Source organism: Polypterus senegalus, chromosome 13 (assembly GCF_016835505.1).
Source record: "Polypterus senegalus isolate Bchr_013 chromosome 13, ASM1683550v1, whole genome shotgun sequence".
Taxonomy (NCBI): Eukaryota; Metazoa; Chordata; class Cladistia; order Polypteriformes; family Polypteridae; genus Polypterus; species Polypterus senegalus.
The window spans coordinates 44,192,729-44,336,907 of record NC_053166.1 but is presented as its reverse complement, the minus strand read 5'-3'; the positions used below and the strand labels follow the sequence as shown (position 1 = coordinate 44,336,907).

Below are 144,179 nucleotides of genomic sequence, written 5' to 3'. Positions count from 1 at the left end.
ATCAGATTTATAAAACCTGGTATATGAACATTTCTATGCAATTTATTGTTTATAAATCACAATCACCACCCTAAAGCATCATATGGAGCAGGCTAATCAACCTCATGAATATAGAATCATGATGCTATGGAAATTCATTGGCTGGTAGAGCAGCCTCTCTCTCCCAATGCATCGAGACCCCACCTCCTGCATTCAAGGGTATCTGGTTGTGATTCACAACTGAGAGTGCAAGAGAATCTGTGGCATTATTGCATCTCTCCTCTGTGCTCTGTGGGACCGGGAAAAGTGTGGGAAACCATTGTCTGAGTGAGTAGCTGCCATCACCTGATATATATAATGATGGGATTGCTCTTACAATGAACAGTACAGGCCATATGAAACACTGAGGTTATCTTACAAACCAGACAGCCTTCATGTACAGCACCATCACGTCTGTCAAAGCTTCGTTGCCTCAAAATACATTAATCATGGGTTGACCCAGGCATTAATGGAATGTAACTGTTTATGGTTAACAAAAACAGCTTCATTCTCATTAGATGCCCTTATTGCGATGTGATCTAATTAAAATGGTCTGATTATGTTACACCATATAAACACCCACACCATATAAAAACTGGAAGTTGTGCCTCTTCAGTCTAGCAAGCTAATGGTTTCCAGCACAGGAGGCATGATGGAGTGAAGCTTGGCTGTGATAGTCTTGAATTGTCATCCAGTTTCCCAAGATGTGACAACAGGTAGTTGATAGAAACTGACAAAAAACCATGAGTTCTTCAGTGCAAAATAGTACAGTAGTATTGGCCCTATTAAAAGGGAACCAAAATTCAATCTACATCATATTCATCACTTTTGAGTTGTAATATGTTTGTCATATTTTGTTTCTTCAAAAAGTTAATTACACATGGGTCAGAAATTGCTGTAAATACTGTATATGCACATCCTCCCATCACATTTTCTTGTATAAATCCCAACATTTTCATGGGAAGCTGTATATACATATTTCAAGCTCCTCTTTGTGTGTATGCAAACTTTATAAATGAGGCCCCTGGACTGGAAAGAGAGAAAGTCCACGAGTCGCAATGCTTGTTGTACGTGGGATTACAGATCCGAATTGCGCCCAGAACAGACTGCGACTGTGCAGATGCACAAACCCGTCTGCTTCTTCATGCCTTTCCCAAACTCAGATAAATGGGGAGTGTTGTGTCAAGAAAGGCATCTTGTGTAGACGTTCAACAGATCAATATTCGGACAACAATGGGGATGAGGAGGTGATGGATAGGTAGGTGTCAAGGAGAGGAATGAAGAAGGTCAGCGGAGTGAAGTGGAATGAAGAAGGTGGTGAATTTTGTGAAAAGGATGGATATGTCTGTGGTAAATAAGTATTTTAAAAATAGGGAGGAACACAGGGTGATGTACAAGAGTGGAGGAAGATTCACAGAGGTGGATTATATTCTATGCAGGAGGTTCAGTCTGAAGGAGACTGGAGACTGCAAAGTGGTGGCAAGAGAAAGTTTAGTTAGGCAGCTTAGGATGGTGGTCTGTAGGTTGATGTTGGAGAATAAGAAGAGGAGCAGAGTAAGGGCAGAGCCAAGGATCAAATGGCAGAAAAAGGAAGACTGTAAGATGGAATTCAGGAAGAAGATAAGACAGGCAGTTAGTGGCAGTAAAGAGAGTTACCAGATCGCTGGAGAACTACAGCAGAAGTGGTAAGGGAGAGAGCTAGAAGGGTGCTTGGTGTGACAACTGGACAGATGGAGGAATGGGGACGTACAGGAAAGTTTACAGAGGAAGAGGTTGGCAAGGAAAAAGTGGGATAGTCAGGGAGTAGAAAGTCTAAGGTGAAGAGAGAGAGATGGCAAAGTCTAAAGAAAAGTCGTATGATGAGTTGTATGAGAAGTTGGACACTAAGGAGGTAGAAAAGGACCTGTAGAGATTGGTTAGACAGAGGCACTCAGCTGCGAAAGATAAGCAGCAGGTTAGAGTGATAAAGGATAAAGTTGGAAGCGTACTCACAAGCGAAGGAGAGGGTGTTGAGCAGATGGAAAGAGTACTTTGAGAGGCTGATGAATGAAGAGAATGAGAGAGAGAAGAGGTTGGATGATGTGGAGACATTGAACCAGGAAGTGCAACGGATTAGCAAGGAGGAAGTAAGGACAGCTATAAAGAGGATGAAGAATGGAAAGGCCATTGGTCCAGATGACATACCAGTGTAAACATGGAGGTGTTTCAGACAGATGGCAGAGGAGTTTTTAACCAGATTGTTTAATGGAATCTTGGAAAGTGAAAGGATGTCTGAGGAGTGTACTGTAGATGAAGTGTACTGGTGTCGATATTTAAGAATAAGGGGGATGTGCAGAGCTGTAGCAACTACAAGGGGATAAAATTGATGAGCCACAGCTTGAAGTTATAGGAAAGAGTAGTGGAAGCTAGGTTAAAAAGGGACGTGATGATTAGTGAGCAGCAGTATGGTTTCATGCCAGGAAAGAGCACCACAGATGCAATATTTGCTTTGAGGGCATTGATGGAGAAGTATAGAGAAGGCCAAAGGGACTTGCATTATGTCTTTGTGGACTTGGAGAAAGCATATCACAGGGTGCCTCGAGAGGAGTTGTGGTGTTGTATGAAGAGGTTGGGAGTGGCAGAGAAGTATGTAAGGTAGAGGTGGGATTACATCAAGGATTGGCTCTGAGCCCTTTCTTATTTGCAAGGGTGATGGACAGGTTGACAGATGAGATTAGACAGGAGTTCCCATGGACTTTGATTTTTGTGGATGACATTGTGATCTGTAATGAGAGTAGGGAGCAGGTTGAGGAGACTCTGGAGAGGTGGAGATATGCTCTTGAGAGGAGGGGAATGAAGGTCAGTAGGAACAAGACATAATAGATGTGTGTGAATGAGAAGGAGGTCAGAGGAATGGTGAGGATGCAGGAAGTAGAGCTGATGAAAGTGGAGGAGTTTAAATACTTGGGATCAACAGTACAGAGGAATGGGGATTGTGGAAGAGAGGTAAAGAAGAAACTGCAGGTAGGGTGGAGAAGATTGTCAAGATTAATTTGTGACAGATGGTTATCAGCAAGAGTGAAAGGGAAGGTCTACAATATGGTAGCGAGACCAGCTATGCTATATGGGTTTGAGACAGTTGCACTGACCAAAAAATAGGAGATAGGGTTGGAGATGGCAGAGTTAAAGATGTTAAGATTTGCATTGGGTGTAACGAGGATGGGCAAGATTAGAAACAAGTACATTAGAGGGTTGGCTCAGGTTGGACAGTTTGGGAGACAAAACCAGAGAAGTGAGATTGCGATGGTTTGGTCATGTGCAGAGGAGAGATGCTTGGTTTATTGGGAGAAGGATGTTAAGGATGGAGCTGCCAGGTATGAAGAAAACAGGAAGGTCAAGGGAAGGTATATAGATGTGATGAGAGAAGACATGCAGGTGATGGGTGTAACAGAGCAAGATGACAAGGACAGGAAGATATGGAAACAGATGATCCGCTGTGGTGACCCCTAACAGGAGCAGCCAGGAGAAGAAGATTATAAATTTAATGTAACAAAATGCGGAAACATATTAAAAGATAATTAAATCTAGCAAAATCACACTGTAGAACTGTGGAATTTCTGAGAAGTTGTCATAGATGGCTCTGACTGGCATACCCAATGTGTGTCAGCATTCATTGAGGATCTTTTGTTTGTTTTCCTCTTGGCATGAAGGTTCTGATCTTCATTCTACTCTGTGTCCAGCTTCCATTAAGGTTGTTGACTTTTAAAAGCTTGTCAGGGCTGAAGTTAGATACCTGAAGCCCCTCTCTTTCCAATATCAATTTGACAGACTATATCATAACATGTGTGTGTGGTGGGCCTGCAGAAAGATATCCAATGGTTCAAGGGCTTTACTTTTACACATGTGGAAAAGTAACCAGTTCACCACTTAAGGTTCTGACCTTTTTTCTTGCCAGACTGTTCTCTTTTTTAACAACAATAAGTTTCAGTTTGGCTACTTTAGCCTTTGGTCTGCTGCTTCTGCTAGAGCTGTCACTGTCTGTGGTTAGACAAGCCACCCTGCAAGGATCAAAGGTTCAATGGAAGATGTTAATAGTCAAAGTCACAGCTATTATACTGTACTTATTGTCAAAAAAATTGCTTTTTAACAAACATCTCAGAATTTAAGAAATAAATAAAATTAAAGCTCTTTTAACTTCACTAAAAATAATATTTCATAACAATCACTTTTAGGATTGTATTGGCTTAAAAATGTCTGTTATTAGTGAGTTAGTGTGAAGGTGATGCCACAAAAGTTTTTAATGTGTGTAGTAAAAAAGGTTAGTCAGGTTCCTTTATAAACAGAGTTGATAAAACATGTTTCTGACGTTAATAACTATTTTTAATAATTAGCCAATGCATTTTAAAGGAAAATGGTACTGAATGGATTAGATATACTTAAGCGTTCATGTCTAATTCTTATTGGCTGTAAGATATTGTTCACCAGCACACTTTATGCTTAACATGTGTGATATAAAGCGATCATTTCTGTTGTCCTTTTTATTTTTTCGTTTTCGCATTGAATATTATGCACTACTTCTTATGGCAATTCATTTTGAGGAAGTTTGTATATCCATGGATGTTCTCTGGTGTCCTGTCTACAGTAGTTTTTTGGCCTGTAGCCAGTGCTGCCAAGGTAGGTTCCGAGTCCAGGTAGCTCCATGTTGGAATAAGTGGGTTAAGAAACTGGATGGATTTAACAATTTGTAGAATTTTGTTCTCATTTTTACAGAAATTTTTTTTTTGCACCTGTGGCACAATATCCCAATTGAATACATTAGCATTATATGTTATAGCAGAATAAGATAAAAAAAAAACATGCCATGTTTTATATTCTTTGCAAAAACAGGTGGAACAATTGAAACGTTCAAGCATGGATGAACACTGAGGTGTTCAGGTAGGGCACAATGCAAAGCAAAACAGGTTGTAAATTGTTGTATTTTCTGGTCTTGCAATATTTTGTTTTGCTTGTGGTTAGCACTCAAAATAAAAGGTATGTGCTTCAAAATATAAATTTACTCATTTAATTCCCTTATCCAGTATGAGTTATGAGTCACAATTAAATGAATTGATTTACTTAGAGAAGCTAAAGAATCTGCAGTCTTGTGTTTTACTGTCAAACCTTCTAGGCTACAGCGATACCTACTTACATATTGTGGTGGACGGCTGGCTGCTCAAGCAGCTACTGAGGACACTGCCTTCCCCAGGATGTCAGATGACGATGTCCCTGCAGCATACCAGTACCCCAGATTCCCGCAGGGTACCATAGGATTTTGAGATCGGCTTCACAGCCCTGCTGGATACCGTGGGTGCTGCCAGGAGACACTGCAGGGAGACCTGGAAGTCTTTACTTTCCGTATAGCCCCGTGACTTGGGAGTACTTCCAGGCTGAAGAAAAAGCAGGTTCTCCATCTGACCCGGAAGTGCTAGCAAGTCACGTGCATGGAAGAGGAGAAGCACTTCTGGGTCATGGACTATATAAAGGACTGCTGGAGACCCAGCAAGGGAGCCAGAATTGGGAGGAGTCAGACAGAGCTTGCTGGGACGTGTGGAGGAGAATATTGCATTGATTTATTGTTGGTTTATTTGTGACCCGACATTTGCGCGATAGACATATGAGCGGCGACAAAATAGCGCCGATTAAAATGCGGCGTCAAAATCGCGCCAACAAAATCGCGAAAGTTTCATTAAATATGAATAAATATTTAAATACAGTAATATAAATACAGTAATCCCTCCTTGATCGCGGGGGTTGCGTTCCAGAACCCCCCCGCGATAGGTGAAAATCCGCGAAGTAGAAACCATATGTTTGTATGCTTATTTTTATATATTTTAAGCCCTTATAAACTCTCCCACACTGTTAACATTATTAGAGCCCTCTAGACATGAAGTAACACCCTTTAGTCAAAAGTTTAAACTGTGCTCCATGACAAGACAGAGATGACAGTTCTTTCTCACAATTAAAAGAATGCAAATATATCTTCCTCTTCAAAGAATGTGTGTCAGGAGCAGAGAATGTCAGAGAGAGAGAGAGCGAGATTAAAGCAAACAATCAAAAAATCAATACGTGCTTTTGGGCTTTTAAGTATGCTGAAGCACAGCGATAAAGCAGCATTTTTTAGAGGAGCGTCTGTATCCTCTAGGCAAACAGCCTCTGTGCAAACAGCCCCTCTGCTCACAGCCCCTCCGTCAGGCAGAGAGAGTGAGAGAGACAGAGAAAAGCAAACAATCAAGCACCGTGCGGGAAGCATATCGTATATCATTGAGGAGTTTTATTTAGTACGTAATGCATGCTCTGATTGGGTAGCTTCTAAGCCATCCGCCAATAGTGTCTCTTGTATGAAATCCACTAGGAAAACAAGCTGAGGAAGCATGTACCATAAATTAAAAGACCCATTGTCCGCAGAAATCTGTGAACCAGCGAAAAATCTGTGATATATATTTAGATATGCTTACATTTAAAATCCGCAATAGAGTGAAGCCGCGAAAGTCGAAGCGTGATATAGCGAGGGATCACTGTATAATAATGTTTATTTTAGAAGTAAATATTATGAGACGCGGCATGCCATCAGCACGGCACACAGATAGTCCTTAAGATCACGCCCTGCATATGTAGGAAGAATTGCAGCAAGACTTCTTGATAGTTGAGCGTATTTAGACTTGCTGGCTGCCTGACTGCTGGTAATTCCACTTTGTATACGACGCGTTATGCCCTCGACTGAGTTATTTGTTCACGACATGCCATCAGCAGTTATAACAGTTATAACCTAGCCCATAATGTGTACATAATGCGCACGTATGCGTCCCACTCTATTGGCCTCTCTCACAATTTTGTTGTAGCGATTTTGTTGGCGCGCATTTGTCGAAAACCAGTTAGCGGTTTGTCGGCACTCATTTGTCCGTCGCGGTTTTGTCGGGGCTCATGTGTCTATCGCACTTTTGTTGGTGAACCGGTTTATTTGTGTATGGTGGCTGTAGTGCTTAAAAGGCACTTTGAAGAAGAAAAAATAATTAAAAGATCTTCTTCGTGCTTTTACCCTGTGTTTGCGTAACTGTCTGTTGGGTTTAAAGGGGTGACAGCGACCCTTAACGTTCTTACAATATACTGTGTGTATATATATATATATATATATATATATATATATATATATATATATATATATATATATATATATATGTGTGTGTGTATGTGTGTGTGTGTGTGTGTGTGTGTGTGTGTGTGTAAGAATATATATATATACTGTATGTGGATATTTTTCTTTTTAAACCTTTATGTGCTGGGTTCATGTCCAAGTGTCTGTTGATGGAGTTTTTGGGACACTTGGACATGAACCCAATATATGCAGGCTTAAAGTGTTTATGTTTATATATATATATATATTGTCACAAACTCCACAAAGAGCGATAGCAAGGTTTGGGGCGGCCACCCGTATATTTTGTTTCCTGGCTACAAATTGCAAATAAATGATAGCACTGATGTGCACAAAACCGAGTCCAAAACAGAACTGAAGGAATAGGGAAAAGGTGGAGGCTTTTAAAGGGGAAGACAGGAAGTGAGGTCAAAGGGGTCGGGCTCACAAGGGTCTACAACCATAGGCTCAAGCCCGGACATGACATCACAGGGCCGGCAAGGCCTTCTTCTACAGGCTCGGACCCAGAAGTGACGTCAAGAGGGCCAGGTGGAATCTCCTGTAAATGGTCTGCAGGAAATGGAGAAAAAAAATCAGTGCACTCTGCCACATGCAGCATCACACTATGGAGGTGCTCATCAGCAAAATGGACAGGAAGATTTGTTATAATTGAGAGAAGGGTGAATGTGGCCAAACTTTGAGTGGTCTTTGAAGAAAACTTGCTCAAGAGTGCATGCAGCCTTAGACTGGGGTGACATTTAACCTTTCAGCACAACAGTGATCCTACCAAGCAGCTGAGACAACACTGGAGTGGCTTCGACAACAAGTGTCTGTCCTTGAGTGGCCAGCCAAAGCCCTGACCTTAACCATATACTTCCCATCAAGTCTAAAGGAGCTTGAGATGATCTGTCAGAATAGATAAAATGTTCAAATCCAGGTGCACAAAGCTAGTAGAGACTTACCTAAGAATACTTGAAGCTCTAATTGCCACCAAAGGGGCTTCCACAAAGTACTGAATTAAATGTCTGAATACTTCTATGAATGAGAGAGATTTTGCTTTTTGATTTTTAATAAATTTGCTAATTTTTCTGAAAACATATTTTCACTTTGCCATTATGGGTTATTGAGTGTATATTAATGGGCAAAAATGGCAAATTTATCTATGTAAAATGAAATCTACATTATAATAAAGTGTGCAGAAAGTGAAGGGGTCTGATTGCTTTCTGAATCCTATCTATCTATCTATCTATCTATCTATCTATCTATCTATCTATCTATCTATCTATCTATCTATCTATCTATCTATCTATTATAACACCATTTATGGCACGAGTAATGAAAATGAGAAATCCAGCAAAGAATACAATATAAAAAGTTGCTTGTGAATCCATCACTTAGTTTACCGATTAAGTATATTTTACAGTTTTAGGGTCACAAAGCAGTGCATTGATACTGTTCACATCAGAAGCACTATCTTAAAACAAGCATGGAAACAAATACACCTACATACCCTATATGTACAGTATCTACTGCATACAGACACACATACACAAAAGTTTGGTCTGCACAAAATGTCTAATACTGAATTCCTATTGGCCTTAGCATTTCGGCAACTGCTTAGCCTCTCTGTTCGCTGCTGGAGTTGACAGCTTTTGCCAGCTTCTGATCTTCAACAGAGTGATGCCAGTGATAATGACAAAGTGAATGTTGCCAACCAGGCTTTAGATCAATAGGTTTCCAAACCTCAGGTTATAAAGCAGACCTGCTATTGTTTTTCCATTTTATCTGACATGTGTAACATCTGCCCTGAAGAGAAGTATTATACCATCAGAGGTTTGGCGCTTTTTCAATAATTTGCTTTAGAGCTGCCTGACAGCCTTTCTTTGAGTAACTGAACCTTCAGATACCACTCAGCAGAAATCACATACAGTGTTTAAATCATAAAAGGGTAAAGCCACAAAGCCTGTTTAGATAGAGACACCACGTTACACTAGGCTGTGATAATAGATGAAAGCTCTAAAACAGCAGCACCGGATTTCTGATCCCAGCCCGCATTGTTGGCTGGTTGCTTCTGGACTCCATGGCTTATGGGACTTCCAGAACTAAGGAATCAGAACACAGACAAGCATACTTCAATGTGTATACTTTCCAATTATAAAAGTATTCTTTAGTTTCCAAAAAGAAGCCCAAATGCTGTGCTATGCCTTCTGTAAGTGGTTCTATTACATCTCCTTGATTCTTCATAATCTACTATGATTGACAATAACTTTGCATGTCATAATTTGCAATGTGTCTTAAAATAGGTTTCTTCTCAGCTTGAGAGCCACAGAAAGAATAAAAATTCTCCATTTATTCACATACATGGAAAATTACAAGGCTTTGTCCTGTGATACGCTTCCTCACTAAAAGGAAACTTTGGAGTTTCATCAAAAGACCAACCTAGAATTTATGAAAGAACATCTTAATAAATAACTGCTGCTGAAATTGTTTAAATGGCTTACCAGGATTCTATTCTATAATCAATTAGTGATTATGTTTAATCACCTTCACCACACTTATGGGTTATTGGGACTTAGCAAACCAAGCTAACTAAACAAAGTAGCCTCATTACATGTAAGCCCTTGTTTTTTTTTTGTCCATCCATTAATTTATTTACTGAATCTGCTTAATCCAATTTTAGAACCATGGGGAGTCAGAGTCTATCCGAGGCATCAGGGGCAAAGCAGGATACCACTTGATTACACACAACCCATTTTAGAATCAAGAATCTGCTCAATAGACATGTCTTTAGGGGTATTTAGAGAAGAAGTCTATTTTAGGACTATTTCATAATTTGTTTTAATGGAAAAATATAAATATAGGTAGTATGGCCACATTAAAGTTAGAACATTAGAACACTCTAGACGAGGATAGTCCATTCAGCCCAAAAAAGCTCGCCAGTCCTATCAACTTATTTCTTCCAAAAAAACATCAAGTCTTACTTGGTAGCTTATTCCAAGTGTCTATCGTTCTTTGTGTAAAGAAAAACTTCCTAATGTTTGTGCGAAATTTACCCTTAATAATTTTCCAACTGTGTTCTTGATGAACTCATTTTAAAATAACAGTCTCAATCCACTGGACTAATTCCCTTCATAATGTTAAACACTTCAGTCATGTCACCTCTTAATCTTCTTTTGTTTAAACTGTATAGGCTCAGCTCTTTTAATCTTTCCTCATAGTTCAACCCCTGTAGCCCTGGAATCAGCCTAGTCGCTTTTCTCTGAACCTTTTCTAGCACTGCTATGTCCTTTTTGTAGCCTGGAGACCAAAACTGCACCCAGTACTCCAGATGAGGCCTCACCAGTGCATTATAAAGGTTGAGCAGAACCTCCTGTGACTTGAACTCCACACATCGTGCTATATAACCTAACATTCTGTTAGCCTTCTTAATGGCTTCTGAACACTGTCGGGAAGTTGATAGCTTAGAGTCCCCTATGACTCCTAAATCCTTCTCATAAGGTGTACTCTCGATTTTCCGACTGCCCATTGTGCATTCAAACCTAATATTTTTACTTCCTATGTGTAATACTTTACATTTACTGACATTACATTTTGCCTGCCACAAAATCTGTCCAAGCCTGTATGCTATCCAAGTCCCTATGTAATGATATAACGGATTCCAAATTATTTGCTAATCCACGTATCTTGGTATCATCTGCAAATTTAACCAGTTTGTTACTTATATTCTTATCTAAATCATTTATATATATGTGTTTAAATCTGAATTGGTACTTGGCTAGAATGCCTTCTGTCTAGAGTGTGCATGATCTCTTTGGATTCAAGTTAGTTTCCTTCCACAATCTGAAGAAATGCTACTCAGTGGACTCTCCATATGATGGTGGTTCTGTGAATACATGTGTGATCAGTGGCAGACCTACATGTTTGTGGTCCTGATGTTAAACTGTTATGGGGGCCCCTTCACAACCAGCAATGACGTCTCGGTAACCACTGTTATCTTCTTTGATGGGGATGTTCCACGACAGCTCACCACAAATTTTAAAAGAATGCAACCATTTCATCTCGGGTTTTGATTAAAATTGCTGTGCTAGATTATCCCAAATGTCAAAGTCACTGTTGTGAATAAAACTTTCCTATGCTTTCAGGGATGGAAATTAAAGTTGCTTCTGGGGCAATTCCGCAATTAGGGGCCCTGAAGCTTAAGGTTAATTAGTTTCATTTTAGACCCCTGTGTGTGACGTGGCTAGTTATGGTATTGTACCTTGCAATTCCAACTTATGCTCTCGCTTCCTGCATCCATGGCTACAACAAGTGCCTTCATACTTCTCATTTCAGAAGTTCATCAACCCATTCATTTCATCCATTTTTAGATTCAAATGGATCACCAGGAAGTGCTAGTGACTTTCTGAAGACACACACACTGATCTGTTCATATAGTTGTATCTGATGTCAGCCATTGCACATTCCCGAGGAATTCTGGGAACAAAGGTCATAGCAACAAGTGATATTAAACATGGTGGTACTGGAAAATAAACACAATGGCATGATGGGGTAATGCAAAATAATTTTATGCTTCTCAAAACACATTTTTAGAGCAAAATTATGTTACCAAAAATTCTTTGGGGTTAAAAAAACTTAAGAATACAGATAAACTTTTAATTTCTTAAACGTTTTAATTTCTTAATTAATAATCCACCAAAAATGATGATATCTGAAGCTGTTGTTGTAGTCTTTGGCTCTCTTTGTACCTGAATTTGAAAAAGCAGACTCAGTGCCAGTTAATGCCCAGTGGGAGCCCTATGTGGGCTGGACAGACATCACCCATTATTCTCCATAGAATGTAGTTGGAATGGGGGTCCTCCTTTGGTGCCCCTTTAGTAGCACAAGCAGCGCCTGTCCTTGTACTGTATATACTGTAGACTTTAGGGATTGTGTGTCCCTTGGTGTATGGAGCAGGCAACACTTTCATAAACGGCACCCAGCTGGTAATACTGCCCACTTAGTATCATCAGAATTCAACAGCCTGGGGATGGTTAGTCCCCCATCAGTGTCTGGAGTATTAACTGTCGTAAATGGTACCCTCCAATGATGGTGCCTGCCTGTGCCACCTAATGGACTGACCGAATTTGAGCAGTTTTGAGAATATTTTGTTATGATATTTCATACTACATTTCAGACCCCACCATTATAGTTTACTCTGCTACAGGGCATTATGACTCACTGTCTTTTAATGAAACTACCCATTTAATACAGATACCAGGTACCTTTTCCTTCTGCTGTTATTGCTACACCTCAAAAAACTGAAAAGAACAGCTTACCACATCACCATGCCAGGTAAGGTGACCGAGAACCTTGCCTCTGTATTCTCAGTGATTCACAGGAGAGCAATTCACATGAGTGGAGCTCCAGTCTCATGTTATTCAGAGGTGCCACTTGCAAGCTTTTTTTTCAAGTCTGAATCATTAAGTACTGTGCCACAGTCATCTTTAAGCTGTGACCACACATTTTTGGTAAGATGACCTCACATGTACTTTGGCTTGCAGTTCAGTCATCCTTCAGCTCCACATTTAATTCTTATTTATCAGATAAAAGTGGAAGCACCTGTATAAAAGCCAGAAGGACCCATGTTTCCAGGTGCTGCCATTTTTACATATAAATTATACATGTGGGTGAAATATCTCACATATTGAATGATACAACAAACAGGTCATGAGGTAAACTGAGAGGTGGGTTGCCAAAGGAGCAAAGCATGTGGGAAGTGAGAGCTTGATTAATAATTCAGTACCTATTAAAGGTATAGCGTTTTCACATGGAGCATTGTCTACAGGCGCTATGCCTCCTGACACACACGCACCCACTCTGCTCGCTTTCCTTAATGAGCACGTGGCGCTGTCTGACAGAAGGCTTCTGCTGCTGTATTGTTATGTAAATTGTCATAGATGGCACTACAGTAAAGCAACTAAGATGAAACTGTTGTAGAAATCGAAAATAAATCTTAAAACACAAATAGGTTAATGTTAACATATGGGTAAAAAAATGGATGCACGCAAATAATATAAAATAAAAACAAGGATATCCATCCATTTTGTAAATTATGTTATTGCAAATTTAGAATCAAAAAAGGTAGAGATTATTTCAGCAGATAGGAACCAATCCTGAATGGAATACCCATTCATCCTAAGCAGGGCTGGCTCTACCACATAAGTGAACTTGTCGGTTGCTAGAAGGGGGCAGCATTTTGTTAACAAATCCCTCCCATGCTATACAAACTTAATAGAATCCCTCCCACCCCTGCCCTTCTATATAATATCTGTGTAACATTACACTCAAAACTCAAAGGGGGGCCAAACTTCATTCATTCATATACAGTGGGTACGGAAAGTATTCAGACCCCCTTCAATTTTTCACTCTTTGTTATATTGCAGCCATTTGCTAAAATCATTTAACTTAATTTTTTTCCTCATTAATGTACACACAGCACCCCATATTGACAGACAAAAAAAAGAATTTTTGAAATTGTTGCAGATTTATTAAAAAAGAAAAACTGAAATATCACATGGTCCTAAGTATTCAGACCCAATGAATGAAATTAGAATACTTCTGAAGGAATCATTTTTGAGTTATACCTTCTAGAAGTTCCTTTTTGTTTTTATTGTAGGTGCTGCCATTGTTTGCTGTTTGTAATGCAGGGCTGTGAGGCTGTTGCTAGGCAGAATGATCAGGACTGTGTGATGTGTGGCATCTTTACTATGACAGTATAAAAGTCAGCGTCATACACTTCTTAATTGTCCAAGTCTGTGGATAAATAAAAAAAAAAAACCCTTGGCATTATTATTGTTAAGATGTCTGCTTATTAATTATTTTCTGTCCTTTGATTTTGATTTATGTCTTGAAATATTTTGGTTACTGACTTTTCAAAACTAAGCCTAAAACACAGGCTAGAAACCACATACTGACTATCCCCATAACAGGCCCCATCTCATGGGAGTCTGACCCTGGGAAAGTGGCAGGCTTCAGTTTACTTGGCCCCAGATAATGAGAACTTGCAAAAGTGTTTAGAAATGTCCCAAAATGTAGAAATATCTTACTACAGAAAAAATGTAAAACACTCAGACTGTAAGATTCATCCAAAACAAGGCAGATTGATCTAAAGCAACAAATAATATTTATCAAATGTAAAATAGTAAAACTAAGAGAATAAAAAAGGAGTTACCAACTATCCATCCCACTACATGGTCATGGGAGCCAATCCCAGCCAACACAGGGCACAAGCAGGAAACAAACCCCTGGCACCAGCCTACCACAAGGCACACACACCCACCCCAGGGACAATTTAGGATTGCCAAGGCATCTAATCTGCATGTCTTTGGGAAGAAACCAGAGCACCCAGAGAAACCTCACAGGTAGAACATGCAAATTCCACGTGGGGAGGACCCGGGAAATGAACCCAGGTCTCCTAACTGCAAGGCAGCAGCACTACCCACTACACCACCGTGCCGCCAGTTACCAACTAGGCAATCAAACAGTAAACAAGTCACAAAAATAAAAATAAATCCTTACAGTGACTAAAAGAGTTGAAGAATCCAGTAAATCCAATGAAGCAAAGCAATACTCACAGATCCCACCAAAATGCACTCAAATGAACTTCACTTCCCAGCATGCCTTTATTAGCTGGAGGCAGTCTCTTAACGGTGATGGAAGGAAAGCCCCACTTCTGGGCTCCACCCTCAAAATACATGAAACATCAGAGAACAGGATAATATACTTACAGTATAAACATAGAAAACCATAACTTAATACATGTCTGTATAATTGTGTGAGGAAACTGGAGTCCATCCATCCATTTCCTGTTTTCTTGTTTTTCTGTTCACCCAATCCTGGAAGTAATTGGAAGAAAGGTGAAGTAGCAGGGTGTGATACCAGTCTATAGAAGGAATAACTCCCAAAATACCATCTTTGAATGGCTACAATGCTTGCAATCTGAGGAGAAACATCCATCCATCAATTTTGTTGAAGGTAAGAGCTAATCCCAGAATAATGGGAGCAAGGCTGTAACACAGCCAAGGAGGACACTGCAGTCTATAACCGAGGTCAATGAAAAGAGTGCTAGCTGACCTAACAAAATGGGGGGAAAGACCCAGTCATCCACCCATCTATTTTCTGGACTCTCCTTATCAAGTTTAGGACTGCAGGTGGCTGGAACCTCTGCTAGAAGCAATGAAGAAAAGAATAATAGAAGGTAAACTAATAAAATACAATTTATCTGTGCACTGATGATGATCCTTTGGATATTTCTTCTCTGGCAAATTTAGGTGTAGCTAAATTTTCCTTCAATTAATGGGTCATAATTAAAAAAAAAAAAAACTTCGATAACTAATTGTAACTGCTGTTCCAGAGCGCCACGTGATCATTTCAACTAAATGGGAGCTAATTTTGCTAATGCATACTGTACCATACCGACATGAGGCATGAGGCAGTCCCAAGCGCCATAAAGTCTGCTCCTGAATAATTCAGGCCGCCACTCACTAACACTGTGTCTAAGTAATCATTTACATAAATTGTCTGGCCTCGTTTTTTAAGAGGTGCTACTTTTTTCAAAATCTGCATTTGATTTTGGTTCATGCTGTGCCTTCTTTTCTTATTCATGCTGTTAGAATCAATATTTAATTAATACATTCTCTGTGCTAACTGTAAGGGTTAATGATCCAACTTCTTTTAAGATTGCAGATTTATTTTCCTTTATCACTCTAAATGCTAGAATTGCAACATCAATAAATAAGTCCAAAATGAAAAATGTTTAGCTAGCTGTAAATATATAATCCACCCATTTGGGGTTGTCTATTGTGATTTAATGATTGAAGCAATGGACTCTAAACCATGAGGCAGTCCACTTGTAAAACATTACTGGTAGCAATCATCACGCACCTTGGTGCTTGGAATAACATTCACTATTGAAAAGGCACTATTTGAAGTATCCATCCAATAGGGTCACGGGGGTCCGCTGGAGCCAATCCCAGCCAACACAGGGCACAAGGCAGGAAGTAATGGTTCATTTTTACCTGCTTGGGGAACTCTTCCTGTTTTGTGTGACTATCAGCAGTCAGATTCCACACTAAAGAGACTTCCTATCTGTGCGATTCAGAAATGACATTGAAGGAATGTGCGATTGCATTACAATCCCGTTGACATGGAGTCTTGTGCCAGGTAAAGGCAGATGGGTCCAGAGACTGAGGGGCACCACTGTAACCTCTCGTGGTTAGGCTCTGAACCCTCCTTCTCTCTGTTAACGAGTGCTTATGGGTGGGGGATCCCTGAACAAGACCCCTGCACAAGGCTGGTACACAGCCTTTATAAAACATGGTGGCAGCGAAGGATTGGCATAAATGAGAGCCTATGCAGGATCACATGACTCTGGCAGGGAGGTCAGACAATCAGTTCTGGGACATTTAAAACAAGTCATAGTGATGAGCTTGTGGGAAGTGCTCCCCTTCCAGCTTTAAGAGATGCTGGCATGTTTATAAACAGCCTCTCCCATTAGACATTGGTGATCTTGGGTATACTGTCGTGATTTGCCGTCCACCATTGTAAATTTTATTTCCTTTGATATATATAGGCATCCTATTTTAACCAGTTGTAAAGGAATATCGCTACGTTTGAAACATTATTAATCAGAAATTAGTAATCACTGCTGTCTCATGGAAGCACTATCCTGGGTTCAAATCTGCTTGTTGTCTGTGTGGGTTTTCTTCCATGCTTGTTTTTTTCTCACATTACCCAAAGACATACAGATTAGGAGAATTGGTAAATTCCAAATTGGTCTCGTGTGAGTGTATAAATGGGCTGTGTGTTGAGCTAGTGCCCCCTTCCTGACTTGTGCCCATTGCTGCCAGGATAGACACTGGCCACATTACCCTAAATCAGATTAAGGAGGTCTGAGAATGGAAATGTGTGTGGGTATAGCTACCATTAAGCCTGGCATCATGTTGCTAACTTCATGATGCCAACTTCTATACAACTGTGACAAACAGAAGATCTTCCATTTTTAATATTACCATGTGGTTACTTTCAAAGATAAGGGATGAGTTTAAGAGTTATCTGCATTTTAACTCGGCTCATAGCCTACTTAATCACACAGTATTGCTTGGCAAAAAGCTGATAGTGGCCTGAAAGCAAAACAGTGTGTTTTTGGAGGGGTTTTTGAGAGGAAACACATGCAACTGGTATAAATTGAAACCAGTAAAGCCTATTCTGAGCCCAGACAGTACTTTATCCTGCCATAGCTCATCAGTAATTAGACTGTACCTTCATTGAAAGCTTAAAAGTTCTACATGGTAAAGAAAAATTAAAAGGGCCTAACATAACTGGAAAGAAGCATTAAGGAATGGAAACCCCCTGAAGGTGTTAGTATGAGCAGAGAAAGAAAGGGGTGGCAGACCCCAAATGTTACTGCAGTGCCCTGTCCTACAAAACTTTGCATAGTTGGAAAATGGAGATGGCCAGGTAAAATCTGAAAGCAGTGTTTTAACATGCAGGCAGTAGAAGTCATGGATGCACAGCATTTTAATCAGTATCATCAGGGTGCAGTCGTGGAAAGAAATGGGGTCCTCTAGAGAGCATTTTTGCCCAAATTCTTAACACCAAACTCCAGAAGTAGCTCTAAGAGTTATCCAGAACTAATCTGCTCTTGGAGAATGAATGGAGACCCTTCCTACTGTGCTCAGAGTTGAGACAAAATGGACTGCAGTTAGAAAGTGCTTTACATAGACAGTAGGGGAGAAACGTCAGTCACCACCAATATGCAGCATCCACCTCAATGATGTGACAGCAGCCATTCTTGCACCAGTATGCTCACCATACATTAGCTATTAGGTGGTGAAGAGGTAAGAGAGACAGTTAGTCAAATACGAACTGAGGATAATTAGGGGACCGGAATGGACATGGACATGGTGGACAAATCAGACAGGACATCAGAGTACACTCTACCTTTTTAGAAAGAAGCACAAGGATATTTTATGACCACAGCAAGTGAGGACCTTGGTTTTACATCTCAACTAAAAGATGGCACCATTTTTACTGCACTGGGGCATCTGTGCACAGACCACAGGGTAAGTGCCCCCCACCTGCCTCACCAACACCTCTTCCAGCAGCCACCCAAGCTTTTCCTAGTTGGTCTGCCATCCAAGTACTGGCTGGACTCAAACATGATTAGCTTCAGGTGGATTACCTGTGCTGAAGTCTTGGTGGCTTGGCTAAAGATCTTATGATCTAATAATGATGGAAGTTGAGGAAACTGTTCTGATGCCATCTGATAAACTGAGATCCTAATATCTGCTCAATAAAGCCTAACCATTTGAAGGTTTATTATTTTTATATCACGCTCCACTGTCACCTTCCACTGTGACCAAATAAAAGCTTCCAGTTACTGTTGTTTTACTCTCCCTTGAGTTAATGGCACCCTGCCCATCTATAGACAACATTATTATTCTATATTGCAACAGAATAAAAGTATAAATGCAGAGTTATACATTTTGACTCATTGTAAGAAATGAAGGAAAACAACAGCTGAAAAGCTAATGCAACAAATAAAAATAAACACAAAACACCATACATGGAGGGCACAATGCAAAGCTGAGCCAGCGCCCACTGAAAGGTGCAATTAAAAGGCATCTGCTTAAAAATATGTTTGCTAATTTGATTACACATGAGTTACATCTCAGAATTGTTTTACTTGATCTATCTATCTATCTATCTATCTATCTATCTATCTATCTATCTATCTATCTATCTATCTATCTACAGGCATCCTGGCCAGGATAGAGGGTGATTTCTTGCCTAGCCAGGAGGCCATAGTGGAAGGAATGCAGGAGTGGAGACTTAACCCGGCCAGAATGCCTTACAAACTTCATCCCAACAGGAACACAACAACAATAGCAGGACTAGGTGAATGTGGATGCTGGGAGCAGTTCTTTCCCCATATGGCAGGTAGCAGTGTTCCTCTGGGCTGAACCCAATTAGGACATCTGCAGGGTGGTATGGGAATTGGAGTCTGGAAATGCAGCCCTGTCTAGATCCTTGAGTGCCACCAGATGGCGCTGCCAAGGGAGGACTGTCCTAGTTTCCACAAGACCTGGAAGTTCTTCAGGTGACCTAGGCTATAACACTGAAAGCAGTCCCAGGCCCCGTTTAAAAGAAGCCTGTAACCTCACATTGGGAAGTCAGAGTTGGGAGGCTGTGGGTGACACCAGGAAGGCAGAAATAGTAGAAGAATCTTGTGCTTGTACTTTGGCTGTGTTCACTGGATGACACTGGGTAACATTGTGTCTGTGCTTTGGGGCTCAGTGGCTCTCCCTTATATTTACATCATTTATTTTATAGCTTTATAATGTCATTCCTATCTGTCTATCTATCGATCTGTAGCAGAGGTGTCAAACTCTGATCCTGGAGGGATGCAGTAGCTGCAGGGTTTCAATTCAGCCACTTTCTTAACTAAGTAAATAGTTAGTGCTGCTATTTTAGCATAGTTCCTTTGCCTTTAATTTAATTTATTTGCTTATTTCTTTTTTTCCCTTAAACCATAGGCAAATAATATTTACATGTAATGCATGCCATCAAGTGGCCAGGAGTTTTGAGCAGTCCTGGGGTATCACTAGTGTCTCTTCAATCTCTGATTGATGAATCCCAATATTTAATTCTGCGGCATATAAGAGTTCTCATTGTGCCACACCAGCCATTACCAAAACTGATTGTCTTTTTTATCTGAGATCACAATCTAAATGCTTTAAGGATTAATATTTCTCAGACCTTCACTTTTTTTCTGTTCAGATATGTTATTCAGAGTGGTATTGCATGAAAGACACTGGTGCAAATGAGACCTAACTTGGGTCACTTTGAATTTCATTATTGTTTTGCTGTTGGTTACAGAGATAATAAAACAATTAAAATACAAGATAAATACAGTAAATAAAATAATATAGTATGTTCCATTAGCATCAGTACTTGACTACTAAAGGAGAAAGTGGCTGGGGCGAAAACCTGCAATGACTGTGGCCCTCCAGGATACGAGTTTGACACCCCTAATGTACAGAATATAGATTCTTCTGTGTTGTACCATAATTTGTAGTGGTAAAGCCATTTCTGAAAGTGCTTGATAAATACAGTACATTATAAAAACGGATTTAATTGTGTTTTATTGCTTCGCTCTCCAGCCTTTTCAGGTAGTCTGTAATGTTTTAAAGTCTCAACCTGCTTCTCACTTGTACAAAGCAAATAGCACCTCCTGGTGATTAGAATTTGCCACTACACTTCATTAAAGCTGATAAAAGTCTGTGAGCATTTATATTAGGCAACACATAAGCATCGGTATTCACCCCTTTATTTAGCAGTATCATTGAATTAAAACATCCAGATAACATGTGTGATAAAGATATCAACATCTACCGTGTCAGAAACTATTGCTCAGACTGCGAATAAGATGCAGTTGCCATTTTCAGTGGGTTATTTATCAGCCAGTGAATTAGTTGCATTTTAATATAATTCACATGTAGTGGGGCCTTTAGCCAGTCCTAGCAGCACTAGGACCCTTCCTGACTGGATACCAGTCCATCCATGGGATACATTCACACAGTCACATAAAAGACATTTAACGTGTCAGTGAAAAATATTGAGAGTTCTGGGAAAGATGAACGCTTTGTGTGTGTGTGTGTGTGTGTGTGTGATGAGATAAAAAGGTTTAAAACTTTTTAATTTAGTCCTGGCAGTATTACAAAAGTGTCTATCCCTGCTTTTCTTTCATGGCAAGTTTAATACATGGTAGCATATGCTGTGAAGTGGAGAAATTGCTGGTTTGAAAGTGGCTTTTACATGTTTGTTGTGCGATGCCTTTTTATAGTTCAATATAGATAAACAATGCTTGACACAATGAGGATGAATGGCTTGTTAATTGCATCAGACTGGGTTCTGGACAGCAGGCAGGATGCCACTCAGGCATAACCAGGGACTGTGAAGAGCAAAGACACTGGTGCCTTAATAATTCATAAAATGCCAGCAGCAACAAACGAGAACGGGACCAATATGGAGGGAGGGATGTATCTTCCTGCTTTTTATTAGTCGTCTCCTATTACCATCAGAGAAGCAAATGTTTCAAACTGAATACGGTGAAAAAGTTCTTTGCAAGCCTGTTAGTGGGCCATCAGAGGAAAGCTGCACAAGAATTCTATAAACCTTTTGTAACCTTACACCTAGCACTTTAGTAGGCAATGCAATCCTTTAAAAGCTGATTACTGTTAGTGCTGACATAAAGCAGAGAAAGGCACTATAATTCACATTCCTGTTTATGTAAAAGTATGTACTTAGCTATACTCTTTGTGCGCACTATGCAATACAATTCTTTATTTCTCTGCCAGGCATATCTGATTGTTTCGATTTGTCAATCCATTCTTTTCCTTTATGAATTTCTTAAATACATGGATGGAGGGAGCTTTAGTTTATCCACATAGTAAGAGGTACAAAATAAAAAATAGGAAGGCTCATTGGTGCATGGCAGGATCAAAACTCAGTGAACAACTGGCTTTATTTTTACACTTGGTGTATCTTTTTGTCACCACAGTGTTGTACCTGATCATTTGGTAAAGTGGCTTACCTTCTCATTTGTTAGAAGCATTACATTCACTCTTTATCTAATATAATTCTTCACTGATATTGTGCAAAGGAGGGGTAGTATCCATCCCACCAAAAATGATCCAGATAAGGGTAGACTTAATATTTGCATGTTAATTAAATAAATGAAATAAACAGCAATAGATGAAACAGAAGCAAAGCTGTGCAAACGCTCTTGGTCTCCTAACCCTGCATACTTGTTGGGGTGGCTTGCCCACTTGTTCATAATGACATTAATCTTTCGCTTTTCCACTTCCTGTCCCTCTATCACACATTTTGAATTCTTGTCTTGTCAGTTGAGCAGCTGCCTACATAATTCCTGACTTTATGCTGTATTGAAAAGATCGACCAACCGATTAATTAATTATTCATCAGTCTTGCATCTAACAACACCAACAATGAGTCATAACTTTAGGACTCCCACTTATTTGTTTTTATATTTTTTATAGATTTGAGTTCCAGACTGTAAGATTTACATCAAGGTAACTTAAGAACACTTGTTTAGAAAAACAGAATAATACAATTGATGAAAGCAAAGCTTTATAGAGACACATCCATCCATCCATTATCCAACCCGCTATATCCTAACTACAGAGTCACAGGGGTCTGCTGGAGCCAATCCCGGCCAACACAGGGTGCAAAGCAGGAAACAAACCCCGGACAGGGCGCAAGCCCACCACAGTGTAGAGATACAATGTCCTCTTAATATATTGACATTAAAGATGACATGCAAGATAATTAAGCCAGCAGGGCAGATAACATGTTTTCTGGATTTTCATCATTTTACCAGCCTTTTTAGAATATTACTGTCATGATTTATGATCACTTATAACTTATGATGGCACCTAGAATGGCAGCCATGGTGGTCAGGTGCCCTGTCTTTGTCTGTCGTTGTGTATTAAACTCGTTGTCACCATGCAAAGTTATATAAAATATACACAGGAAGAGTTTCTGAAAATTGCTTGAAATGTGCCAGCTGATGTGACTCCAGATATTATAACTGCATCCATGGTACCGAGCGGACCGCGTTATCGAACTTTGCACAAAACAAAGGGTGGAAGAGTTTTTTTCTACATGAATCAAGGTTGGTGTAACAATGTGGACAGTTCTTTTTAAATTATGCTCTCCCAACCTAGAATTGCTTATGTGGCGGACGGCTGGGACCCTTGCCTGGCTGGGAGGTCTCGATGATGGAAGGAGCGGGGAAGAGGACATATCCACAACAATACCTCCCCCAGGACACAAGAGGACAGCCTCGGGCCACAGGCTTGGAACTTGGAGGCTCAACTCTGTTTAGGGCCCGTGGTTACCATCAGGGGGTGCCTGGACAGTCCCCGAGCCATGGACTTGAAGAGGATCCAGGAACATGTGGAGTACTTCCGAGGACCCTTACAGCACTTCTGCCACGTTTGGGTGTGCTGCTGAAGGAAGATCAGAGTGCACCTGGAGTACTCCCGGGTACACTATAAAAGAAGCCACCTCACTCCATTCCAGGAGCCGGAGTCTGGAGGTGGTGGACAGAGCTTGTGTGGAGAAGTGTAGTTGGTAAAGACAAGAAAAAAAGAAAGAAAGAAAGAAAGAGAGAGGAAGAAACTGAGGTTATTGGTGGTGATTGGTGCACTGTGAGCTAAGAAATAAAAGGGTGTATTTTGCACTTGTGTCTTTGTGCCTGTGTGTGTCTGCGGCTGATACTCCACACTTACTATAAACTGTAAGCCATTTCTCCTTAGTAATTCTGGCCAGTGTTTACATTTGTACTTGCGCTGATGCTCACGAAGTGCAATGGCGACTCATGGATGTCATCACTGGATTGATAAAGACAATCTGGACTTGCAAATTATTATTTTGGATGATTTTTAACCATGTAATTTTTAACCAGGTCCTTTCTAACTAACAGCAGCAAATAAAATGTCCTACTGGAGATGGAAATATTCTAGATTACTGCTATGTAGCTATTAAGGGTGCTTATCATGCCTTCTGCTGTGCCCCCTTTGGTAATTCTGACCATTCAATGGTTCACCTTATCACTGCTTACAAACAAAAGCTGATACTGTAAAGTCAGTAAAAAGAACAATTAGAAAGTGGATCAGTGAGGCAATAGAGGAACTTCAGGATGGTTTTGCCTGTACAGACCAGAATGCTTTCGAAACTACTATAATGAATATACTGATAATGTAATTTCATATATTAGTTTTTGTGAAGATTATTGCATTTCAACAAAAACAACTGTGAGGTTTAGGAATGATTAGCCTTGGTTTACCCCGCCAGGTCAAAGAGTGTGCTTTCAGATCTGGCAATCGTGAGGAATACAGGAAAGCCAAGTATATCTTTGTGAAAAGGATGAAAAGTGTGAAAAGAAAGTACTCAGACAAGCTGCAGGACCAATTGTTTGCAAATGACAGCACATCAGTCTGGAAAGGCCTTGAAAAGATCAATAACTACAAGAAATAAACATCAAACAGTTCTGCTGGTCCCAGTCTGGCTAATCAGGTAAATTAGTTTTATAGTCACTTTGAAAGACAATGGGAAGTAACTTGGTGGTCTTACACTACTCTACACTCCTCTTCTTCTCAGCTTCCCCCCTCCTGTCATCACTGCAAAAGACATCTGCAGCTTATTCAAAAAGCAAAATATTGGAAAAGCTGCAGTCCTGGACCTTATTTCCCCTTCCACACTCAGGCACTGTGCAGACCAGTTGTCCTCAATATCTTCAGACATTTTCAACCAATCTCTGGATCTGTGCATTGTTCTTGCCTGCTTCAAGACCTCCACCATTAGTCCAGTGGCAAAAAAATCAAAGGCCACAGGCCTAAGTAACTACAGACCAATAGCTTTAACTTCTGTGGTAAGGAAGACCTTTGAACGCCCTAAATTATGTCATGAATGTTACAGAAGACTTCCTGGATTTATTTCAGTTTGCATTTATAGCCAATTGGTCTATGGATGATGCAGTGAATTTAGGTCTCAGCTTTATGTACCAACACCTTGATAAGCCAGGGGCAACATGTGAAGATCTTGTTTGTGGACTTTAGCTCTGCTTTCAGTGCAATCATCCCAGAAATGCTAGATAAGAAACTCACCCAGTTCAATCTTTCATTGGATCACAGACTTTCTTACAGATAAGAAACAGTATGCATGGCTAGGCACACACGTCTGACCCTTTAACCCTTTTTACTGGTGCACTACAGGGATTTGTGCTTTCCCCACTACACTTCTCAGTTTATACAAATGACTTTACCTCTGGCAATTCGGCTGTCAAACTTCTTAAATTTGCAGATGACATAACACTAATAGGCCTCATTTCAAACAATGATGAGTCCATATACAGCCATGAAGTGAAACATCTTTGTGGTACATCCATAATAATTTGGACTTTAACATTTAAAAAACTCTGTAGATGATCATACATTTCAGGAGACAGTCACCTGCTCATCTATCACTTGCTTTTAATGACTCAGACATTGGGATACCAGAATCATTTACAAGTTTCTGGGAACTGTGCTGTCACAAAACCTTAATTAGGATAGTAACATCACATGACTTATTAAGAAAGCCCATCAGAGAATGTTCTTTTTGCATCAGCTGAGGAAATTCAGTCTTCCTCAAGCAGAATTGGTCCAATTTTACACAGCCATCATTCTCATCTATAAATGTCTGGTTTGGTGCTGCCTCTGCTCAGGCTAAGGCCAATCTGCAATGCTTCATCAGAGCATGTGAAAAGATCATAGGCCATAACTTACCACACAGTGAAGTCCTCTATGAGTCTAGGATAAATAAGAGGGCCACAAAGATCATTGCTGATCTGACTTTCCCAGGGCAGAATTTGTTTCAAAGACTTTCCTCTGGCAAATGTCTTTGTGCAGTGAAAAATGAAACAACATGTCACCTAAACTATTTTTTTTCCACCTGCAGTTATTCTTACTAATCAGGTCTGAGCTTCTTCTCAGTAACTATGTTTACCTGCACACTAGACTACCTGGACATTTGAATCCTATTATCCCTTTTTTTTGTATCTCTCTTGTATGCTGCATCATATTTATCTTTTGTATTCTGTGTTGTCATTGTCTGTTTCTCCAGTGCTATCAAGACAAATTCTTAGTACACATTAGTGTAATTGGCCAGTAAAGTGAATTCTGATTCTGATGTCACTGTAATTCACAGATCAGAGATGGCTAACACTGAACTCTCATCTGTCTAACATTTAACAGCAGCTAATTGGCATATAGTATCATTTTCTGACATGCCTTATAGTTTTAACATTATTTAATGTACCATGCAATCACCACTACTTTCCTTTTGAATTTTATGGCTGTCGACATGTTGTTTGTAGTAAGGGTGTCACCACTATAAAAGATGGTGGCAAGGCTGGTATCCAGTCCAAAGTAAAACAAATCCGATAACTCAACAGAATTTTAATCCTATTTATAATTACCATGTTAAGGTTGTGTATAGACTGTGACGCCAATTACGCAAGGTTTCAGCGACCTAAACACATTCATATTTGTGACTCAGAGTGTCCCACAGGTCAAAGTATGCCTTACTGAAATTTCTTGGAAGGAATGGATACTTTATTTATTTAGAATCTATCTAAGTTTTGTTATTCTTATTGTTATACAGGTATATATAAATTGAATTTCAGTTTTCTCTCTGAGCATCCCAAGAAAACCACCCCACGCATAGTCTAACTTAGAACGTATGCTAAGAAATGTAAATGATTTTGTAAAGTTGAATATGTCTATTTCTCTAAATCATACATTTCATTTCATAAGAGCTTAATAAGCTTAAAGCACTAGATGCTAAATAATGCTTACAATACATATCTTCCTGCTGCAATGAAGAGGTCATAAGTGTCTGATCTTTTTTTTTCTGTATTTTGTTCATTTATTTTATTTTTTTGCATGCAACATGCATTATATAACTCTTCCAGGTGAATAGCTAACAGAAAATAAAAATAAAATGAATTTGCACACAGTTCAGGGCTATTTCCTGCCTTATACCTAGTGCTGCCATGATAGGCTCTGGACCCCCATGTTTCTGAATTGAATTAAATGGGTCTGATAATGTAATTGTATACTGTGCTTTGATATTGCCTAAATTGTGATGACAGAAGTGTAGTGACAACAGTGTCCACTAGCCTGTCAAATCGTGGATTATGGAGCCTGACAAAATATAAATGATTATTATTACCAGGGCAACTAACAAGACATTAGCATCTGCAAAAGGACTGAATAATGAAGTTAACATTATTGTTCAGAGATGATATGGTGGCACAGTGGTTAGTTTTATTGCCTCACAGCACCAGGGGACTCTAAGTTTCCCCACAGTGACCCCAAAACCTCACAATTTTCAACATTTTTAAACATTCATGTGTCTGATTTATGTCAAACACCAGTGATTCACTAGTTAGATATCAGTGAGGGAACAGCTATGGAAATATAAATTAGTGTTGAGGGAGTCTTGCAGGGCTAGACGTGATTCTCAAATGAGAATACGTGTCTGGGGACAACTTGTTAATAAGCTTGTAGTTAATAATGACAAAATCCAGTGCTACAAAGGTTACACCTATAGGGCTTCTTCCTAAACGACCTGACCTCCAGTCCATGCACTTTGAACCGCTGGGGCTCAGGGAGCGAGCAAAACAAACTGAACAAAAGAGAGAGTGAACACACAGCACTACCTGTGACACTGTCATTCACTTTTACAACTTGTCCTTTAATGTCTTTGAATGCAAATGTACAGTATAATCTGAGTGTACAAAAAGGTTTTGTAACAGGTTATGATGATTTTTAATACGTACAGTGTGATTATTGCACATGACACACACATATGTTTAAAAGAAGTCATTTTAAGAGACTTGGTGACTGTAGACAGTTCATCGTAAACAGAAGCTTGCTGCCTGTCGGACCAGGTTAACAAGAGCACCTCTGATCTTTCCATTTCAAAGTCACCGCTCCACTTTGAGCGCCTCCTTCATGAGGTGTTGGATTGGTTTAAAACTGTGACAGTGAACCATCTGATCGATCCCACTTAGTTTTAAGCAAACGTCTCCAGTCGTATGAGGCAAGTCTGTCAAAGTCAAACTTTTCATTATTTATTACACTCTAATCACACCATTAACAAATGCAATGCCCTAATGTACAGCATGGGAGAAATCAAACAACTTTTATTTTACATATCTTCTTAGTACAATTATTTTTGTTTTTGTGATTGGGTAGCTAATAGAGTTCCTGATTTCTTCAAGCTCACACAGTAAGTCAGTGGCAGCAATTAAGATGGTTTCCCTGCAACTGAAAGTCCAATGCTTTTTCCATTTGGCCTAAATGCCTTAAAGACAAATTCTGTCTACATTCATTTTAATTTTTACTTAAGCATACATCATTAAATTATATTGCATTTTCAAATACTGGGGGCTATGGTTGGTATACCGTATAATTTTATATTTTATTATGTATCTTACACAAAAACAATACTCACATTTATATTCTGATCTTTTACACTTCTGCAAATACTTCAGTCCTCTTAATATGCATGAGAGTTCTTAACTGTCATGTAATTGATTCTTATGAAAATCTTAAGCCATTTAGTAGGGCACCTTATTGGCCTGATAAGCACTGATTTCTCTTATTTATTAGTCTGATAACAAACATGAACAAATCTGAAATTATGACATATTGTTTTATTTGTCCATACATTGCTTTATTAATATTTTATTTTTTAATATAAGAGTTTTTATTTCTTCTCATTTTTTTTGAACAGTGAATTACAATGGAATGTACCAATAGGCTGATGTGGATGGTCTGGCTTTTCAAGGACAACGAGGAAATGGAAACAGAGGAGAATCCTGACAGAAACCCCACAGAGATAAAACACTCTAAATGGCAGTTGGAGAGCACCTTTGTATGCCAGTCTGGGTAGACTATAGCCATAAACCATGTACATGTAAACTGTGAACTCTGAGAGGATTTATTGGGAGCAGTTGGATGTGAATTAGAGAGCAAGCCCACTCAATATCAAAGGTACGCTTCCTGCTTACGCTTCACAAAGGTGGACAAGCCAGAAAAAAACACATTCCTGTCAAGTTCTGGAAGGGTAGTTATGTAGTTTCTCCAGGAACGGAAGTAAAATAGCAGTCCTGGAGTTGGAAGAGTGGCTTTGAACCTGTGCTAGTGCTTAGCAGGCTTCTGTCACAATGCAACATATAAATGTAGCTGTTGACTGATAGAAGCATTGCTTTTCCTAAGTTGATTATTTCAATAACTAGCAACTTGGTGCGCGCCACGCTGCCCGTTGGATGACCACAGTTGAAGGACTCAATCGTAAGGACCTCACGTCGGGAGTCTCATTGACATGCTTTTGCCTGTTTCTTTCGCGATCACTGCGTAGTCTATCTTCTCTCTCTGTAGGGGTTTCAGTTGCCTTTTGTTGTGCGGCAGAGACGCGTCGTTGAGCTAATCTGTGTGAATGCTGAGTGTCTGTTTCTTGCGAGCGACTGTCACGCCTTTGCCACTTTGTTCGTGATCACGCTGTAATGTGTCCTCTCTCGCAGCAGCAGGTTTAGTTGCGTTTCATTTCGGCATTGTTCCGTAAGGTCTCCCTCGTACAGGTGCACATGGGAAGACGGAAAGGCATAGTGGGCATAGTAAAACACATGAATTGGTGACCAGGGGAACCATCCGACTGAGACGCGGGGCTCGAAATACTCAAGTGCACGTTATTTATAATTTAATTTTTTATTTTGTTATGAACTTCCCCAAAAGAGTTGATCCCTGTAAATAGTTAATAGTATATGAACAATATAATATGTTGTAGTACGGGCACACCTCATAACCTGCATACACCACGTGTTTGGCTGTAACGCCAGAAGCGCGGTGGACGCTGTAAGGGTAGGTTGTGGTTTCTGTTTCTTTCGTGATTTTTTTATTTCATTTTATTGATTATTTATTAGGCAGAGGGGAGAAGACGTTAATGTGATGCTCTGTCTATTTCTTTACTTTTGTTTTGAGAAGATTTTCGGGAACAGGAAAAATAAAAGGAAAGGGGAAAGACCGGAGGGGGTTAAGCAGGAATTCTGAGAGGGGACGGACTGGGGCTTTTCTACGGGGCGGCTATACAGCCAAAAGGAACGCGGTCCTGTACACGGACACCGCGCTGGACTTTTATTATATACAGTAGATTTCATCCTGAGTAGGATTTTGTGGCACTTCAGAAAAACCAGACAAGTACTTAGCCCAATGATGGAATGTGCTGGACGTTTATGTGATTCAGCTCTTCAAATTAGACCTGAGGACACTTGGGCTGACCCGGGCCCTCCCGGCGTGGAGTTTGCATGTTCTCCCCGTGTCTGCGTGGGTTTCCTCAGGGTGCTCCGGTTTCCTCCCACAGTCCAAAGACATGCAGGTTAGGTGCATTGGCGGTCCTAAATTGTCCCTAGTGTGTGCTTTGTGTGTGTGTGTCTGTTTTGTGTGTGTGTGCCCTGCAGTGGGCTGGCACCCTGCCCGGGGTTTGTTACCTGACTTACGCCCTGTGTTGGCTGGGATTGGCTCCGGCAGACCCCCGTGGCCCTGTAGGTAGGATATAGCGAGTTGGATAATGGATGGATGGACATTTGGGCTGAAGTGTCTATGTCATTTTAACATAAATAACTAGCATAAACAAAATAACAGGAATCTATTAAAATTTTATATAAAAAAATTGCACTTGTATACCACTTTGTATACACATGAAAAATTGTTAAAAAAGCTGTATTTGACTTAAAAAATTCATTTCAATAATCTGTCAAATAGTCCTGGTACTCCTTTATAATTCTGCCAACATTTTTCAAAATAAATTAGGCCAAGGATAAATGTGATATAGATAAATAATAATTTGTAATAAACGCAGGGTATTTTGAAAAAAGCCAAGCAAGTATGTAAAATGAGAATTTTTTAGCTTGTTTTTGTTAATTTTACTTGTAAAATTTATAAACAAAGCATATTAATTGAAAATACAAATGGGAATTTCACTATACTTTGTACACTTCACAATATTACTACAACTAACACCTTCACTGGGGTCCGAAACACACATGATGTCTTTGTAATAACAAATAAATTGCCCAAAAAAGTAAAGGAACACTTTGAAAACACATTAGATCTCAATGAGAAAAAAATCCTGCTGGATATTTCTACTGATAAGGACTGGGTAATGTGTTAGGAATGAAAGGATGCCACATCGTTTGATAGAAATGAAAATGATCAACCTACAGAGGGCTGAATTCAAAGATACACTGAAAATCAAAGTGAAAAAAATGATGCGGTAGGCTAGTCCATTTTGCCCAAATTTCATTGCAGCAACTCCAAATCATACTCATATTTCAAATCATACTCAGCAGTTTGTATGGCCCCTTTGTGCTTGTATGCATGCCTGACAACATTGGGTTATGCTCCTAATGAGACGACGGATGGTGTCCTGGGGGTCTCCTCCCAGATCTGGACCAGGGCATCACTGAGCTCCTGGACAGTCTAAGGTGCAATCTGGTGGCATCAGATGGACCAAAACATAGTGTCCCAGGGGTGTTCAATTGGATTTAAGTCAGACGAGAGTGGGGGCCAGTCAATGATATCAATTCCTTCATCCTCCAGGAACTGCCTGCATACTCTCGCCACATGAGGCCAGGCATTGTCGTGCACCAGGAGGAACCCAGGACCCACTGCACCAGCACAGCGTCTGACAAAGGGTTCAAGGATTTCATCCCAATACCTCATGGCAGTCAAGGTGCCGTTGTCTAGGCTGTAGAGGTCTGTATGCACCAACATGGATATGCCTCTCCAGACCATCACTGACCCACCACCAAACAAGTCATGCTGATCGATGTTACAGGCAGCATAACATTCTCCATGGCTTCTCCAGACCCTTTCACGTCTGTCATATGTGCTCGGGGTGAACCTGCTCTCATCTGTGAAAAGCACAGGGTGCCAGTGGTAGACCTGCCAATTCTGGTATTCTATGGCAAATGCCAATCGAGCTCCACGGTGCCGGGCAGTGAGCACAGGGCCCACTAGAGGCCCTCAGGCCACCCTCATAAAGTCTGTTTCTGATTGTCTGGTCAGAGATATTCACACCAGTGGCCTGCTGGAGGTCATACACAAATATGAAAGTGCTTTCATCTCCAAGGTGGAACATCCCTCCCACCACAGCCTAAAGGTGTCGTGTACTCTTGAGCCAGCACTGACTATGACTTACTGGTATGGATGGAAGGGCATCATAACTACTGTATGTGTGATGTGCCAGCCAGGCTCAAGGAGACACTCTTCTCCTGCTGCACTGAATTCTACAGATGTTTGATGCATAGATATCCACACATAAATGTTGCATTCGCTTCAGCAAAGCATATTAGCAGAGTTATCATCTTGAAATGGTCGACTTTTCATTTTATAAGCTTACAGTATGATATCAGTTTTACCTGCGACTTTGGCAAAAGGCTTCGAAGCTGTGAAACCTGCAAATGCAAGGATTGGTGAAACCTACAGACAAGGCAGGAAAGGATCACTCTTTAGAACTGAGAGCTCTTTAATATTTATTTTCATTTTATTATTAGTTTGTATTTTCAATTAGTAGTATTCCCTAGGCAGCCCATTTAGACTGTAAATACAGCCAAAAAAAGCAATCCAGCTTTATAAAATAAAAAGTGTCTGTGTTTCTGTCTGTATGTCCGTCCCATTGCTATGTCTCTGTCATTCCAAAAGATGCTGCTTTACAAACATTACTAGTAATAAAATAAATTGCATTTTTCATTTCAACAGATGGCGCATCATAAACATTAACTCTGCTTTTTTGAACACCATACCAAATGGCATATAACAGAGACATAAGCTTTGCGTGGTGTACTGCAAATGTTAATGATGAGGTTTACATTGATTATTTAGATTTTGGCCCATCTTTTGCACAGCTATTACATTAATATTTGGATTTGTGTAAATGTATTCATGCCAAAATATTTATCAAATATTCATTATTTGTTGGTGCACATGAGAAATATTATTTTATTTTCAAGTTCTGATACAGTTGTGTGCCCTGTTTTATGACTATTATGTATATTTACATATTATCATTAATACGTGCAAAGTTGTATCGTTTCAATGGTATTAATATGTATGGGGTTTTCTGGGGTTGTATTTAAATTACTATCCAAAGTTTGGAGTCAACAATCTTATTGGCCAATGCTATATTATTCAATAATAGCTGTACAGTTAAATAAAATAGCTAAGACAACAAAATGTCCATCCATCCATTATCCAAGCTGCTATATCCTAACTACAGGGTCACAAGGGTCTGCTGAAGCCAATTCCAGCTAGCACGGGGCACAAGGCAGGAAACAAACCCTGGGCAGGATGCCAGCCAACACACACACACACACCAAGCAGACACTAGGGACAATATAGAATTGCCAATGCACCTAACCTGCATGTCTGTGGGAGGAAGCCAGAGCACCCGGAGGAAACCCACGCAAACGTGGGGAGAACATGCAAACTCCACGCAAGGAGGACCGGGAAGCGAACTTGGGTCTCCTAACTGTGAGGCAGCAGCACTACCCACTGCACCACCATGCCACCCACAACAAAATGTGCTTAAGATATTATATGTAATATTCCAGTTATTTTGGGCACAACAGCTTTTGAAGTTTTGATCATTGCTTTGCAAATAAAAGGCATTCTGGATATTAACTACATTATATTATCACAGTCATTGCTCTTCCAAGCAGTCTGTTGTATTTCTTCACAAAATTCCACCAAGGGTAGGCTGCAGTTCTAGATATCTCCTGCCTTAAAGAGAGCTTGGGAGCATGAACTGTACAGCGTGTTACCACACTCACCACACAACAAATCAGCTCAGGATCCCAGTTTAGGACCCAAGTGCACCTCAGCACCACACTTAGAACAGTGTGAGGTTTTTTTACAGTAGCTGAAGTGCCCACCCTGCCACTAACCCACAAGTTTTCCCTGCAAGATGGAGGACCTATTTGCAGGGCTGGATGCAGATTAACATCATACCCAGGACAATACACCATGTAGAATGGAAAGTTGGCTATATATATGCTGACATGTCTAACAATTGTAATACAACAAATATGGTGAAAATCAGTTGAGAAATATCAAAGTTACAACTGATGTTAACATAAGGTTTCATCTAAGCATGTCTCCACGCACGCTTTTCAGTTTGCAAACAGATCTTGACCACTCCAATATGGCAGGCGCAAAGCAGCATTACCACTAAAATGAACAGAAGATTGTAATAGAAACACAGACCAGACATCATGAAAAGGTTTGGGGCAGCCACCCGTATAATATCCCTGGCTGCAAAAGGTTTTTGAAAAGAACAGAGTTGTTCACAAGACTGTGTCCAAAACAGAACTGATTCATTGGTGGTAAGATGGCGGCTTTAAAGGCCTGTATAGGAAGTGACATCATTGAAGTGGCCGGAACCAGGTGTGACTTAGTCCGGACTGGAAGTGAGGTCTTCAGAGGCGCCAGAATCTGCCTAGATTTCTCGGGAAAGGTCTGCAGAGAACTGAGAAAGACAGTCAGTGCACCCCGCCGGCCCCTGGTCGAATGTGGCATTGCCATTACTTAAGCCCTTTAGCCGCCTCCTACTCGCATGTGTGTGACAACATAGACATGGAGACAGAAGCAAAGTGAATGAAAGAATGATAAGGGAATAAAGGGTGGCTTTTACGTGTTTTGTTTGTTGCTGATTTAATGACATTGCATGTAGCTGAAACAGTGGTGAGAGAATAAAAAGAGCGCAGAGAACCCTTGGGCTTCCCTGCCTTTATAGATATAATCTATATTATAGATGTCCCTTGTCACACACATGCGCATGAGAAGCAGCTAAAGGGCTTGAGTGAGGAAAATTCCGAGTCAGATCGGGATGTGGCAGAGTGCACTGATTCTTTTTCTCCTTGGCCTGCAGAACATCCACGGGAGATTCCGCCTGGCCCTGTTGACGTTACTTCCGGGTCAGAGCCTATGGAGGAAGATCTTGTCGGCTCTGGACACTTTGATGACACGTTCAGGATCAAGCCTATGGCTGAAGACCTTATGAGCCTGACCCCTCTGACATCACTTTCTGTCTTCCCCTTTAAAAGTCTCCATATTTTCCCTATTCTCTCAGTTCTGTTTTGGACTCAGTTTTGTGCACATCAGTGCTGTATAAACAGTTTTACGACTTTGCAGCCAGGATACCAAATATACCAGTGGCTGTCTCAAACCTTGCTATGGCTCTGTGTGGAGTTTGTGACGCCGCATATAGTATAAGTCATAAATACGACTTGCATTCATCAAGTCATTTTGTTTTTTCATGGATTGGATAACACAGTTATCATGATAGTACTTATAGGAAATAAGATATGTATAGAATAATAATATATGTATGAGGTAGAGTGAAAATTTTAAACTCCCAGCTAAATCATTGTGCAGGAGCAGGTCAGACGTGAACTAATAAAGAACTTTACTCCATACTTGTGACAATAATGACCCTGTGAACAATGCAGGATCGATCGAGACATTGAGAGTTCAGATGTCTTAAAGGATATTGGTAAGCTAATTAGTTGAAATTACAGACTATAGAAAATGGCAATGCACAATGCAAAGGAAATCAAAAGATTCTATTATATCTTCATGAAAATAAAACAAAATAAAATAAATGCACATATAAAACAAATGATATTAAACATTAAGTTTTAGTATGGTATAATATTTATTAAATAATTCTTTATAACATATACAGTATTTTCGCTTCCCGGGTCCTCCCTGCGTGGAGTTTACATGTTTTCTCCGTGTCTGTGTGGGTTTCCTCCCACAGTCCAAAGACATGCAGGTTAGGTGCATTGGCGATCCTTAATTGTCCGTAGTGTGTGCTTGGTGTGTGTGTGTGTGTGTGTGTGTATGCCCTGCGGTGGGCTGGCGCCCTGCCCGGGGTTTTTTTCCTGCCTTGCACCCTGTGTTGGCTGGGATTGGCTCCAGCAGACCCCCCGTGACCCTATAGTTAGGATTTGGATACTGGATGGACAGAATAATTTAATTATTTTTTGATATTTAATATTATGTACATGGTGTTGATAATTATTCTTCTGCATATAAACTCATCCCTTGTTTGTTATGGGGGTTTATTTCCCAAGACCTCCCACACAAAGTGACATTGGTGAATATCAGATGCTCCCTTTTCCTCTCACTGCACAAAAGTCTCTCCATAAAATATATAACAAAAACATATTGCAAATGATGTGTGCCGTCACACAGCTGTTAGAATTGCCCTTCCCCTTGTAGGTATACTTAAGAAATGTGTTACTTCATAAAACTAAAATAATATAATAAACGTACAGTATACTGTACCTCAGTCATACTTAATAAGTGTTACTTAATGAAAAGCCATAGGCAAACTTAATAAAAGACTCTGAAAACACAAGCCAGTTTCTTCCCTGCAATTTATACAGTTTGGAGTGGTCAGTGTTGCTATTTGCCTCCATGGGCGTCATGGTTTGAATCCCAGGTCAGGTCACAATGTGGAGTCTACATTTTCTGACAGTGTCCGCGTCATCCAAGAAAGTGCACATTTGGTGAATTGGCGAGCTGTGTGTGTAGGTATGTGCCCTTCGACGGACAGGCATCCCATCCACGGTTGTTTCTTGTTTTGTACCTAGTGGCTTTGGAATAGGCTTGGCTCCCTGTGACAGTGTTCATGATTAACCAGGTTTGGAAAAGGAATAGGGGAATTCAAAATATTTTGTAAAAGATTTATTGTCTTCTTTGATATTAAATCTAAATGTAGAGTGTTTTTACAATGCGCTAGAGTCTTACCATACACCATTCCTATTTTTTGGTGATCCAGCTGCAAAACTCCTTTCCTTTCTGATACATTTAGTTAAATAAGGATGTGTTCATGCCATTTCTACAACCCACAGATGCAAAGCAATGCCCTGCTTTTAACAAATCCAGATGTGACACTTTCTGTGCCAGAGTCATTCCCTTCTTGGCTTCAGGCTCACTCGCACCACAACTGGGAACACCTTAGGCCCAAAACTTAACAAAAGTCTCAGGTAACTGAATCTTAAAAAACAGTTGGTGGATTGTCTTATGGGCTCATCAGAGGTATGTAATGCAAATCCAGGATGAGAGGGTGTGCTGTTGCTAATGGTCTCCTTGACCCTCCGCAGTTCTGAGATGACACCCAGTGAGGACAACTGACTCCACCCCTTATGGTCAGCATTCTATAAATCCTGGGCATCCACATTCCATCCACATTTGGTAGGGAGACGGCTACAAGACAAAGCTTTGCCAAACCAGACCTGCTCAACTGAGCTGTTAAATGAGAACCTTGTCAGCTATAACTGCTTTAGTTTTAGTTTTTTTTAGTTTTAGTTTAGTGCTCTATTGTTCACCTGTTTTGCTTCTTAAATTTTGAAGGTATTTAACGGGGCAGCCCACTAATGCTTCAACAATTCTTTGTAGTGATGTGCAAAATTATTTTTTTTTTATTGATTTGATTCATTTTGTTCAACTCACAAAAATTATTAGAATCTTTAAATCAATGTTTCGTTCACTTCGAAAACAACACCAAGCCATATTCTAGTATAAAATCTAGAATAGTATCATAACCGTGTAACAACTTTAACCATCAAACAACATAAACAATATAAGAAGCAAGCAACAAAATAAGTAATTCAGTCAGTCATTTTCCAACCCGCTATATCCTAACACAGGATCACGGGGGTCTGCTGGAGCCAATCTCAACCAGCACAGGGCAGGGCACACACACACACACAAAGCACACACTAGGGACAATTTAGGATCGCCAATGCACCTAACCTGCTTGTCTTTGAACTGTGGGAGGACGCCGAAGCACCCGGAGGAAACCCACGCAGACATGGGGAGAACATCCAAACTCCAGGAAGGAAAGCAAACCCATAATAATAATAATAATAATAATAATAATAATAATACTCGTTATTGAATTTTGACAATAAATAAAATTTCAACAATAAATTTTAAAAAACTATACATATAATACACACATCACAATAAAACTGTGAGGACATTGAAATAAAATTATTTTCAATTCTCCCACAGTTTCCTTCTTTTATATCCCATCCTTTCTGATGCGATCTCCCATACATACTGTATATTATCAGTGAACTGAATTGCGATTCAATGTACAGCAAGTCTTTTTTCTGCAGTTCAGTATACAAACTGATTCTGTCGGTGAACTAGTTCAGTGTACTGTACTGCGAGCCATTTGTCTGCTGTCCATAAACGAACCTCTGCAGATCAGAAGGGGGCATACTTGTTCATTCAGCCAGTCAGGGTACGTATTGTGACGGTCATAGTGACTCAGTCAGAGTGAACTGATTAATGGGTAGGTGCTTGGTGTCATGTGCTAAGTCAGTCATTGGCTTGTTGTTGTCATCACCTTTTTGCAGAAACAGTTCACTGAAAGGCTATTTCCTGAAGACAGCAGCCATTTAAGTGAAATTAAGATGATAACTCTGGACTCTCACGGAATGCTACATTAAACACAGCACGCACTGCACATGCCTCAAAACGTTTAGTTCTTTAATGTCAGTGAACCAGTACTTTCTTTTAGAGACCAAGACAGGTACAAAAGAACTAGTTCATTCATTCATTGCTACTTTTTTGGACTTGGTCCTTATTCCTACTCGACCACAGAGATACAAATAAGGCTGAAGGCCGAGCATGACTGTATTTTTGTATACAAGACATAAGTAAGGATATGAAAACGAAATGAAAAAGGCACAGACTGCACTGTAGCCACAATGTCACTGGCTTTCAGTCAGACAGGTTTCTATCTCTAATATTCTGCATCCACCATACACCAGAACAAAGATGGAGATTTCTGGTTATTAAATTCATTGTGTGTTTTTTTTTTCAGCTTTTTTTTTTATTAAATTAACTCTTCAGTGTGACAGGATTGTTCTGAGCCTCAGAGATGGCTTTTAGTTAAAAAAACAAACATTTTTTCTTAGGTTGTCTGCAAATAGACAGTGAGTGAAGTGTCAGAGACATGTAACTTTTATCTTCATATATGTGGGAAATGTGTGTACTGGATATCCACATTTATTATATTATTTGCACACATGGTTTAGGATTATTCTTTATCTTTTAAGATATCATGCACAATTATTCCCCCCTTTCACTCTCCATTAACCTTGATGAGACTACTATTAAAGTTTCCCATAATTAACTTTCCACTCTAGTGTTTGTTTCTTGTATTAAATGTGTTTAAAATGGTGTGATTAGACTGCACTCGATGGATTCAATATGATTTTAAACATTATATCTCAGCAACAAATCAAACACACTGTACAGTGTTTTTATTGTAAAGGCTAGAAAATCATAAAACTAACATGTTACAACTTCTTAATAATCCACCCAGGCAGAGATGATTTCCATCCAGTATGTCTCTCTGAAAACATGTAGCCCTTGTACTTGTTCTGCTGATTTTGTTGAAAACAGTTTTATTTTTCCAGTTGGGTAATTTGCCTTCTGGTTAAGATTAAAATACTTTAAGCAAATTTATAAATTTAGCAGCTGATTTTTAAGAACTGGAATCAGGGTAAAAATTTAAAACACCTGAATAGACAGAGGTTAGCAATTCAGAAAAAACAACAAGACAAGTGCAAGCATCCGTTAAGAAAAAAATAACAAAAGATACCAGCTTGACAGTTTTAAAAATAAACACTCATTAATAATACTAATTATATTTAACATTGGAGCAGCTTTGATTTTAAGATTAATATCATAATGGGCTAAAATGCATTTATATTTGGATTTTGAAAGTCCAGGGTTCCATATATGACAAACTGGCATGTGTCAGTTACTGAATGTTGTGGTCCTAATGCTGCAATGCTTATTAATTATCTTGGGCCTTGACAATTTGTTTTCCCTTTTTAAGTTTCTGCCCTTCAGATATTTCATTTAATGAGACAGAGAGTCGATTTCTTTTTTAATATTCATTTCCCACTGTGACAGTGCAGGTTGGTTCCACATTACCAGATCCTTCCAGGAGCCTCTTAAGTCCACTACCATCTATACCGTAACCGAGAATGAGCCTAGTAAGTGAGGACACATACATCCAGACAAGGGGTATCTGCAAAGTGAATTGTGTTTTAATTAAAATCCAAAAACAATCAGTGTTCAAAAAGTGCAGTGCATAAAATGATAAATCCTATAAATAAATAATCCATTAAAATCTCAGTGCAAGCATGGAGGTTAAAATCAAATAATCCATTAAAACAAGGTTAAAACATGATAAAACAAGGTTAAAACATGATGCAGGAAGTTGTCCTTAAAATTCAGCCCCCGGTGCAATCCCATAAAATGGAAGTCTCCTTAGCTTAACCCCAAATGGGTCCTTGCAGCAAAGGAGGCGCCTAATTCAGTTCAGCCAACCTGCTGCACTACTCCTAGGTAGGTCATAACACCACACCAAGCCTCCAACTCCTGCTGTGGTCCACAGTTCCATCTCAGGATACCACACTGAGCCTTCTGTTATCTTTGCAGCTCCCACTGCCTTTTTCCTGGCCTTACATGGAGTCGCTCCAACCGAGCAGTGGATCAGTCACTTCAGTTCCCAAATCACTCAAGTGAAGTGGCCTCCTTTAGCCCCTAAGTGTCAGCTGCACGCTATCCTGGCGGACTTCCTCCTAGCTGCCTACCTTCTCTCTCCATCTCATTCACATGCACCGACTTTCTCTGCCAGTTGCCTTCTCTCGCCTTCCTTTAACCTCCTTTCTTTGTCTTGTCCCCTTTTGTTTTTCCTTCTGTCCCATGCAGGATCCTTTTAACTGTGCTCTCTAATTGGATACAGGTGCGAGAAGCCACTCCCTCTGTGACCCCATTGAGGTGCCAGACTGATACACCCTGCTATGTACATGTGTGCGGTGCGATCAGCCTGTATCTCAATTAACCACAGATCAAAATGCACTCATGCACTCCGGCACCCAGTTGGAGTCCTACACCTTTTTCGGGGATGCGATTACTTATTAAATAATCACTGCGCCGAAGACCACTCATCCCACCTGCCCCTGTTTGTATTAATCCATCAAGTGGTTGAAGCTACTATCCACAGACACATCACTTAATTAAAGCTCATGGAAGGCTATGAAAATCCTAAAAATCATCTTGGTTAGTTTTCGGAATCAATTCTGGTATCCAATTACTGTTTCATTTTTTCCATGTCATTAATAAAGAAACCCTTCCACATAGCTGAGTACACTCAATAATCCATAATGACAAAGAGAACACATGTTTTCAGAAAGGTTTACAAATTTATTAAAAATGAAATCTGAAATTTCTCATTCAAATAAGTGTTATAGACCCTTAATTCAGTACTTTGGCAGCAATTACAGCTTGGATTTTTCTTGGGTTAATCTCTACAATCTTTGGACACCTGCATTTGAGCTGCTCTATTTTAATATTCCTGGCAGATCCTCCTGAGCTCCGTGAGATTGGATGGGAAAAGCCTGTAAACTGCCATTTTCAGGTCTCTCCACAGAATTTCTATGGGGTTTAAGTCTGGGCTTTGGTGGTACTTCTCATGGGTAGTCAGAGACTTACCCAGAAGCCACTCCAGTGTTATCTTGGCTGTATGCTTTGAGTAATTGTCATACTGAAAGGTGAGCCATAGCCCTAGTTGAAGGTCATGTGCAATCTTGAGCAGTCTTTCTTCAAGGACCTCGCTGTATTTGGCTGTATTCATCCTGCCCTCAATTCTGACCAGTCTTCTTGACCCTTTAGCTGAGAAGAACCCCATAGCTTTGTGCTCCCCCAACCATGCTTCACTGTTGGGATGGTATTAGGCAGGTGATGAGTAGTGCCTGGTCCTCCCCGGACATACTACTTGGAGTTCAACCCAAAGAGCTCAGTTTTGGCCTCATTAGATAGATAGATAGATAGATAGATAGATACTTTATTAATCACAAGGGGAAATTCAGAAATCTTTTTCCTCATGCCTCAAGGGTGCCTCCAGCAATCAGGATACCATAAATGCCTAATTAATGGAGTGCTGTTAAGACAGACATCCTTGCAACAAGCTTTCCCATCTCAGTAAATGACTTCCAAAGCTCTGTTAGAGTGACCATTAGATTCTAGGTCTCTTCCCTGACCAATCTGCTTCTTACCTGGTTACTCAGTTTGGCAAGACAGCCAACTTTCAGGAGAGTCCAAGTGGTTCCAGACATCTTCCATTTCAGAATTATTGAGACCAGTGTGCTCCTGGAAACACTCAAGGCATTAGAAAGCATTTTGCTCTTCTGTATGCCTCACCACAGTTTTATCACAAAGGTCTACAGAGAGTTTGTTAAACTTCATGGCTTGGTTTTTGTCCTGATGTGCAGTGTGAATTGTTGGACCTTACTGTATATAAACTGGGGTGTGCCTTTCTAAGCTATACCCAATAAATTCAGTTTGCCACAGGTGGACTCCAATCAAGTTCAGGACACATCTCAAGAGGAATTAAAGCAAACAGGAGCACCAGACCACAGTTTTTAGTGCCACACCAATGGGTATGAAGACTTATATAAATGAAAGATTTATGGTACTGATTTTAATAAATTTGTCAACCTTTCTGAAAACATTTTTTCACTTTGCCATTATGAGTTACTGAGTGCAGATTGATGGACAAAAAGGGCCAATTTATCCATTTAAAATGAAATCTTTAACAAGGTAAAGTGTGTACAGTAGAAAGTGAAGGGGTCTATTTATTTCTGAACCAACTGTACAAATGTATTCAGGGCGTATGAGCGTAGACCTAATAATTTTTATCTGCTGTATTTATTTATTGTATAAATTAAATATCACGTAAGTAATTTTTTTCAGTCCCACCTAATGCAATTCTGATTCATAGGGCCCTTTATGCACAGACCTATACGTTTGTTCCCATGCTGAACTAATTTAGATTCTTCAGTGATTCTTAACCCACACATCTTTAGAATACATGGGGTAAAATTCAGATAAATAAGTGAAGAAATCAGTACATGATTTTGACCTTTGATGCTGGATCCATGGTTGGTCCTTTGTCTACTATTCCTCAGTGTCTTCTCAGTGGACGTGCTATAACTAAGGTAGAGATATTGAAACCTCCAAAGGGAAGGTTTCTTACACATATCTGTTTTTAACACATTTAAATAAGAGACAGCACAACCATTTCTTTCAGAGTTTGATGCACTGCTATTGAAAGTGCAGGAATGCGCATTTGCCCCATCTTTTTGCGAGGTTCACCTCTTCTCTGACTCTCTTTTCTCATGTCTGAACACTTCCATGACAGATCCCTAGTAATAGCAAATGGAAAAGACATGTTAATGCAAAACAATTTCCACAGGATTTGACTTTCTTTTCTTGGTGGGCTGGGGGAAAGATGGTGATTAGAAGAGATCTAGAAGCCAAACTGAAGTGTTGTGCAGTGGAAAACTCACAGAAGACATGCAATGTGAAAGCAGGTGCAGAACTGTGCAGTGGAGGTAATCTCATTTTTCTGTCATAAACCAAGATTAATAGCCATTGACCCCACTAAACAGAGAAACAAGGCCTTTGACACTTAATGTTATCACGCATAATATATGTGTCTTCTGACTTCTGCAACACCTAAAGGAGGAAAGAAAAGATTTCAATGTTGTGAGTACTCATTAAACAGTTTACTGATGCAAGAATTAAAATCCTGTTTCCATTTCAAAGGTCAAGAGCTCTCTGTCTTCAGTTCAACAGGTTAAATAAACAGCTGCTATGGATCTTCTTACTAACAGAACACAGAACCTATGCTGCCCAGTGTTCTAAAAATAACAAAGTGAACTGATCCTCTTCTTACATGGGTTGCCAAAAACCAGCAGAGGTCTCTTCACTTGTTCAGCAGGGATCTGGATTGTGATGGGCACCAGCCTTTGTGTCCATAAGACACCATTAGATAGATAGATAGATAGATAGACAGATAGATAGATAGATAGATAGATAGATAGATAGATAGATAGATACTTTATTAATCCAAAGGGGAAATTCACATAATTCAGCCGCAGTATTCTGATACAAAACAATATTAAATTATAGAGTGATAAAAATGCAGGTAAAACAGACAATAACTCTGTATAATGTTAACGTCCCCCCCCCTCGTCCCCCCGGGTGGAATTCAAGAGTCGCATAGTGTGGGGGAGGAATGATCTCCTCAGTCTGTCAGTGGAGCAGGATGGTGACAGCAGTCTGTCGCTGAAGCTGCTCCTCTGCCTGGAGATGATCCTGTTCAGTGGAGGCGGTGGATTCTCCATGATTGACAGGAGCCTGCTCAGTGCCCGTCACTCCGCCACATATGTCAAACTGTCCAGCTCCGTGCCTACAATAGAGCCTGCCTTCCTCACCAGTTTGTCCAGGCATGAGGCATCCTTCTTCTTTATGCTGCCTCCCCTGCACACCACCGCATAGAAGAGGGCACTCGCCACAACTGTCTTATTGCAGATGTTGAAGGACGCCAGTCTTCTAAAGAAGTATAGTCGGCTCTGTCCTCTCTTGCACAGTGCATCAGTATTGGCAGTCCAGTCCAATTTATCATCCAGCTGCACTCCCAGGTATTTATTGGTCTGTACCCTCTGTACACAGTCACCTCTGATGATCACGGGGTCCACGAGGGGCCTGGGTCTCCTAAAATCCACTAGCAGCTCCTTGGTTTTGCTGGTGTTCAGGTGTAAGTGGTTTGAGTCACACCATTTAACAAAGTCTTTGATTAGCTTCCTATACTCCTCCTCCTGCCCACTCCTGATGCAGCCCACGATAGCAGTGTTGTCAGCGAACTTTTGCACGTGGCAGGACTCCGAATCGTATTGAAAATCTGATGTATATAGGCTGAACAGGACCGGAGTAAGTACATTCCCCTGTGGCGCTCCTGTGTTGCTGACCACAATGTCAGACCTGCAGTTCCCGAGACTCACATACTGAGGTCTGTCTGTAAGGTAGTCCATAATCCATGCCACCAGGTATGAATCTACTCCCATCTCTGTCAGCTTGTCCCTAAGGAGCAGAGGTTGGATGGCATTGAAGATGCTACAGATTAGATAAGGAAACTTTTGTATCAGACAATGGTTTCTGAGTACAGATGCAGCATACATTCTTTTTGGTGGAAAGCTATCAGATAACTCAGTTTCTTAAAGAATAGATGATATATTTGGTGAAAGATACTCTAGTTTGGTGCCAGCAGATGGCAGTACACAGAGTATGGAAGAAATAAAGAAAACATTTATGTTCCTAGATTAAAAGGTTTTTCTAAAGAACTACAAAAAGCAATGGCAGTTTGATATGATTTAGGGTGAGACTGCATGGTAATAATAATAATAATACATTTTATTTATATAGGAACCTGTCCCATGTTCAAAGTGCTTTCAACTACCCTGTAATTAAACATACATTAAACCATTTCTCGCTTGCTCCTTCACTCCACTGTACAATAACTTTGAACCTCCTCCCAATTCTCTTTCTGTATTTCTCTTCCGACTAGTTTCCTGCACACACAACACTCACACCTTCTTCCACTTCATCAAATCTTCCACCACTCTTCTTTTCACACTCTTACGTTCAAGTTATCCATCTCTGTCTTCTTCCAAATCTTTTCTTCCTGCTACTTCTACTAACTTCTTTTATCGGACCCATCCCTGTGGGGTATATGACCTTGTATTTTCTAAAGCTGATTGGACTAATTTCATAATTTATGATTTCGGCTAAAGTTGGACACTAACCCTCATCGGCACCAACTTTGGCTTGCTTGTCCCCTTGGTGGCTTGATTAACTACTCTGATTAGACTGCTGGGAATATATCAATAATACATTAATCATGAAAAGGAACAAATAATAGGGATCAGATGTGAGGGTAAATAAACAGGAATACGAACAAAGAAAAATATCTATAATGAATATTTTTTAGAGGATTTGATGCAGTGGTTTTCATGGGATGTTGAGGCTTCTGTTCATTCAAACATCACAGGCAGCTGCATAGGACTTTGATGAGGTGGAAGAACCAAAAAAGAAAGCAAAGAAAAGTACAGATTAATAACGAAACCAAATTCATTGAAGAGTGTGATAATTCTATGCATATTTAATTAATTATGAGTAGAAATAAAATATAGTTGCAAAAAAATCCAATTAAAAATGTGGGTTTTCAGGAATTTTTAAAAATGATCCACAGTGTAAGTCTAGCTTATCTCTATTGGTAAAGTATCTCAGATTTTTGGTGCATAACAGCAAAACCAGCTACAGGGGATGCACAAACCAGTGTGTTTCTTTGTGTCATTCTCAAGCCTGGATAAATGGGGAGGGTTATGTCAGGAAGGACATCTGGTGTAAAATTTTACCAGATCAATATGCTGTGGCACTCTAGGAGGCGTCAATCTGTCACAGACAAACATGGGTTTTATTTTTTCCTTTTTCCCTTGTCTTCAGCTTCCCACAAGCCCGGAATAGTCCCCAAGCACAACACAACACAATTCTCTTCCTTTGTTCTCATCCACTCCTCCAGGCAAACTTGGTCTCCTTCCTCCTGACTCGGGCTCCCTGATTGGTGGCCCCTTTTATAATGCACCCGGAAGTGCTCCAGATGCTCATTGACACATTCCCAACAGGGCTGTATCAAACTCCAACTCCCATGGAGCTCTTTGGGAGTCCGAGGCACCACTGCAACCCAGGGGGGCTGCCACCTAGTGCTCCAGGGGAGGTAATGTTCTGGCCACGCTTCCTCCCCCGTTCCTTTCAGTGTGGAGGTGTCCCAGCCAGGCAAGGGCCCCAGCCGTCCATCACAATGTGGACAACAGTACAGATTTCCATACCGGATTGGTCAAGACCCGGGTTAACCACAGTCGCCACCAGTACTGTTAACCAACGTTATGCTGATGGAAATTGGGCTACTGTTGACTGAAGGAGGAGAAGAAGAGGGGTGAGATGTGTCCAGAAGCAGGAGGAAAGGGAGAAGGTAAAGAGAGTGGAACTGAGTGTAGGAACTTTGAATGTTGGCAGTATGACTGGTAGGGGGAGAGAGTTAGCTGATGTAATAGAGAGAAGGAAGGCTTCTCTTGTGTGTCCAAGAGACTAAATGGAAGGGGAGTAAGGCCAGGTAGATCGATGGTGGATTCAAATGGTTCTATCATGGTGTGGAAGGTAGGAGAAATGGGCTAGGGGTTATCCTGAAGGACCAGAGTCAAGAGTGTTTTGGAGGTGAAAAGAGTGTCAGACAGAGTGATTATAATAAAGCTGGAAATTGAAAGTGTGGTGCATATGACCTGTAAGTTGGATGTGCGATGGATGAGAAAGAAGATTTCTGGAGTGAGTTGGATGAAGTGGTGGACAGAGGAATGGAACAGAGGAGATGAGGAGGTGATGGGTAATTATGGTGTCATGGAGAGCAAAAAAAGAAGATCAGATGATAGTGGATTTTGTGAAAAGGATGAACATGGCTGTGGTGAATGTGTATCTTAAGAAGAGGGTGGAACATAGGGTGATGTACAAGAGTGGAGGAAGATGCACACAGGTAGATTATATTCTATGCAGGAGGGTCAATCTGAAGGAGACTGAAGACTGCAAAGTGGTGGCAGGAGAAAACGTACTTAGGCAGCATACGGTGGTGGTCTGTAGGATGATGTTTGACATCAAGAAGAGGAAGAGAGTGAGGGCAGAGCCAAGGATCAAATGGTGGAAGTTGAAAAAGGAAGACTGCAAGGTTGAGTTTAGGGTGAAGGTAAGACAGGCGCTGGGTGGCAGTGAAGAATTACCAGACAGCTGGGCAACTGTAAGGGTGACAGAAAGATGGGTGCTAGGTGTGACATCTGGACAAAGGAAGGAGGAAAAGGAAGCCTGGTGGTAAAATGGAGAAGTACAGGAGAGTATACAGAGGAAGAGGTTGATGAAGAAAAAGTGGGATAGTCAGAGAGATGCAGAAAGTAGACAAGAGTACAAGGACATAAGGCATAAGTTGAAGCGAGAGGTGGCAAAGGCAACAGAAAAGGTGTATGAGGAGCTATATGTTGGACACTAAAGAGGGACAAAATGTACTGTATCGATTGGCTAGACAGAGGGACCGAGATGGGCAAGATGTGCAGCAGGTTAGGATGATAAAGGATAAAGATGGAAGCATACTCACAAGAGAGGAGAGTGTATTGAACAGATGGAGAGTACTTTGAGAGGCTGATGAATGAAAAGAATGAGAGAGAGAAGGCTGGATGATGTGGCGATAGCGCAACAGATTAGCAAGGAAGAAGTAAAGACAGCTATGAAAAGGATGAAGAATGGAAAGGCTGTTGGTCCAGATGACACACCTGTGGAAGCATGGATGTGTTTAGGAGAGACAGCAGTGGAGTTTTTGACCAGATTGTTTAAGGGAATCTTGGAAAGTGAGAGGATGCCTGGTATAGATATTTAAGAATAAGGGGGATGTGAAGAGCTGAAGTAACTACAGGGGGATAAAACTTATGAGCCACAGCATGAAGTTATGGGAAAAAATAGTGGAAGCTAGGTTAAGAAGGGAGGTGATGATTAGTGAGCAGCAGTATGGTTTCATGCTAGGAAAGAGCACCACAGATGCAATGTTTGTTCTGAGGGTATTGATCGAGAAGTATAGAGCAGGCCAGAAGGAGTTGCATTGCGTCTTTGTGGACCTGGAGAAAGCATATGACAGGGTGCCTTGAGAGAAGTTGTGGTATTGTATGAGGAAGTTGGGAGTGACAGAGAAATATGTAAGAGTTGTAAAGGTTATGTACAAGGGAAGTGTGACAGTGGTGAGGTTTGCAGTAGGAATGATGGATGCATTCAACATGGAGGTGAGAGTACATCAGGGATCAGTTCTGAACCCTTTCTTATTTGCAATGGTGATTGACAGGTTGACAGACGAGATTAGGCAGGAGTCCCCGTGGACTATGATGTTTGCTGATGACATTGTGATCAGTAGCGAGAGCAGGGAGCAGGTTGAGGAGACCGAGGAGAGCTGGAGATATGTGCTAGAGAGGAGAGGAATGAAGGTAAGTAGAAACAAAGACATAAAACATATGTGTGAATGAGAGGAAGGTCAGTGGAATGGTGAGGATGCAGGGAGTAGAGTTGGCGAACATGGATGAGTTTAAACACTTGGGATCAACAGTACAGAATAATGTGGAGTGTGGAAGAGAGGTGAAAAAGAGAGTGCAGTCAGGGTGGAATGGGTGGAGAAAAGTGTCAGGAGTAATTTGTGACAGACGGGTATGAGCAAGAGTGAAAGGGAAGGTCTACAGGACGGTAGTGAGACCAGCTATGTTCTATGGGTTGGAGACGGTGGCACTGACCAAAAAACAGGAGACAGAGCTGGAAGTGGCAGAGTTAAAGATGCTAAGATTTGTATTGGGTGTGACAAGGATGTACAGGATTAGAAATGAGTACATTAGAGGGTTAGCTCAGGTTGGACGGTTGGGAGGGAAAGTCAGAGAGACGAGATTACGTTGGTTTGGACATGTGCAGAGGAGAGATGCTGGGTATAACAGGCATAACAGAGACTTCTTTAAAAAAATGTTCACACATTTAAGTTTCATCCCAGATAAGAGGGTGGGAAAACTGGAAATTGTGTCACTTAGAAAGTGGTTCTCAACCTGTGGGGCAGCCCCCACTAGGGGGGCACAAAGTAACAAAAAGGGGGGCGCAAAGATGTGAAAAAAAGACAAGAATCAAAAAAATGAAAAAAAACATCTGTTGAAACCAAAACAAATTAACTTAAACTACATTCTGATACTAGAACAATAAATATAGAGTTAGATAAATGTCGATAAAAGTTAAGTAGGTACTGTAAGCATCTACATTTCAAAAAAATATTAGGGGGGGGGCCCGATTAAAACTGTTATGAAAACTCGGGTCGCAAATACTTAAAGGTTGAGAAACGCTGACTTAGAAGTTAAATAAACACCAAATTAAATTAGATTTTCTGCCCATTTTGTAGTATATGTATTCACATTAGACTGTCAGAAAAGAGAACCTGTTTTTCAAATAATTTTTGTACTCTTCAAAATACAGTAGAGGTGTAAATGCATCATTTAAAGAGCACAGCATCCTACAGTAACAATTCCCAGCTCACTCCAAAACACAAAAGAAAGAGCTGTTTATCATAATGTTGTACTAAAACAGTTCTAAGGTGAAATAGTGTTCAATAAAATTTTAATTTTGTGACAGAAAGGCCTGTTTTGCTCAATTGTGCCCATGCTTATGAACTGGGGTAGGATGGAACAGATTTGCAAGAGTGCATGTGTAGATATACTCATGTATTTTGCATGTATTAGAGAAAAAATAAGACTTGTTGACATTTCTCTGATGATGCTTAGTAAAGAGTTTAAATGATACAAGATTCTTGTCATTATACTTATAATTCAAACAAATAAACTTTACGAGGCACCTAAGGGCTTTACTAATCTAGGGAAATCTGCATGTACAGAGATCACATTGACAAGGCTCACATAACATGTTACAACTGGAGCACTTGTAGGTTAAGTAACTTACTCAGGGTCACCACAGGGGCTACAGTCTTAGCCAATACTTCCCTTTCCCCAGCCCCATACTGTGGAATCCTAAGGCATTCCCATGCCATCTTGGAGATATAATCCTCCCAGCAAACTCTCGATCTTCCCTGGGGTCTCCTCCCAGCTGGTCATGCCTGTAAAACCTCCACAGTGAGGTTTCTGGCAGGCATCCATATTAGATGTCCAAACCACCTCAATTGACTCCTTGTGTTGCAGAGAGTCACCGGCTCTACTCTAGGCCTCTCCCAGGTGTCTGTGCTTCTTTCCCTATCTCTGCAATTCTGTTTTGCATTTCCTTTTAATGTATTTTTAGCTAAATTCTTAGTAGCTTTTTCCATGCTCATAATAGGAGTGGCATGACTTAAAGATTAATTGGCTATATTTGTCTTGTAGTCAGAAGGTTAAATGTTGTTTTTAGTGACATTTTTTATATAGTATATCATTAGGTGACTTTGCATATCTATACTAATAAAAGGCAAAGCCCTCACTCACTCACTGACTCACTCACTCACTGACTCATCACTAATTCTCCAACTTCCCGTGTAGGTAGAAGGCTGAAATTTGGCAGGCTTATTCCTTACAGCTTACTTACAAAAGTTGGGCAGGTTTCATTTCGAAATTCTACGCGTAAGGGTCATAACTGGAACCTATTTTTCTACATATAATGTAATAGAGTTGAGTTGGAGATGGCCGTGGTGGGCGGAGTTTCGTGTGACATCATCACGCCTCCTACGTAAGTACGTAGAGAACAAGGAAGAACTCCAAACAGCGATGAGCACAAAACGCCATTTCACAATTGAGAAGGCAGAAAAACATTATGAAGCAAATGATGCATACAAGCATATTCATAAGTACAGCTACTGCGGAAACAAAGCACGGCGTGAACCGTAAGTTTATATTAAATTAAGTTCATAGACAGGCTGCCACTAGCGTTTGTAATTTAGTGCCTGCCCATATAAGGCCGTCCATCAGCGGCAATCCAATACAAACACTGCCGGTAAATATTCACGTGTGAAGGACTGTGCTTATGCAGAGGAAGATGAGATGGTCAGGGTGGTGTTTGGCACAAACTCAGCGAAACTGCGAGAGAAACTTTTAAGTGCGGGTCTTAGCTGACATTACGAGATGGCACCAGCACAGCTGGGAACCTTCGATGCAAGAACACCAAGCGGCTCACGTGAACTGACGCAGTGCACAGACAAAAGCAACAGTTCCAAAGAGTGCTGAACAAAAACCGAATTACACAATTGAGAAGGCAGCAAAAAAATATGAAGCGTCTGATACATAGAATCATATTCATAAGTGCAGCTACTGCGGAAACAAAGCACACGGTGGAAAAAGTGAATGTCCTGCTAAAGGAAGACAGTGTAAAAAAACCCGTGCATGCAGTTTGTCACATCTCAGATAAAGAGGAAGGCGAGCTGTTTATTGATGCAGTAAGAAACTAATCGATGAATGAAACCTCTTATCTTTACAGCGATTGACAAACACGGAATGTAACTTGAACACAACACATCGCTACAAATACGACCTGATTGAAACAAATAATGATAATCAAATCCTTGATGACAGCAACATTCAATAACACTCACAAAACAATTACTGTATATTGACAATCATGTTACGTTATTTTTAAAATGTTCCCTTTTTCATAACTTCTACTTCTCCACTGCGATACGGGTATATATATAAATGTATATATATACCCGATCTACAATACATACTTAGCATAGACAAGCCACACGCTGTGGCTAATTGTAGAGTCTTAAGCCTCTAATGCCGAGGTTCGATTCGAGAGGGATGCACTGAGTATGTATGCGCGCTACCCGATTCATTTTACCTTAGCATCTCCTTGGTTTGGGACGTATGAAAAATATTAGGTTAACGCAGAATCATGTTACGTTATTTTTAAAATGTTTCCCTTTATTAGCACAAGCACAGCTGAGAAGCTTGATGCATGTACTCCATAGCAGCGTTAAAAATAACGCATTTAATCACACTTTCAATTCCAAGCAAGCGGGAACTTTTGTCAATGCATGATTTCCTGGTACATCCATTACACTGATGCACACATCACAGCTACAAAAATGTTAGAGTCGGAATAAAGCGCGTTCCTACGACTGATCATTTCGACTACCAAGTGAAGCCTTGATAAAAGCATGGTTTTGTGCACACTGAAAAGCAAGCAAAATTAGATGCATTACAGAAAGCGGACTTTGTGGCTCTTACTGGGGATCATTGGACTTCCGTGACCGTTAGTAATTCTAAATACATCTAATTACAAAATGTTCAATGATCACACTGTTTTAGCCTAATGTACAAAATAATTTTGGCTAATGTTACTCAGAGTTTAAAGATTAAGTTGGTCAAATTACCTTTTATGTTTCTGACTTATTTTTTTAAGAAGAAAAACTGCACTTTATGTTGAAATTTTGGTTATTATTATTTAAAGACAATACTATTCTGAAAATGTACTTAAAGTACTTAAACTACCACTTTATTTTTAAGTCTGCCCAATTTTAACCAGGGATGATATTTTTGTTTCTGTTTTGAATTCAAATGCAGTTTAAAGGCTTTTTTTCAGAAATTAAAACAGCTTCAGTTTACAATATTCATGTCCATGTCTATTATTTGATTCTGTAAGCCCACTAAAACACTTTTAAATTAAAAAAAAAACATTTGCGATTTGGGGCAAATTTACGTGTGCGATTACATACGATTAATCAAGATTAATTCTTACACAGCCTCTAATTAATTGGATTAATTTTTTAATCGAGTCCCACCTAATATATATATATATGTGGATATATATATGTAGATTTGTATATATATATGTGTATATACAGTATATATGTAGATATGTATATGTGTATATACAGTATGTATATATATATATGTGTGTGTGTATATACAGTATGTGTATATATGTATATGTATATATATGTATGTGTGTATATGTATATATATATAACTGTATATATATATGTGTATAGATGTGTATATATATATATACTAGCAAAATACCAAGCTTAGGAGAAGTAGTGTGTTAAAGAAGTTATGAAACAGAAAAGAAAACATTTTAAAAATAACGTAAGATGATTGTTAATGTAATTGTTTTGTCATTGATATTGAGTGTTGTTGTCATATCTATCTATTTATATATATATATATATATATTTATATATATCTGTATATATATATATTTATATATATCTGTATATATATATATATATATATATATATATATATATATATATAGCAAAAATACCTGTGATTGGCAGCGAGAAGTAAAAAGAAAAGGAAACATTTTAATAATAACGTAACATGATTGACAATGTAATTGTTTTGTCATTGTCATGAGTGTTGCTGGCATACACACACAGACACATATATAAACATATATATATATAAATATATATATACATCTATACACATATATATACACAGTTATATATATATACATATACACACATACATATATATACATACTGTATATACACATATACATATCTACATATATACTGTATATACACATTTATATATACAAATCTACATATATATATCCACATATATATATATATTAGGTGGGACTCGATTAAAAAATTAATCCAATTAATTAGAGGCTGTGTAAGAATTAATCTTGATTAATCGTATGTAATCGCACACGTAAATTTGCCCCAAATCGCAAATGTTTTTTTTTTAATTTAAAAGTGTTTTAGTGGGCACAGAATCAAATAATAGCATATACATGAATATTGTAAACTGAAGCTGTTTTAATTTCTGAAAAAAAGCCTTTAAACTGCATTTGAATTCAAAACAGAAACAAAAATATCATCCCTGGTTAAAATTGGGCAGACTTAAAAATAAAGTGGTAGTTTAAGTACTTTAAGTAGATTTTCAGAATAGTATTGTCTTTAAATAATAATAACCAAAATTTCAACATAAAGTGCAGTTTTTCTTCTTAAAAAATAAGTCAGAAACATAAAAGGTAATTTGACCAACTTAATCTTTAAACTCTGAGTAACCTTAGCCAAAATTATTTTGTACATTAGGCTAAAACAGTGTGATCATTGAACATTTTGTAATTAGATGTAATTAGAATTACTAACGGTCACGGAAGTCCAATGATCCCCAGTAAGAGCCACAAAGTCCGCTTTCTGTAATGCATCTAATTTTGCTTGCTTTTCAGTGTGCACAAAACCATGCTTTTATCAAGGCTTCGCTCGGTAGTCGAAATGATCAGTCGAGGAACGCGCTTTATTCCGACTCTAACATTTTTGTAGCTGTGATGTGTGCATCAGTGTAATGGATGTACCAGGAAATCATGCATTGACAAAAGTTCCCGCTTGCTTGGAATTGAAAGTGTGATTAAATGCGTTATTTTTAACGTGCTATGGAGTACATGCATCGAAGCTTCTCAGCTGTGCTTGTGCTAATAAAGGGAAACATTTTAAAAATAACGTAACATGATTCTGCGCTAACCTAATATTTTTCATACGTCCCAAACCAAGGAGATGCTAAGGTAAAATGAATCGGTAGCGCGTACATACTCAGTGCATCCCTCTCGAATCGAACCTCGGCATTAGAGGCTTAAGACTCTACAATTGCGCCACAGCATGTGGCTTGTCTATGTCAGAGTATGTACTGTAGATCAGGGTATATATATACATTTAATATATACCCCGTATCGCAGTGGAGAAGTAGAAGTTATGAAAAGGAAAAGGGAACATTTTAAAAATAACGTAACATGATTGTCAATATACAGTAATTGTTTTGTGAGTGTTATTGAATGTTGCTGTCATCAAGGATTTGATTATCATTATTTGTTTCAATCAGGGTCGTATTTGTACGATGTGTTGTGTTCAAGTTACATTCCGTGTTTGTCAATCATTGTAAAGATAAGAGGTTTCATTCATCGATTAGTTTCTTACTGCATCAATTAACAGCTTGTCTTCCTCTTTATCTGAGATGTGACAAACTGCTTGCACGGGTTTTTTTTTTTTACACTGTCTTCCTTTAGCGGGACATTCACTTTTTCCACCGTGTGCTTTGTTTCGCAGTAGCTGCACTTATGAATATGATTCTATGTATCAGACGCTTCATATTTTTTTGCTGCCTTCTCAATTGTGTAATTCGGTTTTTGTTCAGCACTCTTTGGAACTGTTGCTTTTGTCTGTGCACTGCGCCAGTTCACGTGAGCCGCTTGGTGTTCTTGCATCGAAGGTTCCCAGCTGTGCTGGTGCCATCTCGTGTAATGTCAGCTATATGGGCAGGCACTAAATTACAAACGCTAGTGGCAGCCTGTCTATGAACTTAATTTAATATAAACTTACGGTTCACGCCGTGCTTTGTTTCCGCAGTAGCTGTACTTATGAATATGCTTGTATGCATCATTTGCTTCATAATGTTTTTCTGCCTTCTCAATTGTGAAATGGCGTTTTGTGCTCATCGCTGTTTGGAGTTCTTCCTTGTTCTCTACGTACTTACGTAGGAGGCGTGATGATGTCACACGAAACACCGCCCCCCACGGCCATCTCCAAATCAACTCCATTACATTATATGTAGAAAAATAGGTTCCAGTTATGACCCTTACGCGTTAATAAATATATATATATAAATAGATAGATATGACAACAACACTCATATCAATAACAAAACAATTACATTAACAATCATCTTACGTTATTTTTAAAATGTTTGCTTTTCTTTTTCATAACTTCTTTAACACACTGCTTCTCCGCTGCGAAGCGCGGGTATTTTGCTAGTTCCTTATAAATCAATGTTTCATTTCCTTTATTAGATAAACTATGATTGGCTTTCTTTTTTTCTCCATGGTTAATGACAAGAAGAACAAAAAAAAAAACTCTCCACTTGGTCTAAGTTCAATTCAGTAGTGTCATCACCAACCAGTCAGATATCAAAAGGGGGACAAAAAATTTGCATCCACCACCTGCTCAGATAAACAAAGAAATCAAATACTGTACAGTTGCTCTAGTTTTCCATATGGCCAAAATTAACCAGTCCAAATTGACAAGTCCTCATAACTTGTAGATAGCAGGAACCTGAAAATGTTCCATTATTTCCAGTGATGTCCTTATTTTCAATCAGATTTCATAGTCTCCACAGATACCTATACCATTATGGAAAGAAACTCCATGTGGACCAAAAGCTTACAAATGAATCAGTTAGCAAAAAAGACAAGTCAGTGGTCCCTGCATAATCTTAAATAATAATACTACATTTTATTCATATAGCACCTTTCCTATGCTCAGGGTGCTTACATATATTACTGCAATTTTAAAGTAAAAATAAAAACTGTCACACACCCATTTGTAGGTACTGATGGTTGACAGTTTATTGTATATACAGGAAGACAGAACAAAATCAACCAGCACCTCTAATACAAAACCCCAGATAGATTGGGAGCACATTCTGGGAGGAATAATGAAGAAAGAAATGCTCATAACATCCATCCACCCATCCATTATCTAACCCGCTGAATCCGAATAGGGTCACGGGGGTCTGCTGGAGCCAATCCCAGCCAACACAGGGCACAAGGCAGGAAACAATCCTGGGCAGGGTGCCAACCCACCGCAGGACACACACAAACACACCCACACACCAAGCACACACTAGGGCCAATTTTGAATTGTCAATTCACCTAACCTGCATGTCTTTGGATTGTGGGAGGAAACCAGAGCGCCCGGAGGAAACCCACGCAGACACGGGAGAACATGCAAACTCCACGCAGGGAGGACCCGGGAAGCGAACCCAGGTCTCCTTACTGCGAGGCAGCAGCGCTACCACTGCGCCACCGTGCCGCCCTTGCTCATAACATGTGGCATACAATTCCAAAACTGGATATGTGCCAAACAACAGACACATTATGGTAGGTGAGGAAAATTGTTCCAAGAGTCTACTTTGTCTTAAAAATGGAGTGACACAAAATAACAAAATATGAACATAGGAAATCTGAAATATGCCAGCTAAAGAACAATTCAACTGATGTTGTCCCCAATATCTTTGAATTTAAAAGATTTTCTAAATACCTTTTACAGTCATGGGGAGCTGGAGCCTATTGCAGCAGCATCTGGAGCAAAAGATACAATAACTCATATAATCATATAATCTAACTGCAGTGTTCTTACTAACTAATAACACTGGCTGGGGAAAAGGGGAAAAGGGAGTTGTATGTGTGTCTAAAGTGTCATTATAAAATAAAAGCAGAAGCTGTTAAAATCAATACTAGTCACATAACGTTAGCACAATCATGAACTGAATTTTGACCACCCGCTCCCCTTCAAATGATTCTTGCATGCAGTATTACATTATTTAAAGTATGTACGTTATTTATTAGAGCCCTTTAATAAGACAGAAGTTGAAAAGCCTGCAGGAAAAGAGAAACTGATTTAAAGGTACTGATATTATTCTAATTACCAAGGGAAAATATTTTAAGAATTCATGCAAACCAGTGAAAAGAATTAAAATGCAACTCATAGAGTCGTGCCGGAAGCATTGTTCTGCTATGTATTTTATGCTTCTATTATTGCTCCTGAAAAGCCTTTTTAAAATGTCAGCAGAAGAAAGAAAGAAAGAAAGAAAGAAAGAAAGAAAGAAACACTTCATAATAAATTATACATATTATAATTATATATACACTTTATGTAGTGACATTGGTTGTCAAATGTTGTGTCTTTGTTTATCTTTGGATTTCTGTAACAATGTGTTGTGTTTTTGTACTTTCCTGCTGCCATCAATTTTCCCTCAGGTAGATAATAAAGTCTACCGAGTATAGATTGTATTAAGCATATGTATTTTGACCATATCAAGAGCAAATTTAGACATATTTTATAAAGTAAGGATGAGCCCACAGAAATCTACATCAAAAGAGCATACAAAAGTGAGAAATGTAGGAGTTCTCCATTGATGTGGACACCAACTGCGCCTTCTGTCAGGGTGAGGCCTTGAAGAGACAGGCTACACCTCGGCTTTGAAAGAGCACAGAATTCATAGCCTACACAGGGCCTGCGGGTCTCCCACAGCAGATGCTGCTACTACATTTATGGCCTTGGCCCTGCAGACAGCCTGGGGCAAAATTTCAAATTTATCATCAAACCTCAACTGTAGCCTTACAAAAGCCTGACAAAATGTCAGTGTCCCAGAGCTCAATTAGCGGAGTCTTTAAACAAAGACAAGCCTAAAAAAAAAAAAAAAAAGCTTGGAAACATGGTAGTTCATTACCATTCTATTACATCCCGTTAAACAACGTATGTGTTAAAAATTGTTTTTACATCAGAAATCGTGTTGCCATATTTTTTTTACATTTTTTATCATTCTTTAAAGAGGGCAATTTTTAATTACTTTTCAGTGTAATTATCCTGAATGCATGTATTTTCCAAATAACCAATAAACTGTTGCAAAAAGCCTCAGAAGTGAATGGAACCATTACCTCTGGCTTGTGTAACAAAAAGGATAAGTGCAATCAATCAACATTTATTTATATAGCACATATTCATACAAAAAAATGTGGCTCAAAGTGCTTTACAAAATGAATAGAAAAATAGAAGACACAATAAAAAATAAACATAAGTCAACATTAATTAACATAGAAGTGCAGAATCTTTATAAAAATGAAAACTTTATTATACAAACATACTCTGTAGACAAAGAAGCTCATTCTAAGGGGCACAAATGGCACAAAAGGAATTGACTTCAAAAATAGACAGTCTAGTGGCATTCCCAAAGAGATGTCAGAAAACAGAGCAAACAGGTCAAATCCACTACACAGCAATAATCAAAAGAGGACTCACCAGAACCTGGCATAAGCACACAGGGTACCACAAGGGACTGTGTGATCTGTCAGCCTTTATAGATTTGAGGGCAGTCTTTTGATAGAGATGAACAGGTGGCCTCACCTCTTGGGGAATCACCCACAAAATACATGCAACATAGCAGAAGTATGGATTTATAGACGTTAAATACCCAAAACTAATAAAATAAAACAGACTAATGCAAATAGTCAACATGAATAACAATATTAACACAAGTAAATTGTATCCCAGTGACACTAAGACCCAGTGGTATCTTAACTGGGGTTGTGGCAGGTATTTAAGGCCAGGTGGTTGAGCTTTGGAGAAAGAGTTGGGCCTTGCAGAGAAAAGAGTTGATGGAATGATTCTCCATTGTTCATAATTTTTACATGGTGAGCCCCAGAGCTGTGGACTAGCAGCGGCCCAAGACTAAGTGCAGTTGCAGTGGGCTTTTGGGAATCTGAGAAGGGGCAACAAAGTTGAATACTAAATTAGACCGCCTAGTGAGAAGGTTTAACAGACTTAGTATGCTGGGTAATGTTATAAAATGAATTCCATGGGCATCAGTCTGTTACAGACATGAAAAAGCACAAATAAACCATGGAAACTAAATGTTATATTTACATATGGACTGAAGTATAGCATGATACTGAATCAAATATGTGTAACTTAATGCCACCGACAAAGTGATGTACATAAATATTTATGTTGCATGATATAAGGAATAGAAAAATATGGATTGATATACATTTAACCATCATTTTTAGTAAAAAGATGCGGAGTTGGTGTCCCTAATTAAGAAAGCACTCTGCCGCTTGTTCAGAAAGTGTGCATTAAAAGATGCTACCAGTTTCTTCCATAATGAATTCCGTCATAGTGTTGTGGGTGTATCTTTGTGAGTGTTCTCCAGATCTGATATGATGTCTCTCACAATATGTATTATATAGCACCTGTACTCTACTGTGAATTTTGCACTGCAATGAGAATATTTCCCACCTCTGACTAGATATTTTATATGTTTTGGTGATTGTTGGATTAATTCAGTTATTAGGAAAAACTGGGAACAACATGAATGACAAGTTAATTGTCTACAAAACTGAATGACATCATGAGAACAACTGACAGAAATGAGGCTTCTTTGCAGGGTGGCTCCAAGGTACAGTGAGAAGTTCAGTGATTCAGTAGTCTCAGAAAAGAGTTGGTGTTTGTTTGGATCGAGAAGAGCCAGTTGAGGTGGGCATAAGAATGACCACCGGGTGGCTCCCCCTACAACTGCTTCAAGCAGGGATATGCTGGACTGGCATCCCTTCCAGGGCAGGTTGTTAATTGGGCTGGCTATTTGAGATGATTTGGATTATACACATACAAATGTACCATCTTGACAAATCACATAAGGACCGGTTTACCTGATATTGTGATGATAATAATAATAATAATAATAATAATAATAATAATAATATTATGACATTCTTGAACCCGCTTAATCCAGTTGAAGGTTATGTGGGGGTCAGCAGGACTGGATGCAAGGATGAAACCATCCCAAGATGAATTACTAGTCCACCGTAGGGCTCATGCTAACTTACACACAGCATTCAGTTAGTCCAGTACAAAAAAATCCCAGTGATGTGGAAACTTTACACAGTGAGCAATCAGCCTTGGTGTTTGAACCCATGGTGATGTATTTGTGAAGTTGTTTTCCCATGGTGAGGATATCCATTTAACTCTGGGTATGCTGATTTCTGTGATTTCCCCAAAGGTGTGAAACGGCTGCATAATTTTCAAAACCTGATAATTCCAGGGACTACTAATATCAAAAAAAAAAAAAAAAAATGAACAGGAGTTTATATTTAAGACCTATGACTGTTTTGTAGTGACCATAAATTTAAAACCATTTTCACTGCAAAATTTTAAATCTGGATAACTTGGCATTCACAAACCTTTGGGACAAATTAAACAGTTTAGCTCATAAAAAATTGTTTTAGTTCTCTAGTTATTTTTATTTGCATCCATTAACACTACAAAAAATATATAATTAGGTTTAATAAACTGCATAATTTAATCGTGTGTACAATTTTTTTCTAAATTAATTTACCATGAAAATATTTAGTCAATCTAATATTGTAAACATACATCTAAATAAAACAATACATATGTATTGGCTAATATTTCACATTTCTTGTTTTTTTTTTTTCATTTCTTAGTTTTTGTGATCCAAAACTTTCTTTTGATGGATTATTGTGTCACTATTAACCATCCAACAGCAGTGTGCCATCTTGCCAACATCCCAGAATCCCTGGTACCTTCCTTTCAAGTTCTTGATATCCACTCTTCTCTACCTTCAGTGGTCCAAGGTTTTCAGGGAAAATTTTCAAATCTGAATCAAAAAGGTAACTGCGAGACTAATGTTTCAACTCAATTCCTTACACTTTCACCATTTCATTATCATTTGGATCTTTATTGTTGTCTAAAGACTTTGAAATTAATTCTTTGAATGAAGAATGGAGAACCTGGGCCTCTTGTTCCAGGTCATTCACCTCACCATTGTCTTATAATATCAGGTCTGGAAAAACTGCCCTCTTTCAATTTCACTTTGGACAAACCAGCAAACTTCTGGCACCCATACATCAGGCAAGCTCCATCTTTTGATATGCTTTGACAAACGTCTTCATTAAACCACACTTGTTATGAAGGGCTGGTAGCAGTGCTTTGTCTGGATCCACCCTACTAGGTCTGATGATATTTTTGGCACCAAAATGTAGCTTTTTTCAAGATGGCCATTTCTTCTAAACCCAATGTCAATCTTTGGCTCTTCTGTCCCACTCACAGAGAAGACATGAGAATTTTATATGAACCAACGATGCTCATTGTAGTTAATAACTGTTTAAATTAAAAAAAAAAGACTGCTTTGTTTTAAACATAGATTTTAATATTCAAAAATATTAAATTCAATAAATAAAATACTAATATTTAATTAAATACAGTTTAAAATAATAAAAAGCCTATAACTGACAGCTAAAAAATTTGTTTTGTAAAAAAATTTACGCGATAGAGAAAAATAGTTTAACATTTTTAAATTCGGCCCCCCAAAATATATATATGTTCCCATGAAATATTCAAAACATTTTTTTCATTGTATAAGCCTATGTCTTATTTTTCCCAGTCTGTGACTTGGTCATAAATAAAAGTAAATATTTATTTGTTTTTTCTAAATGGTCTGGTTCTTTTATCATATTTTGGTTAACATTATTCTGATAACTATATACAGTACTTATTTTATTATGTAAGCTAAGTAAAATACTAAATAATTTCCTGTCTGACGCCCAGTCTATGCTCGTTTCCATCCTGGTGCTGAGTGCTGCTAAGACAATCTTAGCCTCAGATAAATTCAATTACATTTACCAGGATTTTGAATTAGAAGGGGAAATGGGAGTTCTCATTTTTTAATATATAATATACCGCAAAGAAGCTGCTTCGCTAGCTCCATCCTTACATGAATTGCCGTTCTGCCAACAACTGGTACACATCATTAAATACTGAAAACTATTAGCATACTGTTTTACGAAATAGAATAAGGTAATATAATAAACATTAAAATAATGTATCAGTTATTTTACGGGTTACTTCGCAGTCGGATATATCGATCTACTGCAATCTTTCATAACATACTCATGAGAGCAACCGCACATCATTACAATTGGCTTGTCAACTTGTCACTCACAAACATCTTCCTCTTGTATCCTTGTTTAGCTTCACCAATTGGTCTCTACGGGAACGCCTCTGTCTGAAAGCATGCAGACTACGGGGAATTAAGCTGCTAGCTAGGTTTCCTGAAGCCCCGCCCTTTCGGTACAATACAATTGGTTGAAGGCCTTGTCTTTCAAGTCCACTGTCTACCAAGAAACAGTTTTGTGCACATGCTCAGTGGATGCAAGAAAAAACATTTCGTGTAGCAAATGAACTACTCAGGCTGTGTGTTGTTGTGATTGGTATCTTCAGAGGCTAACTCGTTATATTCAACTCTGGATGTACACATATGTTGACAGGTGTTTGAGGGGCGACTCTGATTTAAGCTACTAAAATGCCGGTAGGATTATTGTGTTTGTTTCTATGTAGCTGTGTCTTGTGGTCGTTGCTCAATGCGGTACCGTTGCTAAGGGGCCAAGGGAACGGGGCGGAGGCTGTTTGTGTATAAACTGTTAAAGCACAGGCCAGGGATAATATGCTGTCTTGCTAGTACAGTAATATGATTTCAGAAATGACAAAAAGCAGAGGTCGTCCTTACACTTTTTACATGCCACAGAAATGTTTAAGGAGGACTGGTATGGTTAATCGCACCTGTTATTTGTCGTGTTTTTTAACAAAAGTGGGCCATTGCAGTGTTATTTTGGGATTAATGTAAAAAGACGAGAAAGCAATATTTAAAAATACCAAAACAAAACACGCATAGTTACCGGATCTTGCATGTTCTGTGCACCTAAGAGCATCAGCCGTGATGCTGCGTAAGGCGCCTGGTTTTCGGTGTGTCACGTGATGAGTATGACGGAATGCATTTTGTCCCCATCCCCCAAATTACACCTTTTATTATTAATATTTTTGTCATTATTATTTACTAATATTTGTTGAAGCGTGCAGCTTATTCTTGCACGTAACGTGTATTCATAGACTATGTTATACATTATGCTTTAGGCGTTTTAGTGTGATTAAAACCATATACTGTACGTAAAGTATGATTTTAGTTTAACACTCGAACACGTTAGCGAGTGATGCATTGTCTTTATATTTTAACAGTTTATTTCAATAAAATGGCTTGTCTTATTGTACTGATTTTTTTAAACAGGACCTGCTATTATCAGTATATCCAATGACATTGATGCCATTTGTAAATATAAAATATTGCAGTATTGTGTTTACAGTGGGACAAGCCGAAGAAGAGAAAAATTTTGACCTTGAAATTGCTGATTTCTTACAGCTCTAAAGTATACAAATGCATGCTACAATATGTACAATTCTGTAACTGCTGTAGACAAACACTATAATTGCCCTTTTTGCCTATTAAATGTGAGACATTATTGATATTTTTTCCAAATTTTCACCATTAAATTACATTTTGGGTGAGGCTAGATCTTCCTGGGCCTCAGGGCCTTGAGATCAGTCTATTAAGTCACTCAGCAAGTTAACTGGGGATATGTATCTACATTTATATTTAATTTCAAAGATAAACCATAAAGAAACAATCTACATTTTTCCCAAAAATTTGATAACTGTTGGGAAACTTGCATATTTAGTGTTGTGTTAAGAGTTATGTGGCATATTGTGAATGACAAAACTCCTGTCTTTTTTCAGAGCAACAAGACAGAGAAGGTTGAGACCAATGATAACGTCAAAGTGGTTGTGAGATGTCGACCGTTAAATCAAAAAGAAAAAGCCATGGGATATAAACAGGCAGTCAATGTTGATGAAATCCGGGGGACTATCACTGTCCATAAAGTTGATTCAATGAATGAACCCCCAAAAACATTCACCTTTGATACGGTTTTTGGTCCAGACAGCAATCAACTTGATGTTTATAATTTAACAGCTAGGCCAATCATTGATTCAGTTCTTGAAGGATACAATGGTAAGTGCAAATCTATTTTGTTTGCAGTATTATGTGACCAAGGTATGCCAAATAATTCATAATTACTTTTATCTTTCCACTTTCTCACCCGCACAACACCAAGTTACTCAGCTAGTGTAAAGTCCATGAGCAAATGTTTCCCAGTTTCCTCAAAACTGCTCATGTCATAATTTTTAAAATCAAGCAGGCTTTTTGGATAAGCAATCCTCTTCTTCATAGGTACTGGAACATGATATAAGTGGGAGAATATAATGAAGTTATGTACAGTATTTTAAATATCTTCATTCATTATAGTACCAGCAACAACCAACATGCAAGTTAGAATTTAAAGCACTCTTTGCAAATGACAATACTATGATTACTTCTTGTACTAACACCATCACCCCTTATTTGACCATTGCAGAAGTATTTCTTTGTATGTTTTGTGTAAGAGATCCAGACTGCATCCTGTCTGAGGAGACCATCTTCAGCAGAGATGCAGTAATGCTTATAGAGTAATGGCAATTTTAGAATGCAGTATGATGAAGCTCTTAATACTGACTTGTGTGAGCTATACTGAAAAGTCAGTAGAGGCAAAAAATAAATCTCTGTTGGATTTTCTTCACATGCTAACTGAATTGTCTGAAGTGCATTTCAGAGTTATGTTATGCTTTGACGACAATGATTGCACATTGTATACTTACATCAACAGATATCCTCAGAGATTCAGATTATTCAGTATATATTTTTTAAATGAAATAATCATTTAAGAGAAAAAGACAAGCTGCCTAAATTCTAAGCATTCTGTCTATAGGTAGACATGGTTCTCCTTTGATAGTGCATCTAATAAGCCTTCTTGTTCATGATTTTGATGCACATTATAACAAGATTTGAAAAGTATTCATTTTATGCAAGTGGGAGTTTCTGTTTGTAGAAGCTATTTTTTTTGCCTCATCAAACACTGTTCTCCTGCATTCATTGCAATACTTCTGGAATTTACATTTCCATTCCTAAATCTTAATTCTTTACTGGATTGCAGTTAATTGATCTTTATACCTGCAAATGAGGGAATTGTGAGATCAACCCAAAGATTGTTGTAAAAGTTGCGGTTCAGCAGTGTCATTCAAGATAGTGGTTCAAATGAGAATTAATCTCTCGGAAAGCATTTTAAATTTAGATTATTACTGTGCATCCATATAATTTCATGTGGTGGTTGAAGAAATTAGTTATAGGGAATAAGACATCAAAACAAGCTACTTTAATGGTGTTACTGCAGGTTTGGTAGGACTTACGAGTAAAGAACCTGCTGTAGTGGATCATGGGTATTGAGGTACATGCATCTTGTAAGGATGTAACTTCCATTAAAGATACATTAGGTACAGCCCCCTAAGAGGAGATACAGTGACAGTTTGTGACAGAGTGGACTAGTGTAAGAATTACCATGAGAAGCTATGAGGTGTTAGGTGTAGAATAAAATGCCTGGTCTGCCCTGCACATTATGATATCATAGCAGTTCTCATCAGGACTAAGCTTTACAGAATAAGATGAATGTTATGTTAATTCATGACAAAATATTTATAATTTCATAATAATAAAGTATTGTACAGTATATGAAAAAAGTCAAAAAGCAAATTACTCTATATAACTCACCATTCATTTAAACAATTTTCTTAAGATTTATAATCACCTGATTTTAGTTTTTTCATTTTTTTTAAATAGGAACTATTTTTGCTTATGGACAGACTGGAACAGGAAAAACCTTTACCATGGAGGGTGTACGAGCTGTACCAGAGCTCAGAGGAATTATACCAAATTCCTTTGCTCATATATTTGGTCATATTGCAAAAGCAGAAGGTGACACTAGGTAAACCAGTTTAGTTCTATTATCATTGTATAAAATGAATTCTGTATTTATAAAGATGTATTTATTTATTTCTCCACAGTATACCAGAGGTGGTAATCTATTATGGCCAACAGGAAAAAGTTTGAGTATATTGCTTATATAGGACATCCATTGTTACATATTATTCATATAATGCTTTGTTACAATATAAGGGTGCATATGTGGCCGCACAATTTGTCTACAGGGTAGTAGTGACTCCTGCCAAGAATGGGGTCCTGGTTTGACTCCTACCCTAGATTCCTTGTATGTTATTGATGTATCACATAAGTCCTTTCTAAGAACTGTTTTCTTTGTACAATTGGAAGAGTAGCTCTGCATGTCTATTTTTTTGTTTGATTGTGATTTTTGAGTGTGCTGCATACACATCAGACAACATCTGCAACAACAAAAACCTCTAATATTTTGTAGTCTGAAAAGCTTATTGTATGATTCTTAGTAAAATACAGTATTTAATTTTTTGTAAGAAGCTAGTATGAAAATAGCATTCTCCTTTTAGAATAAGTTCCATTTATCTTTAGAAATGTTAGTCTGAATTGTTTTATTATAGACTAGACAGACATTGTGTAATATTCATTTACAATTAAAATCGGTTCTAATCAGTGACCTCCCAACTGTTTTAAATCCATTTATGTTAAGAATTTAATTATAGTAAATAAGCTTTTTAAGTGATACAGTAATGTACTGCGTCATATACAAAGCAGATCAGATGCCCAAAATGTTAGGAATAATCCATTATGGTTATATTATTTAGAGACCACATTGACAAGTATGCCTTTCACTGTCTGATGAACTTTTAAATTGTTTCTTGTGAAGTGCCTTTAATAGTTTTTCCTAATTCTAAGTAAAATAGGTCATCCTTTTTTCTGTGTTTAGTAACTGAGTAAGGAATCTTCCAAGTCAGCAGAATAAGGTAGCATGCAAGCAGAGCAGTTCTGTCAATATACAGTTCATTAAGTGGGAATGTCCCCAAATAGAGCTGTTAGAGGATTATTAATCCAACTAGTTTTTATGAGTGAGGTTTAACTGGCACATTTCAGCCAGGCTGGAAAGCCATAGGTGACACACATGATAGATGCTAATAATTTAACGATAATCTGTTCAGTTAGTCTATGATGTGCAGGTTTTGTTGAAATATTTTCTGACATGTTCTACATTTTTACAAGAACATTGTTGTAATGTACTGTTTTAATGCAACACTAGAATGAGAGCTGCAATTAGTTAATAGAATAACAGAATTCATCTTGTAGTACACTGAGTTTGTCATATTTGCATACTTATATCTTTATTGAACAACAAACAGGCTAACATGGCATTGCTGCTTGCCACTAATTACATATTTTGCTAATAAACATAGCAGGTTTTTCAGCGTAACAGAAATTGAATCAGTTAGCAATCGATATGGTCTGCAACTACATTAAGTTACAATCCAAATCTGTTTTTCTCTTTGATTTAAGAGCGTATTAGTGCACACAAACAAACACTACATCACCTCCAGTTTCTGTCATAGCAGTCGTTGATTAATAAAATGCTGTACTTTTGCCAAGACTATCACACTGTCTATCATCCTAATATGTGGGCTCACATTAGTTGTTTTGTCTTATCTGCAGATATGAGGGTCTCTTAAAAACATCCCTATAGTATTGTACATTTATTTTTAGGTTACATGTTTATTTTTTGTTGTAAACAACAATGGAATGAACTTTGTAGTTTAATTTCTAGTGAAGATGGTTGATAACCAAATAGAAATGTGTTTGTTTTTCATACGTCCTGTACAATAGCAATTTTTGGAGAAGCAAGCTTCTTTCTTAATGCTGCCATGTAACCAACTGTATATGTTAATTTAGATTCTTGGTCAGAGTGTCCTACTTGGAAATTTACAATGAGGAAGTCCGAGACCTTTTGGGAAAAGATCAAATGCAACGATTAGAGGTAAGTGAAAAATAGTAATAACCATATTACAGTGTGATTTACTATTACTTTATTTTATCAATAAATTATATGAAACAGTTTTGATGTGGTAAAGATGATGGTTTGTTATTTAACATGCCATACATTATCTTTGTATTTGCCTCCAAGTGGCGAACAGTGTGGTAAGGTTTAATAACAATTTGGAATTTGTATCCACTCTTTGAAAATAAAAACTGCATTAGCAATTTTCAGATATTATTGTTAAAAAATTAGTAAATGTCATGAAATGATTTTAGAATGTGTGGCAATAATCACATTGTAGAGTTTATTAGAATAACAAAAATGTCCACACTGCACCTTTAGAAGTCAAGTAATTTAGAAACATATACTGTATCTTACTTCTACCTACTGTAACGTGAAACGAGTATTATAATCTAGGAAGAGTAATTTCAAGGTGGTAACATTCCTCTGAAGGTATTATAAAGAAGACTATGTCTGATTATAAGCAGGATGGGGTTCTTTTTTGTTCCCTGTGATGTACTGACACTGTTTTCAGTGTTCCATCCTTGTTCTAGTGGTACTTGGTTAGGCTTTGGTTCACCTGCAACCTCAAATTGCAGTAAGCACATTACAAAAGCGATGGGAGAGTTTTATTATAGATGCATGAATATTATCCATGACAGGTAAAACATGCAAATACAAAATTAACTGGACTGATCTCAGAAAAATTGGGCCTTTATGGGAAATGCAAATAATAAACAGAAAGCACTGATTATTAATTGATCTTTGACCTGAAAAAATATAACAGCCTATTTTTTAAAGTTGCAACTAATGCATTTTTTTTAATGAACACTTATATTGATTTTGACTACTTGCAATATATTTTAGTTTAGACAGTAAAGTATTTATCACTTTGTAACATAGCCTTTCGTTCTCACAACACTTAAACATTTAGGTACTGTAGACACCAGTTTATTGAGTGGTTCAGGTGTCATTTTGTCCCATTCGCCTTGCAGACAGGTCTTAAGGTGTTCAACAGTTGGGGGTCATCATTGTCACATTTTGCATTTTGAATTGCACCACACATTCTCAACTGGGGACGGGTCAGGGCTGCAGGCAGGCCATCTGAGCACTTACACAGTCTTCTTGTCCAGCCATGTATGTGTTATGTATACAGAATGTGATTTTTGCATTGCTTTGTAGAAATATGCATGTGTGTGTCCATGGAAGAGATGTTGTCTTGAAGGCAGCATATATTGCTCCAAAATCTGTATGTACTTTTCTGCATTAACAGAGGCACAAGATACCCTTGCCCATGGCACTGACACAACCCAATACCATCAAAGACACTGGCGTTTGGACTTGTATGTTTACATTTTGCACTTACGTTTATTAAAGGTAATCTAGTGACATTAGGCTATGGCCTTATTATTCAGCAAGTGTGGTAGGCCAGGGAAAAAAGTTGATTGCCACAAGTGAAAAGATGTAATAACTAATGCATTTACAATAATAGATTAACAATTGATAAAGCAGTTAAATATAATGTAACAAGAAATCAACCAATGATATAAAATATCACAGAGCAGTTTTTTTTTTTTTTCCCCTTTCAATCAATTAGACAGATCTTATGAAACAGGTTGTATTTCAGCAGTTTAGATGGAGGTGGACAGCTTATTCCATCAATCTGGATTGTGACTTAATACCACACAGAGGTGCCATCACCAGACGCTGTTCACTGGCAGACTTGAGTGGGAGGGAAGGAGCATAGCACCTCATTAGTGTCCCCATATATGCAGGTGCTGACCCACTGACTACTATGTAGCAATGTGGTTTAGCGGGTCTGCTGCTCAAAAAGAGTGGTTGTTTTAATTAATAAATAAATAAGTAATAAACGCGCTCGTGCTGGAGAGTTGGAGCAGGTGTGAGCGATCTGCCAGGAAGACGCCCCATATCCATGTTGGTGCAAGGCGATTTGCATTCCGTGCATTACCTTGCCGGCATGCGCAGGCTGTCTGATTGCCTTGTTATCAGCACAGGGTGGTAATCAGGTGATCCCACCTGCAATTGCTCCCTCTGTCTATAAAGGGGAGAGCAAGATCAGGGAGGAGGAAGAAAAGAAAAAGAGAAACAGAACAAAAGAGGATCAGAGGTTAAAGGACATAGAAAAAGGCAGTAGCAGCAGTGAGCCGGTGTTTAGAGTGGAAGCTGGCGGAAAGGAATGGTGCCCTAGGAGGTAGCATGTAGCTAGCGCTCAGGAGGGTGCATGAGGATTGTTGTGTTCAGGAGGATTCTCTCGCTGGGTGGTGCCTGTGACTTGCAGCGGTGGAAGGACGGTTCACTTTCGCTGGGAGGAACCTGGATTGACACCGTTGGATGTGGGAGCAGGGTCAGGTGGCTCCCCGTGGAACGCTGTGGATCGGGCGGTGGGGGCACAGGCCAGTATTGAAGGATCTGTGCCCCTTTTGGTGGACTTCTCTCCATGCTGCAAGGTTCGAGTAGGGTAAGCTGGTGAGGCATCAGTTTTAAAAGGGAAGCACCAGGGGTGGGAATTTTAAAGACTATTGCCTCAATTTTAACCTTGTTTTTATTGGATTTATTTATTTGATCATTTTAGCCTCCACTATACACTCATTTTATGGATTTATTTATTGATTTTTTTTTTGAGAACTGCACTTTGGGCAGTATTTGAATTTATTTGTTTTTTTTATAATAAAAGCCCTTGCACTTTTCACCATCCCCTTGCTTGGTGTGTTTTGTCCTCATCAGCTCAGCTCATCCAGTTATGTTATCGACAGTGTCAGGTTCAAGAGGCTCCCATTATTGAAGAGGGATCAAGGAGTGGACCCGCACCATCACAAGCAAGAGAGGAGTGACATGTGCCCGTCTTGGCTCGCTAAACACAAGATGGGCTGCTGCATTCCGGACCATCTGCAGTAGTGTAGTTGCACATGTGGGTACTCCTGGCAGAAGTTGCAATAGTCCAGATTTGACAAGACCAAAGCTTGGACCAGAAGTTGTCCTGCATAATCCATCAGATAAGGTCTGATCTTGCAGATGCTGTACAGTGTGAACCTGCATGAACAAGAAACATTAGAAATGTGGTCAGAAAAAGCTACCTGTTCATCAGTCTCCACCCCAAGGTTGTATGTTAGTGACAGTGAGCCAAGCTTTACAACAATGGGGAGTTAGACTGGATTGCTGGCATTACAAGAAGCTAGATTTTTTTTTCAGTTTAAGTTGTATATAGTGGTCCTTCATCCAGATTGAGATATCAGTAAGACATGTAGAGACTCTAGCTGATAATGTGTTGTCCTCAGGAGGATACAGCTCTGTATCATCAGCATAGCACTGATAAGAGAACTCATGGGATTGCGTGATGGGGCCCAGTGGGGTGATGTACAGAGAGAAAAGTTGAAGACCTAACCCTAATCCTTGGGGCATCCCTATGCAAGTCTGATGCACCCTTGGCAACACTCCTCGCTGGGACACACTATAGGATCTGCCCGAAATGTAGGACTCAAACCATCTGAGAGCAGTCCGAGTGATGCCAAGGTTAGAGAGGGTGACAATAAGGATGTTATGGTTGAACATATCAAAGGCAGAGGAGAGATCTAGAAGGATCAGAAACAATGACAAGTTGGTAGCTCTAGCAAATCATAGCTGGTCAACCATGGTCCGTAGATCCATCTCAGTTGAGTGGTTCCTCTTGAAGCTGGTCTGGTTGGTATCGAACAATTCATTCTGTACAAGTAAGGAGGAGACTTGGTTAGAAACAGCATGCTCAAGTGTTTTGGAAAGAAAGGAAAGGAGAGAGACTAGCCTGTAATTGCTAACGTTTGGTTGGTTAACTGTCTGGGTGGTCCTGTTATTCTTTGGTCTGGAGGACATTACATTAGTTTCTTGTGAAAAAGACCTGAAATACTGATTCTTCCAACCACAATAAGTTTGTATTGTTAACATCCAACCACAATACATGTGTGGTGCTCTATCCCAGATACCACAGAGCTCAGAGAATTTGATGGCGCTTCTAGACACTGTTAACATATGACTTCCTTGTTGCACACAACAATTGTAACCAACAATTGTTGATGTAAATTAGTATTTTGTTACCTGATCAGGGTTTGCTGAAGTACTCCTGAGCCGGTGTGGTTATATTATTTATTCATTAATGATTGATACAGTGCCATCTGTGGGATCAGAGGTCACAGACAGTCTGCTTACCCTACATGCACTGAAATCTTGAGTCTTTGAATCTTTTAAGTATATTATACACTATTGAGAGTGAAATGCAAAAATTCTTTCTGATCTATAATTTGAGAAACATTGTTTTTTAAAATTTTTTGAATGATTTTCTTACGCATTTGTAGGAAAATTGGCAGTCCTTGGCCCATCTTTACTCCTAAAGAAATAGGCCTTTCCTGGGTGCAGTTTTCTTTATACCAAAGTGTAACTATTATCACCTGTTAAAAATCATCTGTTTCTACTTGCACCATTACTTTTTTTTTTTTATCTGATTATTGACCTTAAATTGCACCATCAATTTTTTTAGAAGGTATTGCAAGCTCTTTATGGCAAGAATGGATGCATATTTATGAAAAACTAAGTTGATCAGTCTAAAAATTAAGTATCTTGTCTTCATGAAGTTTGTGATGGATTACAGGTCAAAGTGAATTTTGAAATTACTGTTTTCTGTTTTTATTTTCATTTTCCATTCTGTACCAATGTTTTCTGAGTTAAGGTTGCTTTTTTCATTCTATGCTGGTCCCTTGCCTTATTTTTTTTGCTACTTTGAACTGTACCCTGAAACAATTGGAAAAGTCACTTTACATTTTAAGGTACCTTGGATATTTCAAGATGTCTGAAGTTAAACTCGAATGCCATTTAAGAAACCTGTTTTTCATTTTGAGATATACTCAGAATCATTTATTTATCCAGTTCCTTCAACAGGAGTTTCTATCTTTTAAATATATTTCAAATGAATTTCAAGATATATATGTACAGGAAGTAATTCTGAGATATTTTGAAGCTCATTTTACATATCTCAGCATGGGCAGGAAGGTATATAGAGATAAATAGAAAGGCACTTGGAGGCATTTTAGATACCTCAAATTTTATTTCAGGATATCTTGAAATATATATTTTAAGGTTAACTGAAATGGAGAAGAAACCCACTTGAAGATATCAGGAAAAAAATCTGAGTGATCTAAATTTGTATTTTAGATATTTCAAAAGTGAGTAAATTTGAAGACACCTGAAATGCATAACAATTTTAGATATTCTGAAATAACATTTTGGCCATTTCTCAGACATCTAAAAAGAATTTTGAGATATCTAAAATCTTAAAATATCAGTAAGTCTTATTAAAAACCTATTCAATTTTACAGTAATTAATTAGAAGACATATTGAAATACTTGTGACTTATCTGAAAATGTGCAGAATTATTTCAAGACATCTTGAATTGTTTCTCTTAAAATACATTGCAGTTGTCTACAAGTGATCAGGATGTAATTTTAAGATTTTTTGCAATTTATTTAAGATATCTTAAAATACACATTGTCAAATATTTATGATGTTTTTCAGGATATATCTAAATGTTAATTAGGGCTGCCATAAATATTTTATCATTAAAGAAATTGAAATTAAATTGCCATCACTTTTTTAATATTTCTAATTTTCTTCTCATATTTGCAAGAAATTATGATATAAATGATATAAAAAATTATATAAAAAGGTGTCACAATGATTATTAGAAAAAACATTGTGAATGTTACTTATTATTAGTCAATTTCCAACATAAGGCATCTGCATCTGTCCTCTAATTTAACTAAACATGTCTGAATGTGTTTAGAGAAAAGGTAACTGTATTTCAAACACATTTTGAGTATGGAAATTAGGTGTTTTGTTTTACTAATTTATTACCTTGAACAGTTTTTTATGACTTGAATTTACTAAAAGGTTTGTAAACACAGTCTCACATTTCCTTTATGACTAATCTATGAGATAATGATAAACTATTTAAACAGACAAAAAGCATGGTTTCCTCTCTGCAATAGACATTTTTTTAAATTAAAAAAACAAATAACCTGAAATATGGGAAAATCATTTCTCTAATAGGAAAGCCATCTAAATTGAAAGTTGTTTTCTTATATAGGTTAAGGAAAGACCAGATGTTGGAGTTTATATCAAGGATCTATCTGGCTATGTGGTAAACAATGCAGATGATATGGACAGGATCATGACATTGGGACATAAAAATCGTAAGAACTAGTAATATTTTGTTTTTTCTTTATTAAACCTGTATCCAAGTAATTAATTAAGAATTTGTTAATTACTAGGAATAATTATTTTTGTTTTCATTTTTAAAGGCAATCAAAGCATAATAACGTTTTTCAGTTTACTGGACATCTTTATGCGATCCTTCACCCTTCTAGTTGTGCCAATTGCTTGTTTATTTCAGTGTCTACCTAGGTATGAATATAATACTTTTTTTTAATTCTACTAGGGGGCTTGGCCCCCTGCTTGCTTTGCTCGCCAACACCATACCGCACCCGAATTGTGAAGAGGTGGGTTGAACACACCCCAAGGAGACGTGGCCGCCCCAACGAAACTCCTCTTAAATGGTGATACAGTGGGAAACAAATTGTGTTTCTTAACCTTCTCTTTGCTTGATCAGCTGCTGGATTGCTGCTTTTGCCGTGCCACATGATCCTTATATATACAGAGGCCTTTCTGCGCTCTGTATATATTATGTACATTTTCCATTACTATACCACATGTTGAAGCCAACAATTAGGACATTTTCTAACTAGAATAACTGTAGCTGGGTCACAAAAATAAATGTCCTGGCACATAGTTTGTTTTGTGGCCATGACTAATTTTCATTTTTTTTTTTTGTAGATTCTCCTTCTAAAGTACATAGTCAAACAAACTATGTGAGTTTTTTGTCTTTGGGAAAGATAAAATGTATGACTATGTTTCAGCATAATGGTTGTGACATTTCTACCTCATAATTCAAAATATATTTTTCATATATCCAGACAAACTGTACAAAATAATTAATCTCTCTTCATGTATTGTATGTAAAATAACTAAAGCCAAGAATTTTTAAAGCATGTAGGTACAATAGATTTTGTTATATACTTAATAATACCTGGTTACATTCATACTAGAGACCCACTTTTTTATAAAACATTTATCATACAGAAGTAGTGTGATGTGTTAAATGTGAAAAAATTAGTAAATCCAAAATAAGGTAATGGTACTTTTTACCTTTCAGCAGTTGCATTAATCCTGTCAGACAATTAACAGTTCATTAGTTTGATTATGTTTTTTACTTTTTAGTAATCTGATGAAATCTGCAAAAAAATTACCAATTCAAAAACTAATTGCTAAAATCACAAATTCAAATGAAAAAGTGACTTTTATGTTATACTGCTCATATAGCAATATATTGAAAAAATACTTATTTTAATGCATAAATACCAATTTATTTAATCGCAAAGCAGTACATTATTCTTGAAATGTCTTCCAGAATGGAAAAGGGTAGATTTATTCATAATCACAATTCTAAGTGATTGTGCTGCTGATTTTGGATTGTTTCTGCAATCCAAGACTGATTATATGTTCCTGTTGATACAGTAGGCACATAGATGTTAGAAATATATTTGATCTAATTGTACAGTAATGGTCAATCAGTTATGCAGTATCTGAGGTCTGCTTAAAGTTATGTGCAATATGCAACCAACTGTTTTGTTCTTACTTAAGAACATTGTCTCTGCATCCCACCATTAATTTTTTTACATTTATAACACAATTGACAGTTTTCAAAATACTGCTATAGTCTGCAGTTGTTGTGGTAGTATTTTTATAAAAAGTGGAAAAAAATAACATTTTGTGTAAAAGCATTATATTTTGCCTTTTGGCAGAAGGCTTTAAGTTTTTGTTGAAAAAATAAGAACAGTAAAAGGCAATTATTGCATGTACTGTGCATGTACATTAGATGACAATGTTTCCTATATGTACTGGATAATTATTGGGCACAAGTCATGTAGACTTCTTGTTGAAATAGTCAAAAGTAATCTAATTTCTCATACACATACTATGTATACTAATTACAACTTAACTTGAATATACTTGGCTGCAGATCAGTGTTTTTTTTTTTTTTTAATTTTAGTCAAGCCTCGTTGAAAACTGGTAATAAAATCAATTGAAAAAATATTTGATATCTCCTGCCCTTCATGTACCTTTAGTGCTTTTCCTCTGTATCTTTTTGTATCTGAACCTCTCTTGCCAGGAGCCTACTCAATTACCTATACCTATACCTATTCCTATAAAACCTGCTTCTCAGACTCTTATCACTTCCAGGTGCTTTGCTCACCTTCTGTCTGCTTTTGTACTTCCCATCTTTGAAGGTGACTCTCGGAGCGTCTACTATGCTTTTACTCTTCCTCGTGTGTCTCACAATCTCACTTGTTTTGATTGCATCACCAAAGCCAAACCGACAAATCACACCAATTTCTTGCAGGAAATGAACACACGCATAGACCTTAGCATTATTATTATATATTAGATTGGCCACAGTCTCACTTCATGAATGAGACTGAGAGTGCAACTCCAATTTAAAGGATAAAAGTTACTTTTGTTCCCTGAATATGGTCTCATTAGTGCATGCAGTTAAAACAATTAAGGTGTTGCACAGATAATTGTTGCGTTCCATTGTTGAATTTGCTCTTTTGTTAATCTTGGTCAAATGAGGCTCACTGAACTGTCTAATGGAATTTTCTAGTTTTACATAGAAATCGCTAACACAGTGAAAAATTGTTAGTTGAAATAAAAGAGTTTTTACACTATTCACAGTTCAAAATAAAAAATAGATTTTTACTGAGGATATTTCTCATTGCATTTACTCCCATCTAATGTTAAGGAAAATGCATATTTTATGACCTCTAGTGGCACAGATGAATGTATAGGTATGGATTAGTCTTTTTGTTCTCCTAAAATACTTTCCTTGTGGTCATTGTTAGGTGAATTTCCACCATTTGTTAAAATTTCGTTTGACACCTATTGTACATATATATGGTGCATAGAATAATATACAGTATGTGTAGGAGTTTAATTTTTGCAGTAGAAGTTGTGTAATTGTTAATCATCCTCTGCTACCCCTTCCCTTAATCCTACCTTTCTTCTTGCCTCAGTAATGTGACATTTAAGAAATATGTAGCTTTTTGATTGTATACAGTAGTAGCTGTCTTTTTTTTTTTTGTACTGTCCTGTTTGTAGGGGAAGTTACTTAATCTTATTAACAACCTCATACATTATGTAAGTTGATATTCAGGTAATAAACTTGTTGCTGGTCATGCATGTTAATTATTGCAGATTTCTGACTTCTTAACATTATTTATTTTTGTTTAATCTTTCCTGCATTATAGGCTCCGTTGGTGCCACAAATATGAATGAACACAGCTCGCGTTCTCATGCAATTTTCACAATTACTATTGAATGTAGTGAGAAAGGAGTTGATGGAAACCAACATGTGAGAATGGGCAAACTACATCTTGTGGACCTTGCTGTAAGTAATGTTTTAATTATGGTAACCAAGTATTTAGTAATGCCTTTTGAATGCTGCAGTAACCACTATTTTGTTGAAATTTTTGCTGCATCTACTACAAATGTATAAATGTAATCCTAAATATAACATTTTTATTTGTATGTATTGATTATTTGTGTATTCTGACAATTTTTTATTTTTGGTATGTGCGATTTGTGATTTCCAGGGCTCTGAGCGACAAGGAAAAACTGGGGCTACAGGACAGAGGCTGAAAGAGGCCACAAAAATAAACCTGTCACTCTCCACACTGGGAAATGTAATCTCTGCATTGGTTGATGGAAAGAGCACTCATGTTCCTTACAGGAATTCAAAACTTACCCGACTTCTCCAAGATTCACTAGGAGGAAACTCAAAGACTATGATGGTATGATGTTTTCCATTAGCTTGATAAACCTAACCCATGCTGTTTTGGAGTGTCTGGTAACTCACTTAAAATTGAACTGCAGTATGTAGTTGGATGGGATCACTGTTTAAGTCTGAACAGAATTTGTAAGGCTGCAAACTTTATGAGAAATGCTAACTGCTAAAAGTGTTTAAATGGTGCCCCAGTAATTGAATGCCATTAATTAATTGACTTTTTTGGATATGTTGATCATGGAGTGTATAATTTAGTATGTAATAATAATTAGAAAGGTAAATTAGAATTACCATCACTCATGGTATTTGATAGCTCATTAAATTAACTGAAATGTAATAAACAACTGTTTTAAGACATGAGGAAATATTTTCTAACTAACTTACATTTGTATTTACATTCAGAAGAGTGATTTATTTCACTGCTATTGTTAATGTCATTTTTTGCTCAGTGTGCAAACATTGGACCAGCAGACTACAACTATGATGAAACCATTAGCACCTTGAGATATGCAAATCGTGCTAAGAATATAAAGAATAAAGCTAGGATTAATGAGGACCCCAAAGATGCTCTTCTTCGTCAGTTCCAAAAAGAAATAGAAGACCTGAAGAAAAAGTTGGAAGAAGGTAAAGAAGTTTAAAAGAAAATATTTCATTTTTCAAGTGTTTCTTTCATACAGCTGCTTGGTGGCACTCTTGAGCTAAGTAAAACACTTTTGCAGCATTAAATTGAAATGTGCAGCTACATATTTTAGTATATTTAATATTTAAAATATTTTTCTCATTTATTTATAAGGTTAGTAGTTAATAATATATATTTAATGTGTATCTTTTTATAGCTTGATTTACTAGATTTTAATGGTGACATCAAATACAGTTTCTGTAACTAGTTAGCCTGTATCTTTTCCAATGAATAAATCTTATCACCATAATTATCTGGATTTGTAATAGCATAAACTGTTTCTTAAATTCTGAATCCTATGAGCTGGTTATGAGCAGTGATTTTAATTTTGACATTTAACACACAAGATGCACTTTGAATTAATTAACTGAATTAACTGATTTGTAAATTTCTCACTCAGTGTACATGTATCTCAAAATTTTATAATGACTCGTTTGGGCTAATAATGACCAGTTCTTTGTTACTATCACCATGGCCAACTATACTGTTGTGGTCTAACGACAGAATAAATACAATGTACTCACTCCATAGTCATTTTTTGGGACTGTGGGTTGGTATCTTTTATTTGTTTAAGTAAAATACTATTTTAAATTAAAAAAATAAAATACACAGTATTCTAAGCAGTGTAGGCACAAAAGTAAAATGGCCGGTTTGATCATAGAGAAAGCCACAATACTGCCCTTTAACTGAAAATAATGGTCTTAAACTAGAAAAAGAAAACAATTTCCTAAACATCCTGAGCAGTAAAATAATAGAGGACATTGTAAACTGGTTGGGGATACTCAAGAGCTGTACCTGAACCCAAATGGTATCCAGACAATCCAAGGGTATAAAAACAAATAAAGAATTTATTAACAAACAACAATAAATTACAGAAGCAAGGATATAAAACCTTCCTATGCAACAAAGTATCTGTGTACCCCTTGGGGTGGTGGTTTCACTCTCGATATTCACACTAGAAATCATTCTGACCAGCCCTATGAAATGTCTTCCTCCTACTAGTTGTACCAATGTTATTAAAGATGTGTCCCATATGTCAAAAGTGGTATTAAGTGTATTTCGAATTGATCAAATTGAAAGCTTATATCTAAAAACTTTCTAGGAGAAGAAATTTCAGGGTCAGATGGAAGTGGATCCGACGAAGATGAAGATGAAGAAGGAGAAAGTGGAGATGGAGAAAAGCGAAAGAAACGCAGAGGTATACACATTTTTTTCCCCTACAAATTTTTAATTCACAATTTTGCTATTATGAAATTTTACCTCCTTAAATGATAATAGAAAAGAGTCTCATTAATGTTTAATTCAGTTTAAATTTCAACATTTTCTGAAAGGAATGAGCAACTCAGTTTCAGATACTTGAATCTAAATTTAAACTTGTGGTGATTAATGTGAAAACGAACAAAATCTTCATTTTTCTTGTTTTTTTAATTTATAGCTCAAATATATCACTGCTTGAATAGTTACATTTTCAGTTTAATCAGTTTACATATGTAAATAATTTTATTTTAAATTTTCTAAATTTACATTTTCAGTTTAATCAGTTTACATACGTAAATAATTTTATTTTAAATTTTCTAAAATACATGAATAAAGCTAAGGTGTAATACAGTTATAAACCATTGTTTTTAGTCATACATACAAAATAGAGTTAACGTCTTACCAGATTTGATGAGTTTTCCAGCGATTTTCAGTCCTAGTCTTTATTTACATAATCTTAACAAATCGAAGGCAGTGTGCTCCAGTGAAACCATTCACTTAGGAAGACATACCCAGTGACTCACTCCAACTAGTCCATGACTTGCTCCAACATGACCTCACAGGAAGGGGCACTGTGTGCATGAGAGTTGACAACAAATTAATGTTCATCCAGAAGTACAATGCATAATTATGCAGCAATGAGGAATAAGGAAATTGGGTGTTTTGGACTTCACAAATAAAAGTGAAGAGCACCTGTTTGATATTTTCTGTACCACTACAAAAATGTAAAACAACTAAAAAAAGGCAGAGATTGTGGCTAAACTTGCCTTGCATGTTAAACTTTCCTACAGCCCTGACTGTGTCAGGCAGCACACTGTTGGATGTCAGAAAAAGGTGCGAGCTTGACTGTGCTGAAAAGTCATCACACAGTCATTAAATTTTACATTAAAGAGCAGTAACTGCAATTGGAAGGTCTGACATACCCTAAATCTATATGTGAAGCCATGTGACATAGAACACTAATAATTTGTTTTCTTAATTATATCTTAAGCCAGTATCACACAGAGATTAAAAAAGTGGATAGGGCCAAAACGAGAGCACTTCAAAAGCTGAAGCCATGCACAGACCCATGAGAAAGTATTAATGTTTTTTTAAGTTTATGAAAAACTGCAAACTTACTGCACAACCAATGTTACCTTTATTATATTTTTTTAACTGATGAATGGCTGTGAATAACCTAAGAGGTGGTATTTTCCGTTTAGCATGGCGAAGCACTGGGTTGTGGATTTGAGTTGTGTCATAGACTCCCCCATGGAGTATTGTGTGTTGCGAACCTCATACACATTCTGTTAGAAAGTCTAAGCAATGTGATGTACACAAGCATGAATAAGCAATATTACACTGTAAGGAAAGTCAATTGCAGCACTGAATGTAAATATAGTTTTACTTTCAAGAGATTAACCAATTTATACTTTGCCTTTATCATTTGTCTTCCTGCTAAATTAAATCCCAACTGAAAATCACACTCCTAATTTCAATAGTTTGTTTACCAAGATGTTGTTATAATCTTAATTTTCAAGAGACTTCAGGGCTGGAAGGAAACTGCTAATATACACTTTAGAAAAGTAAAGACTATGACTGTTTATAACAGAATATTCATGAAGATTTCTGTTATATATCTGTTAACTGGTAGGCATTCATTTAGCGCAAAGTGAAATATAGTCACTCTGCTAGACATGAGGGACATTCATTATGTATTAACAGTTGTCTTTTTTTAGAATACTATCCTGGTAATTTTTTAGAGGAATGAAGACCTTTTGGGAACAATGAGATGATAAAATAACATACAATTTTCACACCCATTCCTGCAAGTTGACAGTCTGCTGCATTAAATGTTGTAATGCTACCCTGCTTAATGATGTACAAATTTACTGGTTTATCTTGGATAGTAACAAACTACACTACACACATGTGTTCTATCTGGTTGGATTATGTGTTTTGAATTGATTTGTACACTGGAACAGTGCAAGATTTCTCATCTTCCAACACACCAGTTGGCTTGAAGTACAAAATAAAATATTATTTTTTTTTCAGGTATAGCCCTGAACTCTGCATTGTTCATTTTTACATTTTGTATGTGCTTTTTATACTCTGTCAAATATTTTTCACTTGACATTTGAGAATGGCAATAGTCTTCATTTCTTTTCAGCCTATTATTTTACAGAAATATTTTTCAGATTTGCTCTATAGCTCTTTAGGACATAGTTTCTAATTGATTTCTTAAAGTACTGTGTAAAGTGATACATTGTGTACATTTGTGATACTCACAAACTGTTTTTTTTTTGTTTTTGTTTAACCACTATCCAGATATAAAACACTTAAGTACTGCACACTCTGGTGTGTGTGTGTGTGTGTATATATGTATATATATATATATATGTGTATATATATATGTATATATATATGTATATATATATATATATATATGTGTATATATATATGTATATATATATATATATGTATATATATATATGTATATATATATGTATATATATATATGTATATATATATGTATATATATGTATGTATATATGTATATATGTATATATATATGTATATGTATATATATGTATATATATATATATATATATATATATATATATATATATATATATATATATGTATATATATATGTATATATGTATATATATATATATATATATATATATATATATGTGTATGCACTCTTAGGAGCTGTAAAATTATTTGTTGAATTATTCACAGCTGCCATAGCACATTTTGCCACTCAGGTGTAACCAAAATTGATTTTTGGTTGTTTCCTATTTTGAGTTTAGAGTTTGTAACTACTACTATCAATCCATTATTTCCTGTTTGTCATCTTAAATTTTTTTGTTGGCTTTCCTGTGTAAGAAAGCACATAATCTACAGAAGTAAGCCTAATATAAATGAATTGCCCTTTTCAAGATGATAAATTATAATTCAAAAAACAGTAATTTCATTTTACAGTGAAAAGGTATTTGCTTGGTTTAGTAAACTATTAGCTTTAAATCTCAAAAATTCTTGCATATGTTAATATGATTCCTCTCCCACTTAGTTTTAACTTTTATTACTTTAGGTTACATTTCATGGTTATATAATTTTTCTATAAAAACCTATGAAGTGCGGATAGTAGAATGCTTATAGTTTAACTTTTTTATTTTTACCTCTTACGAAATGTTAATGTACAAGACCTTTTATACCAAATATAGTATTAACAGTGAGGTATAAAATTTAATTGCTAAGTAAACTGCAACTTCTTCATTTGAAATAGCTATTTATTTTTACCCTTTTGTTCTTTCATACAATGCACAGTCAAAAAGAAACAAAGCATTTTGATACATACTGATACTAGGGTAGTTTATTGCATAATCTTTGATTTTTGTTTCCCGATAACTAGGTCTAGACAAGGTCAAGTGTTTTGATCAAATGCATGATGCATATTGTAGCAGTTTGGGGTTTTATATTCTATTTCACACAGTAAATATATTTTTAACTAATAGGCATTTTCCTCATCCACCAAATCCACTGTTAAATTACAAGTCCAAAAGCTTATTGTATGTATTTTCTTGTGATCCAAACTTAGCTGACTTTTTTCCATCAAAAAAATCTGTTACACAATATGTTAAGTTAATGATCTGAATGTTAAACTTTCTGATGCTGCTGTTACTTTTACCAGACTTGCATAGGTATACTAAAATGCATGACCAGTTCATTAGTAGAAAAAAATGAACATTTTAAACTGGAGTTGCTGATGTGAATTTGGATTCTGTATAACAGATACTTTAAGGTATTGAATCTGAAAAATATTTTCAGTAGTATTTCTTTTCCAACTTTGGGATTATTGATCATGCGAATATGATTCTGTGATAATCTTATTTTTAGCACCAGCAGCCTAATATATTTGTAATGTGCCTTAGCAGCAGTAACAGCTAAATAAAACCACCCTTCAAGTCCTTTGCTACCGGGATTTCTTAACACACCCACACTGCAAATTTGCAGTCATGCTGGTACTGTCATTTTAGTGATGCCAATCAACTCATTATCATTGATTAGAGTATGCACAAGAAAACTGAAGACAAATACATTGCAAACTGATGCAGAGACAACATAAGTGGGCGGATGACAGTAATCGTCAACAATTTAGAAACTTGAATATGTAATATGAAAGATATGTAGACAAATTTCAAGGAAGATAGAAGAAACCTTTGTTATGTGCAGTGTAAAATAGGGCAAAGAATAGTAGAAATGGAAACAAATTATAAAAAAAAACAGCAAAAGATCAACACTGAAGCCATTTGCTCCATGTTTTCTATGTAAATACATCTCCAGATATTGGTGACATATACAGTACTTGATGTTAGCAGTACAGAAACAAATGAATGTTTGTTTGTTTTGGAAAAAAATTCTCGACCCAGGCCATTAGCCTACTTCTGGTGCTTGGTTTTACTTGACAGCTTGAACAACCATACTCTAAAGCACTATGAAAACTTAGTTCACTTGTATTTTCATTTTATACTGATGAGCTGGCTTTTTCACAATCAGGTTTGACTTTATAGCCTGCTTTTAAAAATATTCAGTGACATGATGAAGGCCTTTTAACACCATCAATAATGTGCTAGTGAAACATATTGCTGTTGTATGCTGCCCGTTTTAATTAATTTTGCATATTTGTTGACTTTAGTTTTCATATTTCAACCAGTTTTATTTCTACCCTTTTTCTCAAGTATAGAATAAATTAAAATTGGCACAGTATATATATCTCTTGAATAAAATCTGTGATGACTGAATACCTGGTTTGGCAGTTGCTTGTTTTAAAATTTTTGAATTTTCCTATTCCTGGTAAATGATAAAGCTTCATTAACAGCTTATCCACTGTGAATAGAAGTAGACCTGTTTTTTTTTTTTATAAATTATTACACAACACTGTTTTCTAAAATGAAAAATAATAATATTAAATTTAACCTACTCATGACTATGTCACATTAAAATAATATAATTAACATGAATTTCAATTTTAAGGGTTGCCTTTTGTCTTTTACTTCTTTTAACAGTTAGCTTTGTTGGCAGGCTCATTTTGCAACATGTATAGAGTACAGTAAAATTCTTACTTGCATGCAGTAATCAACATACAATATATCGCTTTTCTCCAGTGCCATGATTATTGATTGTAACTATCTTACCACAAAACGTCTTTCTTCATTATCTGTTTAACAGGTGAGATTATTAGTACAGCAGAATCGATGTGCTATTTAAAATAATTGCTGATCATTTAAGATTAGATAATTTAATTTTTGTTATTGTACTAGCTCACATACTTGTCCTCAACTTGCCAAGTAGCTTAATGATTTAAAAAGTAATAAAAGTAAACCTAAAAAGTACACATTTCTAACTGTAAAATTAGCATTTTAGTTACTTAGTCTGTTGTAATGCTTATTGTATACAGCATGGTTACTGACATGAAGGGCTGAAAGTTTCTTGCGTATTACAGTAAAAGAATTCAATGCAGTGGCCCATCTGAATCTCCTTTAAAGCATGGTGTTCCTTGAGAATCATTTTGTTAAGTTTTTTGGGAGATTTTGCAATTTTCATTTTTATAGTTTGCTGATGTTTCAATCTAGTTACTAGTTCTCTTAAAAATTAAAACAATAATTTACATAATAATTATGTGATTTTATTCCAGAAATATTGATTACATGCTTACTTTGATGGTGATCATTGATTGTATTAAGAAATTTCTGCCCACATTTATTTTGATGTAAGGTTTTGTTTTAGTCTTTTTTTTTCTATTCTTCACCCCTCATTTCTACATAAAATGCTGAGTTTTTCCAAATTATTTCGTTTTGGTTTTCTCTCGCCCATATCTTCAAAGGGCTTAACCCAATGTACTATTCTTTTTCTGCTTCTCTCTGCACCTTATCTCCATGCACCATACTGCAGTCTTTCCAAATTCCCATTACTTTCTTGTGTACTTCACCCCTTGTATTCATGGACAGTTTTTTTGGCATATTTTTATTTTCTGTGATACTCAGCATTTCATCTTCATCTCCTTTTGTGTTTGAAACTTGACATTTTTTTAACTCATTTTACATCTACATGTTATGTTAGAATTGAAAATGTTATTGTACTATGTAAAAAATGAAAATAAAAAAAAAATTACTGTTGACCAGAGCAAATGACCAATCTTCAGGCTTAATTTCAAATTTGGACTTCTCTTAGAAAAGAGTGAGACACAGGTTCTTTAGAATTATTTATTTTAGGAATATTTCCTCTATGGTAATACCCCTAAACTCTGCACCTGACTGGAATATCATTAAGGGCAAAATTTCAGTCATTGCTCCATGGTTTTGCTTCAGCTCCTTGACAATCTCAATGGTATAAAACAGGTATGGAATATGTATACTAACTTTTCTGATTGTGTACTGCTAAAGGAAGTATTCCTGTAACTTTTTTTTTGTGGGGGTTAATTAGATATTAAAACAGCAATAATTTTACATGTATAAAAGTATGTGGTCTGTATGTATTTGTGACTGGTTGTAGACATTCTGCTTTTAACCTAGTCTAATGTGCATGTATATGAAATAACATAACAGCATGTCTTTGTGAGAGCTAGTTCTACACCATCAAGTTACTTTCTTTAACGTCTTTAGTGAGTCAATAGTCTAAACACTCTATTCTCTCCTGTCTCCTTCAATGGGTTTTCCTTGGGGTATGTCTCTTTTTCTTTTTTAGGCAGTAGCAGCAGCAGTAGTTCAGAATCTGCGTGTTCTGTTATTGAGAAACCTCTGGATAAATCCCACACCAGTGAGTTGGGACTGTTTGTAAAGAGACCTGGTTTCACATTAGCTTCCTTCTTCACATTCCTTTCCTGCTTTGGTCATCTTTTTAATACCAATGCTTTTTCCCTTTATAGTCTTGCTTAAAAAGAAAAATATATATATTTTGTGTTTGAAGTAATCGTTTTAAGCAATAATTAGATATGCATGTGTTCATCACTTTAATGCTTACACCTTGCATTACTGAAAAGACATATTGATTATAATCAGCATTCACACCTTAAATGAGGCGCTACACTTTGCAGATCATACTGTTTAAAGCAATGATGTTAAGTAATTTCTAAACAATAGATCTGAAATTACAGCATTTTTTGTTTTAATTTGTTCATATACAATAATTTGTTTTCCTTTTTACTGCACTGTTTTTAGAGCAGAAAACTAAAACATGCATATATGAGGTATATGAAGTAATGCTGAAAGAGGAAAAAGATTTACAAATCGTACATATTGTAAAACAAAATAAATTACATATCACTATTTTTTTCTGGTACTCCATGTAAATCAGTTTAGCATTTTGGTGAATTTTTAGAATGGTCTTGCTTAATACTGTAAGATATTCAACTTTAGAACAAGAATGACACTTTTATTAAAACATGTGACTTTATATACTTTCCTTGTGCTTATTCATAATAGATTACATTAAAGCTCTTTATTTACTTTGTTGTTACTGTGATGAATCCTAGGCCTAACTTTGCTATAAAAGCCAATACTAAACAGATGCGTTCTAATACGTAAACAGTGATTTGTCTAATATATATATATATATATATATATATATATATATATATATATATATATATATATATATATATAAAATGATCCATAACATTTCCATGGTTCTCACATGGAGTAAAATGTACTGCCTTGGTGTGTTCTGGGTCAGCAATTGTAATTATTATTATTACTATCATCATCGTCATCATTAGCTTGCTTGAAGGTCAATTAAAAGTTTTAAGGCTGTCAGGTACACAAATTTTTTTTTAATAGTACTTGGTTATGTGTTAAGATTTATAGTATGTTGCATTTTATAAGCAGTTGTGGAGCAATATATTGTTTTATAAATAAAAATAATTACTTTGGGTCTATCAATGGAAATAATTGTACTGTATTGAGTTTGACCATTCTACCAAAAGCCATAATAGGGTTTAAACTGTATTCACTAATAAGAAAGTAAAATAAGTATATAATTATAAGCTGTACTAAAAAAAGTAGAATATAGTATGATTCACACATTTGATATTTTCTCCTTGAGAATTAAAAAAACTCACAAATTATTGTAAAGTTGTTTGAAGCTAAATTTACAATGTTTGCATATTCTGCTGCTGGATTACTGAAAATCAGGGTGGTTAAGCATATGGGGAAACAATGATTTTAACATAATATATTTTCAACCGCAAAGCTCATCTCTTCTCTTACCCTTCCTTTCATGCGCATTTCAGTGGTGAATTGTCATAGATAGGACATGCATGAATTTTGCAGGAAAACCTATCTACCACTACAAATGCAGAAGTGTCTCGTAAATTGATATGGATAAATTGATTTATCAATAAAAGTTGACAAATTCTACTAAACATGATTATACAAACAAGTACAATATCAATAACATTTTGAATAGTAGAATGTATTAACAAAAGTAATTAGTGAAATTAGGTAGGCATAATAAAACTAACATTTTATTTTAATCACTCATTCACTCTCTCATGCCTGGTCAATCCACTTATGCAAGGAAGGGTTGTAGTAGCATGTGCTGTATAGGTCAGTCTGAACCACTAGTCCCTAGTCTTGTAGTGTCTGCAATGGAAAACCCACACACAGTCGAGAAATCCAGTAACATTTTATTTTCCTGTCATGCCTGCTGAACTTTCACCATAATTCCCCACAATAGCATTGAAGTCTTTCAGAAAAATGTATACAGACAATACAGTAGGTGTCACCCATTTCAAAGCCAAATCCATTTCCTCTAATGGTCGAATACTATGAGTTACTGCTGTGGCAATTCATCAGAAATTTTTCATCTCTAAAAGGTAACATTGAGGTAACCCATTTGTATTCCCACATCCACTTCCACCAAGATCTCTCCTGTGGAGCAACTCTACACTTGCAGAAAGACCACCCAATTGTGAAGAGCTCCAGGTCTAGTGTAGTGTGTGTCTCTCACTGTATCTTGCCAGTACCTTTATACATTGACATAATTTTCTACATCTCGAAAGCCCCTTTCAGTTTTCAAGTTGTATTATCTTTTGATCTGTCCTTCAAATGCCTGTCACCATGTCTTGCACCCAAACTTAAAACCTGATTGATTTCCCTATTTTGTTGCAGTTTCCACATAAATTAATCAAAAATCCCAAATTATGCATGAATAGAAAACAACACTTAAGAGAAAGAACCAAAAAAGGATTCACAAAAAGAAATATTATTTAATGGTTTAGATTCTAAATATGCTTCATTTGTTTCTCTGCTTGCGTAACCCACTTGTAAACACACAATGCGTTGTGGTAAGTATGAATTATTAAGAGAAGTTTAAGAAGTAGAAACAAGTGAATATTTTTTTTTTGTATTAATTTTATTGCAATCCATACAAAGCAATCATGTTTTTACAAAAAGAAAAATTGAGTTAAGAATAGATCGATCCCCACCCCTGAGAGAGAGAGAGCAAGCCAAACGGCATAAAATTTAAGGCTTGTAAGCATACCTAAATTAATAAATTCTCTGTGCTTCATGAACTTATTTTAAAATATTACTGAATAGATCCTGCCATGTTTTGAAAAAAGTCTGTGAATATTCAAATGGAAACATTACCCTTTTTTATAACCGAAACCTACTGAAATAAGGATACTTGGTTTTGCTGTGTTTGTGTGCTGCATATGTGACTTATCATACACAAGCCTGAAGTCATTGCACTCAATAACGCATCAGGTGATACACTTTTGTGTTTTACTGTGATATGACAATAATATATTCACAATATGTAAATATGGTAGTTATAATAACTATTTACATCCCTGAATCTGTCAGATATATCTTTGGCACAATAATGTTGTTTTTTAACAAAATTCAATGCATTATTACAATGAATTATTAATCACTCAATATTATATCTTCTTAAAAAGAACATAACTCCATCACAAGTCTTTGCATGCCTTAGTACATATTTGCTCATAATCTTTGCAAGGTACTGTGATCACTAACAGTTGATTTGTGCCTGTCAAAGACAATGTAACTAAAGGTGACTAATTATATTTGTTTCTTCTCAGACTATCATTGCTTTTATAATAAAAGTATGCATTATATTAAAATAGCCTTAGTGTCTAAGATATATTTACATATAAGCATATTTTACTCATTTTAACGTGGCTAAGCTGAAGTTTAATTATAATTCTTAAAATAATTACCTTAAACAGAAATTAGAAACTAATAATAATTCTCAAATGCTGAGTAAAGTAGTACATGTTAAGCTATTAAAGGTAGAAGCGGTACAACAAATGATGCTAAATCACCTTCTATATTAAAATTCATTCACATAAATAAATATTTTAAACACAAATTATAAAAAAGATGTTTCCCCACCAAATCTTCTTATGACATTGTTATCATTTATTTTATCTGTTTCATTGCATGATGGATCATTGATGTTCTCTCATTTGTCTCATCATTTTTTTTCAATAAAGATCTTGATTTTTGCAATAAAGTGACTGCCCTTTTCTAAACATGTGTATGACACTAAAATGTTTTGTAACATTGTCCTAGTTATTATTTATAATTAATTTGCAGCAGCACCTGTTTTAATCAATTTTGGTTAGTTAAATATCTGGCAAGTAAAACCAAATCATGTTTTTCTGTAAATTCTGTTGTATGTGTGCATGTTTCTGTGCTGCTACTCTGTGGGCATCTCTTCAAGTTATTTAAAATTTTTGTTTAGTGTCTGAAAAGGAATGCAGTCACTTTGAGTTATTCTAGCTCTTAGACCTCCTTCAGTCCTTTCTGTATATCATTTACTCTCCCTTGTTATTTGACATTGTTCAATATGTGGTGTTGTCTTTACCCATTTTTTATTTTATAGTGATGTTGTGTTCTGTGTATTTGACACTTTCCTTCTCCACAAAAACACTTCTTAAAATTTACTTTTCCCCTCTATAATAACATTTTAAGTAATAATCACAAAATAATATATTGTTCTCTTATTTTTCTCTGATCTTGATACAAATGCTGCCTTTGACTTGCTAATTTCTTCTACTTAAATCAAGATCAAACAGGTTGGTTTTAACATTTTTACCATTGCTTTATACAATGGAAATACAATTCAAACTTTTCAAGTTAATATCATTTGATTTTATTTACGGGTTATACCATATTTATGATACATATTGGGTTGAGGTTTAATTATCTTGAGGTTGACTATTATCTAATGATTTCAAGATGCAGTTACCTAATTATTTGTTATTTCTACACAATAATCTTTTTTTTTTTATTCAGGAATTGATAAGGTGAGCAGTTACCAGTAACTGAAAATATAGCTTAATGGTCTATTTTACGCATGTAAGAAAATTATATTTGAAGTATTGCTTATTGAGAATGTAATAATATTTGGTAGTTCAATTAGAGTTGATTAGAGTTTGAGTTACCAAATCTTAATAATAGTGTTTGGTCAACTAAACCTAAATTGTAAGTAAATGGTTTCTAATAGTACCATCAGAATAATTTTGTAGTTGTAGAAGATGTATAAGGATAAATTCAAGTATCTTCTATAGCACTTATCATGCCCAAATGGAATAAGCAAGTCAAGCACACAAAGAACTTTGTATTCACTGCATGGAAAATTCAGTTAGCCATGTATCTTATGACTTTGAATCAAAAGTATCATTTGAAAAAAAGACAAAAGTATTTAGTAAGATAACAACAATAGTAAGAGAGGCAATGAAGACAAAGAAAATGATGGTCATGAACTCTGAAAAATATATTGGTCTATTTGTATATTTTTCCACAGTACAATCCAAAATTTTAAACTGAGGGAATGTGAACATTGTCATTGCTTGCTTCAACTAAATATTCGGATTGTGAGATTATTGCTGTAGGAGGTTTTGTTATCACCTTTGAGAGCCTATAATAAACAAATTACTTTATAACTGCAACAAAATCAGTTGTGTGGAATTTAATTTGTTGATGCTATGCAGATACAGCATCAAAACATACAAAAAAAGAATGACAGTCGACAGTAAGAATCACTCTCCAACAGCCCACAAAGCAGCCATTGTATCAAGAAATGCAGTTAAAGTTATTCCACAAATGTGTATACAGTAGATGATACTTAAGGACAAGATGTTAAGTACATTCATATCACAACTTCAGTATAGCATTTTTCAGTCCTGGTCTTGACTGAACAAGGCCATTTTCCAGACTGAAAGTGAAAATGGGTTAGGCAAGGTGTGAAGGATCAAAAAGTTTTTTTTTGTCCATATTTCAATTCTCAGCTAGATTTCTTCTTTGTCACTTCAAATAGGTTCTCTTGAATTATTTCTCTTAACCCCTCACAGTACAAATGCATTCCTTAAACTCAACTAACAACACTCATAATGCTCTTGTGTGGACCAATATCCTGTCTTGGAATAGTTCCTACTTTCTTCCCTTACCAGCAGTATAGTCTTTGGTTCCCCAGAGCCATAAACAAGAAAAAAACTTTATAGTATAGTTTGGTGTACAAGCAAAGATATTGAACTTTTGCCATTTCATAATGTAATGAATGTAGACTTCAGCTACAACAGCAAAGTTTGCCCTAATTTAAAACTCAAAGCTATAGAAATTGGTCAGACTGTAGAAGTATTTTAAAAATTAAAGTTTAAAGGTAATGGAAACATTACAGTAGATGTTTCTCAGATCATCTTCTTAGAATAACAATTTTTTTCATTACTTTTTTCCAATGGGAAGCCAGAGCCCAACCTGTCACCACAGGGTGTAAGGTGGGAACAAATGATGATAGAACACCACCTAATTAGAGTTCACATTTACTCCCACACTCACATAAGGTCAGTGTAAAGATGTCAGTCAGCCAAATCTGAAGTACATGGAAAGAATGCAGTGCCCATACAGCTCGTGTGGAGCTGTGAGAGTAGTTTCATATTATTATTATTATTATTATTATTATTATAGAATTCTCATCTATAGCAGGATATAGAAGTCAAAAGTATGGTTTGTTTAGATAAACAATACTGGTGCAGTTGTACAATATTACAAACATTGTGTTGTTTTTTTTCCTCTTTATTTTTTAAACAAGTGTATTGCCTATTTCAGTTTTTATTAGTCTAGTATCTTGGGTTCAGTTAAGTGTCTGTTTTGTAGTTTGCACATTTTCAAAGTGTCTGCATGGGATTTCCTCCCATATCCCTAAGAATGTGTGAATTAAGTAAATTGGTGATTACAAATTGGCTGTGAATAGTTTTTGAGCTTAAGTTTGTGATGTAGTGCTGCCTTAACAAGGTTTGTTACCAACTTTGCATCCAGTACTGTCAGGATAGGCTCTGGTCCACTGTGACATTGAAGTGGTTTACGTGGGTTCAGTAATGTTTTGTTATATATACAGCATAATGAGAGTTTACAGATAATCAATAGATTGTTCATTTTAATACATTTAAGGTAAAAAGAAAGTATCTCCTGACAAAATGATGGAGATGCAAGCAAAAATTGAGGAGGAACGAAGAGCTCTTGAAGCCAAACGTGATATGGAGGAGGAAGAAAGGAATAAAGCACGAGCAGAACTGGAAAAAAGAGAAAAAGATTTGCTCAAAGCTCAGTGAGTAGATTTATTTTTAACTTGACTGCTGAGATTAATTAAATTGGACAGGACTTAAATTACATCAAAAGTGTATTTCCAAAAAATTTTAAGAGATACAGTTGCTAAAATGTGTGCTGTGTATACATTAATTATGCAACTCTTCAGTTTATGTAATTGAGAATTGCCATACTTTATTGTTCGCACATCTTGACATTTTAGTATACTTCTTTACAATGGCTTGTCTTACTAATAACTAATTTAAGAAAGATTTGTGTTTTATCAAAATTTCAGTGCTATTGCTGAGTACAGAGAAAACTCTTAACTTTGTTGTGCTTAGTATTCTGCTCCATTTCATTGGCCCGCATACATCCTGCCTTTATCTGATAATTAATAATTTGACAAAATTCTCTTTGCCACTTTAAGGCCGCTTTTAACAGGTTTAACCATGTTGGCTAGGTTGCCAACATGACTACTGCTCTTCCTCATACCAACTTGCTTTATTCACTTTATACTTTACAATGTTTAAAAGAGGTGATGAACTTATTCTAACTTAAGGTCACAGAGATATAAATAAACAAAACCGGTACTTTTAAAGTTGATATTTGAAGTTCTTAATATGTTTTCATTTAGAGGTTTCCACATTTTCATGTTTTTTGTATATTTAGAGTAACTTGGTAAAGTCCACAGTGGTGTTAGAATATTATTGATGTCATATTTGTAACACTGTTAACCTAAAAGAAATACTAAAAAAACAAACTCAACAAAATTCCAATTCATAAAACAGGCAGTGCGGAATAGTTCCATGGTGTTGCTCAGATATGTTCTTGTAAGTCTCTTAACAGTGATTCATGGATTAATTTTTTTATGTGTGCTCTGCTTGCTTAGATAAATAATGTATCTTGTAAAATTATGCTGTACCTTCTGTGCAAAACATTTTTGGATAGTACTTTTGGTCAGTACTTTGGCTGGCATAGATATAAGGGTACTACTTATCTTTTGGTGTTTGTTGTCCTTGTTATAGACAGGAACATCACTTACTTCTAGAGAAGCTTTCTGCTCTTGAAAAGAAAGTAATTGTTGGAGGTGTTGACTTGTTGGCTAAAGCTGAAGAACAGGAGAGACTTCTGGAAGAATCTAATAATGAGCTGGAGGAGCGACGAAAAAGGGCAGAGCAACTACGTAAAGAGCTTGAAGAGAAAGAGGTGAGGAGTCACTGAGGATGGTCTCCTTTGTCATGGAATTGCTAAAGCGCTGTCTCTTTCAGGCTTCATTTGTAACCCTTCAGTTTATTTCATTATAGAAATGTATTACTTGCTTATGTGTTTTTTTTAAATAGCAAGAGCGCTTGGATATTGAAGAGAAGTACACTAGTTTACAGGAAGAAGCTCAAGGAAAGACCAAGAAGCTGAAGAAAGTTTGGACTATGTTGATGGCAGCAAAATCAGAAGTAAGTACAAAACAGATAATGAGCTACTTTATATAAAGTAGTGTCCACTACTAGAAAAGTATTTAGCTTCATGCATGTGATTTGTATTTTTAGAAAATTAAGAAATGTATCCAACTGCATATTTTCCACTATGATACTCTTAATCAGGCTGTAAATCTTAGTGTAAAACTACTGAACACTACTGTAGTTTAGTTGGCCTGCATAACAGTACCTTTGTTGAAGCTGAATGTAGACTTTCAAGAGATGTAAACGGGAAGAATGCATTTAAGCATGTAGACAGTTATCTTAGAAGATATGAAAAAGAAATAGAAGTAGCACTGGAAAAAGAATAATTTAAAGGAATGCCTGACACCCAGCACTGACAATTATATATATATACACATATGACACTTCAGAAAGCAATGATGGATGTCTGGCATTGTATATGTGGAAGACATGAAGATTGAGAAAACTGAGAAAATTAGGATATAGCGGGTTGCATAATGACTGACTGACATTATAAGAACTAAAGATGTGGCTATGGAGAAGAATGACAAAAGTAAGATGTCATCTCATAAGTATTCAGATTCTTAATTCAGTATTTTGTAGAAGTCCCTTTGTCAGAAATTTGAGTTTTGATTCTTTCTGGGAAGTCTGTATAAGCTTTGCACAACTGGATTTAAGCAGTTTATCCCATTCTTCGTAGCAGATCCTCTGAAGCTCTGTTAAATTAGATGGGAAGCATTTGTAAGCTGCCATCTTCAGGTCTCTCCGCACATGTTCTATGGGTTATATGTGTGGGTTTTGGCTGGACCACTTAAGAAAAGTTGGATACTTGTCCCAAAGCCACTTCAGTGTTGCCATGGCTGTATGCTTCAGGTCATTTTTGTGTTGGAAGGTGAAGAGTCACCCCAATCTGAGGTTGTGTGGTCTCTGGAGTGGGTTTTCTTCAATGACCTGTTTAGCTGCATTCAACCTTCCTTCAGTTCTGATAAGTCTCCCTGTCCCTGCTGCTGAAAAGCACCCCCATAGCAAGATGCTACCACCAGCATGCATCACTATAGGTATGGTATTAGGCAGGTGATGAGCAGTTTCAGGTCTTTGCCAGATACAGTATTCGGAGGTCATTCCAAAGAGTTCAATTTTTGTCTCATCAGACCATAGAATCTTTTTCTTCATGCTTTCAGGGTCCCTTTAACTGTCATGCACATTTTACTGAGGAATGGCTTCTGTCTAGCTACTCTACCATGAACATCTTATTGATGGAGTACTACTTGTTTTTGATTTTTAACAAATCAAGTTTTCAATTTGTCATTCTGGCTTATTGAGTGTAAATTGATGGGCAAATATAGCAAATGTATCCATTAAAAGTAATTCTACAACACAATAAAGTGTGCAGAAAATGAAGGGGTGTAAATACTTTTTGTACCCACTGTATGTGCCTCTGTATGGGTAACTGACCTAGTAAAGCAAAAACTTTATTGCTGTACAGACACTGTTTTCTTTGCCAACATTTTAAATTTTAAATCTTAATGTTTTAATCATATCTCTCTATTATAAAAGAAAATCTTGAGATGAGCCTTTTGCCAAGAGATTTTGTCAAGTCTCGTCTTCCTCTCAGCCTTTTTTAAACATGCCCACGGTCCACTCAACTCTTATTTGTGTGAATGCTTTTGTCAGACACAGCTCCTGCGCTCTCAGCTCTTATAAATTTTATGTTTTCCTCATTCTAAGTCGTTTATGAAAAGTCCTCAGTTTCATCCTTTAAAGAAGCTTTTCTGGACAGTATTTTTAGACATACAGTCTATTTGTTTCCTTCAATGTAGTCCTTTTCTGGGCAATAATTTTATACGTTCTAGATGACACATCAACGACTAAACGAAGAAGAAAGGGCAGCACGTCGAAAGAGGCCCAAAAGCGTTGAAGAGAATATAATTCAAAAAAGAACAATAATAATCTAAGTGCAAATTCAGAAAATAAGGAAAGTAATAATCAGCCCGGACCAAGTGGAATTGAAAACCTAGCAGGTCCAAGCAGGGTTAGAAATAAAAGACAAAGAGTAGTAGACAAAGTAGAATGTCGTAAAGAGGTTGACATGATACACATGCAGAGCAGGTTAGCGATTATGAAAGTACTAAGATTTGAAAGTCTCAAAAAACTAATAGTAAAGATCACATTAGTGCTAACAAACAGACATTATTACTCTGTGAAATAACGGAACAGCGAAAAGAGATCGAATGTATGGACATAGATGATATGACAGAGTATGTAGATATTGTTTGGCTTTAAAGTTTAATTCAGAGACTTGTTTATCGTCTAATTCATGTTACCTTCAGGGAAAAGTAGTGTTTCTTCCCAATGAAGAGGCGTATCTGCGAGAATTAAAAGATTTGTTGTTTGTTGAAAGTGAACTCTACAAACACTAAAGGCAAAATATCCAAATCTACAATAATCTGTTCGCATCATTCAATGCTCAAAACATGATTGATACGGTTCTGCACCATATGATTAGAGAATCTGTGATCCCACGACAATTAAAGCTAATACAAGTTTAATTTCAAAATAACCACAATTTGGTCAGGTTTATATTTATGATCACGGAGAAGCGATGCAACATAGAATCAAAAGAGTTAAACGATTGGACGTGTTGGAAATTCTACTGCCAATAAGGAATACAAATCCATGCATCTAAAAGTATCGCACTTTACACAAAGTTTATCTACAAAACACGGACAAAGAAGGTTCTTGGATTTCTATATGAATGTGAAAGATCACACTTGCATTTATAATAAACCAATTTGTGATGAATTGTCAGCAATAAAAGTTTCAAAAGATGGAGATATCAAAGACAGAAGTTTAAAAAGTATTTGCATGTTAATTTCAAAGACAAACAGAACGAAAACATAACTCAACGATTACCTCTAACGCAGCATGAAACAATTTTATTTCAATTTATTACGTTTTACTATTTTTGTCCATCCATCCATCCATCCTCTTCCGCTTAACCGAGGTCGGGTCGCGGGGGCAGCAGCTTAAGCAGAGAGGCCCAGACTTCCCTCTCCCCGGCCACTTCTTCCAGCTCTTCGGGAGAATCCCAAAGGCGTTCCCAGGCCAGCCGGAGACATAGTCCCTCCAGCGTGTCCTGGGTCTTCCCCGGGGTCTCCTCCTGGTTGGACGTGCCCGGAACACCTCACCAGGGAGGCGTCCAGGAGGCATCCTGATCAGATGCCCGAGCCACCTCATCTGACTCCTCTCGATGCGGAGGAGCAGCGGCTCTACTCTGAGCCCCTCCCGGATGACTGAGCTTCTCACCCTATCTTTAAGGGAAAGCCCAGACACCCTGCGGAGGAAACTCATTTCAGCCGCTTGTATTCGCGATCTCGTTCTTTCGGTCACTACCCATAGCTCATGACCATAGGTGAGGGTAGGAGCGTAGATCGACTGGTAAATTGAGAGCTTTGCCTTACGGCTCAGCTCCTTTTTCACCACGACAGACCGATGCAGAGCCCGCATCACTGCGGATGCCGCACCGATCCGCCTGTCAATCTCACGCTCCATTCTTCCCTCACTCGTGAACAAAACCCAGAGATACTTGAACTCCTCCACTTGGGGCAGGATCTCTCCCCAACCCTGAGAGGGCACTCCACCCTTTTCCGGCTGAGGACCATGTCTCGGATTTGGAGGTGCTGATTCTCATCCCAGCCGCTTCACACTCAGCTGCGAACCGATCAGAGAGAGCTGAAGATCACGGCCTGATGAAGCAAACAGGACAACATCATCTGCAAAAGCAGTGACCCAATCCTGAGTCCACCAAACCGGACCCCTTCAACACCCTGGCTGCGCCTAGAAATTCTGTCCATAAAAGTTATGAACAGAATGGTGACAAAGGGCAGCCCTGGCGGAGTCCAACTCTCACTGGAAGCGGGCTCGACTTACTGCGGCAATGCGGACCAAGCTCTGACACGGTTGTACAGGACCGAACAGCTCTTATCAGGGGTCCGGTACCCCATACTCCCGAGCACCCCCACAGGATTCCCGAGGGACACGGTCGAATGCCTTTTCCAAGTCCACAAAACACATGTAGACCGGTCGGGCAAACTCCCATGCACCCTCCAGGACTCTGCTAAGGGTGAAGAGCTGGTCCACTGTTCGCGACCAGGACAAAACCACACTGTTCCTCCTGAATCCGAGGTTCGACTATCCGGCGGACCCTCCTCTCCAGAACCCCGAATAGACTTTTCCAGGGAGGCTGAGGAGTGTGATCCCTCTATAGTTGGAACACACCCTCCGGTCCCCCTTTTTAAAGAGGGGACCACCACCCCGGTCTGCCAATCCAGAGGCACTGTCCCGATGTCCATGCGATGTTGCAGAGACGTGTCAACCAAGACAGTCCTACAACATCCAGAGCCTTAAGGAACTCGGGCGTATCTCATCCACCCCGGGCCCTGCCACCAAGGAGTTTTTGACCACCTCGGTGACTTCAGTCCCAGAGATGGGAGAGCCCACCTCAGAGTCCCCAGGCTCTGCTTCCTCGTGGAAGGCATGTTAGTGGGATTGAGGAGGTCTTGAAGTACTCCCCCCAACGTCGAAGTCGAGGTCAGCAGCGCACCATCCCCACCATATACGGTGTTGACACTGCACTGCTTCCCCTCCTGAGACGCCGGACGGTGGACCAGAATCTCCTCGAAGCCGTCCAAACGACGTTCTCCATGGCCTCTCCAAACTCCTCCCATGCCCGAGTTTTGCCTCAGCAACAACCAAGCCGTTCGCTTGGCCTGCGGTACCTATCAGCTGCCTCCAGAGACCCACAGGACAAAAAGTCCTATAGGACTCCTTCTTCAGCTTGACGGCATCCCTCACGCCGTGTCCACCAACGGGTTCGGGATTGCCGCCACGACAGGCACCGACCACCTTGCGGCCACAGCTCCGGTCAGCCGCCTCAACAATAGAGGCACGGAACATGGCCCATTGGACTCAATGTCCCCACCTCCCTCGGGGCGTGGTTGAAGTTCTGCCGGAGGTGGGAGTTGAAGCTACTTCTGACAGGGGACTCTGCCAGCCGTTCCCAGCAGACCCTCACAACAAGTCTGGGCCTACCAGGTCTGACCGCATCTTCCCCACCATCGAAGCCAACTCACCACCAGGTGGTGATCAGTTGACAGCTCGCCCCTCTCTTCACCCGAGTGTCCAAGACATATGGCGCAAGTCCACGACCGACCACAAAGTCGATCATCGACCTGAGGCCTAGGGTGTCCTGGTGCCAAGTGCACATATGAACACCCTTATGCTTGAACATGGTGTTCGTTATGGACAATCCGTGACGAGCACAGAAGTCCAATAACAAAACACCGCTCGGGTTCAGATCGGGGGGGCCATTCCTCCCAATCAGCCCTTCCAGGTCTCACTGTCATTGCCCGTGAGCATTGAAGTCTCCCAGCAAAACGAGGGAATCCCCAGAAGGTATGCCCTCTAGCACACCCTCCAGAGACTCAAAAAAGGGTGGATACTCAAAACTGCTGTTGGCATACGCACAAACAACAGTCAGGACCCTTCCCCACCCGGCGGAGGGAGGCCACCCTCTGTCCACGGGGTAAACCCCAATGCACAGGCTCCAGTGGGGGAAATAAGTATGCCCACACCTGCTCGGCGCCTCTCACCAGGGCAACTCCAGAATGGTAGAGAGTCCAGCCCCTCTCAAGGAGATTGGTTCCAGAGTCCAAGCTGTGCGTCGAGGTGAGTCCGACTATATCTAGCGGAACCTCTGACCTCGCACTAGCTCAGGCTCCTTCCCTTCAGAGAGGTGACATTCCACGTCCCAAGAGCCAGTTTCTGTAGCCGAGGATCAGACCGCCAAGGTCCCGCCGCCACCACCCAACTCACACTGCACCCAACCTCCTTGGCCCCTCCCATAGGTGGTGAGCCCATGGGGAGGAGGACCCACGTTACCTCTTCGGGCTGTGCCCGGCCGAGCCCCATGGGTGCAGGCCCGGCCACCAGGCGCTCGCCATCGAGCCCCACCTCCAGGCCTGGCTCCAGGGGGGCCCGTGACCAGCGTCCGGCAAGGGAAAGCGTCGTCCAAGGTTTTATTCTTCATCGGAGGTTTGTTGAACCGCTCTTTGTCTCATCCCTCACCTAGGACCAGTTTGCCTTGGGTGGCCCTACCAGGGGCATAAAGCCCCGGACAACATAGCTCCTAGGATCATTGGGACACGCAAACCCCTCCACCACGATAAGGTGACGGTTCAAGGATATTTTTAACTATGGTTAATTGCTTGCTGTAATGTAAAATAGTTCTATTATGCATATGTAACAGTTCCCATAAAAATAACGATCTGTTTAAATTGTACATCCACTTACCCATACACGAGCAATGCCCGCCCAGGGTTTAGGAAGTGAAGTGAGCAGGGGGCAGAGCCCACTAGTTATCTACAAAACAAAAATGGCTAAAATCAAATGTTTGTTTGTGAATAAAAATTCCAAACATTTTAGTCATAACTTTGCTAACTTTAATATTTTTTTTATTCTTTTTGGAGATCTTTATGCTAGTGTCTTAATGTAGGTGTTCCAGATAGGCTTTATTTGATCCCAGGTGAAATTAAAAAAAAAAAAAACATAAATAAAAATATAAATAATAAATGAAAATATCCATACACACACCAGAATGAAAGAAGAAAATTAAAAAGAAAGAAAACTTCTAACTTGCCAGTCCCAATCCCAGTGAGGCACTTTGCAGACATTTTGATGTTGATATAAAGGAGCACCAGTAGTGTTTCTTGACATACTTCTGCTTAATAATTTTTTGGCTTAAAATTCTCAGTGTTTGCGTGTCAGAGAGGATGTGCAGCATTATTTTATAATGGCACTCAGTTCTGTTTTCATTGTCTCATTCGCTACTTCCTCCATCAGATCCACATCACATCAGTTGGTTTGTTGATTTAGTAGGCGTTTCTTGAAGTGACAGAAGATAGTGTTGAAGATGTGAATGCAATCTCCATTTTTTTTTTTTATTATTATTAATTTTTCTTATGTGCTGTTGAGAAGGCAGTAAGCTAGACTGAAATGCTCTGTGGTAATTGCTTTTTTTATTTTACTTGTCACTTTTAACACTAGCACATGCCTTCTGTTCTGTATCTTACCAATATTTCAAACTGGACACAGTGATGACCAGCGCAATTTTCTGTGCTGTGGTGTGGTGAGCTGGTAACATCACTTCTAGAGAGGTCCTCCGAATCAACAAGCTAATTAAAAGGGCTGGCTGAAATATGAGACACACTCTGGGCCCCACTGGAGGTAGTAGCAAAGGAGGGAATTAAAACAAAACTGAGTGACATTAGGAACAAAGCTGCACATCTTCTCTCTCTAACACACTAACATTGAGGACTTCCAGCCTATAAATTATTCAGCAGAAGTGTTTGAAGAAACACTATGGGACATCCTTTATACCAACAGCATTATGCCTGCATAATGCCTCCCTGCAAAAATTCTTTCCATTCTTTCCAGTCATTCTGGTCTGTGTTCAGACCTTATGTTGTGTGTGTGTATATTTATTTATCTGTCTATTTATATATTTATTTATGTAAAGAACTTCTGTAAAAAGCCAGTTTTCTAACTGGGGATAAATAAAGTTCTATTTATCTGAACTAAACAAATTGTAGTATATCCTACACATTCTTGTAGTGGTCTCTCCTGCAAAGATGAAATTGTATTTTAAGCTTTCACCATTGTGATAATATACAGTAGCACCCACTGTTAATAGCAACAGAGCTGTAAAAATGGCACATTGTAACAATAGAAACTGAGTGCTATCAACATAATTTTGAAAATAAGTTATTTCGATTTGCAATGAGCAAGGTTGGCTAATCAGCTAATACTAATTTTCATATTATTTAAGCTGATTTTATGCTTCACTGCTGCAAAATGCATTTTGATTACTTTATACATCAAGTAAATAAAATAAGCATCTATTAACATTAGTGTCTCTCCTTTATTTGGCTGTTCAGATCTCCTCAATATGTTACTACAGCCAATAAAAAGAAAAATGGTAAAAAAAAAAAAAAACTGTGAAAAATTATGCAGAAATCCAGGATACTGGGTGCATTTTCAAAGCCCTAAATTTGTGATGATACATTTACTTAAAAATCTACAATATACTGTATGTTTCCAATAAAATTAGAAGACTTGCTACTTGTCTGACACCTTTATCCAAGCCATCTTGCAACATCTGAGATGTATCATTTGTTACATTTCTTTTATTTTACCAGTTGGAGCACAGGCAGGTGAAGTGACATGCTGTTAGTCATAGAGTATCAGTACCAACTCAGGGTTTGCTGTCCAGAGCCTTAACCAGTACACCACTCTGCCTGCCTAAAATTTTTGTATTTTTTTTTTTGCATTAAAAACTTCCAGATGGCAGATTTACAGCAGGAGCATCAAAGAGAAATAGAAGGGCTGTTGGAAAATATAAGACAGCTCAGTCGAGAGCTCCGGCTTCAGATGTTAATTATTGACAGTTTTATACCACAAGAGTACCAGGTAAAAAAAAAACCAATAATAATAAAATAATAATTGTATTCCTAACTTTTGCTACATTGCATGTATTTAATTTGTACTTGGTCACCTACTGCTTTGTTTCTGGGAAACGTTTGTTTGCTTCTATGCATATTTAACAGGGAGCAGAATCATTACTTTACTTTTTCCTGAAATATGTTAATATTATTTAATCATTGCTTCCTTCTTTTTTTTATACATTCTGGAACCAAAGTGTTTCACAATTATATACAATATTGTCACAGTTGTCACAATCATGTAAATACCCAGTTTACTTCAGTAGTAGAAGATGCAAGATGTGTACATCCAGTAAGTTGGGGAAGGTAGCAAAAGACCTGTAGCTAAATTCAAAAGATGTTAACACAGCCTGTGGAATTAACTGCTCTAATGTTTAGCTTTCTTTATTTTTAGGAAATGATAGAAAACTATGTTCACTGGAATGAAGACATAGGAGAGTGGCAATTAGTAAGTATTGTACTTATTCAATTTCTTAAAAGAAGGTGAAACAAAATAGTAATGTAATAAACAATATTTTTAATTCTATAAAGAAACCCAGTTTTACACCAATTTCTATAAAAAATCCTTTTATTAACTTTAGATTTACATCCCTTTTAGTCCTGGTAACATTTAACACAGAACTAATTCCAGATGTTCATTCTTGTTTTCATAATAGTAAATATAATTCCACATGCCCTGAAACATAATGTTTCTACCAGTACTAGATTATCTCAATAGCATGTATTTTCCAGAATTTGCAGTTGTTCAAAGAAGTAAAAAGAAGACAAATTTAATTCTTTCCATTTCTCTTTGACCTTTCTTTTTTGTTACTTTAGAAATGTGTTGCATACACTGGAAATAATATGAGAAAACAAGCCCCGCTTGCAGACAATAAAGAAAAGGATGTAAGTATACACAATAACTTACTAAGTCCACAAAGAATTACTTGAATTATTATTACCACAAAGAATTACTTGAATTATTATTACTTAAATAACCAATGTATAACAAAAGAAGTTAATGTCTTGAATGGCAGTATTAGTAAGTGACTTTTGCATGTATAAACTATTCAGATAAATTAGAAATTACTTTGGCAAGGATTGATGACTGAACAAATTAAATTATCAGAAGTTAATAAAAGTTTTTAGTAGAAAATATCTTCTCTGTTTTACCTATTCCTTGCTGTAGATTTTACATTATTCATTTATTCTGAAGGATTAGTCTTCCTTGATTTTTTTGTAATTTTTTGTGTAAAGGATGATTAAAGAAATTAATTCATTTCGAGAGAACAAGAAGGAGAAAGCATGTTTTATGACCATGGATTTGCCATTTCTTTGGAATGTGGAAATAAAAGGAAAAATTTTATTTGGCTTGAAGTATTTTTCCAAGACATTTAAGTACTATTTATATTTTAAATGTGTTTTTTTTTATCTTTTTGTCTATCACTAATGTGTTTCAAAGCCATTTGAGGTGGACCTGTCTCATGTTTACTTGGCATACACTGAAGAGAGTCTAAGACAGTCCTTAATGAAGTTAGAAAGACCTAGAACTTCCAAAGGAGGAAAATCACGGCCTAAAACAGGAAGACGGTAATTATATTAAGAGTGTTTCAACATGTGCTTGAGTATATGAATGGACATATTAATATCTTCAGTTCCCAGTCACTGTGTGAATTTTGCCCATGATTCCTGCCTGTTTACACTGTTTACCCTTGTATCACAAAGATATGCTTAATAGTGTAATTGGAGACTCTACATTGGCCATGGTGTGGATGTCTGTGTGTATGCATTAAGTGTGCACTTCAATGGACAGCTAACCTGTTCAGAATCAAGACATGCTTTGCTATGTAATTGGGAAAATCAAATAACTACCCCAGTTTTTTTTTCTTGAAATATACAGTACAGTATAACAGTCAAGCACTGTTGGTTTCAATCACAAGCCATTTCTAAGTACAAATATAAGTTGGTAGAAAATAAACAGAAAGCCTTAACCAGTATATTAATATCAAGAGCTATCATTTGCCTTCAGAACAGCTTAATTCCTTCAGTGAATGCTGTCATACAAATCATAAATTTTAGGACACTGAACCATTCTTCATATGTTCTTACAGTCTCTGCTTCAGAGCTTTCCTTAAAGATTTAATGATGTTAAGAGGCTATGGAAGGTAAATATGTTAATCCTGGTTTTCATGAACCCACACTTCAGTAGTGTTAGCACTGCTAGTGAGACATTATTAGGGCCCACGATTTACCGCGGCCCGCAGAATTTAACGCCACACCGCAGAATTTAAGGTTTTGCAGCGGTAAAACGCCACGCTGCAGAATTAACCTAACTGCCACGGAAAATACCAAATCTGAATGAAATCTCACCATTTGAGGCATATTGATATTAGTATGATTAGTTTTGATTACTTCTTTAAGTCCTTTCTTTAGCCTGTTGCATCATCTCATTAATATCTCGTTCGTTGCTACTGAAACAGTGGAGCTACAATCCAGTTAAAGAAGCTGTCAGCATTGCTGCAAAGTACTGATAAATTTAACAAGCTGAGAGCTGAACTTGAATTTGTATCTGTTCACTGCCAGCCAATTATGAACACTCTGACTTCTTTTGAGACACAGTCATTCATGGCTGTCAATGTCTACAACAAAGTGTCTGACTTACTGTCTTGCCTGAAATCGTCCAGATTTCCAATTGCAACCAGCAGCTGTGAAGATGCAAAGCACAATGCTGCTGCTAAACACAAAGAGTATGTTGTGGGAACCAAACAGCCGGCAATAGGCCTATTCAGATCTGTGAGAATATTTGATCCACAACAGCTACCACTCTTATCAAAGAATTTTGCTGACCATGCACAATCAGTGCCAACAATGATGGCTGCAGCAGATGAATGGCAAGCTTGTGAAGTAATTCCAGCTGATATCACTGCTTTTTGGCGTGCCTTAGAGGACAGACTGCCTCGCTTAGCAGCTCTTGCTAAAGATTACATTGTGTTGCCGAACTCTTCTGTTGATGTGGAACGTTCGTTCTCAAAATATGGATCGGTGTTGACACCACTGCGATATTCTCTGTCGCAAGAAAACCTACGAGCCTACAGTGCCGTTTTCTTCAACAATAAATAAACAATAACTTTAGAAACATTATTCAATAGTTTGTTGAGAATAATATTATGCCTACATATGTTTCAGCATCGTTTTTCCTAAAGCAAATCTGTGGATTAAAATGTGCGGATGTGAACACTTTGATATACTTATTTGATTAGTATTACGAATTATGATTTATTATTAAGGATTAAGAATAAAAAAAATTGAATTTATTTTGCTTGGGTTAAGAATTAGTCTTATGGAGTTCTGGTACTGCATTTGCCCTGCTGCTGTACGCCGCGGAATTTAAAAAAACATGACGCGGAATCTGCGATTTCTTGCCGCGGTACTCGTGGGCCCTAGACATTATCATCCTGGTTAAAGGGGAATGTCACAAGGGAACAGTGTCTGCACCTGCTAAATGGCCTCTTATTTCTTGGTTATTGGACCATGCAGAGCAATCATCAGACCTAATGATTCCTGTGAGAGGGAAAGCAATACCATTTTGAATTCTCCACCATGCTTATCAGTTGGAAACTGTTGGAATTTTGAGTTGAAAGCATCCTTTGTCTGTCTTCAAGCATAACCCTGTCCTTATGCAGGAAATTAATGAAAACTGAATCATCATTGTACAGAGACCTGCGTTTGGTGCAGTTTACACCAGGTTAAGCATCCCTGTTCATTGGCATTGGATACAAGTGATTGCTCAATGGCAAGCTTGTCATAAATTCTAGCATTGTAAGGCTCTTAATGTAGAAGTTTTATTATTGTTAGGCCACGGAAATGCTATTTCTGGGGTCATTTTTGATTCTGTACCTTTTGTGGAGTTATCCTGAGTAGTATCCATCTAAATCTCTCAGTGAACTTTGATATGTAACTACTGTTTCTCTTTGCTACCCCAGTTTGTCCATGTTTGGCAAATGCTTTCCATAGTTTTGAGAGATTTTCCTTGCTACTTGAATAATTTTTCATTTTTGTGACTGATTCACCTGAAATTTGGGCTCTATTGACTATTTAAAATCTTTGGAACTTTGTTTGAAACCTTACATATCATAGTGCTAATTCTCAATTATAATTGGCAATTAACCTAATATGACTCAGCTGCCTTTTTATTTGGGATTTAGCTGCTTTCAGCTTTTTTTTTATGGTGTTTCTGTTGTTTTGCCTACCACTTGTTGCTTATGTAGGTAAGAGCAGTGAAAAATTACACTCTTTTTTTTTTCCTGCTTCCGTAACCTGGATGCTGATGAACAGTCAGATTTAATCTTTGAGTGCATAACTCTCTCTTGACAGTTAACATTCAAATAAAAATCTGCAATGCTGTCTGCCAGCTCCTAAAAGTGGGACATAACCACTGGGAAACGCTGACTGTCTCTTGGCAGTGTGTCTTTGCAGTGCTTCAGAGGGTGCTATAGTGATATACTGAAAAAATTAAAATTTTATTTTTAACTTTGCTTGGATTAAATGGAATAAAAAAGTCACCTGTTGTTTACAGACTTTATATTCTTGCTAAGGGAATTTAGCTTAATAGGGTTTTCTCATAATTTTTTGTGTGCAATGATTGGTTGATTTCCTTGTTGTCCTCTTTTTTACTGGCTTCATAAAAATCATAAGTTTATGTGTATTTCTAATATTTATGTACTGTCTTTTTCATATTTTAACTGCAGAAAACGCTCCTCAAAACCAGAAGCTGTAATTGAGTCCCTTCTGCAGTAGGATCTCATTATCCTTCAAGTTAACTTGAAGAAAATGTTTGTTGTGCTCATTAAAGACATTCAAGGGAAATGAATGAAAAAGTGCAATCTCTAACTAACAGGTATCCATCTTCTCATTGCTACAGACAACATAGTTTCAAGAACTATGATTAGCTAAAGGACGCCTATGATAGGCTGCCTCTATCCACATAACTGTGGCTATTAACTTTATAAAACCTGCTAGGCACACTTCAAATATCACAGTTTGAGATGCCAGCTTCATTTGTGCCCTATAAATTCTGTAAAAGACAACAAATAGATTTGTCACTTACTGTTAACAAAGTAGAAAATAGTTTTTATTTGTCATTAGAAAATAATTTTTAAATTATAGGGACATACATTTATGACCTGTAGTTTGACTTTTTCTCAAATACCAGTCCATCACAATCATATAACCTATAATGTGCTTTGGCCCCTTTTACTGTGAACTGGCTGATAAATTCAGATTGTTTAGGGAGTCACAATGATATTGGTTGAGTCACTTACACACTACACTCCATCTTGATTTTTTTGGAAGTTTTAGATTAACCCACTTGAAAACATCTTAAAGGTGTTTTTTTACACTACCACTGTTTTGTCTTCATTAAATAGTATACATGATTGTAAGCTTCCCAGTTCTTTTAATTTTCAGAATTTCTGTCTTAACTAAGTCTCCCTGTAGATTTCTTTTTTTTTTTTTTTGCAGACTTAAAAATATATTGCTATTGTAAAATTGCATTGTAAATCATTGTTGAACAGCCACTACAGTTACTGTATTGTGTTGTATTTATTTTTATTTAAACAAATAAAAAGGTATTTCATTTTGTCTATCACTTAGTGACATTTAAGTATAAATGACCCCATGCTTATTTATCAATATTTTGTTTTTATGTCGGCGTACTATGCCAGTAATATCTGGATTTTAAAAGAGGTTCACCAGCCTCTTGCAATATGCTAATAACTTAAGATTTTTCAAGAAGCACTGTTAAATATTTTTTACACAGGGGTATTGCTCTCCAAGGGTTCTGTATGCAGATTTACTCTCTAAGGCATTTGTTGAATGTTAAAACTGTTTATTGTCATAACATACAGTAATTACAGTACCTCTGTGAACTGCAGTGCAACACCTGCTTATAGTAGCACTGCAATGATTCACATGCATCTAATGGAAGTGGAGGGCCGTTTGTGGTACCTCGGCCAGCTGATGTGTGTGCCCTTGCTCCGTAAAGCCAGCATTTTAAGCCAGGCCTTATCCTGAAACTACAGATCTGACTTCTATTGTGAACACTCCTCTAACATGCAAGAAAACACTCAATTTGGAGACCTTCTATAGATACGGTAAGAATATGCACAAATTAGTGGTAACTGTATGATCGCAACTATAGAGTTTGTAATGCTTTTAGATTTCTTTATTTATTAATTTTTTATTGTTGCTATTGAAAACTGACACAGTTATAATAATTTTGTGGTTTTTAATGTATTTTTGCAAATTGGTATGTTCAAGGTGATTTTTTTTTTGCATCAAAACTGAAAATGAGAGAGAGTGAGCACAAGAGTCTTATACTGTAATGTCTTTTTTTAGAGTTTCTCTTTCTTTCTTTCTTTCTTTCTTTCTTACTTTAGTGGCATCTATACACAATATGTTTTTTGCACTTTCCAAGATGATAACATTTAAGTATCATACCATCTCTTTGCTCCCTTTTTGTAACATAATACAATTACCAGTAAAAGTAATTTATGGATTGAACAAAAACTGTCTGATTGTTATCTTTCTCTGATCTGCATTGTACTGAAATAAATGGCATGAAAAGCATGATAACATCTCATTGCGGTACTCAAGTGAAAACAAGCATCTCTTGTTAAGAGATTTAAGAAAATGTGTTTTAATTTTACATTGTAAATGAAAAAAAAATGCTTTTTCATGTTTATCACATGAAATTTTAATTTTGTGTAAAGTATTAAGACTGTCACTTTTGTCCTAGAATTTACTTTTGATTCCACAGTTATTTGTTAAAGTTACATAGTAATTGTCACTTTTTTCAGGTGCTCAAAATTAATTTGTTTTTAAATTTGTTTATTTGTGAGTATAGCATTTTGCCAGTAGCAGCACTAAATTTAAAAATTTTCAATGTTTAGGTTAGTGAATCTTAACCTTTCCCATACTTGCTGTTCTGTTTCTTGTGTTATTTTGTTTAATTTCTTGAAAACTATGAATCCATGTTATATGATAAAGATGTTTAATTCTGAAAATAGCAGCATCCTGTGTAGGCTGGAATTGTCTAAACAATTCTGTATCTGAGTAAAATAAATATTGGGTGATGCATGAAGGAAACATTAGCTTTCTGTAAATATATCTGTTAGAAAATGTCAGAATATGGGAACTATGAAGGTGCCATACTGTATAGTCCATTACTCGCTACAATCCATTGCTGGAGTGTAGTCTGTCTGGATCTTTTCTGAATTTCATGTAGTGCTTTAGTCTGAACCCTGCTCGACCACATAGGTCACCTGGTGACCAAACCTCCTGTGGTCTTTGCCTCTGATGCAGTCAGATGTTTTTCTCATGTTATGGTTCTTGCTGTTTCTCACGGGGTAAGGGGCTTGACAGTCTGGGATGACATTTAAGACCAATGTGCTAGTTGAGACGGCATTCCACGAGAACTTATGGAAGGAATGTTCACTTGCATGAAGTTATACATGATTATGCCTGTCAACATTTAATCTAACATGCACAGCTTTGGTATGTGGAAGGAAACTGGGGTACCTGGAGAAATGCTATGGGAAAATGTGGAAACTCAGCACAAAAGGCGACTGGGTCTAGGATTCAGCCACATACAATAGAGTTTTGCAGTATAATACTACCTTCAACTGCTGTATAGTTGTGAATTGTCTAAGTTTAGGTTACTATGTCACCTCAACAGTACATTTATTGTTACATATAATATATATATAATATTTAATATATATTATATATATATATATTATATTTATATATATATATATATATATATATATATATATATATATATATATATATATATATATATATATATAGAAATATATATAGAATATATATAGAATATATATATAGAATATATATATATATATACAGTGGTGTGAAAAACTATTTGCCCCTTCCTGATTTCTTATTCTTTTGCATGTTTGTCACACAAAATGTTTCTGATCATCAAACACATTTAACCATTAGTCAAATATAACATAAGTAAACACAAAATGCAGTTTTTAAATGATGGTTTTTATTATTTAGGCAGAAAAAAAATCCAAACCTACATGGCCCTGTGTGTAAAAGTAATTGCCCCCTGTTATAAAATCACCTAACTGTGGTGTATCACACCTGAGTTCAATTTCCACAGCCACCCCAGGCCTGATTACTGCCACACCTGTTTCAATCAAGAAATCACTTCAATAGGAGCTGCCTGACACAGAGAAGTAGACCAAAAGCACCTCAAAAGCTAGACATCATGCCAAGATCCAAAGAAATTCAGGAACAAATGAGAACAGAAGTAATTGAGATCTATCAGTCTGGTAAAGGTTATAAAGCCATTTCTAAAGCTTTGGGACTCCAGCGAACCACAGTGAGAGCCATTATCCACAAATGGCAAAAACATGGAACAGTGGTGAACCTTTCCAGGAGTGGCGGCCGACCAAAATTACCCCAAGAGCAGAGACGACTCATCTGAGAGGTCACAAAGACCCCAGGACAACGTCTAAAGAACTGCAGGCCTCACTTGCCTCAATTAAGGTCAGTGTTCACGACTCCACCATAAGAAAGAGACTGGGCAAAAACGGCATGCATGGCAGATTTCCAAGGCGAAAACCACTGTTAAGAAAGAAGAACATTAGGGCTCGTATCAATTTTGCTAGAAACATCTCAATAATTGCCAAGACCTTTGGGAAAATACCTTGTGGACTGATGAGACAAAAGTTGAACTTTTTGGAAGGCAAATGTCCCGTTACATCTGGCGTAAAAGGAACACAGCATTTCAGAAAAGAACATCATACCAACAGTAAAATATGGTGGTGGTAGTGTGATGGTCTGGGGTTGTTTTGCTGCTTCAGGACCTGGAAGGCTTGCTGTGATAGATGGAACCATGAATTCTACTGTCTACCAAAAAATCCTGAAGGAGAATGTCCGGCCATCTGTTCGTCAACTCAAGCTGAAGCGATCTTGGGTGCTGCAACAGGACAATGACCCAAAACACACCAGCAAATCCACCTCTGAATGGCTGAAGAAAAACAAAATGAAGACTTTGGAGTGGCCTAGTCAAAGACCTGACCTGAATCCAATTGAGATGCTATGGCATGACCTTAAAAAGGCGGTTCATGCTAGAAAACCCTCAAATTAAAGCTGAATTACAACAATTCTGCAAAGATGAGTGGGCCAAAATTCCTCCAGAGCTGTAAAAGACTCATTGAAAGTTATTGCAAACGCTTGATTGCAGTTATTGCTGCTAAGGGTGGCCCAACCAGTTATTAGGTTCAGGGGCAATTACTTTTCACACAGGGCCATGTAGGTTTGGATTTTTCTCCCTAAATAATAAAACCATCATTTAAAAACTGCATTTTGTGTTTACTTGTGTTATATTTGACTAATGATTAAATGTGTTTGATGATCAGAAACATTTTGTGTGACAAACATGCAAAAGAATAAGAAATCAGGAAGGGGCAAATAGTTTTCACACCACTGTATATATATATATATATATATATATATATATATAGAATATATTCTATATATCTATATATATATATATATATATATATATATATATATATATATATATATATGTGTGTGTGTGTGTGTGTGTGTGTATGTATGTACGTGGACAAAATTGTTGGTACCCTTCAGTCAATGAAAGAAAAACTCAAAATGGTCACAGAAATAACTTTAATCTGACAAAAGTAATAATAAATAAAAATTCTATGAAATTTAACCAATGAAAGTCAGACATTGATTTTCAACCATGCTTCAACAGAATTAATAAAAAACTCATGAAACAGGTCTGGACAAAATGATGGTACCCCTAGAAAAGACTGAAAATAATGTGACCAAAGGGACATGTTAATCCAAGGTGTGTCCACTAGTTAGCATCACAGGTGTCTACAATCTTGTAATCAGTCAGTGGACCTATATATAGGGCTCCAGGTAGTCACTGTGTTGTTTGGTGACATGGTGTGTACCACACTCAACATGGACCAGAGGAAGCGAAGGAAAGTGTTGTCTCAGGAGATTAGAAAGAAAATTAGAGACAAGCATGTCAAAGGTAAAGGCTATAAGACCATCTCGAAGCAGCTTGATGTTCCTGTGACTACAGTTGCACATATTATTCAGAAATTTAAGATCCATGGGACTGTAGCCAACCTCCCTGGACGTGGCGCAGGAGGAAAATTGATGACAAATCAAAGAGACGGATAATACGAATGGTAACAAAAGAGCCCAGAAAAACTTCTAAAGAGATCCAAGGTGAACTTCAAGCTCAAGGAAAATCAGTGTCAGATCGCACCATCCGTCATTGTTTGAGTCAAAGCGGACTTCATGGGAGACGACCAAGGAGGACACCATTGTTGAAAACAAATCATAAAAAAGCCAGACTGGAATTTGCCAAACTACATGTGGACAAGCCACAAAGATTCTGGGAGAATGTCCTATGGACAGATGAGACAAAAATTGAACTTTTTGCCAAGGCACATCAGCTCTATGTTCACAGACAGAAAAATGAAGCATATCAAGAAAAGAACACTGTCCCTTCTGTGAAACATGGAGGAGGCTCTGTTATGTTCTGGGGCTGCTTTGCTGCATCCGGCACAGGGTGTCTTGAATCTGTGCAGGGTACAATGAAATCTCAAGACTATCAAGGGATTCTAGAGAGAAATGTGCTGGCCAGTGTCAGAAAGATTGGTCTCAGTCGCAGGTCATGGGTCTTGCAACAGGACAATGACCAAAACACACAGCTAAAAACACCCAAGAATGGCTAAGAGGAAAACATTGGACTATTCTAAAGTGGCCTTCTATGAGCCCTGACCTCAATCCTATTGAGCATCTTTGGAAAGAGCTGAAACATGCCGTCTGGAAAAGGCACCCTTCAAACCTGAGACAACTGGAGCAGTTTGCTCATGAGGAGTGGGCCAAAATACCTGCTGAGAAGTGCAGAAGTCTCATTGACAGTTACAGGAATCGTTTGATTGCAGTGATTGCCTCAAAAGGTTGTGCAACAAAATATTAAGTTAGGGGTACCATCATTTTTGTCCAGGCCTGTTTCATGAGTTTATTTTTTAAATAATTCTGTTGAAGCATGGTTGAAAATCAATGTCTGACTTTCATTGGTTAAATTTCATAGAATTTTTATTTATTATTACTTTTGTCAGATTAAAGTTATTTCTGTGACCATTTTGAGTTTTTCTTTCATTGACTGAAGGGTACCAACAATTTTGTCCACGTGTGTATATTAACATAATAATAAACTCAATTATTTTGTAGAGTTCCCTATGGTTATGATTGCATTTTTAGGTGTATAATTTTGTTTAATATAATTTGGAATACACAAAGAACAAGGCTGGAGGCAGCACTAACAGGTTTCACTGTATATCCCTTACATCAAGCGGGAGAAGTTTCACTCTCAACTGAGAAATCTGTGGGGTTTAAATTGATTGGGAGATATTTTAACTGCAAGCAGCAAGATTGACCTTTTTTGTCTTCAGTATTTCTTTAGCATTATTCATATTTTTTAATCACACTTTTTAATCACACTTCATATTTTTCAGACACTTGAGGTTTATTTGATTACTGATATTAACATTTCCAAAAATCAGGAACTTACTTTCCACTCCATTAGCCCCTTACTGAAGCTGAAGGTTTATAAGCACTGAATACCTTGGGTGTATTCTACATCAACTTTTTTTTTTAACTACTATTATTTGGATTTCATAAATAGCATACTGTAAATTCTGCAGCCTTCACTAGTGTTTGATGTATGTGAGAATGAAGTATTATTTACTAATCAAAAGAGAACTTCCATCCACTTTGTTAAACCCACTTCCTCAGACATAGGGGCTTGGATCTTTCCTTGGAGCAATAGGCACAGGTCACGAGTCAGCTTTGGATGGGCTACAAATAGATTTTAAAAAAAAAAAGTTATTTTTAACATATTGAATGAGATAAGGTCTCCCACATGGCAAGAGGTGGTGGTGGTTGTATATTCTGGTCCTCCAAGTGTCCTTTGCTATTATACGTCTGTATTACCAACTTCAGACATAGCCCATGTGGGTGGAGAGAACCAACCACCTGGCAGTGTTGTTAATGGGTACCTGTGACTGACTGACTGTAACATTTAATCTGCAAAATAGGCATTTCCTTTTTTTGAGTTACTTTATTTGCAATTAAAAGTGACTGTTATGTTATACTGACTAAGTCCAAAACCTTAGATGAACAAAAACAGAAATAATACCCAACACCCCAAAAATAACTCAACTGGTGGTGAAGTGTGTACCAATCTGGCAACACTGCTGCTAAGTACTAAGTTTATAATGGCTGGTACTAATCCTGAAGGGGAAGTTCAGAGTTCAGTGAGGGTACTTGGCCTGGCTAAAGCAGACACAATATCCATGTCATCAGATCATTCTGTCTTCACTGGTAGGAAAGTTAAAGAGCCTTTCCAGGGCTGATGGACATGCAGTATTTCAGTGCTGGGTGTTTATGGTTACTTTGGAAATGACTAACTAGAAAACATTTCCTCAAAACTTTAAAGCCCTCTGGAAGAATCATTTAAGTGCCAGCATCTAAACTGCTTGCTCAAGAAGGCTACTTAGTCCAATCAGAAACCCCATGCCGCAACCTAACAAGCTGAATGGTAACAATTGGCCTTCTTTTAAAAGTGTGATATGGTCCTGGCCCATGCCAGTCTTCAGCCAGCAATGTGTTTGCTGTTCCTACTTCTTCAAAGTAACCGTGAGACTTTCCTCATCCTTACTCAGCCACATACCCTCCAGTGTCATGGAAGGACAATGCGTGTTTTCATACAGCTTAGATTTTCTGTTTTCAGGGTTCTCATTTATAACAGTTTGCATGAATCTGAGCATGATAATATGCTCACTAAAAAAAAAAAAAAGGAAAATGCTTCATTAAACGTAACGTACACACTTCTCTACGTAATTTACCTTTATAAATCACAGTTATTTGATAAATGTGTGCATGTGAGTGCACCTCAGACTCTGCCTTGTTGCCGTACTTTAACAGCCATGCATTGACTATGGTAATAGACCTCATACATATGTAAACAACAAGCATCATTGATTGTTAGCACAACGTCCCTTCATACCCATGCTATGCTCTCCAGTAAAAGTGTGTCAAGAGCATGTGCGGCATTGTAGCTCTTCTCTCTTCTGTGATCTAGAGTTCGGAAAGGATTAAGGCAGCATTGTCTGACTGAGTAGCCACTGTCACCTGTAAATGACGGGATTGCTGTTACAGTGAATAGGAAAAAGTTACCTCACAATAAACCAATCACTACGTACAGTACCATCACATCTGCCAAAGCTGCTGTGCTTCAGAATAAATTAATCACAGGCTGACCCAGGCCACTGAGCAATGGTTTTTGTCAGTCTCATTTGGCATCACAGGTGACTTGAGCATTAATGGAGTATAACTGCTTACACTTAACAAAAGCAGCTTCATTCTCACTAGACACCCTTATTACAATGTGAACGCACTAAAGTACACCAGTTAAGTTAGAGGAGAACCGAGCACTGCTAAGAATGCCTTTTTATTTGAGTGAAAACTTTTTATCCTTTGTGGATGTAGGCTCACACCATACGAAAACAGAATGTAGCACCTCATTGGTCAGTTAATGGCTTCCAGCGCTGCAGGAATGATGGAGTGAAGCTTGGCTGAAGAGATATTACTGACCTGTCTGCCAGCTCCTAGAGAAGTGACAAACAGGTAGGCTGTATAAACTGATGAAAACCAGAAAAAGGTTCTACAGTCTGTACGTCAGCATCATCACTTTTGAGATTTAATGCTTGTCATGTTAACCAACATTCTAATGACGGCTCAGTGATATGAATTATGTGTGTGTGTTGTTATTTAGCTGGTTTGGTTGCCTATCCCTATGTTATCAAGTGTGTTGTCATTTCTCAGTTTCTCCAAAATGTTGTGTACGGATGGATCAAAGTGGCTGTAAATGCAGTATTTTCTTCCATCAAGTTTTCGTTTATAAATCCCAACATTTGTACAGAAAACTGAATACGCGCATTCCGAGCCTCTTTTTGCGTGTTCGTAAGATTTATAAATCTGACTTCAGATGCCCTAATTAAGGCCCTTTCAAGATGACCAGTACACTAACCGGACACTGCACCCTTGAGTGGTATATATTTTCCCACACTGGCATGATGACATTGACAATGGTAGTGTAGTAGCAGTAGTATTGTCAAGTGTACCAAGTACAGTGAAGTTCTTGCTTCTTTAACCAACTAAAATGCAACGCGTTGCCACTTTCTGGTGCCATGATAAACAAGAATGGTCTATAGCAGGTCACAGCTCAAGAAGTTAAGGGTACATCTAGATGAGTGTTGTTAGTTTGTGTGGTTCTCTTTCTTTATTGGCCTGGTTGTGGAGGGCTTCATGTTGGTACAGCTTTGTGTTGGCTTCTGTATGCCTGACACTAAGATGTCATTTGTCAAGTCAAAGAAGATGGTCAGTGCCAGCCAAATAGTGCTTACTGTCCCATTTCCACTTAGAAAGCATCTATCTAGTACATTATATATGAGACAATAAGATGAGAACAGGCTGTTACACTTATCATAGTCCAATACCTGTTTATCTGTTGTGTCCTAAAAAATGTCAAAATGTGAAGGACCCCAACATTCTAAACAGTTGCTCACATTTGTGTGAAATCAATGAATGAGGGACCATTAGGTTCAAGTCACAGCATTTTTAAATTTATTTACTTGGCTGACATTTTTATTCAAAGCAGCTATATATATGTGTGTAGGCCAACATAACTGATCAACGTCAGTCTGGGGACCGTTTGGGAACAATTATTAAAGGTCAAGGGTAGAAAATTGATTAAAAAGCTCAAAGTATAAGCTATTTACAATTCTCAGATCTACAAACAGCTAGCAGTTGGACAAAAATCCACCAAACAAGAAAGTCTTCACAAGCTTCTTGAACGCATTGATAGAGGCAGATCTTTGAATGGAGGTGTGCAGCCTGTACCACCAGCCAGGAACTACACAGGAAGAGTCTCAAATGAGATTAGATACCACACACAGGTGGACAAGAAGGAGCTTAGGACCTTACAAGAGTGTCCATATATACAGGTGCAGACCCGCCGACTACTCTGTAGACAGCCATCAAGGAGTTTAACCTTAATACAAGTCCCTACAGGAAGCCAGTGTAGTGATCTAAAGACAGGAGTGACACGTGACCACCTCGGCATGTTGAACACCCGACACTCTGCTGCGTTTTGAATCCTCTGCAATGACTTGATGACTCTCGCCTGTACTCCTGCCTGCAGAGATATGCAGTAGTTCAGCCGTGATAAGACCAGAGCCTGAACCGATGTTGTGCTGCATACTTTTGTCAGATACGGTCTGATCTTGTGAAAATTGTACAGGAAGGAACTGCAAGACAGAAAGACCATAGCAACATGCTCCCTCAAGGACAGATAGTCATCAGTCACCATCCCAAGGATGCGTAGCAACTTAGGAGTTGTTGGCTATAATGAACCAAGCTACACAGAGTTGGGGTGCCAAACAAATGGACACGCTGGAAAAATAAGGTCTGTCTTTGCCAGCTTGAGCTGGAGGTGGTGCTCCTTCATCAAGATTTGCAAAAATCAGTGAGACGTGCAGAGGTTCTTTCTGATACTATCAGGTGCTCTGGAAGGAATGACAGATAACACATGTATATCATCATCAGCACAGCACTGATAAGATGTTATAACCATGGGCCCTACTAAAGAGGTTTATAGGGAGAAGAGGAGAGGGCCCCACACTGATCCTTGGGGCACCTCTGTGCTTGCCTGGTACAACCTTGAAATTTCTCCACACCAGGACACACAGTAGGGTCTGCCCAAGAGGCAAGACTCAAACCGCTCCCACTGATGCCATAGTCAGAGAGGGTGGCAGGGAGGATCTGACGGCTGATCATGTCAAAGGCAGAGGAGAGATACTGGCTTGTGGTTTACATGTTCTCCTCACATTAACTTTTCCAATGTCCTCCCACATTCAAAGATGGACAATATGATTGGTGCTCCATACAACATTACGTTTTGACTACCCACAACCCAGAATTGGATTAAAGATGCTTGGAAAATGAAGGCAAGGTCTGTGTGACATTTTCTCTTCACTACTTTCTGTTTGTGCCCCCTATAATCTTTATCGATTTTAAAGTAAACAGCTGGTGCTTACCATACTTTCAGAATGACTTTTCTGATCTTGGTTTCTGATTTATACGCTTTGTGTTTACCGCTTGCTCTAGGCTTTCTGCAGTTCTTGAGTAAAAAAAGAAGAGGCACTGAAATACCATTTTCAAAAGTAATGGCAGACGGTGACTGCAGCCATGCTCAGGACATAGCGGGTTTGAAAAATGGATGATATACAACATTGCAGAGATCTGCTTTCACCTTGGCATTAGGGTCTTTTTCTGTTGATCAGTTTCAAAGGCCTGAATACCTTTCAGAGTTGCTGTACTATGTGATTTTTCAGACTAATGTAACCTACATGGAGTGCCCCCCACAGCTAATAGTGCACCATATGCTACTTGGACAACTCTCCAGACCCCCGTCCTCACCTTTAATGACGATCTGATGTGAATGTAATGTACAGCCTTCTCATAAAAGCACCTTTTAGGCCTTGCGTCCTCCAAAACCATCCAAGGCCAAACCACTTAGTTTGCTGTAAGCATGTGCACTTCCTGAGTCTGTAAAATTGAAACAAATTTTCAGCATTTATTTAATATCATTAGCTTAACCTTTTCATGATTTGATGGCTTTCAGAGATATAGAGAAAGCCTTTCAGACTCTTATCTGCTGAGCTCTATTCAAATTGCTGCTAGCAGTATGTGATGTGAAGACATATCCTTTTTATAGTGGTTGCAGTGATCTATAATTCAGATATTTATTTCCGCTTGATCAACAGCTAAACTGCTTGACATTCATGTAAAGAACACCATGCTATGCACTCCATAAAGTTAATCTGCACCCTATTTAAAGCATCCATCAGATCCCAAGTACTTTTCTATGGTAATGAATTATAAAAGTTTACAAAAAGAACTGCTAATGCATGGCTTGCTGAAGTATGCAACAGGCTTGAACAATCCACATGTTCCTCCAGCCATCTTCTCAAGTTGTTTCCTCCATACTAGGCTGAGCCAAAGCCTATTTCAGTACCAACATGGGCCGTGCAAAGTAGGAAGCAACATCTGGTAGGAAGATGGTTCAAACTCAGAGATGCTTGCAGTGTGTGCGTGTGAGTATAGATCAAATCTGAATATCCAGTCATCCTAACAGCATTGGATGAAGGGGGCCGCCCATGAGATTACAGGGACAAATTGCAAAGAGCACAACTGAATACAGCAGAACCAAGCACTGAGATGTGTGTTTGGAGTTGGAGACAAATTTACTCTTACATCTACAGTAGTATGACCCAGTCGTTTGCACTCCTGCCTCACCGGCACTATTTAAATCCTGGGTGGATCACTGTGTCTGTGTGGACATTTTACACTCTCCCTCTGTCTATGTGAGGGTTTCATTGGACAGTCACATTTTCATCCCACATCCCACTATAAGAGAGCATTCCCTGCAATGGCCTGGTGCCTCACCAAGGGTTGCTTCCTGCTTTGTAGGAGACATTAGCAGTGTTAGGAGTATAAGTCAAAGCCAGGGCGCACACTTACTGGTGGAATTAATGAAAGTCTAGGGGTCGAACTTGACATGAACATTTTCTTAACCTTATGGCAAATTACATAAGTCCTATGCAGATGTTTTTGGTGTTGACATTTCAACAGCTCCAGGACAGGGAATTCTAACAAGTGCTCTCATGCTTGGATGGAGCAGGTTACACGGACTTTGGGTGACGTCAACCCGTACTTACTCATCGATTTCTCACCAGCCCTCCAATCAACAGACAAAAACATAAAAAAATTGGGAGTGGTCTCCCCTAGACTTTCTCATATACTCAGATATGGGGATAGATATTTGAGGAGTAAACTGCAAGACGATGATTATATTTTTATATTATGTACATTAAAGGACCATTAACAACAAATCAAATTAATAATATATTGAACAATTATTACAATAGTAAATTTGAATAAATAGGACTCTGCAGCTGCATGACTTAAAGGTAAAGTACCACTTCCAGTTAACAAAATTAGACCAAAAGTTGATAGAAATCTGCATTTTTGTACCTAATACTTGTATGCAAAGTTGGGATGACGTAAGTGAAAGCGTGCTCAAGTTATCGTGTTTAAACACACACGCACACACAGTCATAATTCCAAAAATGGTATTTTCGGACTAGGGAAGGTCTAAAATGTTGAGATTAATCAAAATCTCAAAATAGAATTTTTGGAGGATTCCAATATTTTCCCTATACCTCATATACGAGAAAGTTAGGGAGGTCTAAAACGTCGAGATTCATCAAAATCTCAACATCGAATCTTTGGACGATTACAATACTTTCTCTATGTTTCGTATATGAGAAAGTAAAAAATGTCAGAGATAACAGATTATGTAAACTTAAAATGAATATATCAGAAAAAGATGAAATGTTACACACACCCCAAATTCCCTGATCCCGATGTAAACACAAACATTTATGCCACTAGAAAAGAAAACACAAAATTGAACCAGCCCTCCCTTGTCTTAACCATGAAAATCTAAATATTTACAAAGCCAATAACAGACATCCACATACACACCAAGTTCACCATGAAATCACTGTACCTGTAAAGATTGGGAAACGGATGAGAGCTGGCAAAATCCCAAATGATGAAGTGACAGTGGAAACACAGTTTGTATGGGGCTTTCTGAAATGTGAACAATGAAAAGGCAACTCATGGCCTCTTCTGATTATTACAACCCTCCTGAAGAAGAGGCCTGAGTTGCCTCGAAAGCTTGCATATTGTAATCTGTTCAGTTAGCCAATAATAGGTGACATTTTGTTTAACTTTTCATTGCATCCTTAATGACTAACACGGTACAACACCCTACTAGTACTGAAATGTGAACTAAAACAATCTCACTGGTGAGTCCAAATAATAGTCCAACAGCCAACACACCTTACTCCCGTACATAACTGGGTGAACAAGTGATGATCTGTGGTTCCTTTTAATTAAAAGTATAGCAGCGTTTGTTAGGTTAAATCCCGATCTTTGCTGATACCTCATTTTCTCTTCTTCCTTTGAAATGTGTGGTTCTTTCTTTTAATCGGTGCAACCCAAAACCTAACGAAAAGAAATCCGCCCCACCACCAAAAAAGGTCAAATGTTCTTTTTTCTTCAAATATTTTTTAAATATACGAGAAAACGGTTAAACGAACACAGCACTTATATGTACTCATTGAACAAACTCAACTGACGTAAAATCTTGTTTAAATGGCATGTTAGTCATATTCCGATATTCTTGTATCACATTTACGTGACATGTCCTCTCAGTACAGCAGTCTTCAGTGTTGGTAGTAACACTTAATGCATACTTTTAACGTTAGTTGCTTTAGTATGCAGCCTGACGGTTTTGTCAATAAAAGGGAAGCGCCGTATGTTGTATAACATAACTGGCAATGCAGCACTGGCTGTTTTTGAAAGATGTCACCAATGGCAGGATACACAAGAGGTGAGCTTTCAGGAATTGTGATGATTTTTTGGGTCATGATGATGACTGGCCTTTAAGCCAATTTTGACTTCTTAGAGATGTCCTCTTGGAGTTGTGTGCTGAATTAAAGAGCCTACATTACAGGCACCATCACACAGAAATAACACAATCCTTGTTCCATTACAGCTTTTAATAACTGTAGGGTATTTAGTGATGGGCACATTTCAGCATGGACTGGAATCTCACAGTCATCCCCGAGCTGTGCCATGCCATCTGTATGGGATGGAAATATTAAAATACTACCCAGATACATGCAATATTCTTACCTTCAGGGTGAGCTGGCCAAGATTAAAACGTAATTTGCAGCAATTGCTGATGTTCTTATATAATCAGTGCAGGTGACTGCACACTTATGCTGATAAAGCAGTAGTACAGGGAAGTGTGCGCCCTGATTGGCCATAGGCCCAGCCAATCAGTTCATTGTATTTATCTTTCCTTCGGTTTCAAAGAGTTATGTCAAATCACATTGGCTTACTAAATTTTCAATAAATAAATAAATGGGGCAGTGTTATGGTGTACATGTAATCTGAGTGGTAGTAGTCATTAAACAGTTGACAGAGCCTTAAATTGCTTAATTGAGTATTTTCAACAAACACCAATAGATAGCTTCTTATTCTGTATGATTATTTCTGACATGGCAAAATAATCAGAAATATCAAGGTTTTTAAAAAGCTTCACTTAGCTATATGGAAAAAATATCCAGGGTGCAGAATACACAGTGTTTGTCCAACAAATTAACAGAAAAGTGGAAACAAGACAGCAGCTCTTTTGGAGGTGCTTGACAACTAAAGATATTAATGCATTAATGGTAACACTTCCAAGTACAACTTGCAGTGTTGCTGAGTTTTTCTCATCAATAAATCAAATCAAGACATGTTTGAGATCATCAGTATTATCAGTTTGTCTCAGCTACTTGACTCTCTTATCATCTGAACATGATCTTGCTGAAACTCTAGTTAATGATGAAATCTTCAACCAGTTCAATCTTAAATCCCTGACGCCTGCGTCTGGCATGCAACTTTACAGGACAGGAAGGGGCTGATTTTGTTGTGTGTCCGCCATGGCACAGCATTTGATTACCTTGATAATTTTTGCTTAGCTTATATGGTCCTAATAATTCAGTTAAGTGAATGTACCACAGTATGTTAAGAAAAATGCCCTTTTATATCCTACTAAAAACTAAAACACCCATTTTTACACACTCCCACCCTAAAATCAGTTCCTGGCTATGCCCCTGTGATAAAGGCACCATCCCAAAATGAATTTGCTTTTGTAAACAGAAAGCAGTTTCATTCAAATAATATGCAATCAATATGTGATGCTCAAATATGTCTGACTAACTGTGGTTGTGAGGTGGCCCAGCTCAGCCCACAATTCTTTTGTTTTATCAAACTATAATGTGGGAAAAGGCGGGACAGTGGCGCAGTGGTAGCACTGCTGCCTCGCAGTTAAGAGACTTGGGGTCACTTCCTTGGCCCTCCCTGTGTGGAGTTTGCATGTTCTCCCCGTGTCTGCGTGGGTTTCCTCTGGGTACTCCGGTTTCCTCCCACAGTCCAAAGACATGCAAGTTAGGTGCATTGGCAACTCTAAATTGTCCCTAATGTGTGCTTGCTGTGTGTGTGTGTGCCCTGCGGTAGGCTGGCGCCCTGCCCGGGGTTTGTTTCCTGCCTTGCAGCAAAGTGAAGCTTGTTGGCTGGGATTGGCTCCAGCAGACCCCCGTGACCCTGTAGTTAGGATATAGCGGGTTGAATAATCGATGGATGGATGGTAATGTGGGAAACAGACTGCAGGGTAATGACCTGCGTGATGGTCAACGTTTTGGTAAGTAAACCTGATTGCTAACATTGCAGTTAAGTTTAGTACATTACAGGTAACTTGGATAATCGTTCTTTCAGATGATAGTGGGTACACCACAAGAGTGAAAGACACACTGGCACAAAATCGGTTATAGAATGGACGTACATGACTACAGTTATACCTCAGGTTATTAATCCCTTTGAGAACAAAGCTCCTATATGGCAAAACTAGCATACAACACAGTATGGTGCACATGCAAATTCATGTACCAATCCTCTATGGTAGTCATTATGTAACCTCCTTGCATGTACTGAATTTATTTTAATATTTTTATAAAGTAATGAATAAACAAATATGCATACAAAAATATCCTTAGAAACTAAAATGCAAATTATAAAGAAGGTAGAAGCTACAGAAAAGAAATAACATGTAGCAGAAAGATTGGGATTAGCACCTGGCCAAGAGAAAAGACAGTGCAGAGTGTGGAAGATAAGGTGCAGATAGAGAGCAGTGACCTGGAAACACTCTGGGCCCTTTTCTCAGCTGAGTTGCCACTGGGAAGTCTTCTTGAGGATCATAACCCCAAATAAATAGTGTGAGGTGGAGCGGATGGTGTGAATGTGTAGGTCTCTCTTGCCCCTAGCTGGCGATGGATCAGGGTTTCCTTCCTACTCTGTATACTGCTGTGGGTGCCACATGGGATTGAACTTCCTTGATAACTTTTATCCATGCTGGACGGTCCAATGCGATGACTTTGGCATCCAGAAGGTTAATACAATGGTTCTTTAGGTTGTCTTCAATTTGTTTAATCCATATTTTATTTGGTACTGCCCTTTACACCTTCCAAGTGCAAGGTCATTCCCACCGTAAGAGTTTAAATGGCATTTGGTTGTTGTCCATTCTGCAGACATGTCCCAAACCAGTGTAGCCACCTCCACTGGATTACCACTTCTTCCATCAGTTGGTTGTCTCATTGTGCTAGTATGGTCTCATTTGAAAGCCGATCAATGAAGGAAATGCCCAGAATCTGGTGTAGACAGCGCATTTGGAAGACTTTGAGCATTTTCAGCTCAGATTTAAGCATAGTCCAAGTTTCAGATCCATTTAGGAGGATTGGTAGAATCAGCGTTCAGAAGAGGCATATATTTAGATCAAATGGAAATATTTGGGGGCGGCACGGTGGCGCAGTTGGTAGCACTGCTGCCTCACAGTTAGGAGACCTGGGTTCGCTTCCCGGGTCATCCCTACGTGGAGTTTGCATGTTCTCCACATGTCTGTGTGGGTTTCCTCCGGGTACTCCGGTTTTCTCCCACAGTCCAAAGACATGCAGGTTAGGTTTGTTTCCTGCCTTGGGCTCTGTGTTGGCTGGGATTGGCTCCAGCAGACCCCCTTGACCCCGCTGATCGTTGTGTTGAATAGTAGGGGAGAAATAATATCTCCTTCCTGGACACCTGTTTGCACAGGGAATTCTTCAGACAGTTCATTTTGGATTTGAATACAGCTCGCTGAGCCATCATTGGAGGTTTGTAGGTGGTGGATGATCTTCTCGGCCTCCAACGTTCGCCAGAGGGAGGGTCAGTGGACGCAACCGAAGGAGGACTTGAAGTCGATAAAGACAATAATCATTTGCTTAACACATCTGGTTCTTTCTTCCATAAGTTGACGAATTGAAAAAATGTGGTCGCAACTTCCACGATTTAGTCTAAAGCCAGCTTGTTCTTCTCAGCTTATCCTTTCTTTATATTTCTGGATCCTTGATTAGATAACCTTCATACAGACATTGCCAATGATGGAAAGGAGGCTAATGCTGCAGTAGTTTTATACTCGCGGTTTTCACTTTTCTTCAAGATTAAGATAATGATAGTCTTCTTCCATGTAGCTGGGATGTGCTCTGTGTTTCCAATCGTCCTAAGCAATAGGTGAATTTGATCATACAGGACATCGCCGCCAGCCTCAATCATTTCTGCAGTGATTTGTTCTACTCCATGCACTTTACCATGTTTGAATTACTTTATGGCAAGGGCCACTTCACTGGCCATCAATCTATCACTGGGAAATGGTAGACTGGGTGGAATGATAGACAGCGTCTCTGACAGTGGTCATGATGGTGGATGCAGCTCTTGGAATAATTCCTTCCATCTCTGCGGGCATTCGTTAGTTGACTTTAAGAAGGTTCTGTCCACTTTCCTGATGTTATCGTTGGCTGTCTTTCTTCGGCCACTCAGCAGTCTGATGGTTTGATCCAGGAGGTAATATTCATTCCGAGGCACTGCTTCCTTGAGGTCAGCTGTGATTTTGTTCCAATATTCTTTCTTTCATAATCTGTCTAATTTGTTGGTTAAATTTTTGGTACCTTTCGAAGCTGACATTTGACTCTCTTCCATTCTAGCACCAGGTCGAGATCCAAGGCTGAGAGCGGTACAATATCAGTGGGCATATGGGGACAGTGCATTCCAGAATGATTGATGATATCCACTTTACTTATACTTCAGTGTCATCAGATGGATTGAGCGATGCAAATTTGTTGAATAGAGCGATCTGGAATGACTGGCTGGTGGCTAGGATACTCAGTCGTGCCCAGTCTCACTTGACAGAGGGGCGGATTTTTGGTTTCACCCTTTTTAGTCATAGCCAGAGCCTGTCGCAGAGGAGACAGTGGTCAGAGCCACAGTCTGGTCCCCGCATTGCTAGAACATCTTGGAGCGATGATTGGAAGCAGAAGTTGATCAGGATATAGTCCAGAACGGCTGCGCCTTTACCAGATGGGTTCCACCACATAAGCTGGTGCTTCTGGGGATGACAAAAGAAGCTGTTACCAACAATCAGCTTGTTAGACAAGGCAAAGGACAAAAGATGCTGTCCGTTGTCATTCCTTCACTAAAGCTGAAGTTACCCACCACTTCTTCCCATCTGGATCTGTCCTCACAGATGCGGGCGTTGAAACCCAGAAATACAAAGTTCCAAATTCAATTGTATAAGTTTGTTTCTGCTTTGACTGGTAGTCCACTTCTCTCCGACACCCCAAGTCCCTGATGCGGGATACGGTAGTATTAGTTGATAAATTCATTTTGTTCGTATCCATGTGGTTTCCAGCCTATTTTCCATGGTTTTCCCTCCTTTTTCAGCTAGGCTTGGGACTGTCCTTGGTGAAGTTGAATGTGTAGATAGTAAGGCATTCCTGAAGCATTCCTTATGTGATTTTGGGCAGTTGTGGCCATGGAATAAACAACACCGCCGCCATCAATCCACTGGGATAATTAAAATATGAGTTTTTATTCCTCCAATTGTACATCTACCTTTGATAAAGACGTTTTTTTTACAATTAACTAAAATCCTGGAATATCTTTCAACCAAAAAATTACTCAGCAGAAGTGTGTGAAGAAACTCTACTGGAGCTCCTCACTATGACTGCTCCCTAATTGAGGAAGTTTTTTTCTTTTTTTGTAACTCTTTGTGTGTATTTGAATGGGGGCTGATGTTGTTAGTTATAATATTTCTTGAGCTTCAGTATAAAGTTAGATTTCCCTTTCAGGATAAATAAAGATCTCTCTATTTATCTTTCTATCTATCTATTGTGGCACTAGTATCAAAGTTCAGAACAATTCCCAAATGTAGTTGGAGTGCCAACCCGTTTAATTCAAAAAGGAAAACTAAAGTAACAGGCAATCGGCGCGAGTTTGCCCTCTAGTGATGTCAAAAGTGAATGTGTCAGGTTTTGGGGAGCTTCAGTCATTGGATGCTCTTGTCCAAAATGTGACACCACCTTTATACCATCTGGACCGGAAAGGGCAGGGCTTCTCAGGCTCCATTGTCCTCAGTTGGCAGCTTTCCTATGCTGTAAGGGAACAAGGCCATTAGTGATAGTGCCCCCCTCATTCCTGGGTGGTAATGCATACCTCAGATGAGCCTGGAAGGTGATCCAGCTGTCTTTTTATAAGTAATCTTAAAGGAATATTCCATCTTAAGGTGATTTTCTATATGATGCGCACCCAATTTAGTTTGTAGTGATGACTAAGAAAAAAAATAATCTCATTTATTCATGCAAAGAAAAAAAAAGTTTTTGGCATAATGGAACCTAATGATGACCAGCACTGTACAATGACAAACGGTGTGAAAAACGTCAATGGAAAAAACAAAAATAGTCTCACATTACTCATGTCATAAAATACACATGTTCATTATCCAGTTGTATGTTCAAAATGTGCAAAACATGTGCATTTATGCTGAAATTGTATTAATAATTACTTCTGGGAAATTCAGAGTACAACATAAACAGGAAAGGCATTCCCATAATTCTGTGCTTCTGAATTGATGATCTGTCCCTCCCTCTCATTCACTGGCCAAGAGTCCTGTCCCATATCAGCTTCTCTGGCATCCTCCTGTGTATGTGCACCACATCCAGCATTACACTTTGACTACCCACAACCTGGAGCTGGAGTAGACATATTTGGAAAGTGAATAAATAGGTTTGGCTGACATCTTCCCCTAACTACTTTCTGCGTGAGCCCCCAACAATCTTATCAATTTTAAAATAAACAGCTGGAACTTTCATACCCATACTTTCATAATGAGTTTTCTGATCTTAGTTTCTGACTTAGCAGCTTTATGATTGTGTTTACCGATTACTCCAGACTCATGCTCTGAGTAAAATAAGACGAGGCACTGAAATAACGTCTTCTAAAGTAATGATTTACAGTGCATATTAAAAGTAATTAAAGGCAGTTTTTACATTCTGTACATACACAACACGGTAATCACAGTGGATTATTTAGCCTTTTTTGAAACTGGTCAACAGAAAAAAATAGTCTAATGTCAAATTGAAAACAGATCTCTGAAAATTTATTACAGCTATGAAACACTAAATAATTGATCATGTAAGTATTTACCCTTTCAGGTCAGTATTTAGTAGATGCATCTATGACAGCACGGAGTCTGTGTGCACTGGTCCCTCTTAATGTGCTCTGCCATTGTTCCCTAAGTCTTCTTTGCAAAACGGCTCAAGCTCTGTCAGACTGTGTGGTAATCGGGACTGAACAGCCTTTTTCAAGTCCAGCCACAAATTCTTTTAGGTTGAGATCACTCTGACTCGGCTTCTCCAGGATATTGCTATTACTGTTTCAAAACCATTTCTGTGTAGCTCTGGCTTCATGCTTGCCATTGTTTTGCTGGAAAACAAGTCTTATCCCAAAGGTGCAGGTTTCTAGTAGATGACATTGGGTTCTCTTCCAGGAGTTCTCTGTTATTTTGCTACATTCATTTTACCCTCACAAGCCTCCCAGGGTCTGCCACAGAGAAGCATCCCCAAAGTATGAGGCTCAAACCACCACACTTCCCGGTGGAGATGATGTGTTTTTGATAATGTGCAGTGTTCAGACATTTATTCTGAGCACCGAAAAAACTCCCATGTGCCTTCAGTCAAACTGTAGCCATGATGCCGTGTGCATTTTTCCTCTCTCCTACTCTCCCATAAAGCACTCAGGCAACAGTGGTCATGAGTACAGTCTCTGCACTCTCAGTCACTGTGGCTTGTGACTCCTTCAGAGTCTCTTGGTGACCTTCCTCACTTGTCTTCTTCTTGCAGGATCACACAGTTTATTTATTCATCTTTTTTGGACAGCCTGCTGTATCAGATTTACAGCACTGCCAGACTCTTTGTATTTCTTAATGTTTTAATTTAATATTTCATGTTTTCTTGTCTCCTTCCTCTTACTTGTCCTTTTCAATCACCTTTTCACAGAGTTCCCTGGAATTTCTTTTTGTCTTCATTGTGTAAGTTAGCCCACCATACTGTCTCACCGCATGTACAGTGCATCCGGAAAGTATTCACAGCACATCACGTTTTCCACATTTTGTTATGTTACAGCCTTATTCCAAAATGGATTAAATTCATTTTTTTCCTCCGAATTCTACACACAATATCCCATAATGACAATGTGAAAAAGTTTACTTGAGGTTTTTGCAAATTTATTAAAAATAAAAAAAACTGAGAAATCACATGTACATAAGTATTCACAGACTTTGTTCAATACTTTGTCGATGCACTTTGGCAGCAATTACAGCCTCGAGTCTTTTTGAATATGATGCCACAAGCTTGGCACACCTTATCCTTGGCCAGTTTCGCCCATTCCTCTTTGCAGCACCTCTCAAGCTCCATCAGGTTGGATGAGAAGCGTCGGTGCACAGCCATTTTAAGATCTCTCCAGAGATGTTCGATTGGATTCAAGTCTGGGTTCTGGCTGGGCCACTCAAGGACATTCACAGAGTTGTCCTGAAGCCTCTCCTTTGATATCTTGGCTGTGTGCTTAGGGTCGTTGTCCTGCTGAAAGATGAACCGTTGCCCCAGTTTGAGGTCAAGAGCGCTCTATAGCAGGTTTTCATCCAGGATGTCTCTGTACATTGCTGCAGTCATCTTTCCCTTTATCCTGACTAGTCTCCCAGTTCCTGCCGCTGAAAAACATCCCCACAGCATGATGCTGCCACCACCATGCTTCACTGTAGGGATGGTATTGGCCTGGTGATGAGCGGTGCCTGGTTTCCTCCAAACGTAATGCCTGGCATTCACACCAAAGAGTTCAATCTTTGTCTCATCAGACCAAAGAATTTTGCTTCTCATGGTCTGAGAGTCCTTCAGGTGCCTTTTGGCAAACTCCAGACGGGCTGCCATGTGCCTTTTACTAAGGAGTGGCTTCCATCTGGCCACTCTACCATACAGGCCTGATTGGTGGATTGCTGCAGAGATGGTTGTCCTTCTGGAAGGTTCTCCTCTCTCCACAGAGAACCTCTGGAGCTCTGACAGAGTGACCATCGGGTTCTTGGTAACCTCCCTGTCTGAGGCCCTTCTCTCCCGGTCGCTCAGTTTAGATGGCTGGCCAGCTCTAGGAAGAGTCCTGGTGGTTTGGAACTGCTACCACTTACGGATGATGGAGGCCACTGTGCTCATTGGGACCTTCAAAGCAGCAGACATTTTTATGTAACCTTCCCCAGATTTGTGCCTCGAGACAATCCTATCTCGGAGGTCTACAGACAATTCCTTTGACTTCATGCTTGGTTTATGCTCTGACATGAACTGTCAACTGTGGGACCTTATATAGACAGGTGTGTGCCATTCCAAATCCTGTCCAATCAACTGAATTTACCACAAGTGGACTCCAATTAAGCTGCAGAAACATCTCAAGGATGATCAGGGGCAACAGGATGCACCTGAGCTCAATTTTGAGCTTCATGGCAAAGGCTGTGAATACTTATGTACATGTGATTTCTCAATTTTTTTATTTTTAATAATTTTGCAAAAACCTCATGTAGCACCCACCTACTTGGGTATAATAGTAAACTCAGAAGTGTTTACTTGATGCTAAGTGCGCGCGCGGATTTCGGCGCCGCGGGAGGACTCGCGCGCCAAGCCGGTTCACGCCTCACCTGTTGAAGAGGAAAATCGCGGCTGCGCTGTCGCGCGCTCTCCCTTTTAAGCGATACAGAGCTTGGTGGTGAGGACTTTTCGGAGGACCGCCACAGCCGGATTCCACAGAGGCACAGCTGGCACGCAATACGTCTGACATGATTAATCCCAGAAGGAGAAAATGCAAATAAGCAGTGTCAGAAATATCACAGGAGGCAACAACTAATCAGGGAGTGCAAATAAATCCCGCATCAAGACGAAGCTGCTGGCGTCATCTCAGACGGAGCTGTGAGATTCCTGTGTTTAACCAAGGGGGGAAATGAGAAGTGTGGGGAAAAGTTCTGGAAGGACACCGTGAGTACACGTGAAGTTATGTGCTTCATATGAGCTCCAACTAAGCGCGCCAACGATTTATATATATATATATATATATATATATATATATATATATATATATGTACCTATATATTTATTGTTGATTTCAATGTGTGAACCTTACTTGTGCTGTAACTCAGACAAATCTAGTCAAGTTGAACTGTGATAATATCCCATAAGCGGTGTGTTTAAATAAATGTGTTTTATGTTTTTTTTTTTGTTGTTTTCTATCCATGATTGTGTGAAGTGCTTACATGGTTGTTGCATTCAAATAATTAATAAAAAGGAGTGAGTGTTTACAAATCATTACTTTGAAATTGTGTAACAAATATAAATAATAATTGTTTTCATTGGACCCATTGGTTACTAAAGTTTATTGGGAGGTGTTTAATGTGGATCCCACCAGTGAAATTTCATCCTATGTCATAGGTAACGTGCCACTTAAATGGTGGGAGAGCTAAACTCAAGTAAACTTTTTTCTCATTGTCATTATGGGGTATTGTGTGTGAAATTCTGAGGAAAAAAATGAATTTAATCCATTTTGGAATAAGGCTGTAACATAACAAAATGTGGAAAAAGTGATGCTCCGTCAATACTTTCCGGATGCACTGTATTTAGAGACCCCAATCAACAGAAACCCCAGACAGGTCATCTCCATTGAATTAATTAGACGCTTTTTAAAGCCAGTTGGCCTGACCAGTGATTATTTAAGGGTGTCATAATAAAGTGGGTGAATGCTCCTGTAATCAATTAATTTGTGCTTTATATTTGTAATTAATTTAGACCAATTTTCTGTTCTGTTTTCACTGTGACTTTAAAGAATGTTTTTCTGTTGATTAGAAATGTGATGCACTGTGATTCAATGTTGTATAACAATACGATGTAAAAAGTTCCAAAGGGTGAATACTTTTGATAGGCACTTCCCCAAGAAGACAGGGTGTCAGTCCATCTCTGGGCCTACTCATGCATACCCTGAACCAATCTGGAGTCCACAATTACCCTAACATTTGAGACAGTTGCCAGATTAGTTAAAGGAAAACCCATGCAGACACAGGGAGAATATTTAGATAGACAATGTCTGGTGGGTGTAGAATTCAAGCCCAGAATGCTTGACCCATTAATTGACCGCTACACTACTGTGCCACAACATACACAGTGTATATAATAATGATTACTGAGTACAATAAGTTTTGGTGGACGGCTGGGGCTACTTCCCAGCTGGGGTGCCTGGAGGATGGAAAGACCGAGCGAAGGACAATACCAGGGGACACAAAAGGACAGCCACCATGGTTTGCTTTGGGGCCACAGAGCTTGGACGCTCAACCCTGTGGGGGTCCATGGCCACCACCAAGGGGCACCTGGATAGTTCCAGAGACATGGACTGCAGCACTTCCGCCACACCAGGAAGTGCTGCCGGAACAGGAAGCAGGCACCCGGGTCATTATGGAGCACCTGGAGCACATTCGGGTGAAGTATAAAAGGGGCCGGCCTCATGCCATTCGGGCAGCTAGAGTCGGGAGGCAGAGGACGGAGTTTGCGAGAATAGGAGTGAGGGTGGCCGAGAAGAAGGAAAGAAAAGGAGAAGAAAAGGCTGTGTTGGTGGGTTGTGCGCTGTGTGTGCTGTGCAAAGGACTGTGTATTGAAGAAAGAAAATAAAAGCGTGAGTTTGGACGTCTGTGTGTCCTGGTGTCTGCCTGAAGTCGGGCTGATCTCCCACCCAGTATAAACAGATTATTGTCTTGTTTTTGTTGTGGCTTTCAGGTGCTACTGTCAGTAGCACCACTGACTTGACCCATTTGTGGAGCTGATGCTCCCCGCTGGACACTCTCTGAGACGCTGGGCCTTGCAATGAATACCAACATGACAAGTAAATGTATTCAGTGTAAACATTTTTATTTTAATGTTTCAGAAAAAACACATTTCTAAAATTCAAGTTTTGCAGTTGTTTATAAATTACAATAGTATAATTTTTTAAAAATATAACATCACAAATAAATACTATAGAAAAATGTAGCTTTGATACACTGTAATTAAATAATAGCTGAGCTTTAAATTATCCAAAAACTGACTTCTGGATGCAGCGGCGGGCCAGGGCCAGAAATTCATGTAACCCAACTTTACTGTCAGACTTGATGGTGCAGCTCTAGAAAGAAATAAAAAAAAAAAATCACATTTTAGCCTAATAAACACAACAGTAAAACAAGACGACTCTGTTGTTGTTTAAAATAATCAACCAGAGAAAATAATCCAATATAATGCAAGGAGAATTGAAGGCTCGTGTAGAAATTCTGCATGTTGTTGAGTGCACTGGGGTGCAGTGTGTTGACAAAAATAAATATAATAAAAGAAGCTTTTGAAAGGCACATGAAACTCTTTACTGGACAATCCTGAATAGCGTGGCCAGTTGCACTTTACTGAACATCGACTGTAAATGGCCACATTTAGATTCCCTCACTGTCAAAGACAAAAACTGAATGATTTCTGCTAGTTCTGTTTAGGCTGAGGCTCATCTTGTGCATTTGCTTGAAATTCAACTGAGCTTGTAATCCTCACCTCTAAGGGAGTCTTCCAAACATCTGACTGCTGTGTTAACAAACCTGAAGATCAGAATTCAGAAATCTGGGCCCTTAAGTGTGCAGCATTCAGGACCAGCCCTGGATGGGATGCCACACCATAGCAGAATACTCTTCCATGGTCTGCACAGAATCACCAATTAAGCTAACATGGCAGTCTACTCATTATAGTAGGAAAACCCATGAAGGCACAGAGAATGTACAAAACCCACACAGAGAGCCAGGATTCAGGTTCTAAAACTGAGAGGCCACAGTGCTACCCATTATACCATCTTGCCACCCCCAAGAACTGTAGTGTATATTGCTTCTGTCACGTGTGCTTGGTTTTTGCCTCGTGCCCAGTTGTTGTCTGTGTGGCGTTTGCATGTTTTCCCCTGGGCCTGGATTCATTTTACTCCAGGTAATCTTTCACTCCCGAAGGTGGCGATGTATTGCAGGTAAGACGCTACCTGAAACATTTGATGACACTCCGATTACTCCATTCTGTGTATTTGGTGAGTCTAAACTGAATGCCTCACGCCAAGGTGGTTCCTGTCTTATGCTTGACGCTGATGGTATAGACTGTATTGGAGGAGTCCTCTAAGTATTCATTAATCAGCCATTAGTCAGAGACCATTAAGCATAAGGAGCATGCTGGAAACCAACCCTGACTCCTGGGCACACACTGAACTGGGCTACCAATAGCTTTGCCATGCATCTTTTTAGGATGTGGATAGGAAAAGCAGGTTATCTGGAGAGACACCCACACCAGCATAAAGAGAACATGCAAACTGCACCTAGATGATGGCCAAATTGGGATTTGAACCGAGGAGCTGTGAAGCAGCTGAGCTCATCTCTATTCCTTCTTATTCATACAGATATGTAGATTAAAACCATAATTCCTTCTTCATGTTTTTTAATCCATATATCCACAATGTATTTTTCATGTGCTGCCCTTGTTTAGAGATACACACCTGGTTGTTACTCAAGAGCCTAAGCAGTGTGTTCATTTCATGTCCACAGTCGTGCAAGGATTCCAGAGCCTTCTGTACTTGACAAACGCTTTTATACATCTGCAAGAGAACAGAGCATTAGATTTAAGATTTGTTTTTTATATTAGGCCTTCACAGATTTAGTTGCATAGTTTTAATACACGGAGGGCTGGGGTCATACACTGAAGGTGTGCAAACATCGGCATATTCACAAAATCAGACAAAGTCTCTACTCCGATATTAGACAGTGTAGCACCAGCACATTGGCTGCCTTTGGTTTTTTGCTAACCCTATGCCCACTTGCTTCACCGGCTGAATGACTTGATTTACTAGGAAACAGTTTTTGTTTCTGCTGATTCATGTAATATCTAAAAGAAATGTCCCTGCTTTTAAAGATGACATCACTAAATGTCATAAAGCCAGGCCAGTTTTCTTCAGTTAACCTTAAATCTTCCAAATCAACAACCACCAAAGATAGTAGAGATCTCTTGGGCACTTTTTAAAACGTGTCTCATCACTTGTGTTATGTACGTGGCATCAAGATTCTCCCATTCTCTTTGAGAATTTACCATGGACAACTCCCCACCATTAAGTTCACCATGTTCCTATGTGACAATGAACAGTACAGACTGCAACATCTTACACAAGTAATAAAGCAGCTCAAAACAAGCTGGTGGTAAAACATTTAGGTCTTCCCTCACCCCGTTCATGGGCCTTGGCTCGGTTTGGTGGGGCATTTTGACAGAACATTCCTAAACTTGTTTAACCCAATTCAGAAATGTATTGGCCTGGAGCCTGTCCTGGCAGCACTGAGCATGAGGTAGGAAGCAGACCTAGACACGGCCAACTCACACAAACACACAACAGGTTCAATTTGGAGTTTTAACAATAATTAACAATAACCTGCATGTTTTTGCGGATATGGGTGGAAACCTTGGACTAACTGGAGGAAAACCCACTCAGCCACAGGTAGAAACATCCAAATGTGGTTATTCCAGTATGTGCTGGAGCCTGTTCTGGAAGTTTCAAAACAAAATTCTAGTGTATCCAAGGGCACATTCCGTGTGAATTTAGAGTCTCCAGTCTGCCTGATTTTTGACATGTGAGGAAAAACCAGAGTGCATAGAGAAAGCCCATGCAAACCAAGGTAGGCATTTTAGTTGCCTGGGTTGAGATGTTAATCCCCCAAGTTGGAGTTGTGAGACAGCAGCAGTCCCTCCTTTGTTATTCATTAAGTATATTAGATCAGCTGACTAACAAGATTGCTGAAATTATTAAGGAAGATAAATTTACCTCACAGTTTGAGAAAGCTTGAGGAACAGTTCTTTCGGTACATTTCTACAAAGAAAGGACAGACGTCAGTTATAATGAGCACTCTCAGTGGCGTGGACACAGCAGGCGGATATGACAAGTACATAGTAATATACCTTTAAAGTGTACAAACACACACAGCATAAAATGTAATCAAAAAGTACAAAAAGGAAGTCTTACCTCGGATTCGATCACAATTTGAATTTTTTCTATGATTTCTTTGTCTAAGTTGTTAATGGATGCTCCAGTGACAAATTCACGCAGCAGCATCATAAGAAAGGAGCACACAAATAGCTTGAACATGGTTACTGGAGTCTTCTTTCTCGAGGTGAGCAGCACGTCTTGCCTGAAGGTCAGTGATGATCTAGACTGGCTGCCTCTTGGATATATATAGGGGCCAATTTCCTAGCTAAGGAAACTGCAAGGAAATTCACAAAATCCTACACATCATTTTGGGCAAAAGAAAAACTCCATTACTTAATCACAAACCACATTTCTAAAATCTCGGAACCCCACTAGCTGTGTCAAACGTAACATAGGAAGGAAACTTGGGTGAATAACCAAATTTGATGGTGGCACCGATGAGAGATTTTGTCGCTTTTCTTTGTTGGTGCTTCACTCTTCCCTAGTAATTTTGACCTGTGCAGTTTGAAGGATGGTTTGTGGTCTCTTATCTCAAAGATAAAAAATACTGATGTCAAGAATTGATTATCACCCAAATAATTCTTAATCTGTTCCCAAATATGTGCATAAGTTACTCATTACAAGCAAAGAAAGAAATAAACATAATGATTAAAAAAATAAAGATTTATTATGAAGTTTTTACTAGTACTTAATATGGTGACATAGCAAAGATATCCAAAAATCAGCTCTGAAACTCTGTCATGTCTAACACACACAGTAAATAAAATGACATGTCATTAGGCAACTTTAACTATCCTTATGCTTTAATTCTCTGTGAAGTATCTCATCTGTTCATTCCATCCATCCATTATCCAACCTGCTATATCCTAACTACAGGGTCATGGGGATCTGCTGGAGCCAATCCCAGCCAACACAGGGTGCAAGGCAGGAAACAAACCCCGGGCAGGGTGCCAGCCCACTGCAGGGCGCACACACCAAGCACACACTAGGGACAATTTAGAATCGGCAATGCACCTAACCTGCATGTCTTTGGACTGTGGGAGGGAACCGGAGCACCCTGAGGAAACCCACGCAGACACGGGGGCAACATGCAAACTCTACGCAGGGAGGACCCGGGAAGTGAACCTGGGTCTCCTAACTGAGGAGGCAGCAGTGCTATCCACTGCACCACCCCACCATCTGTTCATTTATTGTTTAAATCAAGAAATTGCACAGCTTATGGAGAAATAGCCTCCTTATTCAGTTGGTGACTTATCTTTTCAGTTCTTGTTATAATTGGTTTGGATTTTAACTCAGACTTGGCCTGAACGGAAGGTACTTTATATTAACTAACAAATATGTACTGCAAATTTTATGTGCATTTTTTCCCTTTAATTTTTTTTTACTTACTAAATCCAATTCAGGGTCTCAGTTCTCACAGAGAGGCTACTTCAAAAGCACTAGGGACATGGCAGGACCCAATCACACTCATACCAGTCTCTAATCAATCTCACTGTGATATTTTATCCAAAGTGACTTCCAACATTTGAGATACAATGGTTTGCATTTCTTTGATTATATAAATTGGATCACAGGCAGGTAAAGTGACTTCATCATGGACACACATTGTCAATAGCAGGATTTGAACTCACAATGTGCTTTACAAAATAAAATAAAAAGAATATAACACAAAATGTGATTAGGCAATAATATAATAAAGTATATAACAAAGAAAAAGGTAAGGTCAAATGGCCAGGAGGACAGAAAAAACCAACAAAAAAAAAAAACTACAGTTAGGCTGGAGAAGAACAAAACAAAATCTGCAGGGATTCCAAGGTCCCACTGGGCATTCTACCTAACGCAGACGGTCTAAATCAGTCCTTATGGTTTTCATGCTTCACATGGAAGAAATTGATGATGATGGTAGTGATGTAGACATCTATGACACCCCCAATTTAATCAATAAACACAAGGGGCAGCATGGTACCACCACTACAGAAGAACCAGAAAAGACAGCAGAGAATAGTGCAGATTAGTAGGGAATTGCAGAACCCAGAGGAAAACGAAAATGATAATTCAGTGCCCAGCTAGACTAACAGGGATACAACTAAAATGTTCCTATGAAAAAGCCATTTTAAAATTATGGGCTTTTAGCAGTTTTTATTAATTGTTCTATAGTATTAACCTGGTGAATTTTTATTGGTAAAGAATTCCAGATTTTAGGTGTATAACAGCAAAAAAGCCAACTCACTGCTTCTTTTCAGGTTGGCTCTTGGAATTATAAACAGACCTTCATTTGAAGATCTAAGGTTATGACTTGGAGCGTAAGGGGACAAACATTTCAAAATATAGGATGGGGGAGATTATTTAAGGCTTTTTAAATCATTATCAGTATTTTAAAGTCAATTCTATGTGACATGGAATGTGCTTAGACATCTGGGTTTGAAGTTCAAAGCTTAATCACTACACCAGAACCTCATGATAGGAGAAGGAAAGAAATGGGCAGAAGGAGTGATGAGGTTGGTAAAGTATTCCGGGTCATTGAAGATGGAAAGAAAACAGTGCTAATCACTGTGCTACCCTGCAGGAGTCGGTCTATAGACACATATGTATACCCATCCATCCTTTTTCTAACCTGATAGTCATGTACTTACATAAGTACTTATTGCACTGCATTTTGTTTTGTATCAGGTTATAATTAACTGGTATCCCTTACAGGGCTGGTTCAAGTGTACTGAACTACATTAAGTGAGCTTGATAATGGATGGCTGGATATTATATTATATTATATTATATTATATTATATTATATTATATTATATTATATTATATTATCTGCGGTGGGCTGGCGCCCTGCCCGGGGTTTGTTTCCTGCCTTGTGCCCTGTGTTGGCTGGGATTGGCTCCATCAGACCCCGTGACCCTGTAGTTAGGATGTAACGGGTTGGATAAGGGATGGATATTATATTATATTATATTATATTATATTATATTATATTATATTATATTATATTATTATACACCAGTCAGCATTAAAACATCATTAATCAACATTAAAACCACTGACAGGCGAAGTGAAAAGCATTGATTATCTCACTACAATGGCACCTGTCAAGGGTGGGATATATTAGGCAGCAAGTGAACAGTCAGTGCTTAAAGGCGTTGGAAGCCTTAAAATAGGCAAACATAAGGATCTGAGCAACTTTCACAAGGTCCAAATTGTGGTGGCTAAATGACTGTGCCAGAGTATACCCAGAACAGCAGGTCATGAGAAATGTTCCTGGTATGCAGTGGTTAGTACCTACCAAAAGTGGTCCAAGGAAGGACAACTGGTGAACTGGCAATAGGATCATGGGCGACCAAGGCTCACTGATGCACTTGGTAAGCTTCCCCATCTCGTATGATCCCACAGAAGAGCTAGAGTAGCACAAACTGCTTAAAAACTTAAAGCTGGCCATGAGAGAAAGGTCTCAGTGCTTCACAGCTTGCTGCACATGGGGCTGTGTAGCCACAGACCAGTCAGAGTACCCATACTGACCCCTGTTGACCACCAAAAGCCCCTAAAATGGCAATAAGAGCAAGCATCAGAACTGGACCATGGAGCAATGGAAGAAGTTGGCCTGATGTGACGAATCACAATGTTTTTAGGCCATGTGCATGAGTTATGTGGTAGAGAGATGGCAGCAGGATGGGAAGAAGGCAAGCCGGTGGAGGCAATGAGAAACTCTGGGCAATGTTCTGCTGGGAATTCTTGGTTCCAGGCATTCATGTAGATGAAGCTTTGACAAATACCACCTACCTAAAGACTGGCGCAGACTATGTACTCCCTTTCAAGGCAATGGTATTCTGTGCTTCCAGTGGCCTGTTTCAATAGGATAATGTGTCCAACGACATTGAAAAAATTATTCAGGAAGTGTTTTAGGAACATGAAAATGAGTTCAAGGTATTGATTTGGCCTCCAAATTCCCAGGACTCAGTCCAATTGTGCATCTGTGGGATGTGCTAGAAAAACAAGTCCACCTCGCAACTTATAGGACTTTAAGGACCTGCTGCTAATGTCTTGGTGCCAGATATGACAAGACACCTTCTGAGGTCTTGTGAAGACAATGCCTCAATAGGTCAGAGTTGTTTTGGTGGCACAAGGGAGGTCTACATAATATTAAGCAGGTGGTTTTAATGTTGTGGCTGATCCATGTATTATATTATACTATAATCCTCATGGATTTCTTGTCTTATCGTTTGTCACTACCTTTATAGAGTCTGCATTTGTCCCCAAACTTTTCGTCAGATATTCCAGTTCCTGCTCTCTGTGCTGCCAGTATAAATTTCAGCCCCCCCATGACACTGGACTGGATTATTTTAATAATGTTATGATATTGTGTAAATATAAGTAACACAAAGATTAGCGGCACTGCCTCAGAGCTCGAGACATGCAGGTTCAGTCTACGTGCTCTCCCCATGGGCCACTTCGTTTTCTCCCACTGTGTACTTCTCTTTCCTCCCATATCACAGAATTGCTCTTATGTTATAATTATTGATCATTTTAAAATTCTTCCAGTATTAGTGGATGTGAGTGTAGCCTGAGATTCTGTTGTACCATCTGCTGTATGTGCTAGCTGTTAAGCCAACGGGTATTTATTACTCAATTTTTCATACCTGCTTTTTTCACTGGATGTTGGTGTGAAGCAGGAGCCTACAGCAGACAGAACACAGCTATGTCAGCCAGGCCATCTTAGAGTTTCCTATCAACTTTACTTGTGCAGGAAGAGGAGCTGTGGAGAAGGAACAAATGTGAAGTACAACACAGACAGTGACCAATTGATGTATTTATCAAACCTCTCAGAATTACTCCTAGAAATTGCACTAAAAGTCTGAATAAGGATGAGAATGTGTCGTAACCCTGAGTAGAACATGAGAAATAGTGAAGAAGTGCCCTACACTCAACCCCAGCAAAGAGTAGGAGGCCATGTTTGAGAATGAATGAATCTCAATTTTATGGCACCCTGAGCTACAAATTGCCACTCATGATGATCTTTTATAATTTTTCTTATATGTAGTTTATCTTCACCACAAAGATGATAATAATCATAATAATAATAATAACAATAATATTAAAAATAGAAGAAAAAGAAAGAAAACATAATAAAGTAGTATACTGCACAAAGCTGTGCATAATTGTTGCCACTTCACAACATCAGGAAAAATGGTGTAATGAGCACCGAAATGGCAGCCCCAACACACACGCACTGAATGAGAGTTAAGTTCTATAAGGCGTGTGTATATTTAACACTGAATGATCCTTAGATGTACTTTTTAATCAGCTTCCACTGTTATGAAATGCCTTGTAAATGTATTCTCGATCATCTTCTAGAGTTGAGCACCATGCTTCTCTGCATGCTCCCCTCTGATTTTCCTTGTGGCTGTATTTAGCCAGTGCCCCAGGGGCTTCCACCTGTCTTCTCGAGTCTTTCTGGACCTGTAAAGTGTTAACGCGAATGTTCCAGGGGTTATTGGATTCCAGAGCTCAGCGTACCTGTGTGACATTTCACAGTCTATCACACATCCTTCCCTATTCATCTTCAAGGAAATATGCTAGCTATTACAATACAGTTTGCATCCATGACCACCTGTGATGCTACTTGTGATTCACGTATGGTGCTCATTCACACTTGGGGTAATGATCTATTTGCAGGCCAATTTTCACAAACTCAGCTTTAACATTACCTCACATGAAGAGGTGGGAAAACATATGAATCTGCATATTAAATTATATGTTATAATGGCCAATTTGGTGCAAAATTACAGAAATTGTTGATTGTGACGCAACAAAATTCCTAAGGCATGGCTGCATTTTACTTGTAATGTTACAACACTCTGCGGT

General features: G+C 38.2%; 1 protein-coding gene across 2 annotated transcripts; it reads left to right on the top strand.

Moving 5' to 3' along the window:
* The first annotated feature begins 63,079 nt into the window (after window positions 1-63,079).
* kif3a (kinesin family member 3A) lies at window positions 63,080-109,696 on the top strand. Of its 2 annotated transcripts, XM_039774682.1 has the most exons (19): window positions 63,080-63,257; window positions 64,517-64,790; window positions 66,489-66,633; window positions 68,517-68,601; window positions 74,733-74,838; window positions 78,010-78,149; window positions 78,355-78,552; window positions 78,995-79,169; window positions 80,327-80,422; window positions 87,211-87,282; window positions 91,559-91,567; window positions 93,942-94,098; window positions 95,102-95,282; window positions 95,417-95,527; window positions 103,913-104,038; window positions 104,465-104,518; window positions 104,887-104,955; window positions 105,512-105,639; window positions 108,798-109,696. In XM_039774682.1, exons 1-19 carry the CDS (start codon window positions 63,252-63,254, stop codon window positions 108,844-108,846), a joined length of 2,181 nt encoding a protein of 726 aa, XP_039630616.1. In that variant the 5' UTR covers window positions 63,080-63,251; the 3' UTR covers window positions 108,847-109,696. The 2 variants fall into 2 exon arrangements, with proteins under 2 accessions (XP_039630616.1, XP_039630617.1); XM_039774683.1 differs by lacking the exons at window positions 87,211-87,282; window positions 91,559-91,567 and having other exon boundaries at window positions 63,081-63,257.
* The last annotated feature ends 34,483 nt before the right edge of the window (window positions 109,697-144,179 follow it).

Bases quoted from the DNA above. Each gene is read 5' to 3' on its own strand.
- kif3a (XM_039774682.1), top strand. The intron at 104,519-104,886 runs GTAAGTATTGTA...TTGTTACTTTAG, and splicing joins ACATAGGAGAGTGGCAATTA to AAATGTGTTGCATACACTGG. The intron at 104,956-105,511 runs GTAAGTATACAC...TGTGTTTCAAAG, and splicing joins CAGACAATAAAGAAAAGGAT to CCATTTGAGGTGGACCTGTC.